Source organism: Dromiciops gliroides, chromosome 3 (assembly GCF_019393635.1).
Source record: "Dromiciops gliroides isolate mDroGli1 chromosome 3, mDroGli1.pri, whole genome shotgun sequence".
Taxonomy (NCBI): Eukaryota; Metazoa; Chordata; class Mammalia; order Microbiotheria; family Microbiotheriidae; genus Dromiciops; species Dromiciops gliroides.
In genome coordinates, this window is record NC_057863.1 from 658,357,331 (window position 1) to 658,500,227 (window position 142,897).

Sequence of the window (142,897 nt, forward strand, 5' to 3'; positions counted from 1 at the left end):
CGGCTGACTGCTCCACAGCTGATGTCAGTGTGTCTAACACTCCTCAGGCCTGCCAGCACTTGTCATTTTCATGTTCTGGCCCTCTTTGCCAATCTGAGGATCTTCCTGATTGTCGGGGGCTGGAGGAGCGATTACAGACGCAGGGCATGTTTTTTCTTCATATAGTTGCTGATTGCTTGGATTTCTTGCTAACTGCAGAAGAAGAAACCCAAGCTATCAATAGGGACATGAAAACCTGGTCTAAATCACTAATAATTAGAGAAATGCAAATGCAAACAACCTTGAGGTAGCACCTCACACCCATCATATTCGCTAACATGAGAGAAAAGGAAAAAGAGAAACCCTGGAGGGGATGTGGACAAATAGGGATGCTGATACACTGTTAGTGGAGTTGTGACCTGGTTCAGCTATTCTGGAGGAAAATTTGGAACTGTGCCCAAAGGGCTATCAAACTGGGCATATTCGAACCCAGAAATCCCACGACTAAGTCTGCATCCCAAAGAGAGCAAAGAAAAAGAAGGACTTCGGGGTCCTAGCGTGGAAGAAGATGTGTGTAGCAGGGGAGGAGCTTGAAGACCGTCAGGAGATTCTGGGGGAAGGTCTGAGTCCCAGAGCTGGGCTACGGAGGGAGAGAGGGGTGGAGGTGTGGGAGGAGGATGACCTGCCTGCTCGGGGGCGGTCCCGCTGGAATTCCAGCCTTGGGGTGGAGTTTGGAGGCCTGGGAGGAGTCTAGGGTGGAAGAGGGTTCTTTCCAGTGGCCATATCATTCCACATGATGGAGGGCAGGGCTCGGGGAGGAGAGGCAGGCAGGGGCTGAGGTCCTGGCTCTAGGAGCCTTTGGAAGAAAGGGAAGTAAGTTCCTGAGGTCTCCGCCGTGTGGGGCAGGGCTGGCGGGCCGGGGAATGCCCACCCAGAGCGGGCTGCCTGGAGCCTGGGCTCTTGGGTAAGATCAAGCTGCCTCTTCCCTTGGAGCTGCGATCGTTCTGCCTGCCGGAAGCCAGTTCCGTGCGTGCAGGTCCTAGGTAGGTATGAGCCAGGAAGTCAGTGCAGCGCTTGGCTGCTGCTGCCGCCCTCTCCTTGGGGTCTCATCCTTCTTGTCTGACCTCATGCTGAGTCTTCTAGGGCCGCCAGGAGCCTCCTTCCTCCCAAAGCTGCCGCCCCATCCCGGCTCCCCATCCCTGCCTCTTGTCCAGGCTCCCATCGCATCCCAAGCGTCCTGGGGGGCCACCCCCAGCTTTACCATGGGGTCGCCGTTACCTAACCTTCAGGCCTCCCCCTGGGGACCCAGGAGAACTTCCTTCAGCTCGCCCATCAGGATCCACGCGTCCTGTCTCCCTGCTCCTGGCTCCTGTTCAGAGATTCACTTGTCCCGCCAACAAACCCCGGCTCCCTGTGAAGACCCAGGAGTCCTGCTTCCTTGGCCCAGCACCTACCTAGTCCCTGGCGAAAGCTCCTGTCTGGCCTCCCTTACCTGGACGCATGCCCAGCTCTTGTGCTGGATCCAGGCATTTGCCCCTCTGCCCACTTTGCCTCCAGGGACCAAGATAATGGTCCTTGAATCTAAGCTCCAAAGGAGGGGCCCAGGAGGCCTCCCCAGCTCCTGGTTAGACGCCAGGCCCACAATCATCCTGCTTTCCCAGGCTCAGTCGCCCTCCTACATCTCTTCTGTTGCTCAGATGGCCCCTCTCCCTTCCCCCAGCTTTGTTACAGTGTCTCCAGGCCCTGCTTCCCTGCCTCCACTTTATTCAGAGCCCTCGGACCCCCTGCCAGGCAACTGAATCCCAGCCGGTATTGTGTCTGCACCTCAGGCTTCCCCAGGTCATTCCTGGCAGCCCCATCCTAGAAGCTGCCCTATCCTCAGCTCCTCAGCCTTCTTTAACTATCCTCCCTCCTAGAGCAAGAAGTTTGGTGTGTGTGTGTGTGTGTGTGTGAGAGAGAGAGGGGGGGGTAAGGGAGGGAGAGAGATTGAAATTGGTTAAGGGCATGCAGGGAGGACAGAACTAGAGGGAGATCTCTAACCCAGGCTTCCTTGAAGCCCTGACTGGTCTCATCCCATCCTGGATCCCAAAGCCCCTTCCCCCTCCTGGGTCTCTGTAGAGGGATGGGGCAGAAGAGAAGGAGTAAGAGAGGGAGACAAGTAGGCCTCCTGTTTAGACCATCATCCTTTCCAAGCCTGACCCCACCTGCTGTCTCCCTCCACCCTCAGGGCAAGCCCAGGCCCAGGGTCTTTGTTACTACTATGGGACCTCACTCCCTGTAAAGATCCCTGCAGACCAGCCTCCTGCCCAGGAAGAGAGAGAAAAGGTGCCTCCCCCTCTGGGATTCTTCTCAGCTGAGCCTGCAGAGGACCTAGGCCTGGTCTAAGGAGAGAGCCCGGAGCCAGAGGGAATGGCCCCTGGGAGCCACAGACCCCCACCCCAGGTGAGTGCAGTCTGTTGTCCACAGACTTAACCAGCATCAGCCCATGAGGCTGTTTCCATAGACACAGAGGATTGTCCAGGAAGCCGGCGGTCTTTCTTCCCTATGGATTGTTTGACAAAAATAGGCATGAAATTGAATGCAGCAGTGACCACACTGCCCTGCTCCGTTCTGCGGCCTTTTGGGCTGATTCATGGCACAAGGGCCTCTGGAGCACTAACTCCCCCAGTTGCTGCTGTGTGTGTGTGTGTTTTAGGTCCTCCCTCATTACAAGTGACTGACAGGGATGACTTCCTCACTCATTAGTCCCTATTCTGTAGACACCGTGCGTTTGCTCTGTTTTTGCATGCCTAGCCACCTCCCCGCACACACATCCTTCCCCCAAACCCCTGTTTCTTTTGGCCAAGTTCTCCCCTGTAGCCCCTGAAGGTCTAAGGGAAACCCCTTCACACCTGAGTCTTGTCTGGACAGACCTGGAGCAGAGGTCTGAAGGCTTCCCCAGCTCTTGTCCTTGACTGTGATCATCAGATCAGGGCTTGTCCACCTGCCCCTGCTCATTGCCTTTGGCCTCAGCTCACGCCAGCTTCCCCAGGTCTCTCTGAATCTTCTCCCTTTACCGCTTCATTTACCAAGTCAACAAACAGAAAGTGGCTACTCTATGTAAGGCGCTGTGCAGAACTTCCTTGGATACAAAGGGAGGAAAAACAAGTCCCTGCCCTCAAAGAGCTGACAGTCTAAAGGGGGAGACAACGTGTCAGCTCCTGGGTCCACAGGAGGTCTCTACAGTATAGATGGGAGGCAGCCTCAGAGGGAAGGCTCTAGCAGTGTCAGGGACCAGGAAAGGCCCGTTCTCAGAAGGCGAGGTTTTAGCTGAGATGTGAAGGAAGACAGGAGGCCCAGGGGAAGAGGGAAGACATCTCAGCTATGAGAGACAGCCATGGGGAAGGCACAGAGTCAGGGGATGGAGGGTCTAGGGCTAGGGTCAGCCAGGAGGCCTGTGTCCCCGATTCAGAGAGGAGGCAGAGGGGACTGAGGTGTAAGGAGACTGGGAAGGAGCTTGGGGCTGGTTATATGATGTCTGCTTTGTGCCAGGAGCCCTGTAAATATTATCTCACTTGATCCTCTTGGGAAAATTGTCAGGGTCCTTGCCAGGGACAGACAGAATAAGGCAGCACAGGATGCAGCCAGCTGGGGATGGTGCCCTCAGGAGGGTGACCCTCTCCGACAGTAGGGGATGGACACCGTGCCCTTTAGTTCCACAGATGCCACATCTTTGTATTTCCTTGTGGAGCTATGTATAGATATGGTCATTTGTATCCATACATGAGTACATGTGGGCATGTGTTCATGTGTGTGTGTTGGGTGTGTGTCTCCAAGAGAATAACAGCCAACATTGATAAAGCACTCACTATGTGCCCCGAACTGTGCTAAACACTACAATTATTATTATTATTTTTTTTTGGTGGGACAATTGGGGTTAAGTGACTTTCCCAGGGTCACACAGCTAGTAAGTGTCAAGTGTCTGAGGCCAGATTTGAACTCAGGTCCTCCTGAATCCAGGGTCAGTGCTCTATCCACTTCACCACCTAGCTGCCCCAATTATTGTCTAATTAAATCTTCATGACCTCCTTGGGAGGTAAGCACTATCATTTCTCCCATTTTCAGTAAGCTGAGTCATAAAGTAAAAATAAACTCCTGGGGTAGCTAGGTGGCACAGTGGGTAAAGCACCAACCCTGGATTCAGGAGGACCTGAGTTCAAATGTGACTGGCCTCCGACACCTGACACTAGCTGTGTGACCCTGGGCAAGTCACTTAACCCTCATTGGCCCACCAAAAAAAAAATACTTGAAAAATAGACTCCTAAGTGTCAAAATATGAGCTATCTCCCATAAAATAATGGAGTAAGGGGCTAACGCCTCTTCTGAAAAACTGAGTAAGGGGCTAATGGCTCTTATGAAAGCAGAGTAAGACACAGTTGAAATAAGACAAGCACCAATTTTTTTTGTTTTTGTTTTTGCGGGGCAATGAGGGTTAAGTGACTTGCCCAGGGTCACACAGCTGGTAAGTGTCAAGTGTCTGAGGCCAGATTTGAACTCAGGTCCTCCTGAATCCAGGGCTGGTGCTTTATCCACTGTGTCACCTAGCTGCCCCCAAGCACCAATTTATTATTCTGATGCGCAAAATCCTGTATGCCTGGGGAGCTTTTCCTGAAAGGGGAAAAACACAACTTTGGGTAAAGGGTACATTCAAACCTTTAAGCCTAGGTAATTATTAGTGAAGTTATGCAGCCCGGGATGGTCAAGTTTTATGTCCTCATTGATATGTTGGTCAGGCTGATTTGGATTAATTCCCTGCTTCCTGATTTGTAAACAGAAATCAGAAGCTCCCTGGGTTTTTGTGGCTAAAAAGTCCTCTGGAAGTTTCATAAATTCACAGATTCCTTAGTGGGTTTAGTTAAGGTTCTTAGGAGTCTCTGGTCTTCCTGCCAGGTTGGATCTCTGTCACCTTCCAAGGATTTCTTTAATATGTTAGGTCAGGTTTTCCTGCAGTTCCAAGGAATCTTGAGTGGTTTGCATAATTATGAATCATCTCATTGGTGCATGAATTATTAAATGTATGTAAGTAAACTGAGGCAACAGTTTTTGAAAAAGAAAGCTTATGCTCACAATGGAAAAGGATCTTCAGACCAAAGACTATAGTAGGTTCTTAGTTAATTAGCAAATGTTAAGCTTCTACTATTTGCTTTCTCTGAGCTGATTAAGGGAAGGCAGTGAATTGCTTGAGGAACTTTTCAAAGTCTTAGGAAGTTTCTTTATAATAGTGGAGAGGGAGGTCCTGAAGGAGACTTTCTATGCTAGTCAAAGAAGAAATTTAATAATTGACAAAACGGAGGGAGTTCTATTTTCCGCCAAATCCACTTTGGGCAATCCCCACAGCAACCCTATGAGATAAGTGTTATTCTTATATTTATTTCCCACTTGAGGAAACTGAGGCAAAGAGTGGTTAAGTGACTTGCCTAGGATCATACAGCTAGCAAGTGTCTAAGCTGAATTTGAAATGAGATCTTCCTGACTCCAAGCCCAGGATTCTACCTATTGAGTCACCAGCTTCCTCTAACTAGGGATAGTCTTCCTCTCACTCATTTCCCTGATTCCCTCCATTCCCCCTAAAAAAAGAAAGAAAAGAGAATCATGAAAGCATTTTTTAAATTCCCTGGAGGGAACAGAACTTTGGGAAACATACTTGGACAAGCCAAACAGCTCTGAAAGGAACCTGTTGATATTGTTATTTACTATTATGAAAAAGCCGAACATAATAGCAATTCCTGATTTCACCCTTAATCAATCCTCTTTCTCTTCTGCTTTGTTTATGGGAATATTTCCCCCTTTGGGGGTGGTCATTAAGTTTAGGATCAATTGAAAAATAAAGACTGCTTGACTTCCTTCAAGACTCAGCAAAAATGATACCCTTTTGGGGGCGGCTAGGTGGTGCCCTGGATTCAGGAGTACCTGAGTTCAAATCCGGCCTCAGACACTTGACACTTACTAGCTGTGTGACCCTGGGCAAGTCACTTAACTCCCATTGCCCCACCAAAAAAAAAAATGATACCCTTTTCAGCTAGCTTTTCTGATCTCCAAGGAGCTAGGGCCTTCCCCAAGAGATTAAACATCTGTCTCAGGTCCTCCTGACTCCAGGGCCAGTGCTTTATCTACTGTGCCACCTAGTGCCATTTACTAGCTGTGTGACCCAGGGCAAGTCACTTAACCCTAATTGCCTTAGACATCTGGGGCCAACTCCAGTCTTCCAGATGTGTATCTTTCCACTGACCCAGATGGCTCTGGAGGAGAGAGTGAGGTTGGTGACCTTGCACAGCCCTCCCTCACTTAAATCCAATTCAGTTCAAGTCATGACATCACCCGGGTGTTACGGTCCTCTTTGAGAAGGAAGGACAAACAATATCTGTGTATTCTTATGTGGCTTGTCGTCAGCCAGGTGGCCCTGTGGTTAGAGAGCTGGGTGTGGAGTTAGGAAGAACTGAGTTCAGATGCTGCCTCAGACACTTAGCAGATGGGTAGCCCTGGATGAGTCACTTAACCTCTGTCTGCCTCAGTTTCCTTATCTGTAAAAATGGGGATGATAATAGCACCACTTATCAAAATTTTTGTGAGCCTAAATCAGTCCAAACGATTTCCTAATGGCTATTTCATTGGAGGCACTGTTCTAAGCCCTGGGGATATAGAAAGAGGCCAAAGACAGTCTCTACCCTCAAGTAGTTTAGGATTTAATGGGGGAGACAACATGTAAACAAATATATATAAAACAAGTTATATATAGTATACTTAGGAAATAATCAACAGTGGGGAGGCAGTAGCATTAAGAGGGGCCGGGGAAGCCTTCCTGTAGAAAGTGGGATTTCAGTTGGGGCTTTAAAAGAAGTCAGGGAGGTCAGTAATCTGAGTGGGAGAGGGAGACAGGCGTGGGGAGTGGCCAGAGAATATGCTGGGACATGAGACCCAGGCGGCTGCTGTCACTGGCTCAAAGATTATGTGTTGGTGAGGCTGGGTTATGAAGGGCTTTGAATTTTCTATTTGCTTCTAGAGGTAATAGGGACCCACTGGACTTTATTGAGTAGTGGGGGTGGCATGATCAGACCTGTGCTGTAGGAAAGTTAGTGACTGAATGGAGGATGGAGCGGAGTGGGAAGGGACTGGAGGCAGGCAGACCCCTGGCAGCTTCTATAGTAGTCTTAGTGTGAGGTGAGGAGGGTCCGTACCATAGTGGGGGCAGTGTCATGTGTCAAAGGGCTATAGGAATGCCAGCTCTTCTCATAGGTAGTTATTTCCCTGTCTATAGTGGCCCCCCTCCCCCAGGACCTTTTCCCTTTTCCCTTTGAATCCTGAGCCAAGCTTGGCCCATTGTAGGTGACCCCTCCATGCTGCTCACTTCATCTTTCTCTTGTTCTCATGCTGGATGATCTGTCTTTTGAGGCTGCCGTGGCTCCCAGGTGGAGAGTTAGAAGGGACCTCAGTGCCACCTCCCCACACCCCAGATGAATTTCCGCTAGGACCAAGAAGTGGTTGTCTACGTGATGACCTCCCAGGATGGAGAGCTGCTTGCACCTCCTGAAGGAGCTTGTTCCACGCCGGGACACCTCTCACTAGGCTTGGTTTAGTTTGTATTTTTCAGAAATTGAGCCTCTGTAACTTACACACATCATTCCTGGTTTTGGGGCCAAGTGAATGAGCATGTATCCCCTCCTTACTGGGATTTCCCTTTCCAGTATTTGAGCAAAAAAATTCCACGTGTTCTCTTTACCCAATGCAATGACAAACAACCCAGCAGCCCTGCTTTGTTCTCTCGTCATTCTTAGACTATGGAAAGCTCTGTTCCTGGACAGTTCCACACTCCTAGAGCTCTTTTTCCATTGATATGGGTCCTCTGGGATAACAGTTCTTCCTTCTTATTGAGATTATTTTCCCGTTGTGTCTTCAGGATTAAATACTAGAATATCATTCATTGCTCTTGGGCTGACTTTCCCTACAGGACTTGAGGACCCTGGAATCATACCTATCCTTTCTTTGAAACCTGCCTCCTCCCAATCTCCAGTTCATGTCAGTCTATCTCCAATTTCTCCTCCTCTGTCTCTCATTCTAGGAGAGGTTGGTCACTTCCCCCCAAGGCTCTCATCATTTCCATTCCAGGACCAGTTCCTTTCTGGTATTGACAGTCAGTTTCAGAGTACAATTTCCCCTTTTGGGTTCTTGAATGTTTTGAAAAATTAAATTATCTTGAAGACTAGTGAAGACACTTGGATGCTCTTATTTGGAGAGGAAGAGGGAGAGAGGGCGGGAGGGAGGGCGGGGGGGGAGAGAGAGAGAGAGAGAGAGAGAGAGAGAGAGAGAGAGAGAGAGAGAGAGAGAGAGAGAGAGAAAGAGAAATGGATGGACAGACAGATAGATGGAGAGAGAGCACATTCTAGACAATGCTTACATAATAAAGGTTTCCCATCACTCTTTTTAGGGGTAGGGGAAGGTGCTATGGATAGAATGCCAGGCCTAGGGTCAAGAAAATTCATCTTCCTGAGTTCAAATCTGGCCTTAGACACTTAGTAGCTGCATGACCCTGGTTAAGTCACATTTGCCTCAGTTTTTTCATCTGTAAAATGAGATGGAGGAGGAAATGGCAAACCACTTTAGCATCTCTGCCAAGAAAACCCCAAATGAGGTTGTGAAAAGTTGGACAAGTTTGAAAATGACTGAATAACAGCAATCACTATTGACTCCGGTCTCTGTGCCAGACTTGATGACCCATTTCCTTGGAAGACCAGAAGGTGCTTCCTTCTTGGAAGGTGGATCTGGCTCATGTTGAGTGAATCTTTTTATCCCTTTCCCCAGATAATGCCAGCTAGTCAGTGGGAATCACAGAAACAGGCTTTCTTTTGGTGGAGAGTATGGCACACCCCACCAGATCTTGAAGGGAAGTTGTATCATGAACAGTTCTGCAATGCTGTTCATACATTACATGAGAAAAAGAAAACTAGGTGGCTCTTCATTATATTGTAGCCAGTTATACAGACAAAAAGGTGTGCTTGTTAAGGAGAATGGGTCCCATCAGTTAGGGGAAATAGATAAGCAATGGCTAGTGGTACTTACTCCAAGGGAATTCCTTGTTAGGCTAGATTGGGGGAGAGGGTATTCCAAAGACCGATGTAAATACTTGATATTTAACCGCCGGGTCTTTTTATACCAATTAGAAAAGGAAAGAAGACATTGAAGAGAAGCTTCCCTTGCAGCTGGTCCTGTGTCTCTTGTAGGGGGCACACACAGCAAAATGCAAAAACCTAAATGGAATCAGCTATTTTCTCCCTGAAAGTCTTTCAGCACTCTATGCACGTGTTGGACCCAGCATGAACCAGCAAGAGCTGATTGTTAAATGCTTCATGTTAGCATCTAGTCCTAGGAAATCAGCAAAAACTACAAGTCAGGGCTTGATCATTTTGTTGATATTCTAGAAGGAAACAAGCATTTATAGAGTACCTACTGTGTACTGGGCACTGAGCTAAGTGCTTTACAGATATTAGCTCACTTGATCCTTCCAACAACCCTGGGGCCCAGGTGCTGTTATCATCCCCAGGCAAAGGCAGGTCAAAGTGACATGGTGAGGCTCACATGGCTAGTGATTTTCTGAGGCTGGATTTGAATTCAGATCTTCCTGACTCCAGGCACATCCTGGCTTTATCCATTTTACCACTTAGATGGTCCTATCTTAAACACCAGAAGTTGGATAGTTTTTTTCTTGAAAATGCATTGAGGGATGGCTAGGTGGCACAATGGATAATAATAATGGCTGGAAGCCATTAGTCAGAGATGAGGACAGAGGATTCCAATGATGGAGGACAGTCAGAGAAAATACCCCAAGAGTAGAGATGAAGTGTCTTCTCCTTGGAGCAGGAAGGACATGTGCCATTGGATCAATGAGTAGGTGACTGCAAATAAGGAATAAGACTGGAATACCAGGGGATGTCTAGGTTATGATGGGCTTTGAATGCAAGAGAGTTTGTATTTGATCCTGGAGGTGCTAGGGACCCATCGGAGTTCATTGAGTGGAGGAGTTACATGATCAGACCTGCAATTTAGGAAAATTACTTTGTCAACCAAATGGAGGATCCACTGGAGTCTTGGGGGCAGCTAGATGGCTCAGTGGATAAAGCACCGGCCCTGGATTCAGGAGTACCTGGGTTCAAATCCAGCCTCAGACACTTAACACTTATTAGCTGTGTGACCCTAGGCAAGTCACTTAACCCCAATTGCCTCACCAAAAAAAAGAAGTGAGTCATCTCACGTTAATGGAAATGGAAGAAAATGACACAGAAGACCATCAAATTCCTAGCTCACTGGCCAAACATGTGTTCTGCATCCAGTAGATTGGAGAAATAAATGACCTCTTCCAAGTATCAACATATTTTCAGATCTGGTCAACCTCTCTATGCCATTCATCAGTCTGCCTCAACTCATTCTTTTGACCCTTGTTCTCCTTATTTCTAGAGTCTGAGGGGGCATGTTTAGATCCTTTTTTTCTCATAAGGGAACTGGCAATATCTTTCTCAGGAATTAGATCAAACCCAACCTCGGTTAATAAAATATTACCTTTATTAATGAATGAAGCTCCCTTTCCCCTTCTTGGTTACTCTTATTTCTTTTTTTCTTTTTTTTTTTTTAGTGAGGCAATGGGGGTTAAGTGACTTGCCCAGGGTCACACAGCTAGTAAGTGTCAAGTGTCTGAGGTTGGATTTGAACTCAGGTCCTCCTGAATCCAGGGCTGGTGCGTTATCCACTGCACCACCTAGCTGCCCCTGGTTACTCTTATTTCTACATAATAAATTTTCAAATGAGTGAATGAATATATGCCATGAACAAGTGAAAGCAATCACACAGCAAAGGCATAAAAAATTTTGGCTATGACACATCCTACCCAGAGCCACCTCAAGCTCTCAATATACCAATTTTATTGTTGTTGACTCATTTTTCAGTATTGTGTGATTTTTCATGTACATCCAACCCCTTTTTTTGAAATGGGTTCTCTTGGCAAAAATACTGAAGATACTAGGCAAAGATACTGAAGCAAACAGTGTTAAGTGACTTGGCCAGGGTCAAACAGATGGTAAGTATTGAGGTTAGATTTGAACAAGTCTTCCTGACATCGGGCCCAGGGTTTTATCCATGGTGCAACCTATAACAATAGGTAGCCCTTTGTCCTTTGCCTGGAAAGTTTCATATTATTCAGTTCAGTCCAGATTCTGATTAACATCTATTAAGAATGCTTTTTGTGTTTTCATCTAGGTAAGACTGTATTTCACCCACCTAGGAAATAAACTAGATCTTTTCCTTTACTCTCTCTCTTTCTCTTTTTTTTGTTTTTGTTTTTGTTCTGATGAGGAATTTCACATCACCTTCTTCCCTTCTTCTCCAGAAATCCTCATATATCTGACAATTATCTCTGACAATTTCTGTGATTCATTCCATAAGGAGAAGTAATTCCCAGTAACACATTTCTCTTTTTTTATTCCAATTGCAAATATAAACAGCTTTCTCAATATCCTACTGGGCTTTTCATGACTGAGGTTCTAAGTGTTGGCTCTGGTGCTTGTCAAGAAAATCCCTTCTCTGTGCTTCTGTTTCCTCCTGAAAATGAATGAGGGTTGGACTAGGTGAATTCTGAAGTCTCTTTCAGTTCTCATTCCTATCATCTTTGATGGTTTAGGGTTTGGTGACGTTCAAGGATGTGATCGTGGACTTTACCCCCGAGGAGTGGCGCCTCTTGGACCATTCTCAGAAAGAGCTGTACAAGGAGGTCATGCTGGAAAATGCCCGGAACCTGCTCTCCCTGGGTAAGGAGCACTTTTCTTGGGAAATCTGAATCTACCATCACAGGGACTGCCTTCATTCCCTTCCTAGTGTGCAGGTTTGGGGACAGCTAGGTGGCACAGTGGATTATGCACTGGCCCTGGATTCAGGAGGACCTGAGTTCAAATCCGGCCTCAGACACTTGACACTTACTAGCCGTGTGACCCTGGCCAAGTCACTTACCCCTCATTGCCCACAAAAAACAGAAACACCAACAACAAAAATAGGTCTAGTGTGCAGGTTTTCTGGCATTTATCAATGAGAAAGGCCAAAGTGCTGATCTCTTGTGTCCAAGAGGCAGGGTCCTCCTGCTGCTGGGTTTTCTTGCAGAAGGTCTTTGGTGGGTGATAGGGAGCTAGGGGTGTGCTTTGTTGCTCCTGAAGCTGCCTTTTACTGGTTCTAGGGAGCCTGAGGTCAAAGATCAAATTGGTGGGGGGCAACTAGGTGGCGCAGTGGATAAAGCACCGGCCCTGGATTCAGGAGTACCTGAGTTCAAATCCGGCCTCAGACACTTGACACTTACTAGCTGTGTGACCCTGGGCAAGTCACTTAACCCCCATTGCCCCGCAAAAAAAAAACAACAAGATCAAATTGGTGTTGAAGTTGGAAGTCATCTCAGAGGTTGTATCTAGTCTAACCTTTCCCTGAACATGAATTCTGTCTGCCAAATCTCTGAAAACTGGTCAGGCAGCTTCTCTCTGGAGATGGGCAGTAAAAGGAACCCCCTCCCTCCCAGAGTAGCCCCTTCCTCTTTGGGTTGGGCCTGGTCTTTGGATTGTTCTTCCTATTAACATGCCTAAAGTTGTAGCTCACTGCTCCTAGTCTTACCCTCAGAAGCCTAGTATACCAATATACCTCTCCTGGATTCCAGTGCAAATGGTGGGAAAAGAAGTGAAGGGAATAAGCATTGATACATCCACTTAGCAGGCCCTGTGCTAGGAGCTTTCTTTACAAATATTAGCTAATGTGATCCTCACAAATCTGTGAGGTAGATGATATTTTACAGTTGAGGAAAGTGAGGCGCACAGAGCTTAAGTGGCTTTCCTGGGGCTCTTAACTCATAAGTGCCTGAGACTGGGTCTGAACTCAGGGCTTCCTGAATCCAGACCCCAGTCTTCCTCCATTGTACTACCACTGCTTCTTCTTCTTCTTCTTCTTCTTTTTTTTTGTAGGGCAATGGGGTTAAGTGACTTGCCCAGGGTCACACAGCTATTAAGTGTCAAGTGTCTGAGGCCAGATTTGAACTCAGGTACTCCTGACTCCAGGGCCGGTGCTCTATCCACTGCACCACCTAGCCACCCCCACTGCGCCACCTAGCAACCCCACTACCACTGCTTCTTAATTTCTAGGTAATAAAATCTATGGAATCAGCTCATCCTTCTGTGAAAGAAGTGAAGAAAACAGATCTGATTCCAGATTGGCTTCCATCCCCCACCAAAGCTCCCAACAGTCAATCCCATGGAAACCCTCCTTGAGGAGCCCTGGGATCCATCCTGTGACCCTTCTTGCATGTCCCCTTCCCTAAAGAGAACTAAATCACGTGTGTCTCTTCTTCCTCATCCCTTCCTTATTCTTCATGGCCAGGACTTCCAGTTCTCAGGAAAGGTTTGATCTCCCATTTTGAGCAAGGGGAAGCACCTTGGATGCTGGAGGGAGAAGGCCCAAGCAACCTTTGTCCAGGTGAGTGAGGTTAGAGGAGATGTATGAGGGCTGTTATCACCAGAGGTAGCTCCATGTCACAGGGAAGGGACCTCTGGATTTGGGGGCAGAAAGGCCTACTTGCCATTCTTTTTTAGAGACTTTCGCAATGGAATGCTGGGCAAGTCCCTGAGCTCCCACTTCTCCATCAGTGATGTGAAAGGGTTGGACACCATGGGCTTCCACTTTCCTTCCAGAGATAAAGCTCTGATCCTCTAAGATCAGTTGTTTGGAACTTTGGGTCGTGCAACTTTCCCTAGGCACAGGCTTAGGCTGTGAAACGCAAGCTCTTTCCTAGACCGTCATCAAACCAACAAGCATTTATTAAGTGCTGTCCAGGAGTTCACAGACTAGTGGGGAAGACAACATGGATGGAGCTAAGTGAAACTCCCCATATACAGGTTTAATTGGAGGTAGTCAAGAGGGGGAAGGCACTTAGATTAAGGAGGATTGGAAGAAGCTTATTGTAGAGGGTGGGTTTTAGCTGGGGCTTCAGAGGAACCCAGGTGGAGGGGGCGGCATTCTAGGCACGAGGGGCAGCCAGAAGAGATCCATGGACACTGGAGATGGTTTGTCACATTCAGGGAATAGAAAAGAGGCCTTTACTTTTTTTTTAATTTTTTTTTTTAGTGAGGCAATTGGGGTTAAGTGACTTGCCCAGGGTCACACAGCTAGTAAGTGTTAAGTGTCTGAGGCCCGATTTGAACTCAGGTACTCCTGACTCCAGGGCCGGTGCTCTATCCACTGCGCCACCTAGCTGCCCCGAAAAGAGGCCTTTACTCCTGGATACGTGGAGGAGCAGTAAGACTGAAAGAAGGCTTGAAAGGTAGGAGAGGGGCAGATGATGAAGGGCCCTAAGAGCCCAGTTGATTTCTATTTGATTCCAGTGCTAGGGAGCCACAGCAGTTTATTGAGGAGACAGTGACATGGTTGGATGGGAGTTTTAGGAAGATGAATTTGACAGCCAGGTAGAGCATTGATTGATCTACGGAGACCAAACAGCAGGCTTTTGTACTACCTCAGGCATGAGGTAATTGGGGCCTGAACCTAGAAATTGTCAGTGTTGGTACAGAAGGGAGGTGTTTGCAAGAGATGTTACAAAGGTAGAATCAGCAAGCCTTTCCAAAAGTTTGAAGATGGGGGTACAGAGGATGGTATGAGTATGTGAGAAGTGATGAAGAGGGGGCTGACATCTATTCTGTGAGTCTGGACAATTGGGAGAGTGACCTTGATATTATTGGGAAAGTAGGAAGATGGGAGTGTTAGGGGAAAGATAATAAGTTTCGTTTTGGACATGATAGGAGGAGAACCCAAAGAGATGAGTGTCACCAAAACCTAGAGGGAAAAGGGGAAGAATGATAGTGTCAAAAGCTGCAGAGAAGTCAAGGAGTGTGAGGATTCTGATTTAATCATTAAGAGATCACTGGTAGCTTTGGGGGGGAAGCATTTTGGTTGAACAATGAAGCCAGACTGCAGAGTTTTGTAGGAAGTAAGAGTAAATAAATTGGGGACCCCAAGGGTAAATGCATGTCTCTAGGTGATTTAGCCATGAAAAGGAGCAGAGATGTAGGATGGTATCTGCTGGGGATAGATAAAGTGAGGGTTCATTGAGGACTGGGGAGAAATGGTTTCATTAGTGGTAGTAAGGAAGGAGCCAGTAGAAAAGGAGTGATTGGAGAACACGGAGATCATAGATGAAGGAATATGCCGGAGGGGTAGATGGGATGGAGTGGGGTCACTTGGGCCTTACCCCTGTTCATGTGATACTGGGGTAAAGGAGGAAAAGAAGGCATCTGATTTATGTGAGATAGGGAGGAGGTAAGAGAGCTCTGGGCAAATGTCCAATTGTTTCAGTGTAACATGAGCTGAGAGGGTTGGTGGGAGCAAGCCATAAGGGATGGTTGGGGAGGAATGAAAAGATTTGAAAAAGTTGCTATGATAAGTGGGATAGGGGACCACTTAGGGAGGGGTCAAAGGATTGCCTTGCCAGAGTGGGGGCCAAGCTACCATGATGCTGCCTAGTGTAATGATTGGAATGATGCCACCTACTGGAGACTTGCTGTGTGAAAGCTCCACCATGAGGAAAATGCCTCAGAGGCATTGTGGCTTTTCCTTGGCGTCAGGAAATGATGTTTGCTCATGGGTGCTGTCTATCAAGGCTACCAGCTAATCAACTTGAGGAGCCTCCTATGGTCTGGGAGGAGACAGGAAGGAGGAAAGGGAGCCTGCGTGGAGAGCTCTGGGGCTTTTTGGGTTCCTGACTTGATGGTGGTGGCAGCAGAGGACTTCACAGGAAATTTGAGGAAAGATAGGAATGCCAGGCTGTTGGAATTCTGTTCTCAATCTTTTTCTTTCTATTTTCCAATAAACCCTTAAAAACCTAAACTTGTTTTATCAGTGATTTTAGTCAGTTTCCCCCAAAACTGGGGGAACAGATTAGAATCCACATTTAGAATCTTAAATTACACACTAGATTTGTAGTGCATCCAGGCAACCTGGCTTCACCATTTTCTTTCTCTCCATTCAGCAGTACATCAGTAGGTGTCAGAGACAGTGTCTTCCCTAGAACTCATCCAAGGTTCAAAGAAGTCATCAACCCAAGTTCCTTTCCTGATCTTTATGATCCAATCTTTGTCTCCATTCTTGGACGATCACTGGCCAGATGTGTGTAGGTGACTGCCACCCTAGGAGGTAAAGACTCCCAGGTGTCTCTCAGGAGACTGTCCTGTAGCCTTTATGATCTCCAGTATTGGGTCTGGTCAGATGCCATCTTAATGAGAACAAGATAAAGGTAACTCCTTATTGGTAATGAAGTAAAAGGAGAGAAATCAGACTTGAGGCCAGAGTGTACACTTGACCAATGGAGGGAGAGTAGATTCTAGGAATTGAGGTAGAAGTTAGAGCTTGTATAAGCCCTGAGCCTAGGCAGTTTTTCAATAAACATTGAATAAGTGCCTACTATGTTCTAGGCAGTGTGCTAATCTCTGGGGAAAGGCAACATCCAGTCCCTGATATTCAGGAGCTCACAATCCAGTATTCAAACAGGATGATTTTGGAAGAAGCAACAGCTCATGAGCTTCGATCTTAGCTGATCCACACAAAAGAAAGTATTTTGGTGTGAAAATACATTAAGTCCAACAGGGTCATAAGTGAATACCAGGAGAATGGAAAGTTCAAGAAGGAGAGCAGAATTGAGGAGAAAATAGTCAAAATAATTAGTAATAATAGCCAAGAATTATATAGTGGCTCATATATGCCACACGTTCTGCAAATATCAACTTATTTGATCCTTATGAGAATCCTAAGAAGTCAGTCCTGTTATTATTTTCCTTTTAGAAATAAGGAAGATGAGGCAAACAGAAATACTATGACTTACCCAAGGTCTTATTGCTAGAAAGTTTCTGAGGTATCTCTGGAACTCCAGTCTTCTTGACTTCAGGCCCAGTACTCTATCTGTTGTGCCACCAGTTGTATTTTGATTGATAACCAGAATGAAGTGAAAATATTTCTCATGGGACAGCTAGGTGGCACAGTGGATAAAGCACCAGCTCTGGATTCAGAAGGACCTGAGTTCAAATCCAACCTCAGACACTTAACAATTAGGAGCTGTGTGACTTTGGGCAAGTTACTTAACCCTCATTGCCCTGCCCCCCCCCCAAATGTTTTTCACACATGGATGAAGTAGGAAATGGGAGGAGAATTTTCCAAATTAATCTTGCTGAGAATTGGGAACTTTTTGTTTTTGGCTCCCTATACAGTCAACAAACTGAACAACATGAATTGCTAGGTACTATAGAAAAGATTTGTGTTGATTAATGACAGTGTATTAAGTGATAAATGTACTTAAGGTCAATTGTACATATTGCTTTGGGTTGTTTTGTTGTTGTTGTTGGTTTTTTTGCAAGACAATGAGGGTTAATAGTTTGTGGGGCAACGGGGGGGGGGGGGGGGGGTTAAGTGACTTGCCCAGAGTCACACAGCTAATGAGTGTCAAGTGTCTGAGGCTGGATTTGAACTCAGGTCCTCCTGAATCCAGGGCTGGTGCTTTATCTCCTGTGCCACCTAGCTGCCCCTGGGTTGTTTGTTTAAAAAAAAATGTTTATAAAGAAAAGAACTTTCCTAAGGAAAGAGTCTTATCAGACATAACTTTATTCTTTCTACAACTGGTACACTGGCTACATACTCTCACAAAAAAAGTCTTCTGAATAACTGACTACCAATGGTGTTGCTTATCAATTTCTTTGAAAATTTGTTAGACTGAAGAATAATAATATTAATGGAGGAAAAATTCAAATCAGAAAAGGGCATGATAAGGGCTGTTTTTGTAGAACAGTTGTAATAGCCAATGATAATTTCAAGATGGCTTGTAATGCTCTCATGGTTTTCAAAGAGCCTGCTACCTGGGCAAATATTTGTCACTTCATGATCTGGTGATTACCCTACTGATGAGCTGTGCTTACAAGATAACCTGAGAATGAGGGAACTGCTATGGTGCAGTGACAGAAAGCAAATGACCCTATGTGGGTGCCTGTGATCCATTGGGGATCAGTTTGCATAAGAATTTCAAATCTTTCTGGCTGTTGGGAAACAATTTGATGTCAGGTTGAGAAACTGAAGAAACATGTTGCATTTAATCAGAAGTAGTCAGTGTTTGATATTGTCACTGCCTGAACTTGAAAAGGATTGGATGCCTGATTATGGACAGTTTGGAATCACTGTAGAAGGAAACTATTATGCCTGAAACATGTACATGCTGCTTGTTTCAGAGGAATGAATATATATATATACATTAATTTTATTTTTATTTTAAACTATTTATAATAAAATTGGGCAATTATTTTCTGCTCAATGTTCCATTAAAGAATTTTAACTCAAACCCTTTAGACCATTGTGAAGCCCCGAAGGGTTCATCAACAACAAACAGGAAGGACTGCTTTGAGACTAATAGTGAAGCATGCTGTTCACTTCCAGAAGACTGTCACTTCCTGACAGAAGCATAAGAGACTCAAGGTCCAATATAAGACATGATAATTTTGGACATAGGAAATGGATAGATTCCTTTTTTATCATATTTATTACAAGGATATTGGTTTTTCTTTTTTTAAATTAGGGAACAGAAATATTCAAAGATACATTTTAAAAAATAAATAGATTGGGGACAGCTAGGTGGCACAGTGGATAGAGCACCGGCCCTGGATTCAGGAGGACCTGAGTTCAAACCCAGCCTCAGACACTTGACACTTACTACCTGTGTGACCCTGGGCAAGTCACTTAACCCTCATTGCCCCGCCCCCCCTAATCCAACCAAATTTACATTTCAAAAATATCTGAACTCAAATGAATTTTTATAGCATATTTCTCATACTATTCACTTGGGAATAGCTCATACTCATGCAGCAATACTCTATGATATTAAAGACATTCCAAGCATCCTACTTCCACTGGACACTTACAAACACACTTACAAATACAAACAAGTGAACATGGAGAAAGGCCATTTAATACTGTTGGCAGAGCACTCCCAGTCATAGGGTTTGAGTTTTAGCATCAGATGTAGGGACATTGGACAGGTCACTCAACTGTTCTGAGCTCATGGCTTGAGTTGTGAATGTCATAAGATTGCTGGGCCTGCCTGTGTCAGGTTTGTTGTGAGGATCCAGTGTTATTGCACGTCAAGTTCTTTGTACATTTAATCATCCCAGGGATGGGAGCTAATGGAATTTTCAAATGATTGATTCTTCCCATTTAAGTTTAGACTCTTCTCTTTCTCTAGGGAAATAGATAATAAATCATTTAACTTTATGTCAATGGAGGGAAGAGTATAGATTTGTGTATATGTTTATGTGGCCATGTGTATGTATACACACATATACATACACACACGTTTGTGTCCTTCAGATGGAGAGACGAGACTTGAAATGAGGGAGACCACAGCGCAGCTAAGCATTTCTGTGAAAAAATCACAACGGCCGAGATTCCTGAATGATCGGCACAGCAGCCTCAAGAGGAGAGAAATCTGTGACTCTGACGTCAAGACAGAGAAAAAGCAAAAGCATCGTCCTAAATCTCATAAAGATGGAAAGAGTTTCAGACAATGTTCAGTCCTGATTCGCTGTAAGAAAAGGACCTCGGGGAATCGCTGTTCTCAGGATAGAAAATATAGGGACTGCTTTACTGAACAGGCAAAGCTTGTTGAGTCTCATGAGAAGCCTCCTGAAGTGCAGCCTTATCAATGTAATCAATGTGAGATGGCCTTCGGCTCAAATTCAGACCTAATTAGACATCAGAAAAGTCATACTGGAGAAAAACATTATATGTCTAATGAAGGCAGTGAGATGTTTAGTTGTAATTCAAAGCTCATTGAGCATCAGAAAATTCACAATGGAAAAAAATATTATGGATGTGATCAGTGTGGTAAAACCTTTAAGCAACAGTCATCCCTTATTCACCATCAGAAATTTCATACTAGTGAAAAGCTTCATAAATGTATTCAATGTGGAAAGGCCTTTAGGCGACAGTCATCCCTTATTTCCCACCAGAGAATTCACACTAGAGTACAATCTCACGTGTGTCATGAATGTGGCAAAGTTTTCAGTGAAAACTCATCCCTTATTGTACATCAGAGAAGCCACACTGAAAAGAAATCTTATGAATGCAATCAATGTGAAAAGACTTTCAGACAGCGCTCTCATCTTACTCATCATCAGAGAATGCACAATGGGGAGAAACATTATGAATGTAATCAGTGTAGAAAAACTTTCAGCTGCAGTTCTAATCTTACTAAGCATCAGAGAATCCACACTGGAGAGAAACCTTATGAATGTACTCAATGTGGAAAGGCTTTCAGATGCAGTTCTAGTCTTGGTAAACATCAGAGAATTCATACTGGAGAGAAACCGTATAAATGTAAGCAATGTGGAAAGACTTTTGGAAGAAGTTCCAATCTGGCTGTACATAAGAAAACCCATACTGGAGAGAAACCTTATGAATGTAATCAATGTGGAAAGACTTTCCGACAACACTATAATCTTTTGGAACATGAGAGAATCCACTCTGGAGAGAAACCTTATGAATGTAATCAATGTGGAAAAACTTTCAGATGCAGCTCCATTCTTGCTATACATCGGAGAGTTCACACTGGAGAAAAACGTTATGAGTGTAATCAATGTGGAAAGGCTTTCAGAAGGAGCTCTGGTCTCTCTATACATCAGAGAATACACACTGGAGAGAAGCCTTATGAATGTAATCAATGTGGAAAACCTTTCAGATGTAGTTCTAGTCTTGCTGATCATCAAATAATCCACACTGGAGAGAAACCTTATGACTGTAATCATTGTGGAAAAACTTTCAGAGGCAGGTCTGGTCTTGCTAAACATCAGAGAATCCACACTGGAGAAAAACCTTAAGAATATGTTTAATGTGGAAAAACTTTCAAAGAGAGGAAAAACAGCTAAAATCTTCCTGAATATCACAGTATCCACACTGGACAGAAACCTGATGAATGTAATCATTGTGGAGAAACTTTCAGATTTAACTCCAAACCTTTTACATTAGAGAGAAAGTTTATGAATGTAATCATTGTGAAAAAAACTTTCAGGTACAGTTCCAGTCTTGTTGACCATGAGAGAATCCACACTAGAGAGAAATGTTATGATGTGTAATCTATGTGAAAAGACTTTTAGACATAGCTCCAGTCTCACTCTACATCAGAGAATCCACACTGGAGAGTAACCTTGTGAATATAATCTATGTGGTAAAACCTAGCAACAGTTATCCTTTCTTTCCCATTGGAGAATTCATACTAGATAGAAATCATCACTCTAATGAATGAGGAAAGACATTCAAATGGAGGATAGAACTCCTTAGACATCAGAAAATTCATTCTGGATGCAAGTTAAATATGAACTCAATGTGGGAAGCTCTTCAGTCAGAGATCATCTTTTGTTTTTGTTTTTTTTTTGCAGGGCGATGAAGGTTAAGTGACTTGCCCAGGGTCACACAGCTAGTAAGTGTCAAGTATCTGAGGCCAGATTTGAACTCAGGTCCTCCTGAATCCAAGGCCAGTGCTTTATCCACTGCGCCATCTAGCTGCCCCCTCAGAGATCATCTTTTACTTTGCATCAGAGAATTTGTAGTGGAAAGAAATCTTATGAATGTGTTCAGTGTGGACATGCCTTTTGCTGGAAGGGAGGGGTCCCTAGACATCAGAATATTCACACTGGAAAGAAGGCTTATAAAAGTAATGATTGTGGGACATCCTTTACATGGAGTTCATACTTGACTCCACTTTGGAGAAATTACACAAGGTAAAATTTATGGATCTAATTTAAAAGGTAAGATCTCTTGCTCCATCACACACATAATTAGACAACCCAAATTTCATACTGTGCATTGAACCCTTATAAATGTAATGAATTTTTCTCTATTTGAGTACTCCTCAATAGTAGTCCATAGCTTTCATATGCCATAACTTCATCAGTCATTCCCTAATTGATTTAATATTCATCTGTTTCCTGTTCTTTGTTGACAGGGAAAAAATCTGTTATAAATATTTTGTTAACCATTGGATGTTTATTTTTGAAATTATTTCTTTAGGATGGTAGGTGGCACAGTGAATAGAGAGCTGCTTCTGGAGCCACAAGACCTGAGTTCAATTATAGTCTCTGACACTAGCTATGTGACCTTGGACAGATCACTTAACCGATTACTATCCTCAGTTTTCCCCTTTGGTTGAAAGGATATACTAATAACATCTACCTCTTAGAGTTAATGTTAGGATCAAATGAGGGAATACCTATAAAGTGCTTTATAAGCATTAAATCACTATTTAAATGCTAAGTACCATCATCATCATGATTAATTATTCTATGGTCTCAATAGAGTCATTGGCTTAAATATATGGACAGTTCAGTCACTTTTATAATTCAAATTGATATTTAAAACAGTGGAGGAAGAAAGTATGTTGAAATAAAAGGGCTCTTGGTTAGAGTCAGGAAGATTTGGGTTCAAATCCTGGCTCAAATACTCTCCAGCTATAAAACTCTGGGCAAAGAACAACCTTTCTGTCCCTCAAGTACTTACAAATAAAACTCTTGAGAATTGAATAGATCGGTTGCATACTTCAAAAGGAAATGGAGGCAAGAGAGGAAATGGTGGAATAGTATGAGTGGACTTGCCTGGATCTTACAATGTATCTGTTTTTAACAACTTAAACAAATATACCTTAAAAACTAATGAGCAGGGGGGCGGCTAGGTAGCGCAGTGGATAAAGCACTGGCTCTGGATTCAGGAGTACCTGAGTTCAAATCCGGCCTCAGACACTTGACACTTACTAGCTGTGTGATCCTGGGCAAGTCACTTAACCCCCATTGCCCCGCAAAAAAAACCAAACAAACAAACAAAAAAAACAAATGAGCAAAAGAGACAATAAAAATCTCAGGGAATCATTTTTGTAGCTCAGGGCATCATAGGAAGTCATAAAAAGAGATCTCTACATATGGATGGGACCTAGTTTGGAGCATGGTGCACAGTAATTGGCATTGGCTATGGGCTTTGGAGACAACAGCAGCAGAAGCAGAAGCACTGGGGTGGTAAGAGGATTGTACACCTGGTCAGAAAGAGATGCCAGGGTATTGCTGAACTAGTATTGGGCACAAGATCAAGGGACATTTGGCAGCTCTGTCACCCATTAACCAGTTTGTGGTTCAAGTTTCAGATTAGAGAGGTGTGGCCAAGGTTCCAAGGGACCAAGAGCCCTACATGTATAAAGACTAGAGCATAGACCAAGAGGGCAGTGATCAGACCTTTTCCTGAATCACTCCATTTTGGAGGCACTGAAAACTTACAAGCCTATAGTAGCAAAACAGCCTAACTTAAAAGACAGAAGCTCAGACTAGATATCCACCCCAATGGTAAGCAGAGCCCAATTCTAACATGAAGAGAATAGGCTTGAAAAATGAGCACACACTATAAAAAGAACCTGACCACAAGTAGCTACTATGGTGATAGGGTAGATTAAGACCCAAACACAGAAGATAGCAATGACTTGAAAACACCTAGAAACAACGCCTGAAAGAAAAATGAAGATTGGACACAAGCTGAACAAGAATTTTGGGAGAAGATAAAGAAAGGAGAAAGTTAAGTTTTAAAAATCAAATAAGAATGGTAGAGGAAAAATTGGGAAAAGAAATTAAAACAATGTAAGAAAATTATGACAGCAGAATAAGCAGCATAGTGAAAGAAGCACAAACAATACTGAAAAAACTTCCTTAAAAATAATTGGTCAAATGATAAAGGAGGTACAAAACTTCACTGAAGAGAATAACTCTTTAAAAATTAAAATTGTTCAATTTGAAGTTAAGAATTCCATGAGACATCAAAAACCAAGAAGTTCAAAAACTAAAAAAATAAAGTAGAAAATGTGAATACCTCATAGGAAATATAGTTCAACCAGAAATGAGGTAAGGGAGAAATATTTTTTTAAATTATTGGACCACCTGAAAGCCATGTTTTTGGGTTTTTTTTTCCTTAAGAGCCTAGACATCATATTTCAAGAAATTATAAAGGAACACTGTTCAGATATCTTATAGCTTGAGGGCAAAGAATCTCCTGGCCATTTCCTAAAAGAAATCTTAAAATGAAAACTTCTAGGAATAATCTAGACAAAATTTATAACTCTTAGGTCAAAGAGAAAAGATAGCAAACAACCAGAAAGACAATTCAAATACTATGAAGCTAGAATCAGGATCATACAAGATTTAACATCCACTACTTTTTGAGAACTGTTGAGTTTGGAATATGATAATCCAGAAGGGGAAAGAAGGAGGATTAAAACTAAGAATAACCCAGCAAAACTCAATATAACCCCATGGGGGGGGGAATGGATATTTAATGAAATAGAGAACTTTTCTGCATTCACATAGAGTCTACAGCTAAATAATAAATTTGACATTCAAAAACAAAATTCAAGAGAACATAAAAAAGACAAACATGAGTGAGAAATTATAAGGGACTTGAAAAGGTCAAAGTGTTTTACATTCCTATGTGGGAAGATGTTACATGTATACCCTAAGACCCTAAAACAGAAGGCACCTACTTAGAGCAGTTTAAGTGCTGGGATGATATCAAAAGAAGAATGGAAGAGTGAGAAAGGGAGAAGGAAGAGAAAGAATAGGGAAAATTATATAAAAGGTGTGCAAGGAAGAGCTTTTACAATGGAGGGAAGACTGAACTGGTTCAAAGTGGGATATATATGTGTGTATGTATGTATTTATGTATGTATATACACGTGTATGTATGTGTGTATGCGTATGTATGTACGTATATGTGTATACTCAGAGTTGGGTAAATGAGATGGGAAGGGGCTAAGAAAATGAGGGATAAGAGGGAGTGTATTATATTTAGGGAAGTTAGGGTTGATAATCAGAAGCAAAACAAACTTTGAGGAGAGGAGAGGGGAAAAAACAGAAAGATAAATAGAAGAGAATAAGACTGAGGGAAATGCAGAGTTAGCAATTATAATAGTAAATGTAAAGAATTTACCTATAAAATGGAAAAGTATAGCTGGATAGATGAGAGAAGTGAATCCAACATTATATTGTTTATAATAAAACCCCTTTAGACATCTAGTCAAAATAGCAGACTGGAGAAGAATATATTATGCTTTAGCGAAAGTTAAAAAAAAAAGGCAGGGGTAGCAATTATGATCTTAAACAAAGCAATAGCAAAAATGGGCTTCATTTTAAAAGGTAATGAAGGAAAGTATATTTTACTGAAAGATACATAGATAATGAATTAACATCACTATTGAACATGCACCAAATGGCAGAGCTTCCAAATTCTTGAAGGAAAAGTTAAATGTTACAGGATGAAATATACAGCAAAACTATACTAGTGAGGGATGTCATTTCACCCCTTTCAGACCTAGATAAGTCTGACTATAAATAAAAAAGAATTAAGAAAATGAATTTTAGAAAAGTTAGATGTGATAGACTTCTGGAGAAATTTGAATGAAAATAGAATAAAGTATATTTATTTCTCAGGTGTACATGGCATCTTCACAAAACTTGGCCATGTATTAGGGCATAAAAATTTACAACAAATGCAGACAAGCAAAAATATAAAATGCATCTTGGGGGGGGGGTGATAATGCAATAAGAATTATATTCAATAAAGCACCTGGAAGCCTAAATTAAAAATTAAGTGGAAACTAACCTATTCCTAATAAATGAGTTGATCTAAGATTAAGACATGAAAACAATTAAGACATGAAAACAATAGTTTCATAAAAGATAATGACAATTAGAAAACATATCAATTTATAGGATAAAGTGAAAGCAGTACTTAGGAAATTTATTTCTCTGAACACTTTGATAGAAAGAACAGTTCAGTGAATTGGGCATGCAACTAAAAAATAACCTCTAAAAACAAATGAAAAACCTCCAATTAAACACCAAAATAGAAATCCTGAAAATCAAAGGAGAACTTAATAAAATTGAAAGTTAAAAAAAGCATTGTAGTAATCAATAACAATTATAAAAATTATTGGCTAATTTGATTTAAAATAGATAAATGAAATTACTCATATCAAAAATGAGATGTGAATGTGCAACCAGTGCAGATGAAATCAAAGCAATAATTAGGAGCTATTTTGCCAACAGCATTCCAATTTAACTCACGGTCTAGATAAAAACTAAAAATTGCCCAGATTAATAGGAGGTGAAATAGAGTATTTTAAATAACTATCTTAGGAAAGAAAAATCAAACGAGTAATAAATGAATTCCCTAAAGAAAATACCACAGTATCAGATGGATTTACAAGTGAATTCTACCAAATTCTTAAAGAACAATTCCAACAGTATACTAATTTAAAAAAAAAAAAGGTAAAGAAGGAGGCTTATCAGTTTTCTTCTATGACACATGGTTTTAATATCTAAACCAGGGAGTTCACAAACTGAAAGAAAATATAGACCAGTTTTCCTAATGAATATTGATGCAAAAATTTTAAGTAAAATACTAGCATGATGATTACAGCAACAGATTACAAAGATCATACACTATGAAAAAGCTGGATTTATATACCAGGAATGAAGGGATTATTTGGTATTAGGAAAACTATAAATGATCATATCAATAATAAAGATAACAAAAATCATATCCATAGATGCAAAAAAGCTTTAGACAAAACAATGAAATTATATGATATTAATAGATGCAGAAACACCATTCCTATTAAAAAGAATGTAAAACAGGAATAAATGCAGCTTTTTCTTAAAATGATAAGAACTATTTATCTAAAACCAATATTAACTATTATTTGTAATAAGCATAAACGAGAAGCCTTTCTAATATCACAGGTGAAACAAGGAAGTTCATTTTATCACTATTACCACTGAACATTGTACTAGAAATGCAATAAATAGCCGTAAAATGAGGGGGGAAAATTGAAGGACTAAGCACAAGTAATGAGGAAACAACAAAAAAAAAATGGTCTAAATCACTAATAATTAGAGAAGTACAAATGAAAACAACTCTGAGTTACCACCTCATATCCATGCAATTGGCTAAGGTGCCAGAAAAAGAAAAATGATAAATGCTGTTAGGGATGTGGGAAAGCCAGTGCACTAATGCACTGTTGGTAGAGTTGTAAATGAGTCCAACCAGATTGGTTGCCCAAAGGGCTATAAAACTTTGCATGCCCTTTGACCCAGTAATACTGCTACTATTCCCCAAAGAGATCAAAGAAAAAGGAAATAGATTCATATGTATACAATATTTACAACAGCTCTTTTTGTGGTGGGGGGAGGCAATTGGGGTTAAGTGACCTGCCCAGGGTCACACAGCTAGTAAGTGCTAAGTGTCCAAGGCTGGATTTGAACTCAGGTCCTCCTGACTCCAGGGCTGGTGCTCTATCCACTGCACTTTCCTGGGAAAGAATTGGAAGCCAAGTGGGTACCTATCAATTGAAAAAATGGCTGAATAATTTATGGTATAAGAATGTGGTGAAATATTATTGTGGTATAAGGAATGATGAAGGGAATGGTTTCAAAAAAAAGGATGGTAGAATTTATATGAGCTGATGCAATGTAAAGTGAGCAGAACTAGGAGAAAAATGTTTGTGGTAACAGCAATATTGTAATGATAATCAACTGTGAAAGGTTTAATAACTGATCAATAAAATGATCCACCACAACTCCAAAGGACTCATGATGAAAAATGCAATTCACATGAGGATAGTGAACTGATAAAATCAGAGTACAGAATTAAACTTTTTTCCTTTATTTTTCTTGCTTTTTTTCATAACATGGTTAATGCAAAAATATGTTTTGTATGACTTTATATGTTTGATGGGTTTTATATTTCTTACCATTTGAATAGGTAGGTAAGGAGGTAAGGGGAGGAATGGAATTTATAACTTAAAATAAAAATAAAATAATTTTTAAAAAGAAAATTAGTGTTGTAACCCTGTGTTTCAATAAATCTAATACCAACTACATGTCCAGGACTTACCAATCACTACAAAATGCTAAAATAAAACAAAACAATCCCCCCCAAAACACCCAAACTGGAAAGTAGTCTGACAGAAATTTGATATAGACCAACATCTCACACTGTATACCAGGTTAGCTCTAAATGGATACATGACTTAGACCTCAAGTAAATTATAGGAACCATGAAGAAGATATGTTTTGCAGTTATGGGTAGGGGAAGAATCCATCACCAAACAAGGGATAGGAAGGATCACACACACACACACAATTAAAATTGGCTATTTTCATCCCATAATGAATCTAATTTGGATTCAGGAGGACCTGAGTTCAAATCCAGCTTCGGATACTTGACACGTATTAGCTATGTGACCCTGGGCAAGTCACTTAACCCTCATTGCCCTGCAAAAAACAAAATAACCATAATGAATCTAATGCATCTTAATTTTAAAGGGAAGCAATTAGCTGGGGGAAAGATGTGCAGCAAGTTCCCCTAATAAAAACCTCATATCCAAAGTATATAAGGAGAGGTTACAGTTTTATAAAAATGAACCATTTTCCAGGGGGCAGCTAGGTAGCACAGTAGATAAAGCACTAGCCCTGGATTCAGGAGTACCTGAGTTCAAATCTGGCCTCAGACACTTGACACTTACTAGCTGTGTGACCCTGGGCAAGTCACTTAACCCCCATTACCCCACCAAAAAAAAGAAAGAAAAAATGAGCCATTTTCCAATGAACCTATGATCAAAAGCTAGGAATAAACAGTTTTCAAAATGAGAAATACAATGATCACTTCCCGTGTGGGAAAATGCTCCACATCTGTTATCACTAATGCAAATCAATAATAATTAGAGAGCTGATCAGATTGGTAAAGGTGATAACATAACGAAAATAACTAATATTGGAGGGAAATTGTTTTGCTTGACTGCATATTTGTTATAAGGTCTTTTTACTTTTCACCTGTGAGATGGCAGGCAAGTGGGGGGGAAAGAAATAAATGTTTATTTTAAAATAATATTAAGTTTAAAAGAACGTAAGGAAATATGCTCAAAATCGCTAAGAATCAGATAAATGTAAATTAATACATCTGTGAGTTCCACCTCTCACTCATGGAAATTGGCAATGATGACAAGGGAAAAAATAACAAGGATTGGAGGGGCTGTAAAAAAAAAAAAGGCAAATTAATCAATTTTTTGTGAAGGTGTGAAACTGTTACTAAATTGTATCTCCCAATGATATCACTAGGGGGCACATTCTCCTAAATCAAAGACTGGAAAAGGACCGAAGTGTATGAAAATATTTCTTACAGCTCGTTAGGGATGACAACTGGCAACTATGGTGTCATGCCCTAAGGTAGAGCAACAGCTGGATAAAGGGTAGTATATAAACGGATTTGATCACCAATATGCCACAAAACAGGCAGTTTCATTGAAACCTGGCAAGTGGAGTGATGCAGAGTGAGTTTATGAGCACTGAGGGAGTAATTGATAACTATAATGACATTGTAAAGTCCAACAACTTTGAAAGATGTCACAACTCTGATTATCGCAATGACTGACCACTATTCTCGAGGTCTCTGTGCTACCTGCCTCCTGATGAAGAGAGCTGATGGATTCAACACGTCGAATAAAAAGTCATCGTGACACCTCTTTCTGTGTTGCTCTCCCAAGTGTATAGAAGCAGCAAGCACTGAAGGGGGAGGGGTCCTGATCATGAGGAAGATCTTTATGTGTAGCCGTTTGTGATGGTAGATCTACATTTGAATTCTAATCTAGCCTCAAGTGAGATGTGTTCTCCTATTAGGATAATTATGATGTTTGACTCTATAGCTTCTTTGGCCAAGGAGAGATCTGGGAAAAGGTGTGCCTTGTTCCTCAAGTCGTTGTGAAGTTACATTATATGGAGTTCAGACAAGGGCATCAGGACAGTTTTGAAAGTGACATTGAATTTTTAATATTTCAAAAGGAAAAGCATTAAATAAATTATTTCATGTGCAATCCTATTTTTCTTATTTATTATATATGCATGGGTGTGTATATATAAATATATATCTATATACACACACAGGTATAGACATACAAACATATAATATACACATTTTGTTTCATGGTTGTGAATTTTAAAATAAAAAACCTAATACTGATAGTTTTCTTGAAGGCATTCTCTCTATTTCTTGGGTATAATGACATTGATTGTTCATTGCTGATGTAACTGAAGATAACCAACACAAGAAAGACCCTAGAATTATGGGGCAATAGGAAAGGCTGAATTTCACAGAACAACAATCACACAACTGAAACGCTAAAAATGACTGAATGGGGACAAGAAAAAGTTCAGGACAGTTAAGTGGAATCTCATATAGAGCGCTGGGCCCTGAGTCAGCTAGACAACAACCACCGTAACAGGCTTCCTGGAGAAGGTGGGATTTTAGCTGGGACAGGAAGGAAGCCAGGAGGCCACGATGAGGGAGAGTATCCCAGACAGAGGAGAAGGCCAGAGAAAATGCCAGAGTTGGGAGATGGAAGATGTGTGAGGAACAGTCGGAAGTCAGTGTTCCTGGATCAAAGACAACCATGTGCGGTGGTGGCTGGTGTAAGGTGTAAGAGGATTGTAAAGGTAGAGGGGGCTAGAAAGGGCTTTGAATGCCAGCGAGAAGATTGTGTATTTGCTCCTGGAAGCAAGTGAGGAGCAAATACAGTTTGTTGAGTGGAAGGTGTGTGTGTGTGTGTGTGTGTGTGTGTGTGTGTGTGTGTGTGTGAGAGAGAGAGAGAGAGAGAGAGAGAGAGAGAGAGAGAGAGAGAGAGAGAGAGAGAGAGAGACATAGGCAGATCTGCATTTTAACACCATTTTGGCAGCTAAATGGAGGATGCATTTGGTGCGGGGAGAGACTGGAGGAAGGCAGACCCCGCCCCCCCCAGCAGCCATTGGCAATAATCCAGGTGTGAGGTGGTGGGGGTCTGTAAGAGGGTGGGGGCAACGTCAGGGGAGAGAAGGGAGATGCTGCTGAAGTAAGGACGACAGTCTTGAACAACAGCTTGGATGTTGCAGGGTGGGGAAGAGCCAGATAAGTGAGTGAGAAGTTAAGGACGACACCTGGATTGTGAGCCTGGGTCACTGGAGGGATAGTGGTGATAGGGAGGTTCAGAAGAGGGAGGGTTGGGGGAAAAGATGATGAGCTCAGTTCTGGACACACTGAATTTCAGATGGTTACGGGACACCCAGCTGGAGATGTCTGATAGGCACCTAAGAGATGGGAGATGGGAGGTCAGAGAGAGGAAAGAACTGGGTATGTAGATTTGAGAATCCTCATCGGAGAGGATTATCGCATCCTTGAGAGCTGATGAGATCCCCAAAGTAGAAGAGAGAGAAGAGAGCCAGAGCAGAGCCCAGTGGGACACCCCTGGTCACAGAGTTAGGGGGTGTGACCTGGATGAAGATCAGGCAGAGGACACAGAGAAGGACGGGTCAGACAGGTAGGAGAACTGGAGAGAAGAGGGGGATGGATAGTTGTCGGCTTCAGAGAGGGAAAGAATGATGACTCCCATTTAGGAGCTGTTAGTGACCTGGGAGAGTGCCCAGAATGCTCTGTCCCCTCCTGCCACCCTTGAGGACTCAACTCAGGACCCCCCTCCTGGGGGTCTTTTCCTGTCACCTCAGCTATTGATGCTGCCCCTCGGAGATAATTTCCCCGTTCTCTCTCTTACTCACACTCACTCACACACTCACACACAGACACACACAGTTTCCACGTGGCTTCACCCACTAGAATGAAAGCTCTTGGGGGGCAGGTCATCTTGGCCTTTTCAGCATCCCTCTCACTTAGCCTGGCTCCCGCCCACACACAGTAGGCACTTCGCACACTCTTGTGGACTGCAAGCTGACCACAGAAGAAGCGTGTGGGCAGCCAGGGGTCCCTGCCCTCAGCATCAGAGAGAACAGGGTGGGGAGGAGAGGGGAGGCAACATTTGGGGTGCGCAATCTGGGGCGGGGAGGGAGAGGGTGATGTGGGATGGAATTTGGGGTCAAATTGTCCCAAAAGAATTACAAGACTCAGTGACTCAGTTTCCCAAGTTTTATTGCAATACTGTGGGTGACCACAGGGAGAGAACCAGAATAGTGGAAAGGTATCTCTCAAAAAAGGAAAGGAAAGACAGTTATATTTATAGTATGGATAAATTGATTATCAGTCTCATTATAATATTCTCCACCTAGGGGTGTTACAAGGGAGGACTTATCCTGGGGTCCTAAGCCAACCCCCGAGGCAGGTACCTTTTTCAGTGGAGGTGTGTTTTGGGGGTTTACACGTCATAAGGTGAATCTGGGGACAAATTTGGCCTTTTCTGCGCATGTCTCTTTCTGGGTGGCTGGTTTCAAAATAGAATCATTTTTCTTTAGAATTTCTATAGCCTTGTCATTTTAGTCTAAGGTCATCATGGACTCTCTCCCTCTGTTCCCATTATGGACACTGATTTCTGTGGGTACAAGAACCTAGCATAAGTTATCCATTAACTGGGGTCTGACTCCCTTTTAGAACTAATATCTGAATTAGAGTTTGGGTCTTGGGTTTTTCTATTAACCCTTTTCTGCCTCCTACATCAAGTGGACTCAGGGTTCTTACGTCCAGGGATCCGGGTGGGCTCTGTGGGGGGCGGCAGGGAAGGGCAACATGGATGCTGGCGATAAAGATGGGGTAGGACTCGGGATGGTCGCAGGATGGGCAGCTAGGGGTGCAGGGGTGGGGGTCTCTAGGCTCCTACCTCTCGGTGGAGGGTGGGGGCTGGGGAGGCCAGGCTTTGTGGGGAGAACTCAATGTTGGGGTGGGTGGGAACTTGGGGGGCTCAGGGTTCCTCTATGGGGGCGTGGGGGACTCGGAAAGCAGGAGTCCCGTGGGGGTCTTTCACTCCATCCCCCTGACCCAGAGCTGACTGAGCCTGACAAGTAGAGGTCACAAGGCCGGGGGAGAAGCAGAAGTGGAGCGCGGTGCGAGGCCTTTTGGGAAATGTAGTCCCCCGGGCTGTGCATGCCCAGGAGAAAGGGCTGCGGGAGGACGTGGGGGCGGGACTGTTGGGAGGCCCCTGGGGTTCTCCGCCCCCTCTTCTTCTCGGGGTCCTCAGCCCCCAGAGCTGCCTCCTTTCCTTCGTGCGCCCCGAGATTCCAGTTCATCTCCAGTAACTCCCTCTCCCCCGGGAGCCCTTGGACCCCCAGCTCGGGTCTTGGGCGGCCCAAGACCCTGAGGGGTCCGATTGTCCACCGAAGGGGGCGGGAGTAGGGTCTCCGGCAGAAAGATCGAGCCTGGGTGGGGGGTCGGGGGCATCCTCCTCTTTCCGGAATTGTCCATTTCCCGGATGATCGAGGGGCCGAGGGAACGGCCAGGGAGCCCCCAGCCCGGCCCGGCGGGGTCAGCGGCGGCTCGGGTTGAATCCACTGGGGTGGGGAGCGAAGGACGGGGGAAGAGATTGTGGGGGGGAAGGATGGAGATGAGGGGGGATTACAAAGAGGGAGGACACGAGGCGCAGGCCCAGTCCACGGGAGAATTGAGTCGTGCGTGGAGGCCAAAGCTGGGCCCGCGGACAGGTCTGTGGCACGTAGGTGTAGGGCGGGGCGGGGCGCCCCCCCAACCCCTCGGGGGGAAGGCGACCTGCCGGAGCCTGAGACTAGGAATCCCGAAGGATTTTCCGATGTGCAGCCCCGCCCCCCCTTCCCCCTAGGTGTCCAGAATCCACGTGATGACCCCGAGGGGCTTGGACCAGGGAGTCTCATTGATTACGTTAATAACGAGTAAACCAAGAAAATCACGGTCGTGTCCACAGGCCGAGAAGGCTTTTGACAGAATACAGCGCTCATTGCTGTGAAAAACCACTGGAAAGTTTAGGTATGGATGGCTATTTCCTTAAAATGATTTAAAAAGAAAAAAAAAAGAGCCTCCCCCTCAAACCGTCAGCAAGCATTATTTGTGATACAGCTGGAAACCTTTCTAGTAAGATCAGGAATGAAGCAAGGATGCCCACTGCCACCAACGTCATCCAGCGTTTTATTAGAAATGCCAGCACCGGCCATGAGAAGAAAAAGAAACCCAAAGGATCAGAATGGCCAAAGACGTAATAAAACTGTTTCTTTTGGGAGATGATATTGATGCTATTCTTGGAAAATCCTAGAGATTCACGAAAAAGTTAATTTTAAAAATGAATAATTTTAATAAAGTAAATCCAGAAATCTTCAGTATTCCTATATATCACCAACAAAACCCTACAAGAGAGATAATAAGAGATACTCCATTTAAAATAACCGTAGACAGTATAAAACAATAGGAGTTTACCTGCCAAAAAGAAACTCAGGAACTATGTAAACATAATTATGAATCCCTTTTATATACAAATAAAGTCACTTAAGTAATTGGAGAAATAATAATTGTTCATGAATAGGCAGAGCAATTATAATAAGATGACAATTTTACCTAAACTAATCTGTTCAATGCAAATAAAACTAAATTAAATTACTAAAAAAAAATTACTGAGTTAGAAAAATAATAAAATGCATTAGGAAGAACAAAAAGTAAAGAACTATCAAAGGAACTAATAAAAATGTAAATGAAGGTTTAGCAGTACCAGATCTTAAACCATATTATAAGGCAGTAATTATGTAAACTCTCTGAGTACCTAAAAATAGAAAGGCAGATCAATGAAACAAATTAGACATAACAATACACAATAGCAAATGATTATAGTAACTTTGTATTTAACAAATGTAATGATTTAAACTTTTGGGGATAAGAGTAAATTACTGGGGGGGCAGCTAGGTGGCACAGTGGATAAAGCACTGGCCCTGGATTCAGGAGGACCTGAGTTCAAATGGGGCCTCAGACACTTGACACTAGCTGTGTGACCCTGGGCAAGTCATTTAACCCCCCCCCCTGCCCCAAAAAAGAAAAAAAAAAGAATAAATTACTTGGTAAAAATCGTGGGATAGCTGGAAAGCAGTTTGGCAGAAACTGGGCATAGACCAATATCTTACACTATTTACCAAGAAAGGGTCCAAATAGATGCATGACCCAGATATAAAGGGAGATATCACAGAAAATTTGAAGAACATGGAACATAATACCTATCAAATTATGGACAGGAGAACAATTTATAGATTAAACAAGTGATAGCATTGTGAGATGTAAAATGAATAATTTTGATTACCTTAAATTAAAAAGGTTTTGTACAAATAAAACCAATATACCCAAAATTAGAAGAAAAGCAAAAAAATTGGGAAAACATTTTTATAGCCAGTTTTTCAGATAAAGGTCTCACAAATATGTAAAGACCTTTATCAAATTTTAAAGAATGAATCATTGCCCAATTGATAAATTGGGAAACAGGCTGTCATATGAAAAATATAGTCATATAAAAATGCTCTAAATCATTATTGAAAAGAGAAATGCAAATTAAAACAATTTTGAAATATCTCACTTATCGGATTTGCAAAAATGATAGAAAGGTGAGAGAAATGAATATTAGTAACCAATTAATATCTGGTGGAAACCAGGTTCTTACCCCACCATAGTTCATTGTTCATTGACTTTGTTGAGGTAGATTCCTTTTGCATAGGTTGCTGGAAGCAAGAGTAGTCTGGCTTGAGATGAATCTCTTTGTCCAAATATGACATATTCAGAGTCATATACCTGTCCCCTTATTAGAATAGGCCTACCTCTCATTGTAATATTCATTCTCATTAAGTGTAAACCAGAGTTCATTTCTGCCTGTCAAGAACACCTACTCTTTCTTTCTTTTTTTTTTTTTTGGTGAGGCAATTGGGGTTAAGTGACTTGCCCAGGGTCACACAGCTAGTAAGTGTTAAATGTCTGAGGCCGGATTTGAACTCAGGTACTCCTGAATCCAGGGCCCGTGCTCTATCCACTGCGCCATCTGGCTGCCCTAAGAACACCTACTCTTCAAAGGGTATTTAAATGTTCAGTGGGCTCAAAATTTCATCTTTGATTTACAAAAGAAAGCCACTGATTTTAATCTATTAATTATTTGCTAGCCATAATTAATAAATTATTAATTACCCAGAAATTTTGTCTCTTTGACTTTTCATTTGTCACAAGAGGAAAATGATAAATGTTGGAGTGGATATGGAAAAATTGGGACACTAATTCACTGTTGTAGAACTGTGAACTGATCCAACCATTTTGGACAGCAATCTGGAATTATGCCCAAAGAGTTATAAAACTGTGTATACCCTTTGACCTAGTAATACTACTATTACATCTGATTTCCAAGGTGATTAGGGAAAAAGGAAAACACATTATATGTTCGAAAATATTTGTAGCAGCTCTTTGTGGTGGCAAAGACCTGAAAGATGAGGAAATGTCCTTAAATGGCTAAATAAGTGATATATGATTGCGATAGAATACTACTGTGCTATAAGAAATGATGAGCTGGTTGATTTTAGAAAAATATGTAAAGACTAACATAAAATAATGAAGAATGAAGTAAGCAGAGCCAAGAGAATGTTGTTTTGTAGCAGCAATAATGTACCAAGAACAACTTTGAAAGACTAAATCATTTTGAGTATTATACCCAAATCAGTTACAAAGGACCTGTGAAGGAAGATGCTGGGGGCAGGTAGTTGGCGCAGTGGACTGGCCCTGGATTCAGGAGGACCTGAGTTGAAATCTGGCCTCAGACACTTGACACTAGCTGTGTGACCCTGGGCAAGTCACTTAACCCTCATTGCCCCCCACAAATAAATAAAAGAAAGCCAAAGGAAGATGCTACCCACCTCCAGAAGAGCTGGAATAGAAGTATGTTGTTGTTTGTCCTTCATTCTAGAAGAGGATCGATGACATCATGAGGAGGTAACTTGCTTGAGAATTGGATTTAAGTGAGCCAGAGCTGCACAGTCATCAGCCTCTCTCCTCCAGAGTCATCCAAGTCTAGTGGCAAGACAAAAGTCAAGATGACTGTTGATGGCTCAGGATGCAGTGGGTTGACTCTGGCTTTTTTAACTAAGGTCTTTCCCTGGTCTCAGTTTGTCTAATGTGATTGCCATTCAGTGATTAAGGGGTAGCTAAGAATTGAGACAAAAGATGACCTAGTTTGCCATCACAAAAGGATCAATCTGGAGGGAAATAATTTCAGAGTTTCTGGTTGGAATTGAAAGCAACTGCTAAATCAAAAGGTATAGGCAGTTTAATAACTCTTTGGGCATGATTCTATATTGCTCTCCAAAATAGATGGATCAGTTCACAGTTCTAACAACAATGAATTAGTGTACCAATTTTTCCACATCTCCTCCAATATTAATTACTTTCCTCTTTTATCATTTTAAGCCAATCTGATAGGTGTAAAATGATCTCTCAAGGTTATTTTAATTTGCATTTCTCTAATCAGTAATGATTTAGAACATTTTTTCATATGAATATAAATTGATATTTTTCTTCATTGGAAAACTGACTGTTCATATTTGTTGACCATTTATCAGTTGGGAGAATTACTTGTATTTTTACAGATTTGACTAAGTTCTTGATATTTGAGATATGAGACCTTTTTCTGAAAATCTATCTTAATTTTCTGCTTTCCTTCTGATCTTGGCTACATTTATTTTATTTATACAAAACCTTTTCAATTTAATGTAATCACGATGATCCATTTTATACCTCACAATGCTCTCTTGTTTATTCATAAAATTTTCACCTGTCTATAAAACTGATAGGTAATGTTTTCCATGTTCTTCAAATTTTCTTGTGATGCATGCATTTTGATCTTATCTTGGTGAATAGTGTAAGATATTGGTCGATACCCATTTTCTGCCATACTGCTTTCCAGTTTTCCCAACAATTTTTACCAAATAATGAATTCTTCTTGCCAAATATTAAGTCTTTATACTTGTCAAACACAAGGTTATTATGTTTGTTTGCTGCTGTAAATTGTATGTCTATTCTCTTCTACTGATCTACTATTCTATTTTTGAGCCAGCACCAGATAGTTTTGATAATTACTAACTTATAATATAGTTTAAGATCTGGTACTGTTAAAATCTCCTTCCTTTATATTTTTTATTAGTTCCTTTGATATTCTTGATTCCAAATTAATTTTGTTATTGTTTTTTCTAATTTTTTTCCAGTGATTTTTTTGGTAATTTAATTGGTATAGCATTACATATAAAAATTAGTTTAGGTAAAATTATCATTTTTATTATATTGTCTGTGCCTATCCATGAACAATGAACATTTCTCCAGTTATTTAAATCTAATTTTATTTGTGTAAAAAGTTTTTTAAAATTTTGTTCATATAGTTTCTGTTTTTGTTTTGACAGATATACTCCTAGCAATTTTATGCTGTCTAGAGTATTTTTTTTTTGGTAAGGCAATTGGGGTTAAGTGACTTGCCCAGGGTCACACAGCTAGTGTCAAGTGTCTGAGGCCAGATTTGAACTCAGGTCCTCCTGACTCCAGGGCTAGTGCTCTATCCACTGCACCATCTAGCTGCCCCCTGTTGAGAGTATTTTAAATAGGGTATCTCTTACTATCTCCTCTTGTAGGGTTTTGTTTGTGATATATAGGAATACTGATGATTTATGTGGATTGACTTCATATCCTAGTACTTTACTAAAATTATTAATTTTTCAGCTATCTTTTTACCTGAGTCTTTGGGATTTTCCAAGTATATCATCATATCATCTGCAAAAAGAGATAGTTTTATTACCTCATTCCCATTTCTGATTCCTTCTATTTCTTTTTTCATCTCTTATTGCTATTATTAGATTTCCAATATAATATTCAATATTATTGGTGACAGTGAGCAACGCTGTATCATACCTGATCTTACTGGGAAAGCTTCTAGCATATTCTCATTACAAATAGTACTGATAGGGCAGCTAGCTGGCACAGTGGATAGAGCACTAGCCCTAGATTCAGGAGGACCTGAGTTCAAATCTGGCCTCAGACACTTGACACTTATTAGCTGTGTGACCCTGGGCAAGTCACTTAACCCCAATTGCCTCATCAAAATAATAATAATAACGCTGATGGTTTTAGGTAGAGGCTTTTATCATTTAAGGAAAAATTCCTTTATACCTATACTTTCAGGTATTTTTTTAATAGAAATGAATGTTGTACTTTGTCAAAAGCTTTTTCTGTTTCTATAGACATGATTGTATGATTAAAAGAACCTTTATTATTGATATAATCAATGATACTAATAGGTTTCCCTATGTTAAACCATCCTTGCATTCCTGGCATAAATCCCACTTTATCATAATCTTTGTAATATATTGTTGTAATCTTTTAGCTAGTATTTTATTTAGAATTTTGAATCCATATTCATTAATGACATTGATCTAAAAATTTTCTTTTTCTATTTTTATTCTTCCTGGTTTAGGCACCAGCACCATATTTGTTTCATAAAAGGAGCTTGGTGGGATCCCATCTTTGCCTATTATTCCTAATAGTTTAATATTGGAATGAGTTGATCTTTGAATGTTTGATAGTATTCACTTGTAAATCCACTACTAGGCCTGTTTCCCAAGATAATGAGGGAAAAAGGAAAAGAACTTATATGTTCTAAAGTATTTATAGCAGCTCTCTCTGTGGTGGCAAAGAACTGGAAATTGCAAATATGTCCATCAGTTTGGAAATGGCTAAACAAGCTGTGGTATATGATTGTGATGGAATACTACTGTGCTAGAAGAAATGATGAACTCAGTGATCTTAGAAAAACATGGTCACACTTGCACAAAATAATGAAGAGTGAAATGAGCAAAAGCAAGAGAACATTGTCTACACTGTGCTCTCTATATTGTATATGGTAACAAGCAATATTGTTTAGTTTTTTTTTTAGTGAGACAATTGGGGTTAAGTGACGTGACTTGCCCAGGGTCACACAGCTAGTAAGTGGTAAGTGTCTGAGGCCAGATTTGAACTCAGGTACTCCTGACTCCAGGGCCGGTGCCCTATCCACTGCACCACCTAGCTGCCCAGCAATATTGTTTTAAGGAGAATTTTGAGTGATTATCATTTTGACTATTATTAATACACAAATTAACTACAAAGGACATAGGAAGGAAGGTGTTATCTGCATCCAGGAAAAGAACTGATAAATAGAAGTGTATATAAAATGGTTTTACACATACACACACATTTGTGTCTAAGGGTACCCAACTCTTGTAGGAGGAGGAGGGAAACTAAAAGAAAAAGGGAAAAAAAGAAAGTTACACGATAATTTTATTATATATTTAAAAGGGAGAGTAAGTTGTATGTGATATATTTACAGTTTCATGTACAGTCATCCTTTTCTTTGTTATGGAAATGTTTGTTTTATTTCTTAAATTCAGAATAAAATAAATACAATTTTTTTAAAAAAAGTAATTGCTATTTATTCTCACTTTGAGCCATAAAATCCCAAACAATGAGCAAGGGAGGCTTGGGCTGGGAAACATTAATGGCCATTCAATGAAAGTCAGAGTGATTTGGGTTTAAAGGCCTAGTCAGAGGGGCAGCTAGGTGGTGCAGTTGATAAAGCACCAGCCCTGGATTCAGGAAGACCTGAGTTCAAATCTGGCCTTAGACGTTTGACACTTACTAGCTGTGTGACCCTGGGCAAGTCACTTAACCCCTATTGCCCTGCAAAAAAAAAAAATTGGAAAAAGGGTCTGACAAGGTTGTATGTGGTCATGCTATTTTCTTAACTTATATGCAGAGTACATTATGTGAAATGCCAGGATGGATGAATGAAAAGGCAGAATTAAGTTTGCTGGGAGAAATATCAATAATCTTAGGCAGATGATACCACTCTGTTGGCAGGAAACAACAGTTATGCTTTGCGTTCTTCTTGTATTTAAATAGGATTATAGATTAAGTGACCAAATTTTAGGGTAAGTGTTGATGAATGGAAAGTGATGGAAAGAGGCATTAGATGGTTGGCAAGTTGGACAAAGCTATATGTTTTAGATTGTGATTTTGGTCACTTTTCTACAAAATGGAAGTTACTTTTAAAAAATCTTTGTGTGTGTGTGTGTGTGTGTGTGTGTGTGTGTGTGTGTGTGTGTGTGTGGCAATTGGGGTTAAGTGACTTGCCCAGGGTCACACAGCTAGTAAATATCAAGTGTCTGAGGCCAGATTTCAACTCAGGTCCTCCTGACTCCAGAACTGGTGCTCTATCTACTGCGCCACCTAGTTGCCCCAGGAAGTTATTTAAAAAAAAAAATTCAGCTTTAAGTGATTCTGTTGTGATGAGTTAGCTATTTGCTTAACTACAAATTAAATCCAATATTGACAAAACATCCATCTTCAAGTTTTCTTAACAAATTGGGGCAGCTAGGTGGCACAGTGGTTAAAGCACCGGCCCTGGAGTCAGGAGGACCTGAGTTCAAATCTGATCTCCGCCACTTAACACTTACTAGCTGTGTGGCCCTGGGCAAGTCACTTAACCCCAATTGCCTCACCAAAAAAAAAAAAGAAAGAAGAAACAAATACATGCAATTCTAATGATAAAGTCTATTCAATACATTTATACATTTTCAAAGTAACATATTCATTAAGTCACTGGTACTTCCAATTATGATAGGGCTCGGTATTGAATGTTATTGAGGAGTAACGACAAAGATTAGTATTTCAGAGAAAAATGCCATTATATTTATGCACAATATGAAATTCCAGATATCTAAGCTAGTCTGTGCTTCAGCAAGAGGCCTCCCCTCATTAAAGAGATCTCTATATGTTATCTCCAGCATAATTTCTCCAATGAGTAATCAAGTATGAGCTTTAGGTGAAGGCCTTCCCATAATCATTGCTTTGATAAGACTTTTTTCCAGTATGGATATTCTAATGTCCAGTGATATCCTTCTGGAGAAACATTTTCCCATGAAATCCATTCATGAATGTGAATCCTCTGGCTAAAGGCCTTCCCACACAATTTTCTGTTATCTTCCATTACATTCTTGTCATGATTTTCTCAGCCATTCGGGCTATTGATGGGAACTTCCTTTTTCTACTTCTTTGCTATAACAAATGGGGCCACTAAAATATTTTTGAACACTGCTTCTTTTCCTGTTTCTTTGATCTTGCTGGTGCATGGGGCTAAGAGAAGTATCGCCAAGTCAAGGAGTGTGAACAGTTTGGGAACTTTTTGTGCCCAACTCCAAACTGTTTTACAGAAATGACTGGGTCCGTTCACTGCTACACAAATGGTACCAGTGTGTCTAACACTCCTCAGGCCTGCCAGCATTTGTCATTTTCATTTTCTGGTCATCTTTGCCAATCTGAGAATCTTCCTGATTATTAGGGACTTGGGTAAGTGATTACAAATGAGGAGCATTTTTTTTTTAATATGGTTGTTGATACTGTGGGTTTCTTCTTGTGGTTTTCAAAGAAAGACATCCAAGCTATCAGTAGGATATGAAAAAACGGTCTAAATCACTAATAAATGAAAACAAACTCTGAGGTTCCACCTCACACCCATCATATTAGCTAACATGACAGAAAAGGAAAATGAGAAATGCGGGATGGGGATGTGGAAAAATCGGAAACTAATTGTACTGTTTCTTGGTGCAATTGTGAGCTAGTTCAGTTATTCTGGAGGACAATTGGGAACCGTGCCCCAAAAGCTATCAAACTGTGCTTACCCTTTGACCCAGAAATTCTACTACTAGTTCTGTATTCCAGAGAGATCAAAGAAAAGGGGAGAGAGGACCTTTAAGGCCTCTTTAGGGCACGGTTTGGAAGAAGAGTACAGCAAGGACAGAGCCGGAAGAGGGTCAGAAGATGCTATTCAAAAGGAGGAAGGTCTGAATCTGGAGGAGGGAGGTGGTGGAGGCTGGAGGGAGAGCACTCTCTCAGATGACTAGCAAGGTGGGGAGGGGAACAGGTGGAATTTGAGACCCGGGCTGGAGTTTGGAGACCTGGGAGGAGCCTAGAGCTGAAGACCCTTATTCCAGTGGCCAAGGCATCCCACGTGACGGGGGGCTGGGATTGGGTAAGAGGTGGGCAGGGTCTGGGGTCCTGGCTCTAGGAACCATCGGAAGAAAGGGAAGATGCCGGGTTCTCAGCTGGACTGGGCGGACCCACCCACAGTGGGCTGACAGGAAGCACGAGCGCTTGGAGCCCATGAAGCTGCCTTTTTTATTTGGAGCTATTCTCTGCTCTCTTGGAGCTGAAAGCCCTCTGCACCCTCTTACAGCCGAGATCCCTCCGCCTTCAGGAAGCCAGCTCTGTGCGTCCAGGTGCTAGGTAGGTCTGAGCCGGTGGCCATTTGACACTCGGCTTCTCCTGCCCGACTTCGCCTTCGGAGCTCATCTTCCCTGTCTGATCTCAGGCTGAGCGCGCTTCCCTCCTAAGGCAGGCTCCCTGAGCGGCTGGCTCCCTGTCAAGGCTCCCCTCTGCACCCCAGACATCCCGGGGTGCCGTCCCCAGCCTTACCATTGGGTCACAGTTACTCAGCTGTCAGACTTCCCTCACAGCGACCCAGGAGTCCTGTCGTCAGCCTCCCCAATAGCCCCCCAGCTCCTGTTCAGAGATTGGTTGTCATGCCAACAGCCCTGGCTCATCTGAAGGACCCATAAGTCCTGCCACCTTGCCCCCAGCACCATTCTAGGACCCAGGCACCAAAGCTCCAGTCTGGACTCTCTTAACTGGACATGTGGCTCTCCTGCTGACTCCTTATCAGATTCCAGCCATTCGGCCCCTTCTTTCCAGTTTCCCTCCAAGGTCCCAGATAAGTAGCCTCCGAGCTTAATCTTCAACAGGGCATCCCAGGAGTCCTCCCTAGCCCCTAGTTAGACCCCAGAACACAGACCCCTAATTTCCCAGTCTCAGCTGCCTCCTAGAATCCTTCTGTCGCTCAGATGTCCCCTCTCCCTCCCTCCAGCTTTGTTACAGTGTCTCCTGCCTCCCACAACCTTCCTTAACCAGGCCTCCTGTTTTCCTGCCCCTACTTTGTTCCGAGCCCTCAGGCCCCCTTCCAAGCCACTGAATCCCAGACAGTATTGTGTCTGCCACCTCAGGCTTCTGTTCATTCCTGACAGCCCCGTCTGACAGCCTTTCCTATCCTCAACCTTTTCTAGCTACCCTTCCTTCCAGATGTAGCAGTGAGTCTGTTGTCTGGATTGTGTGTGTGTTGGGGGTGGATAGGAGATACTGAGGAGGACAGAAGGGAGCCTTCTGATTCAAGCGTCATTGAGGCTCTGATTTATTTCACCTCACTCAGGACGCCAAAGCCCCTTCTGCCTTCTGCATCTCTGTAGAAGGACTGGGGAGAAGGAGTAAGAGAGGGATGGAAGTAGGCTTCTTGTTCAGACCATCATGCTTTCCAAGCCTGACCCCACCTACTGTCTTCCTCCACCCTCAGGGCAAGCCCAGGCCCAGGGTCTTTGTTACTCCTAAGGGACCTCACTCCCTGTAAAAATCCCTGCAGGCCAGTTTCCTGCCCAGGAAGAGAGAGGAAAGGTGCCTCCCCCTCTGGGATTCTTCTCAGCTGAGCCTGCAGAGGACCTAGGCCTGGTCTAAGGAGAGAGCCCGGAGCCAGAGGGAATGGCCCCTGGGAGCCACAGACCCCCACCCCAGGTGAGTGCAGTCTGTTATCCACAGACTTAACCAGCATCAGCCCATGAGGCCGTTTCCATAGACACAGAGGATTGTCCAGGAAGTCTTTCTTCCCTGTGGATTGTTTGTTTGTTTCTTTTTTAAGTTTTTAACATTTGTTTTATAAAATTTCTAGTTTCAAATTTTTCTCCCTCCCTCCCCTACCCCCCAAGACAGCCAGCAATCTGATATAGGTTATATATGTACAATCACATCAAACATATTTCTGCATTAGTCCTGCTGTGAAAGAAGAATCAGAGCAAAAGGGAAAAACCTCAAAAAAGAACAACAACAACAAACAAACAATAGAAATAGTATGGTTCAATCTGCATCGAGATTCCACAGCTCTTTTTTTCCTGGATTTCCAGAGCATTTTCTCTATGGATTGTTTCTTGACAAAAATAGGCCTGAAATTGAATACAGCAGTGATCACACTGCCCTGCTCCGTTCTTCGGCCTTTTGGACTGATTCATGGCACTTGGGCATCTTGAGCATTAACTTCCCCAGTTGCTGCCCTGTCTGTGTGTGTGTTTTAGGTCCTCCCTCATTACAAGTGACTGACAAGGATGACTTCCTCACTCATTAGTCCCTATTCCACAGACACCATGTCTTTGCTCTGTTTTTGCGTGCCTAGCCAGCTTCCCCTACACACGATACTCCCACCAAGTCTGTTTCTTTTGGCCAAGCTCTCCCTTGTAGCAACTGAAGATCAAGGAAAACCCCTTCACACCTGAGTCTTGTCTGGACAGACCTGGAGCAGAGGTCTGAAGGCTTTGCCAGCTCTTGTCCTTGACTGTTATAATCAGAGCAGAGGTTGTGCCCCTGCTTCTGCTCATTTCCTTCTGCCTCAGCTCACACCAGTCTTTCCTGGTCTTTCTGAATCTCTTCCCTTTACCATTTCATTTACTAAGTCAACAAACATTTAGAAAGTGGCTACTCTGTGCCAAGCCCTGTTCAGAATTTCCTTGGATACAAAGGAAGGGAAAACCAGTTCCTGCCCTCAAGAAGTTGAAAGTCTAATGGGGAGACAACATGTCTTCAGCTGCGTCCATACAATTTCTAGACAGCATAGAAAGGAGGCACTTTCAGAGGGAAGGTTCCAAAAGTTTTGGAGATCAGGAAAAGTTTGTATTCAGAGGGTAGATTTAAAAATTTTTTTTTTAATTTTTTAGTGTAATGATTGGAATGATGCCACCTACTGGAGACTTACTATAGGAAAGCTCCGCCATGAGGAAAATGCCTCAGAGGACAAGGCCATGTAGCTTTTCCTTGAGGTCAGGAAGTGACGTTTGCTCATGGGTGCTGTCTGTCAAGGCTACCAGCCAATCAACTTGAGGAGCCTCCTGTTTTCTGGGAGGAGACAGGAAGGAGGAAAGGGAGCCTGCGCGGAGAGCTCTCTCTTTTTTGGGGTTCCTGACTTGATGGTGGTGGTGGCGGCAGAGGACTTCACAGGAAATTTGAGGAAAGATAGGAATGCCAGGCTGTTGGAATTCTGTTCTCAATCTTTTTCTTTCTATTTTTCAATAAACCCTTAAAAACCTAAACTCATTTTATCAGTGATTTTAGTCAGTTTCCCCCAAAACTGGGGGAACAGATTAGAATCCACATTTAGAATCTTAAATTACACATTAGTGAGGCAATTGGGGTTAAGTGACTTGCCCAGGGTCACACAGCTATTAAATGTTAAGTGTCTGAGGCCAGATTGGAACTCAGGTACTCCTGACTCCAAGGCTGGTGCTCTATCCACTGCATCACCTAGCTGCCCCAGAGGGTAGATTTTATTGGAGACTGGAAGGAAGCCAGGAGGGCCACATGAGGAGAGAGGACAATCCAAGCATGTGAGACAGCCATTGGAAAGGCACAGAATCAGGGGGTAGAAGGTCTCAGTCAAGGGTCAGCCAGAAGGCCAGTGTCCATGGATGAAGGGAGTAGGGTGTAAGAAGCCAGGAAAGGGGGTTGGGACAGTTATATGATGTCTGCTATGTGCCATGAGCCTTTAAATATTATCTCATTTGATCTTCTAGTAAGGGCTGTCATTGTCCTTTGTAGAGAGGACCTGAATAAGATAGCACAGGATGGATGTAGCCAGACAGGTGCACTGCCCCAGAGAGTTCCACATGTGTCTAGAGGCTTGGCTGATGTGATGGAGGCTCCCAATGGGAGCCTCACTGATCTGAACCAATTATCAGCATCCTCAGCAACCTATAGGCAGACAAAGGGAGGACAGGCACTAGAATTAAGATGAGTTGTGAAGTCTACTTTTTGTAGACTTGCTGGAAAACCAGTAGATGATTAGAAGAGAGAGGATTCCAATGATGGAGGACAGCCCAAGAGAATGCCCTGACCAGAGTGATAGAATGTCTTCTACAGTAGCAAGGAGGCAGGTGTCATTGAACCAATGAGTAGTTGGCAGGAAATAAGGTGGAGAAGACTGGAATACCCGGGGCTAGCTAGGTCATGATGGGATTTGAATGCTGCAGAATTTGTATTTGATCTGGAGGTGGGCGGGACCCACTGGACTTCATTGAGTGGAAGAATCACATGATCAGACTTGCAATTGAGGACAATTACTTTGTCAACCAAATGGAGGATGCAGTGGAGTGAGGAGACTCTTGAAGCTGGCTGACCCAGCAGCAGGTTACTGCAGTGGTCCAAGGGAGAGATGATGAGAGCCTGCATTATCAGAGGAGAGAAGGGGCTGTGCTTGAGAGATGTTGCAAGGTAAAAGTTTCTGTTGAGAGTGAATTGTGTAATTAGTTGTCAATCACCAGTAGAACTGCCTTCCTGCTGTAGCGAGTAAAACTATATGTGGTCAGGGCAGCTAGGTGGCGCAGTGGATAAAGCACAGGCCCTGGATTCAGGAGGACCTGAGTTCAAATCCGACCTCAGACACTTGACACTTACTGGCTGTGTGACCCTGGGCAAGTCACTTAACCCCAATTGCCTCACAAAACCCCCAAAAAACTATATGTGGTCGCCCTATTTCTGTACCAAGTGTGGGGAAAATTAGCTGGGGTTTATCATATACTTGTTACTTAGAAATGAGAGGCTACTGTACCAGTTTGGGGCATTAAGCATTTATTAAAGTATATTAAATATTAGTAAAGAGAGCACGCATGGCTCTGAAAGATAGGAAAGCCTAGAGAAGAGAGAAAATGGGGGACCCTGGAGGGCTGCATCTGCTCTCACCCAGTTCCCGTGCCAAAAAAATAGTGCCTGCAAGTTTGCTGAGGGCAGAAGCCAAGCCTGCCCATAAACATTGTTCAAAGCTAAATGGCTAGCATCACTCAAATCTTTTGGTTCACTGGATTTACAGTCCGGCTGAAGTCAGAGAACAGATCCTCTGGCTGGAACAAGGCTTTCAGGTAGCTGTGGTTTTGAGTGAGGTAACTTCCTGACTCTGGGCTGATCTTAAGAAAGATTAGGCCCAGTTCTCTGAGTGACCTCTGGGGAATCCCAAAACCCCATTATTTTCTCACAATCCCCCCTCTTCTTCATTAAGAAACAGTGTTTCCTTAAGTGAAGCAATGAATGACAAACTACTTATAAAGGAGTTCTACGATGACTAATAATATAAGGGGAATGAAAAGAGAGAATCAGAACAAAAGGGAAAAACCATAAGAAATAAGAAACAAACATACAAACAAAAAAAGTGAAAATAGTACGCTTTGATTCATCATGAGTCTTTTGGCATTATCCTGGATCACTGTAGTGCTGAACAGAGCCAAGTCTATCACAGTTGATCATCACACAGTGTTGCTGTTACTGTATATAATATTCTTCTGGTTCTGCTCACTTCACTTAGCATCAGTTTATGTTGTCTTCCCATATTTTTCTGAAATCTGTCTGCTCATCATTTCTTACAGCACAATAGTATTCCATCACATTCATATGCCACAGCTGGTTGAGCCATTCCCCAATTGATGGGCATTCCATCAATTTCTAATTGGTTGCCACAACAAAAGGAGTTGCTATAAATATTTTTGTATATGTGGGTCCTTTTCCCTTTTTTATAATCTCTTTAGGATATAGACCTAGTAGTGGTATTGCTGGGTCAAAGGTATGCAGTTTTATAGCTTTTTGGGTATAGTTCCAAGTTGCTCTCCATATTAGTTGAATCAGTCCACAATTCCACCAACAATGCATTAGTGTTCCAATTTTCCCACATCTTTTCTAACATTTGTCATTTTCCTTTTTTGTCATCTTAGCCAATCTGATAGGTGTGCGATAGTACATCAGAGTTGTTTTCATTCCTTTCTTCTTCTAATTTGCCCATGGTATCACCTTTTATGTCTAGATCTTATACCCATTTTAACTTTAGTCTGGCATACGGTGTAAGATGTTGGTCTACAAATTGTGATGAATATATATTAAGATTGCTTTTCATCTAGATAATATTGTATTTCATCCCCATCAGGAAACAAAACTAGATCTTTTCTTTTTCTTTACTCTGTTTTCAGTTATCACAGGAACCTTTTTTCCTCAGAATATGCAGTATCTGCTAGTATTTCACCAACTCTTCACAAAATTTTCCTTATAACATGACTTATGTCTCTTATGATAAGAAATTAATTTCATATCACCTTATCTCTTTCTCCTCCATAGATCCTCATATATATATATATATATATATATATATATATATATTTAGTGAGGCAATTGGGGTTAAGTGACTTGCCCAGGGTCACACAGCTAGTAAGTGTTAAGTGTCTGAGGCTGGATCTGAACCCAGGTACTCCTGACTCCAGGGCCGGTGCTCTATCCTCATATATTTTTAATAGAACATATAACTTCTCTCATTCCAAAGGGAGAAGCAATTCATAGTAACACATTTCTCAGTTTTATTCCAGCTGCATATATAAAAAGCTGTTCTCAGTATTCTGTTGGGCTTTTTATGACTATGGTTCTAAGTGTTGTTTCTATACTCATCAAGGTTATGACCTTTAGGAAAATCCCTTCTCTGCACTTCTGTTTCCTCTTGAAAATTGATGAGGGTTGAACTAACTTAATTCTGAAGTCTTTTTAATTTCTAATTCTTATCTTTGATGGTTTAGGGTTTGGTGACATTCAAGGATGTGGCTGTGGGCTTCACCCCTGAGGAGTGGCACCTCATGGATCCTTCTCAGAAAGAGTTGTACAAGGAGGTCATGCTGGAGAATGCCCGGAACCTGCTCTCCCTGGGTAAGGAGCACTTCCTCTGGGAAATTTGAGTCCACCATCAGAGGAACTGCCTTCATTCCCTTCCTGGTGTGCAGGTTTGCCAGCATTTATCAATGAGAAAGGCCAAAGTGCTGATCTCTTGTGTCCAAGAGGCAGGGTCCTCCTGCCGCTGGGTTTTCTTGCAGAAGGTCTTTGGTGGGTGATAGGGAGTTGGGGGTGTGCTTTGTTACTCCTGGAGCTGCCTCTTACTGGTTCTAGGGAGCCTGAGGTCAAAGATCAAATTGGTGTTGAAGTTGGAAGTCATCTCAGAGGTTGTATCTAGTCTAACCTTTCCCTGAACATGAATTCTGTCTGCCAAATCTCTGAAAACTGGTCAGGCAGCTTCTCTCTAGAGATGGGCAGTAAAGGGAGCCCCCTCCCTCCCAGAGTAGCCCCTTCCTCTTGGGTTGGGCCTGGTCTTTGGAGTGTTCTTCCTATTAACATGCCTAAAGTTGTAGCTCACTGCTCCTAGTCTTACCCTCAGAAGCCTAGTATACCAACATACCTCTCCTGAATTCCAGTGCAAATGGTGGGAAAAGAAGTGAAGGGAATAAGCATTGATAAATCCACTTAGCAGGCCCTGTGCTAGGAGCTTTCTTTACAAATATTAGCTAATGTGATCCTCACAAATCTGTGAGGTAGATGATATTATTTATCCCCATTTTATAGTTGAGGAAACTGAGGCAAACAAGGTTAAGTGGCTTGCCTGGGGCTCTTAGCTCATTAGTGTCTAAGACTGGGTTTGAACTCAGGCTTCCTGAATCCAGGCCCAAGGTGCTCATATAATGGAATCTATGGACTCAGCCTTATGGCTGGATCATAGGGACTGAGCTCTCAGATAATGGAATCCTTCTGTGAAGGAAGTTGAAAACACAGGATTTTCTGATTCCAGATTGGCTTCCAAATGATCTCCTGCCCATCCCCCACCAAAGTTCCCAACAATCAATCCCATGGAAACCCTCCTTGAGGAGCCTTGGGATCCATCCTGTGACCCTTCTTGCATGTCCCCCTTCCCTAAAGAGAACTAAATCACAAGTGTCTCTTCATCCTCATCCCTTCCTTATTCCTCATGGCCAGGACTTCCAGGGCCCAGAGAAGATTTGATCTCCCATTTTGAGCAAGGGGAAGCACCTTGGATGCTGGAGGGAGAAGGCCCAAGCAACCTTTGTCCAGGTGAGTGAGGTTAGAGGAGATGTATGAGGGCTGTTATCACCAGAGGTCCATGTCACAGGGAAGGGACCGCTGGATTTGGGGGTAGAAAGGACTTCACTTTTTCCAGAAACTTTTAGCAGTAAGATCCTGGTCAAGTCACTGAACCTCAGTTTCCCCATCTGTGAAATGAAGGGGTTGGACATCATGGCCTTTCACTTCCCTTGCAGGGATAAAACTATGCTTCTGTAATATCTATTGTTTGGAACTTGGGTCATGGAAGTCTCCTGAAAGAATTTCAAAAGGGCTCAGGCTGTCTAATACAAGCTCTTTCCTAGACCTTCTTCAAGTGACCAAGTATTTAAATTTATTTAACACCTACTCTGTGCCAGGCCTCATGCAAAGTCCTGGGGATTTAAACAGACTAGTGGGGGAAGATAGTATAGACAGAGCTAAGGAAAACTCCCTGTATACAGGTTAAATGGAGCCAATCAAGGGAGGGAAGGCTCTTAGATTAAGGAGGACCGTAAAAGGCTTATTGTGGAGGGTGGGCTTCATCTGGGGCTGCAGAGGAGCCCTGGGGGGCATTCTCGGCATGAGGAAGAGCCAGAGATGACCCATGGACACTGGAGATGGTGTGTCCTGGCCAAGGAATAGAAAGGAGGCCTTTACTACCAGATTATAGCATAAGTAGAGGGGGAGTAAGACAGAAAGAAGACTAGAAAGGTAGGAGGGGGAAGATGATGAAGGGCTCTAAGAAGCCACCAGAGGATTGTATGTGTGATCCTGGTGCTAGGGAGCCACTGCAGTTTACTTAGGAAGGTGGTGACATGCTAAGATGGAAGCCTTTAAGAAGATGAACTTAACAGCTGGCTAGGGAGTGACTTGAGACAATGAGACCAAAGGAGGCTTTTGCAGTGTTAGGTGTGAATAATTGGGGCCTGAACCTAGAAATTGGTGGCGTTGAGAGAAGGGGGTGCATGAGAGAGATTACAAAAGTAGAATTAACAGGACTTTCAAAAGATTGAATATTGGTGGTTGGGGTGGTATGAGTGTGTGAAAGATGATGAGCAATGAATGACATCTCTTTTTGGGAGGGTTACTTGGATGATATTAGGAAAGTAGGAAGATGGGAAGGTTGGGGGAAAGATAAAGAGTTTAGTTTTCGACATGGTTGGAAAACACTCCAGAGAGAGGAGTGTCACCAAAACCTAGAGAGAAGAGAGTATCAAGGAAAATGGGATGAGTGACAGTATCAAAAGCTGCAGAGAAATCAAGGATGAGGGATTGCAAAAAGGCCTTTTGATTCAGCAATTAGGGATCACTGGTAACTTTGTTTTGTTTTGTTTTGTTTTTTCGGTAAGGCAATTGGGGTCACTGGTAACTTTGGAGTGAGGGGTTTTACTTGAACAATGAAGTTGGGAGGTAGACTGCTGAGTTTCCTAGGAAGTAAAAGTAAAGGAGTTAGAGACCTCAAGTGTAGATGGCTATCTCTAGATGTTTAAATATGAAAGGAATGAGAGATATAGGATGAAATCTACTGGGGATGGATGGGTCAAATGAGGGTTCTTTCAGGACAATAGAGAAATAGATTCATTTGTGCTAGTATAGAAAGAGCCAGTGGAAAGGGAGAGATGAAAAATTAGTGAGAACATGGAGATGATAGAATAAAGAATATGCTGGAGGAGTAGATGGAACGAAATGGGATCATTTGGGCTTATTTGCCTGGTCAAGGAAGAAGGCTAGGTGCAGCTAGGTGGTGCAGTGGATAGAGCACCGGCCCTGGAGTCAGGAGGACCTGAGTTCAAATCTGGCCTCAGACACTTAACACTTACTAGCTGTGTGACCCTGGAAAGTCACTTGACCCCAATTGCCTCACTAAAAAAAAAAAAAAAAAAGGAAGAAGGCTCCTTCTTCATGTGATACTGGGGTAAAGAAGGAAAAGAAAGCATCTGATTTATGTGAAATGAAGAGGAGGTAACAGAGCTCAAGGTATATTTCCTTTCCTTTTTTTTTTTTTTTTTTTTTGGTGAGGCATTTGGGGTTAAGTGACTTACCCAGGGTCACACAGCTAGTAAGTGTTAAGTGTCTGAGGCTGGATTTGAACTCAGGTCCTCCTGAATCCAGGGCTGGTGCTCTATCCACTGCGCCACCTAGCTGCCCGTCAAGGTACATTTCCAAATACTTTAGTGAAATATTAGGTCAAATTCTCAGCTGAGAGGGTGGGTGAAGGTGAGCAAGCCACATGGGAAGTTTGGGGAAGAATAAAAAGATCTGGAAGAACTGCTATCATGAGTGGGATAGGGAGTTAGTCAGGGAGATGTCAAAGGATTGCCTTGCCACTAAGTGGGATCCAGGGCTCCTCAGTAGGCAGTGACCCATCTGACATCTCTAAGTGCCACTGTTTTATAGCATTTGGTTACATAAGGTACCAGTGAATTAAACTAAACTAAGACTGTGACTGATCTGACATGAAGATGGATTTGGCTTGACTCAAAGATGGGATCTCCAGAACTTACAGCACTGGGAAAAACACAGAGTTGACTAACATCTGGAAAGTCTTGTGGTAGACAAACATGTTATGACTAGATTGATTCATCTCTCTGTATGGAGCAAACTGCCTCAGTTTACCCAAATAACTCGAGGAGACCACCAAGTCAAGCAGAGACAGATTTATTACATCCTCATGAGGACGGGCAAAACCCAATTACACATTGAAGTCTTGCAAAGATATGCCCAATCCTCTAGGTTTTTATAGTAATCTTGAAAAGGACTGTCCCCACGTACACCTAGGGTGGATGAGCTCACAATCTAACATCCAATCCTGTCTCACCCAGGGTGCGTGTTCAGCTCGTGATCAATGTATAGAGACATGCATACATGTTCCAGGAACAAGGGGGAAAAGGGGAGGGGGAACAAGGTCAAACCAAAGGAAGAGGAAACAGGGGAGTGACAGTCAGATGTTTCAGATCTCACAGTTCCCACTGACTCCCCTCTCCAGGCCCCTGTCTCTAAAGATATTCAACCTGAATAACAGGAAGAGTCACTCAGGTGCTTCAGCATTGTTAAGGATGACAGGGTTAAAATTTATCTTTGGTTATGTTGGGAAGTCAAAGAAATAGAATAAAGAATAAAAGAATAACACATTGTTGGGACCCTAGGGTCAAGGGGATTCTGCTCTGAGAAAAAGAGACAATGTCACTTAACATCTGGTCTCAACTCAATTGCTGCATCCTGTGCCTAGTCCATCCTTTCTTCTTGAGTCCCGAGTATTGAATTGGTGGGCAAACTCCCTGACCCACTGACTGGGGTTCTGACACATGATGGATTGCAGACAAAATTAATATGTAGCTGACAAGTGGGGAGACTAAGCAGAAGTAAAAATACTGTTAATTGGCAATAAAACTTAAAGGAGACAGTGAGAATTTGACAAGCAATAAACTTCTAAACAAACTATACTGGGGTAGGGCTGGGTACCTTCCAGACCCCATCCTCAGAGTTTAATCTGACTCAAATCCATAATCATATCATACATCTCCTTTCCCCCTCCTCCATTCTGTGTTGGACAAAAACTCAACAGATTCTGAATCCTTATCAGGCAGAAAGTAGCTCATAGGGAAGTTCAACTACAACTCCCCCAGTGAGGCCTATACAATCAAGACTACGTTTGATCCACAAATATTGATTCCAGTGATTAGATACAATTCTCAATCAGTAAATAATGAAAAATAAAAGAAAAATATAATGTTCAATTTCATACAATCTATCCATCTGAATACAATATAAGAAAAGTTGAATACAACATTGAAAACTACTGCACAACAGCAGAGCTATTTCTCAGCTTAGCATATTAAATTTACAAAGAATGACCATGTACATCAGACCTGATCAATATAAACAGGAAGGACCATAACCCAGTGAAATGAATAAAGAACAACTGGCAGTTGAGGAAAGGATTGAAAATGCAATTGAAGTCCTGCAAAGGGGTGCTAAGAGGGGAGAGGCTGGGCTGGGGGATTGTGCTCCTCCTGGGACTGTAGAGCTCTTGCCTACAGATAGGTCTTGGGATAGATCTTGGAGATCTGGGATCCCTGGGGGTTGTAGATGTTGCTGTCAAGTCCATCAGCCAATGGCAACCTGTAAGAGAGGACAGAGGTCTCAGGGTACCCCATCCCACCTGACTCCCATCGAGACGTCCTGCCCCCAGCTCTCTGTTGTCCTGCAGAGCAGAAGAGACCCACCCCCCACTGGACCTGCAGTATCTATGGCTGGTACCTGAGATGCTCAACCTGACTTTAGGCAGCTTGTCTGGGCATGACTGGAAGAAGAATGGCAATCAGATCTTTCCTCCAGCACTTACTTGGGGTCTGTGTACCTTATCTGAGCCTCAGACAAAGGCCTAAAGCTTCTCTTCTTAAGTCATCCTTTGACCAGAAGTCAATGGCAAGAACCGTAATGTTAATCTCTGGGAATCCCCCCCCCCACAAATATGCCAATATAGCCACTGAAGGGCAATGATAAAGAGGTAAATACAATCAATCATTAAGAAGGAAAGTCATCTCCAAGAGATTGAGTTGGAACTGATTGTTTAATTGATCATTTCCATGCCTTGATACTTGACAATTGTAGCCTTCTATTCCAGTGGGAGATATTGGTTCACTCCCTGCAATCAAGGACCTTGAAGTGATGCCTTCTCAAAGAAACTTATTTTCAAACAGCTAAGTGCAAAACAGTAACCATTTAAACCATCTTTATTCTTTTTTTAAAGTAAACATATTTATTTATTTATTTATTTATAGTTTTGGGTCACAATTTTTATCCCACCTCTCTTCCTCCTCTCCCCCCTCTTTGAGGTGGCAAGCAACCAGATATGGGTTATACATGTACAATTATGTAGACCTTTACCATATTATTCATTTTGTATAAGAAAAAAAATAAAAGAAAAAAATGAAAGAAAGTGAAAATAGGATGCTTCAGTCTATGTTCAATCAATATTGGTTCATTCTTTGGAGGTTGATAGTATGTTTCAATAGCCCTTTGGAATTATCGTGGATCATTGTATGTTGAGAATAATTAAGTCATTCACAGTTCTTCATCAACAATATTGTTGTCTCTGTGCACAATGTTCTCTTGGTTCTGCTCACTTCACTATACATCAGTTCATACAAGTCTTTCCAGGCCTTTCTGAAATCATCTGCTTGTCATTTCTTATAGCACAATAATATTCCATCACCATCATATACCACAGCTTGTTTAGCCATTTGCCAATAGATGGGCATTGCTTTGATTTCCCATTCTTAGCCACCACAAAAAGAGCTGCTATAAATATTTTTGTACAAATAGGTCTTTTTTCTCTTTTGGGGGACATCTTTGGGATATAAACCTAGCAGGGGTATTGCTGGGTCAAAGGGGATGCACAGTTCTTTAGCCCTTTGGCCATAGTTCCAAATTACTCTCCATTTTTAATAAGTACAATGAAATTTACTACAGACTGTAATAAGAATTACAGATTTTAAAATCCAATCAAAATTGTTTTTAAAAAGCAAACTTAGGGCAGCTAGGTGGCACAGTGGATAGAGCACCGGCCCTGGAGTCAGGAGTACCTGAGTTCAAATCTGGCCTCAGACACTTAACACTTACTAGCTGTGTGACCCTGGGCAAGTCACTTAACCCCAATTGCCTCACTAAAAAAAAAAAAACAAACAAAAAACAAAAAACAAATAGCAAACTCAAACAAATTAATGTTTTATAGTATATTTCTCATACTGTTCATTTGTAATTAGCTGGTCCGTGTGCAGCAATGCCTCTAAAATGATATGCCAAGTGTACTACGGCCACTAGGCACTTGTTTAAACTACTACTTATAAAATGATCTGTACACACACAAATACAAACAAGTGAACTTACAATGATATAATTTTCCTTTAAAAAAATAAAAGTGCAGTGGAGAAAAGTCATCTGATACTAAGGAGAGAGAATAACCTCAGTCACAGGATTTTAGTTTTAGTCTTAGCTGCAGGGATGTTGCTCAGGTCACTCAACCATTCTGAACTCATGGCCTGAATTGTGAATGTAATGAGAATGCTATGCTTATGTGTGTTGCAGGTTTGCTGTAAGGATTTAGTGTTATTGTATGTGAAGTTCTTTGTACATTGTCATCCTGGGGATGGAGGGAAAGTATATATTTGCGTATATGTGTTTGTTTCCTATAAGTGTTTGTTTGTTTTCTTTAGATAGAGAGACTGGGATTGAAATGAGGGAAACTACTGTAAAGCCCAGCGTTTCTGTGGAAGAATCACAACAGCTGAAATTCATGAATGATGGTCACTGCAACCTCAATTTGAGAGAAATCTGTGACTCTGACGTCAAGATAGAGAAAAAGCAAAAGCATCGTCGTAAATTTGATGAAGATGGAAAGAGTTTCAGACAATGTTCAGTCCTGATTCACTGTAAGAAAAGGACCTCAGACTGTTCTCAGAATAGAAAATATGGGGACTGCTTTACTGAACAGGCAGAGCTTGTTGAGTCTCATGAGAAGCCTCCTGAAGTACAGCCGTATCAATGTAATCAATGGGAGATGGCCTTCAGCTCGAATTCAGACCTAATTAGACATCAGAAAAGTCATACTGAAGAAATACTTTTTACATGTAATGAAGGTGATAAGACCTTCAGCCATAATTCAAAGCTCATTGATCACCAGAAAATTCACAATGGAAAGGAAGATTATGTATGTAATGAATGTGGTAAAGCTTTTCGGGAACAATCATCCCTTACTCACCATAAGAAATTTCATACTACTGAAAAGCTACACAAATGTATACAATGTGGAAAGGCCTTCAGGCAACAGTCATCCCTTATTTCCCACCAGAAAATTCACACCAGAGTGAAATCTCATGAGTGTCATGAATGTGGTAAAGCTTTCAGTGAAAACTCATCCCTTATTGTACATCAGAGAAATCACACTGGAAAGAAACCTTATGAATGTAATCAATGTGGAAAGACTTTCAGACAGAGCTCTAGTCTTGCTGTACATCAGAGAATCCATACTGGAGAGAAACCTTATGAATGTAATCAATGTGGAAAGGCTTTCAGATGTAGCTCTAATCTTGTTCTACATGAGAGAATCCACACTGGAGAGAAACCTTATGAATGTAATCAGTGTGGAAAGGCTTTCAGGTGCAGTTCTAGTCTGGCTAAACATCAAAGAATCCACACTGGAGAAAAACCTTATGAATGTTATCAATGTGGAAAGACTTTCAGACAGAGCTCTGTTTTTGCTGCACATCAGAAAATCCATACTGGAGAGAAACCATATGAATGTCATCAATGTGGAAAGACTTTCAGGTGTAACTCCAATCTTGCTCTACATCAGAGAATCCACACTGGAGAAAAACCTTATAAATGTAATCAATGTGGAAAAACTTTCAGACAGAGCTCTGGTTTTGCTGAGCATCAGAAAATCCATACTGGAGAGAAACCATATAAATGTCATCAATGTGGAAAGACTTTCAGATGCAACTCCAATCTTGCTCTACATCAGAGAATCCACACTGGAGAAAAACCTTATAAATGCAATCAATGTGGAAAGAATTTCAGACAGAGCTCTGGTCTTGCTGATCATCAGAGAATTCACACTGGAGAGAAACCTTATGAATGTAATCAATGTGGAAAGGCTTTTAGATGCAGGTCTAGTCTTGCTTTACATCATAGAATCCACACTGGAGAGAAGCCTCATGAGTGTCATGAATGTGGTAAAGCTTTTATTGAACACTCCTCCCTTATTGTCCATCAGAGAATCCACACTGGAGAGAAACCTTATGAATGTAATCAGTGTGGAAAGAGTTTCACACAGAGCTCCAGTCTTGCTCTACATCAGAGAATTCACAGTGGAGAGAAACCTTATAAATGTGATCAGTGTGGAAAGACTTTCACAAACACATCCAATCTTGCTCTACATCAGAGAATTCACACTGGAAATAAACCTTATGAATGTAATCATTGTGGAAAGACTTTTACACAAACCTCCAATCTTGCTGAACATAAGAGAATTCATACTGGAGAGAAACCTTATGAATGTAATCATTGTGGAAAGACTTTCAGATGCAGCTCCAGTCTTGTTGACCATGAGAGAATCCACACTGGAGAGAAACCTTATGAATGTAATCAATGTGGAAAGGCTTTCAGATGTAGCTCCAATCTGGGTAAACATCAGAAAATTCACACTGGAGAGAAACCTTATGACTGTAATCTATGTGGAAAGACTTTTAGACACAGCTCCAGTCTTGCTCTGCATCAGAGAATCCACACTGGAGAGAAACCTCATGAATGTCATGAATGTGGCAAATCTTTTAGGGATCACTCATCCCTTATTGTACACCAGAGAATCCACCACTGGAGAAAAAACCTTATGAGTGTAATCTGTGTGGTAAAACCTTTCGGCAACAATCATCCCTTATTTCCCATAGGAGAATTCATACTAAATAGGAACCTTATCAGTATAATGAATGACAAAAGACATTAAGATGGACTATAAAGCTGGTTAGACATCAGAAAATTCATTCTGGATACAAGTTCAATATGGACTCGATGTAGGAAGACCTTCAGGCAGAGATCATCTCTTAATATACCTGAGATCATAGTAGAGAGAAAACCTTAAGAATGTCCTGCTGAGATGTGCCTTTCCGGAAAGAGAGGTCCCTAGACACTGGACTATTCATCTGAAAAGAAAGTTTATAAAAGAAATGATTGTGGGGAAAGCTGTCATGGAGCTCATAGTTGACTGTATATTGGAGAAATTATGCTAAAGATAAAACTTGGATCTAATTAGCAAGGGAAGACCATTTGCTTCACCACAGATCTAATTAGACAACCCAAATTTCATACTGTGCACAAAACCCTATAAATGTAATGATATTTTCCTCTGAAACACTATTGTTTTATCAGTCCTCAATAATAGTCCATATCATTTACATACAGCATTTCATCAGCCATTCTCCAATTAATTAATAATCACTGTTTCCTGTTTTTGTTCACTGTTGGACATTTGTTTCTGTAATGATTTCTTTAGTATGTAGAGTGCTGATATTGGAGCCACAGACCTGAGTTTCAAATGAAAAAAGTAATTCCTTAAGAACAAGAATTAGTCACATGGAAAAAATTTTAAAAAGAAAAGAAAATATGAAATAGCTTTTAAAAAGTGACTTTGAAAAGAGATCACAGAGAGATTTTTAAGAATTATTGGACTACTTAAAAGCATGATCTAAAAAAACAACTGCCTAGATATTAATATATCAAGAAATTATAAAGGAAATTGACCAGATATCTTTGAACTCAAGGGCAAATAGAAATTCAAAGAATTCACTGACATCTCATAGAAGAAATCCCAAAACAAAAACTCCCAGGAATATCTTAACAAAATCCAGAATTCTTAGGTGAAGGAGAAAGTATTGTAAGCTACCAGAAAGAAAATTCAAATACCACGAAGCTGCCATCAGTATCCCATAAGATTTAGCAGTTACTACTTTTAAGAATGGGAGAGCTGGTAATATAATATTCTAGATGGCAAAGAGGGAGCATTAAAACTAAGAATAACCTAGCCAGCAAAACTACTACCTGAGTAAAATGGATATTTAATGAAATAAAGGACTTAAAGCTTTCCTAATATGAGAAATAATTATTAATGTCCAAAATCATGGGAAACTTTGGATCCTCCCCTTTTTATTTATTTTATTATTCAGCCAGATTCACTGGCGCTCTTAGCAATCTAGACAAGACTCCAACCCAGGCTGAAACTAGTTGGGTGGAGTAGCAATACCCATGAATGAGGAGGAATGTTAATCCTATTTTCCATCAGCCCTGTTCTTGAGAAAATGGACAAGGAAATAGGAACCGGGGGAAAAAAGCTTGGGGTCTCCACAATTTTAATAACTGGCTATGAACAGAAATAATAATTTCCTCTCATTGATTTTATTGAGAGGCACAGCCTCCTCATGAATCACTAAGTGGTATGACAAACACTTCATCAAGGGTTTATAACTATGAGGCTTATGAGGGGAGACAATTTGAGGGGAAGGGGGGAAGATGGAAATAGGCACTTTGACAAATCAGAGGGGGAAATTCCCTTTGATAAGTAGACCTTACAGATAAAGGTACAAAGGGAAAAAGTAAACAGTTTATAGAGTCATGCATTACCTTTGGAAGACATCTGATGCAATACCGTGGTTTGGGTGTTGGTCTCAGAGCAGTTCTTATTCTTTTTCAGGTCACTTGTAGAAATTCTCTTCTCTCTGCTAAAAATTTCCTACAAGATTCTCTTAACACAATTTTAAATTACTTTGCCAAGTAACCGGTCAGGATAATGAAAGTTAGCTCAAAGCTTATTGTCTATTATTAAACCTTTTAGACCAGGGAAAGTTACATTTTTAGGTTGGCCCAGTTGTCATGTGTGTGTGTGCGTGTGGTGTGTGTACGCATGTGCATACACACACACACACACATATAATATATACATACACACATACATATATTGTATGTGACTGTGGGGTATTGATATATATATATATACATGTAGATGTATAGGAAAACTCAGATACAAACAGAAAATGAGAAACCAGTTTTTATACTTGGCATTATTCATTCCCTCATTAGGAGGATGAGATTCTGCTAAGGAATACTAACAGAACAATTTTTATAAGATGAACTCTAATACAAAAATTAATTCATTAAAAGAGCTTCCAGATTAACTTCAGTTGTCAAAAAAGGGCTTGGGGGATGGGATAAATACTTTCAGTAATCAGTTTCAAAACAGTGCATATCAAGTAAGTTTTTTTATCATAAATCATTACCACTTCTATCTATGTTCAAATGAATGCCTCCTAACAAAAGTTAATGTCTCCTTAAAGCATTTACAAGATAAACCATAAGCCATTGTAATGATTGGAAATGATCCACCTACTGGAGACTTGCTGTGGGAAAGCTCCACCATGAGGAAAATGCCTCAGAGGGCATTGTGCCTTTCCTTGGCGTCAGGAAATGACGTTTGCTCATGGGGGCTGTCTGTCAAGGCTACCAGCCAATCAACTTGAGGAGCCTCCTATTTTCTGGGAGGAGACAGGAAGGAGGAGAGGGAGCCTGCGCAGAGAGCTCTGGGGCTTTTGGGGTTCCTGACTGGATGGTGGTGGCGGCAGAGGACTTCACAGGAAATTTGAGGAAAGATAGGAATGTCAGGCTGTTGGAATTCTGTTCTCAATCTTTTTCTTTCTATTTTCCAATAACCCTTAAAAAACCTAAACTTGTTTTATCAGTGATTTTAGTCAGTTTCCCACAAACTGGGGGAACAGATTAGAATCCACATTTAGAATCTTAAATTACACAGTTTGGACTGACCACGAAGAGGGAAAAACCGAACGTTCATCTTCTGATCTTCTGATTGGGTAAGATTTCCCTCCCCTGTCCCTTTAAATTGGAAAGTACTATCAAGTATAGGCTGTTTTAAATTTCAATGATCTTTTAAACATCCCTAAGTACCCCTTTTCTAGCTTTCCTTCACTAATCAGAGATGTTGGCCAGTTTGAAGTTTGAATATATTTTTATTACTCTTTTTGTTTTGTGGGCTTTGTGGTGTGGTATGGAGAATTTGGCATGCCCTAGATAATATTAGAATAAAGATGATTCCCCGGGATTTCCCCATTAGGAAAGCTACTTATGGATTGGAATGAGGGAAAACTTAGACTAAATAGAACCATGACCAGAGGAGGAAGCTTATCAGACTGTGTTTTATGTGGCATGAGGAATTACAGGAAGAATGGCCCAAATATGGGTCATTTGATCCCCAAACATTGAGGCATTTGCAAAGAACCCTAAGTAGATGTCCACCTGAACATTTACGTTATTGGAAAATCTGGGCCAGAGCAAGCGAAATTATCATACTAAAAATATAAAACAAGGAAAATTCAGGCCCCAGTTTACATCTGAGTCTGCCACCCAAACTGAAACAATAAACTGGCAGAAAGACATGGCCTGCCAAACCGAAACGCCCAATAGTACAACTAAATCCAAGGCCATTCAGACTGAAATTCCAAATGACCCAACTCTTATTCCCTCGCCCTCTACTTCCTCCATGCCAAACAAACAAATAAAGAAAGAAAGAAATTATTCCATTGTAGAGGAGACAGAGAAAGTAAAAATTTTTCCCCTTCAAGAGATCCTCGCCCATGGTCAAAAAGGTACTTTATGTAAGCACAGACAATACACACCTTTTACACCCAAGGATTTGGCTTTATGGGGACAAAGCACTCCTAAATTTGATGAAGATCCCACAGCAGTTATCAGGCAGTTTAGAGCAATTTTTAGAGCATATCAGCCCACTTGGAATGATGTTACTGACCTTATGGAAATAATATTGTCCCCAGGAGAAAGAGCAGATGTAGTAGCTGCAGCAAACAGCCTGGAAGCCACAGGAAAGGTTGATATTGGGTGGCCTATTCAAGACCTTGATTGGGACCCCAATAACCCTAAGCATTTTGATATGTTGAAAGATGCAAGGGAAACATTGCTGAAGGCAATGGAATCCTGTATTAGAAAGACTGATAACTGGCAAAAATTTATAGATACAGTTCAAGGACCTGATGAGAGACCTAATAGATTTTATGACAGGCTGTGTAAGTATGCCAGGCAATATGCTAGACTAGACCCATTAGACAGTAGAGACGCCCATATTATCTGCTCTCATTTTGTAAACCAGTCCTTACTAGAAATTCGGAAATATTTTAAAAAGCAATGTCCTGGGTGGAATAGTTTGAGTCCTGACAGACTTAAAGAAATAGCAACATATATTTATGAAGGAAATGAGAGAGAAGAAAGGAACAGACAGGACATTTTAGCTTCAGTACAAGAAACAACAGGGCAGAGAAACTGGAAAACTGAAATCGTTATCAACCCCCTAAATTTTGCAAGTACTGCAAAAAACAAGGACACTTCTTGAGGGAATGTAGAACTAGAAAACAAGACCTTAAGAGGACAATGACTGAGAGCCTTGAGGAATTCTTTGGGGGAAATCGAAATAATTTTGGAAACTTTTATCAGAAAGGAAACAACCAGAGTAATTATAGGCCTTATTACAGGCAGAATCAAAATGGATATAAATCTTTTCAGGGGGATACAGAGAGACAGTATCAGAATAACCGTAGACCCTATCAGGGAGGAACAGAAGGACAGAACCAGAATCAGGGTAACTGTGGACTCCCTCAAAGGGGACACAGGATGACAAGAGGAAGGGGAGGAATGGAACATAGATAATGAAAGCAACATATTCTCAGATCTGGATTTTTTTGAATGCACTTGTACCAGTCCATTCACCTCCCAGAGTAATGAACCTCATGTGACCCTCAAAGTAGGGACACGTATTATGACTGTTTGCTAGACACAGGAGCTTCTAAATCAGTTTTAGTAAGCAAAACCAGATGCTGGGTGTAGGCTGTAGGATTTTTGAATATAGTAGGAGTCCTCAGGAAAGAGCCAGAGAGTGGCAAAATTGAATCTTCGCATGGTATCTATGGGGCCCTTAACAGTAGAACATTCATTTTTACTCATGCCTGATGCCCCTGTAAATTTATTAGGTCATGATCTCCTTTGCAAGCTTAGAGCAACCATATCTTGTGCTCCAGATGGGGCTGTCTCCCTACAATTGCCAGAGGATACTGTTCATTTATTACCAATTTTACTTACAGAAGCTCAAGGAACAGTAGGGAAGTATCCAAAATTCCCTCTGACATTCCTGAGTCTTTATGGGCCTCATCCCTAATGAGGTGGGGCTCCTTAAGTCTGCCATGCCCTGTTACCTTTAAAGTTAAGGGGGGACCACCCCCCTCCATTCCACAGTATCCATTATCTAGGGAAGCAATAGAAGGGATCACACCTATAATTGAGGCTTTGAAAAGCCAGGGTATTATTATTCCTGTCATCACTCTCCATGCAATACTCCCATTTTGCCAGTTAAAAAACCCAAGCCTGGGGCCAGATGGTAAACCTGTTTATCGTTTTGGTGCAAGATCTTAGAGCAATTAATAATTATGTTATCCCTAGACATGCTATAGTGGCTTCCCCTTCTACCATCATTTCTTCCATTCCTATGAATCTACATGTTTCACAGTGGTAGACCTCTGCTCTGCTTTTTCTCCATACCAGTACATGAGGACTTCCAATATTTATTTGCTTTTACCTGGAAAAATAGACAGTGGATCTGGACTAGACTCCCACAGGGATTTGTAGACAGTCCCACATTATTTTCCCAAATTTTACAGCAGAATCTGGCCTCCATTACCTTTAAAGGCTCCACACTAGTACAATATGTTGATGACTTACTTTTAGCCTCCCCTAATACTGAAATTTGTCAAGAAGATAGCCGTCACTTACTACTAGAGCTGCACAAGAGAGGACACAAGGTTTCCAAGTCAAAGGTACAATGATGTTTGCCCCAGGTGGAATATTTAGGATTTATTCTGGCTGCTGGAACTCGCTCTGTCTCTTCTAAGCGAGTCCAGGCCATTCAACAACTTTCTGCCCCCTCTACTAAGAAGCAATTAAGAGCCATTCTGGGAGCAGCTGGGTACTGTAGACAATGGATACCCTCTTTTGGTGAAATTACTAAACCTCTCATAGCTCTTACAAAAAGTTCTGTTCCAGACATTTTACAGTTGGATCCCCAGCATCTCTCAGCCATAAAAGAATTAAAACGGGCCTTGTTATCAGCACCTGCCCTAGGACTACCAGATTATAGTAAGCTTTTCACTCTCTTTGTGCATGAACAAAGGGGGGTGGCTTCTGGAGTTCTGACTCAATCACTGGGGCCTAACCAACGCCCTATAGCCTACTATTCAATTCAGCTGGACCCTGTAGCGGCTGGAGCGCCACCTTGCCTTAGAGCAGTGGCGGCCACAGCCCTTTTGGTACAAAAAGCCTCTGATTTGGTCCTAGGTAACCCTCTAACTGTGCAATGCCCTCACGAAGTGGAGGCTCTCTTACTACGTCACAGGACACAAGCCTTTTCAGATCAAAGACCGGCTAAGTATGAAATAACCCTGTTAGGTAATGAGAATATCACTTTAAAACGCTGCACAGTTCTTAATCCAGCAACACTACTCCCTAACTTACCATTCTTGAGGGAACTGTTGCACGACTGTGCTTCTTTAGTTGATATGGCTGAAAAACCCCGTGATGATCTTTTTGATACACCTTTAGAAAATCCTGATCTTGTCCTCTATACAGATGGTTCCTCATTTATGAGAGAGGGAACCCGTTTTACTGGAGCTGCTGTAGTTTCTGATTATGACACCCTCTGGGCAGCTTCTTTGCCTTCCCATTTTAGTGCACAGGCTGCTGAAGTTGTGGCTCTTACACAGGCCTGTAATATAGCCAAAGGTAAGAGTGCCACTATTTTTACTGACTCGAAATATGGCTTTGGCATATGCCACTTTATTGGTATGATTTGGCGTCAACGAGGCTTCCTAATATCCTTGGGCAAGGCTATTGCCAAAGGGGACCTTATCAAGGACCTCTTAGATGCCCTGAAACTGCCTTCTTCCCTAGCCGTTGTACATTGCCCTGCCCACACAGGGAATAGTGATCCTGTTTCAAAAGGAAATGCACGAGCTGATTCTGCAGCCAAGCTTGCTGCATTAGAAGCTCCTGAACATGTATTTAACCTTTCACCTTCTGAGGATATTCCTTCCAACTTAACCTATGACGATTCTGAAGTAGAAAAGTGGAAAAAGAAATTTAAGGCGAAACAGATCAACGGCATCTGGGTGTCTCCGGAAGGTAAACCATTTCTTCCCCGGAAATTCTACCACCAGGTATGCCTCTCTGTTTCACAGAAAAGGCCATTTTGGTACACAAGGCATTGTAGACTCTTTAAGAGAACCTGGATAGCACCAGGTGTGACTAACACAGCATCTCGAATCTGCTCGGGCTGCTCCACATGTCAATCTTATAATCAGTATGCTTTTAAGGCCAAAGCTTATGGAGGGCGTCCTCTAGCATATACACCTTTTGAGCACTTACAGATTGATTATATTACGACGCCAAAAGCAGGACCCTACTTTTCTGGCCCACCTCAATTTCTCCCAGCCTTTCCCTACCCTATACCTATTTTTTTTAAATCCTTTTTGTTTTTGCTTTGTTTTGACTTTTGAAAGGCACTGAAAAGACCTGGAATTCACCACATCTTTAAGTTCTTTAAGAGCACAAAAGGGTGCTTAGCAAATCTTTTGCTTTTTATTTTTGGTTTTTGTTTTGCTTTGTTTTTTGACTTTTATTTCTTTTGCTTTTCTTTAAAACTAAACTAAGTGACTTTCAAAGACATTTTAAGTATATGCTGTGGGTGAGGCCATCGGGCCTCAGAAGCTACCAGAAATTCCTTTTTTTTACTCTTTCTTTTTGAGAGAGGGTTATTGAACCTATTGCTTGATACCTCACTGAAAACATTGAATACTGAATCTTACTAATTGAAGTCTTATTTCTTTTTGATTAATTAATCACCACTTTAAGTATCTGCTACTGTTATACTAGAGAATTCATGTATAAGATGATGTGGTCTACTTGCTAAAAGAAGATTATGTAACAATGTCTAATATAATCAGCTATTTATATTCGTTTATTATTTATATGTCATTATACTCTGGGTATGGTTTGGAATTATTGTATATATCACTAATATGTTCTCAGTTATGCAGCATAGCATGCATTTTTACCATCATACTGTCTTTGGTGAAATTAATGAGATTTCAGAAGTATGGAAACTTATCATTTCAGAGTCTAACTTGCTGTGAACTCTGATGCAGGCCCTGGAGAGAATATATGTGCAACAAAAGGAGAGACGGGTATACGTAAGTCCATGGTTTGCTTATGATGGTGACTATGTAGAGCACAATTACTAGGCACAGTCCAGTATTCATCCTCTCTCCCTCCTAATTTAACCTAATTTAACTGAACTTATTTATCTTTTTATCTCACTCAGTTGAACTCACCTGTGGCCTAGCACAATCACTGGTTGTCTCGGAACCATAAGATATGCTATGATAACCTTTCCATAACATTTTCAGGTGTCATAAACACATACTAAATTTGGCTTTGATCCAGACACATGGTGGTAAAAAGTGTTACAAATTGCATAACTACCTCAACCCTCTATTAGAAGTCTAAGGATATAAAGGAGGGAATGTAATGGAATCTATTAATTTGATCATTGACAATGCTATGCTAAGGTTTAGTAAAAAATACAGCAATTCAAACAGTTAAAGAAGATAATCCAGCTTTCCAGACCAGAGACCAGAATCCAGAATCCAGACCAGAGTCCAGAATCCAGTTTTCCAGACCAGAATCCAGTTTCCTCCTGATGACATCTTACCACTTCAAGAAGACAAGAGAACTCAGAGACTTTATATGAACTGTTTTGCTTTATTAGTTTTTACTATCTCCTTTCTGTTATAATATATACTATCTGTAACATGTACTCTCTGCAGAGGCTCTCCCTTTGCAAGACTAATGTCAAAGCATTGGTTCAATGAGGACAAAAAAAAAATCGCCCCTCTGGACAAAACTTTCCTCTTTTCCTTTCTATATGTTGTTCACATATTATTAGTTAGCAATAGTTATTATATTCTTTTTACTGTTCCGTCAAGGAAACATTTTGTTTCTCGAGGAACAAAAGGGGGGACTGTAATGATTGGAATGATGCCACCTACTGGAGACTTGCTGTGGGAAAGCTCCACCATGAGGAAATGCCTCAGAGGCATTGTGGCTTTTCCTTGGCTCAGGAAATGACGTTTGCTCATGGGGGCTGTCTATCAAGGCTACCAGCCAATCAACTTGAGGAGCCTCCTATTTTCTGGGAGGAGACAGGAAGGAGGAGAGGGAGCCCTGCGTAGAGAGCTCTGGGGCTTTTGGGGTTCCTGACTGGATGGTGGTGGTGGGCAGAGGACTTCACAGGAAATTTGAGGAAAGATAGGAATGCCAGGCTGTTGGAATTCTGTTCTCAATCTTTTTCTTTCTATTTCCAATAAACCCTTAAAAACCTAAACTTGTTTTATCAGTGATTTAGTCAGTTTCCCACAAAACTGGGGGAACAGATTAGAATCCACATTTAGAATCTTAAATTACACACCATTCTTCTTTTAAGATAACTAATTGTCCTGGTGTTCCTTTCATTAACACAGATCTGAGACAGTTATGATATTAACTTCACTAAATAACAGAATTATACCCTGGTTTCATAAGTTGTGGTATCATTTGCCTAATTATCCTGATACCATTGTGAGAAATTAAAGGACCTTAAGCTACACTAGGATATACAACTAGTAACAGGTGTGGAGGGAAAACTGAACTGGTTCAATATGGGAAGTTGTGTGTGTGTGTGTGTGTGTGTGTGTCTGTCTGCATATGTGTATATATATATATATATATATATATATATATATATATATATATATATATATATATACACATACACAGAGAAACATGATGTATGTATGTGTATACATACATATATAGCTGGGGTAGTAGAAGGGGGAAGGGGCTAAGAGAATGGATAATCTTAACCATTAAAAAAGAATGAATTCAGGAAATCAATAGAATTTTAGAAAAGTTAGATAAGATAGACTTCTGGAAAAATTTGATTGTGAACAGAATGGAGTATACCTATTTCCCAGCAGTACATGGGCACCTTCATATCAAGTGACCATGTATTAGGGCATAAAAACCTCACAACAAAAAGTCAAGAATATCAAGTGAAGTAATGAAAAAAAAATGCACTGGAAGGTGGACTAGCTGTACCAAATTTGAGGCTATATTATAAAGTGGCAGTTAGCAAAACTATTTGGTACTGGCTAAGAAATAGAGTGCAGGATCAACGGAATAGGTTAGGCCCAGGAGACACAGTAGTAAATGACTATAGTAATTTACTGTTTGATAAAACCCAAAGATTCCAGCTTCTAGGATTAAAAACTCACTATTTGACAAAACTGCTGGGAAAACTGGAAGATAGTACAGCAGAAACTAGACAAAGACCAATATCTTACACCATATACCAAAAGAAGGTCAAAATGGGTACAAGACTTAGACATAAAGGGTAATACCATAGATAAATTAGGAAAGGAAGGAGTAGTTTACCTCAGATCTATGGAGAGAGAGACAACAAGATATAGAGAAAATTATGAAATGCAAGATGAATGATTTGATTACATTAAATTAAAAAGGTTTTGTACAAAACAGAAGCAATGCAGCCAAAATTAGAAGGGAGGTAGAAAGCTGGGAAACAATTTATACAGCCAGTATTTCTGATAAAGGCCTCATTTCTAAACTATATAGGGAACTAAATCAAATTTATAAGAATGTAAGTCATTTCCCATTGAGAAATGGTCCAAAGGATATGAACAGGCAGTTTTCAGATAAAGAAATCAAATCTATCTATTGCTATATGAAAAAATGCTCTAAATCACTATTGATTAGAGAAATGCAAATTAAAATAACTATGAGGTACCATCTCACACCTATAAGATTGGAAAATAATAAATGTTGGAGAAGTTGTGAAAAAAAAATAGAACACTAATGCATTGTTGGTGGAGCTGTGAACTGATCCAACCATCTGGAGAGCAATTTGGAACTATGCCCCAAGGGCTATGGGACTGATCATACCCTTTGACCCAGTGGTACCATTTCTAGGTCTGAATCCAAAAGAGAACATAGAGGAGGGAAAAGGACCCACATGTACAAAAATATTTATAGCAGCTCTCTTTGTGGTGGCAAAGAATTGGAAATTGAGGAATGCCCATCAATTGGGGAAAGGCTGAACAAGTTGTGGTATATGAATGGAATGAAATACTATTGTGCTGTAAAAAAATGATGAGCAGGGGACAGCTAGGTGGTGTAGTGGATAAAGCACCGGCCCTAGATACAGGAGTACCTGACTGAGTTCAAATCCAGCCTCAGACACTTGACACTTACTAGCTGTGTGACCCTGGGCAAGTCACTTAACCCCCATTGCCCTGCCAAAAAAAAAAAAATGATGAGCAGGAGGAATTCAGAGAAACCTGGAAGGACTTACATGAACTGATGCTGACTGAGAAGAGCAGAACCAGGAGAATATTGTACACAGTAACAGCAACATTGTATGAACAATGGTGATAGACTTGGTTCTTTTCAGCAGTACAATGATCCAAAACAATTTCAAAGGTAGAAAATATTTTCAACATTCAGAAAAAAGAACTGTGGATTATGAATGTAGATTGAACCATACTGTTTTTACTTTTGAGCTGTTTTTTCCCTTCTTTTTTGATTTTTTTCCCTTGTGCTCTGATTCTTCTTTCACAATATGACTAATGCAGAAATATGTTTAATGTGACTGTGCATATATAACCTATATCAGATTGCTTTCCATCTTGAGGAGGAGGGAGAGAAGAGAGGGTGGGAGAAAAATTTGGAACTAAAAATCCTATGAAAACAAATGTTGAAAACTATCCTTACATGTAACTGGAAAATAATAAAATATGTTTATTAAAAAAATAAATAAATGAAAAATAAAAACCTCACAACAAATGTAGTAAAGCAAAAATATGAAATGCACCTTTGGAGAACCATAATGCATCAAAATTTACATTCAGTAAAGGGCAATGGAAGCAAACTTAAAAATTAAGTGAGAGGGCAGCTAGGTGGCACAGTGGATGGAGTACCCGGCCCTGGAGTCAGGAGGACCCGAGTTCAAATCCAGCCTCAGACACTTAACACTTACTAGCTGTGTGACCCTGGGCAAGTCACTTAACCCCAATTGCATTACCGAAAAACAAACAAAAAAAGAAAAAAAAATTAAGTGGAACTAAATCTAAGGATACATTGATCAAAGAACAACATATAGAAACATTAATTTCATGAAAGTGATGACAAGAAATTAAAATTTGTATGATATAACCAAACTAGTACTTAGGGAAAAATTTATAACTCTGAACACTTCCATCAATAAAAGAGAGAAAGAACAGGTTAACAAATTGGGGCAAGCAACTAAAAAATCCTCTAAAAACAGCAAATTAAAAATCTCTGGTTAAACACCATAATAGAAATCCTGAAAATCAAGAAGAGATTAAGAAACTTGAAAGGAACAAAAAGCATGGTACTAATAACAAACTATATACAATACATAAATTATTGGCTAATTTGATTTTTTAAAAGGGAAAACCTAATTACTTATATCAAAAATGAAACAGGTAAATGTGCAAACAATGCAGATGAAATTAAAACAATACTTATGAGTGATTTTACCCAATGATATGCCAATTCAACTCATAATATAAATGAAATGAATATTTTAAAATATAAATTGCTCAGATTAATAGAAGAGGAAATAGAGTATTTAAATAACCTTATCTTGGGAAGGTAACTTAAATAAATAATAAATAAATGAGTTCCCTAAGAAAAAAACCCCAATAATCAGATGGATTTACAAAAAAATTCTATGAAACATTTAAAGAACAATGGCAACACTATATAAACCTTTTGAAGAAATTGGTAAAGGAGGAGTCCTATCAAATTTTTTCTATGACATAATTATGGTCTTGATACTGTGATGTTTAAAATCTATATTGTGTGATCACCTTAAATTAGAAGATTCAGCACCAGTTTTGAGTATCTGCTAAATCCCATTATTTCATCATATTCCCCCCTTTGTTTCTTCTAGGAACAGGTGTTCCTTGATGAAACAGTAAAAAAAAAAATAATTAAGCCTTTGGAAGTCTTTTCTCAGGAATTATAAACAAATGTGTTGAGAATGATAAAGGAATCTCTTAAATCTACTGGATCCAATCTGGTGTACTGTCTAGCATCCTCACAAAGTCTATCATAAAATCTGTTTGGTCTTTCATTAGCCTCCTAAGGTAGGCTTAAAAATTTCTGCCAGTTTTCCAGTTTTATAGGTCTGGAACAGAGGCAGTCCTTACACACTGCTTCAAGCTGATTGGTTGGCGTCATCCAAATCCATTGGTTTTGAAGGTGTTCTCAAGTTGAGTTCGCAGTCTAGCTTCTGAGAACAATACCTTCTTAAGGGATAGCCAGGTGTGATTACAATCCAATTAACTTGAAGTAGTCTTAATCAGCAGTCAATCACTCTCACTTGATTCAATCAGTATAGATTAATCTCCAGGTGGGTCTTTGAGTATCTGCTAAATCCTATTATTTCATCACAATACCTAAACCAGGGAATTCAAAAACTAAAAGAAAACTACAGACTAATTTCCTTAATGAATTTTGATGCAAAATTAAAAAAAAAATACTAGCAAGGTCATAAGAGCAATGTATCAAAAATATAATATTCTATGACCAGGCTAGATTTATAGCAGGAATGCAGGGCTCATTCAATATTAGGAAAACTATAATTCATTATATCAATTGTAAAAACATTAAAAATGATTATAGCAATGGGTACAAAAAATATTTTATAGAAAAGACAATGAAGTTATATGATTATTTTAATAGATGCAGAAGATGTGGTTTTTTAAAACAAAATAGCACCCATTCCTATTAAAAATAATATAATACTAGGTAGCTAGATGGTGTAGTGGCTAGGCACTGGACCTGAAGTAAAAAGGACCTGAGTTCATTTCTGGCCTCAGACGTTAGCTGTGTGACCCTGGGCAAGTCACTTAATTCCAATTGCCATCCTCCCCCCTCCAAAAAAAAGTTAATATAAAACATAGGAATAAATGGAGATTTTCTTAAAATGATAAGTAGTATATGTCTAAAATAATATTAAGTATTATCTATAATAGGCATGAACTAGAAAGAAGCCTTTCCAAAAACATCAATGGTTAAACAAAGGAGTCTATTATCACCATTATCATTGAATATTGTACTAGAAATGCTAGATTACATAGTAATAAGACAAGACAGTAAATGAAGCAGTAAGTATAGTCAATGAGGAAAGAAAAATGTCACTTTTGCAAATGGTATGATGTTTTAGTTAGGGAACACTACACACAACTAAAAACTAGTCAAAACAACTTTAGCAAAGTTGTAGGATGCAAATAAAACCACAGAAAATATTAGAATTTTCATATTTTACCAACAAAACACAGTAGGAAGAGATAGAGAAATTCTATTTAAAATAAATGCAGACAATATAAAATGTTTAGGAGCCTAAGATTTACACAGGAACTCTGAACACAATAAAAAATGATCTTTGGGGCAGCTAGATGATTCAGTGGATAAAGCACCTGCCTTGGATTCAGGAGGACCTGAGTTCAAATCTGGCCTCAGACACTTGACACTTACTAGCTATGTGACCCTGGGCAAGTCACTTAACCCTCATTGCCCCACAAAAAAAATAATCTTCACATAAATAAAGACAGAGTGAAAGAATTGGAGAAGTACTGATTGCTCATAGGTAGGCCAAGTCAATATAATAATAATGATGATACCACTAAAGTTAATTTACTTATTCAATGCCATACCAATCAAACTACTGAAGAATTTATAGACTTATAAAAATTTTAAAAATCAATCTGAGGAACAAAATGTTAAGAAAAAGAGGGGGATGTACAAAAAATATTTATAGCAACTCTTGGTAGAGGATAAGAATTGAGAATCAAGGGAATGTCCATCAATTGAGGAATGATGGAAAAAGCTGTGTTATATGATTGTAGTGGAATGGTCTTGTGCTACAGGAAATGACAAACAGGATGATCCCAAAAAAACCTTGAAAGACTAATGAACATCGATGTATAGTGAAGTGAGCAGAGCTGAGAGGACATTGTGTGTAATGACAGCAGTATTGTTCAATGAGCAATTGTGAATGACTTAACTACTCTTAGCAGTGCAATGATCCAAGACAATCCCAAGGTGCTTACTATGCACCCCTATAGAAAGAATTGATAAAAAGAACACTTGTGGATTGTATATACATAACCTGGTTGCGATCTTGTGGAGGGGGGGAGGAAAAGGAGGCAGGGAGGGAGAAAAATTTGGAACTCTAAATCTTATGAAAATGATGTTGAATACTACCCTTACATGTAACTGGAAAATAAAATAAATGTTTGGTGCTAAAAAAAAAAAAAGAAAGAAAGAAAAAGAGGGGGAATCAGTGGGAAGGAAAATTGAAGGTGGCCTAGCAATAACAAATCTCAAACTATACTACAGAGATGTGATCATCAAAATAACTTGGTACTAAATAAGAAATAGAGAGGTTGATCAAGGAATAGATCAATTATACAATATATAGAAGCAAATGAGCATAGTAACTAAGTATTTGATAAACCAAAAGACCTTAGCTGTTGGAGAAAGAACCCACTCCTTTTTTTTTTTTTTTTTTGGTTTTTGGTTTTTTTGGTTTTTTGGTGAGGCAGTTGGGGTTAAGTGACTTGCCCAGGGTCACACAGCTAGTAAGTGTTAAGTGTCTGAGACCGGATTTGAACTCAGGTCCTCCTGAATCCAGGGCCGGTGCTCTATCCACTGTGCCATCTAGCTGCCCCTGAAAGAACCCACTCTTGAGTGAGCTCCCAAACTCATGACATGATCACTCCAAAAAACATCCAAATAAGGTCATAGGAAAATGCCCGGAGCAGCAAAACTCACAGCTGAAATCATCTTCTAACCAAGAACGGCTTGGAAGGTCAGAAGGAGGGAGCTGCTGTGCTGATACAGGAGTTGGGCCCAACCCCACAGTCACCCTGACACAGATCCAGTCTCAGGAAGTCCTCACCAGAGAAGGAGACCCCCAGAGCCTCTGAATCAGCTGAAGCACCAGTGTCATCTGGAACTAAGCTCATAGTCTGGTGAGTAGGCTGAGCCCTGGGCAGGGGAGAGACTACAGGGGTCGATGCTGGTGCTAAGGCAGAACTTGGATTTTACACCCCTGCTGAGAACCAGGTGGTTGGCTCGAGTAGAAGTGGCCCAGGTTGGGGAGGCTCGTTGGAGCTAACAACCACAATACACAAAGCTGGTTGATTGGCAAGTTGGTCTGGGGTCATTTAGGACCAGGAAACAGGCTGGGTGAGGGAAGAACCTGATTTTCCTTAAATCATACCACCTGGGACTTCTTAAGCTTGGGATACTGCAGCCTGGAAAGTACCCCACTTTAAGGAGCTAAAAGTCTAGTAAAAGAAAGGCAAGATGAGCCAACAGAGAAAGGTGAGGACCATAGAAAGTTTCTTCAGTAACAAGGAAGGCCGAGGGACACCCTCAGAGGAAGATGTCAACATCAGGGCCCCTATATCTAAAGCTTCCAAGAAAAATACAAATTGGTCTCAGGCCATAGAGGTGCTCAAAAAGGACTTTGAAGATAAAATTAGAGAGGTAGAGAAAAACATGGAAAGAGAAATGAGGGTGATACAGGAAAGACATGAGAAAAAAGTCAACAGCTAGAAAAGTCAAATTGAAAAGGAGGTACAAAAGCACTTGTGGATTGTACATATATAACCTGATTGCAATCTTGTGGAGGGGGGAGGAAAGGGAGGGAGGGAGGGAGAAAAATTTGGAACTCTAAATCTTATGAAAATGAATGTTGAAAACTACCCTTACATGTAAATGGAAAATAAAATAAATGTCTGTTGAAAAAAAAGGGGGGGGGGCAGCTAAGTGGTACAGTGGATAGAGCACCGGCCCTGGAGTCAGGAATACCTGAGTTCAAATCCGGTCTCAGACACTTAACACTTACTAGCTGTGTGACCCTGGGCAAGTCACTTAACCCCCATTGCCTCACTAAAAAAAAAAGAGAGAGAGAGAAAAAAAGAAAGAACCCACTCTTTTAAAAAATTATCATAAAAGTATTTTATTATTTTCTATTTACATGTAGAGATTGTTTTCAACATTTGTTTTTATAAGATTTCTAGTTTCAAATTTTTCTCTCTCCCTCCCCTTCCTCCCCCCTCCAAGACAGTAAGCAATCTGATATAGGTTATATATGTACAATCACATTAAACACATTTCTGCAATAGTCATGCTGTGAAAGGCAAATCAGAGCAAAAGGGAAAAACCTCAAAAAAGAAAAACAAAAAAAGTAGAAATAGTATGGTCCAATCTACATCTGGATTCTACAGTTCATTTTTTCTGGATTTGGAGAGCATTTTCCATCATGAGTCCTTTGGAACTATCTTGTACCACTGTATTGCTGAGAAGAGTCAAGTCTATCACAGCTGATCAACACACAATGTTATTGATACTGTGTACAATGTTTTCCTGGTTCTGCTCATCTCACCCAGCATCAGTTCATGTAAGTCTTTCCAGGTTTCTCTGAAAGCTGCCTGCTCATCATTTCTTACAGCACAATAGTATTCCATTATATTCATATACCACAACTTGTTCAACCATTCCCCAATTGATGGGTATCCCCTCAATTTCCAATTCCTTGCCACCACAAAAAGAGCAGCTATAAATATTTTTGTACATGTGGATCCTTTTCTCTTTTTTGAAAGAACCCACTCTTGGGGCAGCTAGGTGGCACAGTGGATAAAGCACCAACCCTGGATTCAGGAGGACCTAAGTTCAAATCTGGCATCAGGCACTAGTCACTAGCTGTTTGACCCTGGGCAAGTCACTTAACCCTCATTGCCCTACAAAAATTTTTTTAAAAAAGAAAGAACCACTCTTTAACAAAAAACATTTAGAAACCTGGAAAATAGATGGCAGAAATAGACACTGACCAACATTTTATGCCATGTATTAATATAAGCTCAAAATATGCAAGTGATTTAGACAGTGATAATCATAAGCAAATTAATGGATGCTGGAAGAACCTACTTTTTGGATCTATGGGTAGAGGGTCAGCCCATTACCAAACAAAAGGTTTTCAGGAGATAAAATGGGTAATTTTGACTACATAAAATTTAAAAAAGTTTTTATATAAACAAAAACCAATGCAGCCAAAATTAGAAGAAAATTTGGAAAGTGAGACAAAGTTTTTTACTTAGGAAACTTTCTCAGATGAAGGTCTCATTTCTCAAATATGTAGAGAACTGAGCTAAATTTATCCATCCTCCAGTTGATAAATGGTCAAAGCATATATGCATAGGCATTTTTCAGATCAAGAAATCTAAGCTATTAGTAGTTATATGGGGAAATGATCTAAATCACTAATAATTAGAGAAATACAATTTTTGTTGTTGTTGCAGTGCAGTGAGGGTTAAGTGACTTGCCCAGGGTCACACAGCTAGTGAGTGTCAAGTGTCTGAGACTGGATTTGAACTTAGGTCCTCCTGAATCCAGGGCTGGTGCTTTATCCAATGTGCCACCTAGCTGCCCTAAGAAAACAAATGAAAACAACTCTGAGGTACCACCTCAATTGGCTAAGATGCTGGAAAAAGAAAGTGACAAATGCTGTTGGGGATGTCGGAAAGGGGGTACGCTAATGCATTGTTGATGGAGTTGTGAATTAGTCCAACCAATCTGGAGAAGGATGTAGAAGTATGCCCAAAGGGCTACAAAATTTTGCATACCCTTTGACCTAGCAACATTGCTACTTGGTCTGTTCCCCAAAGAAATCAAAGAAAAAGGAAAGGGATTCATATGTACAAAAATATTTATAGCAATTCTTTTTGTAGTGGCAAAGAATTTGAAACTGGAGGGATACCTATCAATTGGGGTATAGCCAATTCATTTATGGTGTATGAATGTGATGTAATATTATTGTGGCATAAAAAACAAAGAGAAAAAATAAGAAATTAAGGGAATGATGCAAAAAAAAAAAGGTTGATAGGACTTATATGAACTGATGGAGTGTGAAGAATCAATGAGCAGAACCATGAGAAAAATGTTCACAATAACTAATATGGTAATGCTAATCATCTGGGAAAGACTTAATAACAGCTCAATAAGATGAGCCACCAGAACTCCAAAGGACTCATGATGAAAAAATGCAATCCTCTTGAGGATAGTGAATGGATAAAACCGGAGTACAGAATTAATCAAAGGGCAGAATTAAACTTTTTTCCTTTATTTTTCTTGCTTTCTTTTCAGAACATGGTTAATGGGGAAATATGTTTTGTATAATTTCATATGTTTACTGGGTATTATATTTCTCACCATTTGGATGGGTAGGTGAAGGGTTATGGGGAAGAATGGAATCTGTAACTGAAAATAAAAAGAAAACAATAAATTTAAAAAAGAAAATAAGTGTTGTAACCATGTGTTTTAATACTTCTAATACCTCCACCTATAGGGCCAGGACTAATCACTACAAAAAACTTAAAAACAACAATAAAACAAAAACAAAAAAACCCAAACCCCCAAATTGGAACGCAGTCTGGCAGAAATTTGGTATAGAACAATATTTCACACTGTATACCAGATTAATTGTAAATGTATTACACGATCTAGACCCAAAAGGTCACCTCAACTAAATTATAGGAACCATGAAGAAGATATATTTTGCAATTATGGGTAGGGGAAGAATCCATCACCAAACAAGGGACAGGGAGGATCACAGAAAATTAAATGGGCTATTTATTTTCATCCCATAAATGAATCTAATGCATCTTAATTTTTATATTTTTTATTTTTTTTGCAGGGCATGGAGGGTTAAGTGACCTGCCCAGGGTCACACAGCTAGTTAGTGTTAAGTGTCTGAGGCTAGATTTGAACTCAGGTCCTCCTGAATCCAGTGCTGGTGCTTTATCCACTGTGCCACCTAGCTGCCCCTAATGCATCTTAATTCTAAAGGGAAGCAATTAACTGGGGAAAAGATGTGCAACAAGTTTCTCTGATAAAAGTATGATATATAAAGTATATAAAGAATGTTTACAGATTTATAAAATCAAGCCATTCCCTCAATAGACCTATGATCAAAAGCTAGGAATAGTCTATTTTCAAAGGAAGAAATATAAATGATGAACAATAATATGGGAATGTGTTCCACATCTGTTATCACTAATACAAATTGATAATAATTAGAAAGCTTATCGGATTGGTAAAGGTGACAACTAAATAAAATAACAAATATTGGAGGGAATTTATTTTACTTTACTGCATATTTGTTATGAAGGTCTTTTTACTTTTTACTGTGAGATGGCAGGTAAAGGGGAGAGAAATAAATGTTTATTTAAAAATAATATTGTTTAACAAAGATTAAGGAAATACATTCAAAATCACTAATAATCAGATAAATGTAAATTAAAACATCTGTGAGGTTCTACGTCTCACTCATGCAAATTGGCAATGATGAAAAAGGAAAAAATAACAAGGATTTGAGGGGTTGTAAGAAAATAGGCAAATTAATTAATCCCCTGTTTGTGAAGGTGTGAAGTTCCCAGTCACTAAATTGTGTCTCCCCTTTGACTCAAAAATACCACTAGAGGGCATATTCCCTTAAATCAAAGAAAGAAGAAAAGGACTGAAGTAAATGAAGATATCTTACAGCTCCTTAAGGGATAACGACTCAAAACTAAGGTATTATGCTCTGTAATAGAGCAACAGCTGAATAAAAGGTGGTATATAAATAAATTTGAATGCCATAACACAGGCAATTTCATTGAAACCTAGCAAATGAACTAATGTAGTAAAGTGAGTGGCATCAAGGGAATAAATGATAATAATGAGGATTGTAAAGACCAACAACTTTGAAAGATGTTACAACTGATTATTTTAATTACCAACCACTATTAGAGAACTCTCTGCTACCTTACCTCCTGACAAAGAGAGGTGATGGATTCAACATGTTGAATAAAAAGTACATTTTGGGCCATTTGTACTGGGGGAATTGATTTTACTTGAATTTTCATTATAAATGTTTTTTGTTTGTTTTTCAGATTTGAATGGGAGAGAATGATAGTGTGAAGGAGACTAGGAATATCATTTCACTCCCATCCCAAACCCTACCACAAAAAAAAAAAAAAGAAAGGAAAGAAGGAAATTGATAGATTTTTTTTTTAAAATAGAAGAGGAGAAAGGCACAAAGGCATTGGGACACCTGTATAAATACCATATTAAATTTTTTGATAAATCAAAGTAAAACCAAGCTCTACATGCTATAAAGGTAGCAAGGTGGTACAGTGAAGAGAACACTGGCCCTGGAGTTGGGAAGACCTGAGGTAAAACCCTATGTTAGATACTTACCAGCTGTGTGTCCCTGGGCAAGTCACTTAACTGTGTTTACCTCAATTTCCTCATCTGTAAAATGAGCTGGAGAAGGAAATGGCAAACCACTCTATCATCTTTTCCAAGAAAACCCCAAATGGGGTCATGAAGCTTTGGGAACAACTAAAATTACTGGATAACAAATTCACAATCAAAATTGTTTCTTATGCAGTCTTTTTTTCTGATTTATACTGTATATAAATTTCTTTTTATTTTGTGCTTGAGAATTCCAAAATTTAAAGAAAATCAGATATTGATAGTTTCCTTTTTCTCATTTTCACCAATTTTGAAGGCACAATAAATGTTGGGTCCCAAAATTCAGGAGGCAGAAAATATCTCAAGTTAATGAGTTTATTGATTGTCACATGCAGTAGCTTGAATACATATATGTAGGCTAAATATATGTGTGAAGATAGTTTGTGAGAGTCTACAAAATTCCCCTAGATTGTCCCCATTTATATACCCTTGAACAAACCACTCTGATTTCTTCTTTACCAAACATTATTCCCCAGGTGACATAATATGACTCAAATCCTTATCCTTATACTGTTTTCAGGAACATGCTGATTTCTCCTTTCATGTAATACTGTAGTTTTTCAGCAACTCTGTTACCTCCTTCTTCTGTTTTGTAAACTTGGTGGGGGGGAGGCATGACTTATTCACCCTCTTTTCAGCATTCTGTTATAATCGAACATAAAATTTAACCCTTCTATCTCTTCCCTTTGAGACAAATTGTGTCATCATTTTCTTACAATCCCCTTTTTGAGCAGAAGTGATACATAGCTTACAGAATAGGTAACAGGTCCATAACACATACAGACCTAATAAAACTAGCAATATTATAATAGGGCAAAGTAAGAGATCCAATATACCTGCAGCTTTACATGTTTAAAGTCCTTTGACCGTGTTTATGATGTATTTCTATAGCTATATGGGGAGTACTGTCTGTACCTCTCTAAAGTGTTCATGGGTATCATTTTTGCCATTCTCTGGCTGACTGGAGGTCCGGATGAAGGGTCCCAATTTCAAACAATATGCCTACCACTCCCCTTCAACTCTTATCTGTGTCCAAGGTGACCTGTGGAGATTCTCTAGGCTATGCTGCTAAAGGCTGCAAGTGCTAAGATTTAGCATAATTTAGTAAAACTTGACAAAATCTAATCAGACTGGCTTTCCACCCATATGAAAACCACTTCAGATCTTATGGAGCTAACCTTATGAACAACAGAGCTAGAGGAAGAACATCAGAATGGGCTACCCAAAAAAGGCATCTTACTCTTACATCCCATTATAGCAATTCAGAGGTGTTGGAACATTGCAATAACAAGATTTGTTATGTGAGATTTAAAATTGGATACTAGAGCATTAACCTCCCCTTTTAACTGTTTCCCTTATTTATCTCCTAGACTAGTAAATGGAAGAAGCTTCTGATCTCTAGTTAGAGCTTTTATTGTTTGGAAATTACAAGGTGATGTTGATTAGAGGGATAGGAAAGTAGAGATACAAACAAATTGTCTTAAGTCTAAGCTTAGTCTATATTCCATATAAAACTCACCCAAAACCCAAGGCCACCTTTGAGGGGGAGAGCTGCGTCAAGCATGTGCTGTTATGGCAAGCCGGGCTGAGTCCAACCTCTCCGTCAGCCTCTGTGTGTGCAGCGCAGCCAGCGGACCAGGAGAGCAGGAAAGAGATCTCCTTGCCTTTTAAGCTCGCACCCTGGAAGTAGAGTGCTTAGCAGCTGGACTGGCGTGCGTAGCCCATACACGGCCGTCGTTCTCCTCCCCGAAAGGGTGGTCCTTCAAAAACTGGCGTACTTTTTACCACAGTTACATAACAAAAATTACAGTTTTACTTTCCATGGTTAGAGAGATTTGCTATGAAAGGAAGGAGGGACATGGTTGTTACAATATCAAGACTGGTCCTCCAGGCCTAAGCCTAAGGGCACAGAATAACTTAACACAGGTATAACAGGATAAAGAACCCTGAAGTCTGTTTGATTTCATATAAGAGTCCTGGTTAACTTTTTGGAAGTCAATCATGCCACCAACTTTCACATTATTCACAGGGTATCCTAACCAGGCTCAGGATTAGCCATGTGGAGAACATTTCTATTATAAAAGGAAATAACACAATGGGGAAATTGCATTTTAAAGATCCTGCCCCAGGGACAGCTAGGTGGTGTAATGGATAAAGCACTGGCCCTGGATTCAGGAGGATCTGAGTTCAAACCTGGCCTCAGACACTTGACACTTACCAGCTATGTGACCCTGGGCAAGTCACTTAACCCTCATTGCCCTGAAAAAACAAACAAACAAACAAATAAACAACAAAAAGATCCTGCCACTACCTTTAAGGGTGTTCTTTCAACCTTCCCAGATACAGAAATACACTTATAGCAGATCATGCCCCCTTTGATCAGCTGATTGCATTTCCCTTAAATAGTGGGCTAGTGATTTAATAATTTAGACAATTAATCTAAATTCAAAACTAAGAATTATAGTTTCAAGAGATTTTATTGAAAACAGCAGGTTTCACTAGTCACAGCTCAAGGCAAGGTATAATTATTATTTGTCTCATATTGTTGCAATAACTTTTAGTTAAGAATAAAAAGTTTACAGGCCTTTGAAAAAATTATTCAGCATCATTTTCTTCTCTATTTTAAACTTATCCTGTTGTTAAAATCAATCATTAGTGGGGCAGCTAGGTGGTGCAGTAGATAGAGCACTGGCCTTGGATTCAGGAGAACCTGAGTTCAAATCTGGCCTCAGACACTTAATACTTACTCACTGTGTGACCCTGGGCAAGTGACTTAACCCCTATTTCCTCACCCAAAAAACCAAAACAAAACAAAAATCAATCATTAGAAATAAAGAAAATAATTTGCATGTAGATAATAATTGTCATAGTTCACTCAAAATCCAGAAAAGACTATTTAGTGTTAAGTCTACAGACTAATAGGTATCTATCTTTTCAGGTATTGCATATTAACCCCTAAGGCAAAAATAAAAATTTAAGAATATAGTATGATAAGAATAAGTTGATTCAAGATGTAACTATAGTAATATATTCTATTCTGGGTATAATTTAATGATTTTCATAATCACAAATCATCACCTAAATCACTTCTATACTAAAAGCATGCTTATAAGTCCTCTCCCTGCCATGCACTATTTTGGTGATGAATGCTTGTGATAGGAGGGTGTGAGATTAAAATTGGATATTAGATCATAAATCTCCCCTACTTAACCTTTCCCTTAATTTATCTCCCAGACTAGTAAATGGAAGAAGCTTCTGGTTTTCTAGATAGAGCTTTTATTGTATGGTAGTCACAAGGTGATGTTGATTAGAAGGATAGGAAAGTAGAAATACAATACAAATCGTCTTAAGTCTAGGCTTAGTCTATATTCCGTATAAAACTCACCAAAAGCCGAAGGCCACCTTTGGGGAGAGAGACCGAGTCAAGCGTGTGCTGTTACCCGAGAGCCGGGCCGAGTCAAACTCCAGTCCGCGTCTGTCTGTGCAGCGCAGCCAGGAGACCAGCGGAACAGGAAAAAGGCTCCCACTTCCGTTCTCTCCTTGCCTTTTAAGCTCGCACCCTGGAAGTCGGAAGTCAAGTGCTCAGCAGGCAATGCTGTTGGTCTCCTCCCCTAAAGGGTGGTCCTAAAAAAAAACAAAAACTGGTGTCTCTCCATTATCTAACCGACTGTTAAAACTTTTTACCACAAGGGGATTCCACTTTCTCAGGAAACCAAATAATTATTGTAGAATTTTACAACATTTAGCAAGTTCTTTCACAAAGCTAATAAAATTTGATGACCTGCCCAAATAGAACCTGGCAGTTTTCCAGATAAGGAGATTTTACAATGGCTTTAAAAAAAATGTTCATGCACAGTAAGCAATCATTATTCTTATAACCCATTTGAAAACTTGATGGGTTTTCACATTATAACAGCTGGCTCTGATTAATTAATTTGTAATTTTACAGAATTCAGATCAAAAGAAGAATTAATTTTTAACGATGTAATTGCACTGTCCTCTTAACAGTAATGATTCCTTCTGCCTCAGGTCATAGGAGTCTTCCCAGGTCCTTCTGAACCCTGCCTTTGACCATTTCTTAGGTCTAGTCAACAAGCATTTAGGGAGGGAAGAGGCTCTGCTAAGGAGCTCACAGTCTAATAGGGAGACAACATGCTTTATACTTTGTAGATGGGCTATAGTTTCACAGGGAACATTCTAACTGAAACTTTTATATTTTCCTTAGTCAACCCTTAAGATTTCCCCACTTCTGTAATTGACTGATTAGTGAATTGCAGCACCTCCCTTCTTCTATTGGGAGAACACTAGGCTCTCCCAAGTGTATAAAAGTAGCTAGTGCTGATTCCATTTGGTATTGTAGATCTAGATTCGATTTGAATTTGTCCTAAAATGAAATTCTAATCTAGTCTCATTTTAAGTGAGATGCATTCTCTTTAGGATAATTGTGATGTTTGACCCTCTGTAGCTTATTTGACATAGGAGGGAGCTAAAAATAGGTGTGCCTTCTTCTTCAAGTCTGTGAAGTTACATTAAATGGAGTTCAGCCACCCTTCTTTTTTTGTCTCCTGTAATCTATCAATACCACTAGCTATGTTATAAATGATACACTTTCCTTTCAACAGTTGGTGGGGTATGCCACACTCCAGGTGTAACAAAATCTGTTTCTTTGTTGCTGTCTTATTGGCATCAGCAAGTGGAGAGAATAAATGCAACAAGAGTTACATCTACCATCACCAACAAAGAAGGAAGAAGCTATTGATCTTTCTAAGAGAGGGTTATTTAATTATTCTCTTTCCTCTTCTGTCCATATGGACATGTGAGTGAGATTTTCCCACCCCTTAGTTATAAGAGATTGAATATAGTTAAAAGTGATTTAATTATAATAATCATCATCATATTAATAGAAATATTGTGATTTATTCTATTTACATATCTTATTTTAATTGTATTAGTAGGTTGTCTCTCTTCTTACTACTTAGTAATGTCAGACGATACTTTCCAATGTCAAGCATTAAGTAATATCACAAGATACAATAGTCAGCAATACTATATTTTAGAAATCATGAGTGTTATTCTTGACTCAAGGGGGTCATGCAGTTTACTCGTGATATACTTGATTAGAAGGGTCCATGCAGCAGAATTATGACCCTGTTGCCACAAGAAGGCTGATATGAGTATTGGAAAATGATGACATTTGTCATGTAGGCAGTTACTCTTTTTCCTAAGATGTTTTAATTTTAGATACTTTTTAATTACTATTGTACAGAAGCATTCAAGCTCTGGAAGGGGTATAAAAACCCCTTGATTTTGTAACTCAGGGTCTTTCAGCTTCAACCCCTGAATGACTGGCTTTATTGTGAGAGGAGGTCTTCTCTCAATAAACCTATTTTCTATGGCTTGGAGACTGATTTGTTTCTGTTCCTCTGTCGGACTTAGAAATTTTTCCCGACAATTTTGGTGACCTTGACATGATCCTGCAGTAACTCTGTTCTTTGGGTTCCTCCTTTTCAACTAGGGACTCTATCTGAGCTCAACCCAGGGGACATTTCCCTTCAGTCACTTCTTGAAAGAGAGAGACCCGAATGCAGACTTCTAAACAGATATCATGATTTTGGGTAAGTGAGGAAACCAGGTCTCCCTGGTGGTTCATTCAAGAGATCATTATGGTACACAGGCAATCACAGATAAAATACCTGGCAATAATTGGCTTCTTTTATTACAATAAGTGGTTTTGCAAGAATCACCTACCCAGAAAAACTCAGCATAATCTTTCAGCAGAAAAAATGGGACTTTAATGAAAAAGAAGACTTTCAGATATTTGTGATGAAAAGACCTCAACTGAATGGCAAATTTGACTTTCAAATACAAGACCCCAGAGAACTATAAAAAATTGGAGTTGGGGGGACATACCTGGGATCATACAGTGGGTGACTGTCTTCTGTCTGAGGCCGGGTTTTGGCCTGGATCCCCCTGGGTCCAGGGGTGGTGCTTTATTCCCAGTGTCACGTAGCTGCCCCATGATGACATCCTTAGGGTTAAATTGAGGGATGAAGAGAATGCACTGGGGGAGGGGGAAGGGCAGAGGTGAAATTCTACATGAAAGAAACAGGAAAAGGCTTATGGAGTGGGGGAAGAGATGGAAGAGGAGCAGGGCAGTAAATGAATTTTACACTCATTAGAAAAGGCTCAAAGACCTTAAATTCATCAGAGCAGGCTCAAGGAGGGACTAACACACACCCCCAACTGTGTGGAGTAATCTATTTAATCTGGGCAGTAAATGAGCCCAATACTCATCAGAATTGGCTCAAAAACCTAAATCTCATTAGAATTGGCTCAAGGAAGTAATAACGTACACACTCAATTGGGTGGAGTAATCTCTCTAACCCTGAAGGAAAACAGGAGGGTAAGGGGATAAAGAGAGAGGGGCAAAAGGGAGTAACTCCAAAATTCCTCACTCCCTACTACCCACAAAGTTCAGGCCAGGTTTTATATATATCCCACAGCGCATGACCTAAAACAGTCCAAAAGACTTCTTCTTGGTTGTTGGGTTTTTTTTTTTTGGTTTTGGTTTATTTTTGTGGGGCAATGGGGGTTAAGTCACTTGCCCAGGGTCACACAGCTGGTAAATACCAAGTGTTTGAGACCAGATTTGAACTCAGGTATTCTTGAATCCAGGGCCAGTGCAAAAGACTTCTTCTTAAACACAATTAAAGAAAAAAAAAAACAAAGAACAAAAACCAATAAGTGCTTTTGAACATTTAGTTTTCAATCAAAGGAAGGTGATACATGGTGTTCAGTCTCTAACATATTTTTTTATTTGAGTCATTGTAAATTGGTTTCATAATTTTACCAAAGGCTAGATATTCTGGTTTTTTTTTTTTGTTTTGTTTTGTTTTAGTGAGGCAATTGGGGTTAAGTGACTTGCCCAGGGTCACACAGCTAGCAAGTGTTAAGTGTCTGAAGCTGGATTTGAACTCAGGCACTCCCGAATCCAGAGCCAGTGCTTTATCCACTGCACCATCTAGCTGCCCAAAGGCTAGATATTCTAATTACTATTGATTAGCTGAAGGCTCTCATTATAGCCTTTGTAGTCAAAATAATCATGAGAGAAATTGTCCCTAGATATGGCTCTCCTGCTAACATTGTTTTAGATAAAAGTTTTTATTTTTTTACAGTACTTTCTAAAGGTTGTGTAAATTTAGGAATTGTACCAAAATTTTGTTACATTTTCAATCTTTTGGATAGATAGAGTGTATGTATGAGAAAATTAACCTTTTGATTAGAAAATTATGTCAAGAGAGTCATTTGCAATGCCTAACTAATTGAATATATGAGAGAATTACAAAATAGTCTTAAGGAATTGCTGTTATAGCAATATTTCAATCTGATTCTATTGATTTTTTCCTTGATTTTTGGGTTGATAATTTTGTATAAATATTATTTTTTTAAGTTGTTGCATGCTCTATCACTATCTTGAAAGGTGTCAAGCTAGTTTTAATATTACATGATCTGATCCCTCATGGTGGGGTCTGTAATGGGTTTCTTTGAATTTTTGTCACCTGAGGCAGCACCTACTTCTTTATATATATACATATATATGTGTATATATGTATATATGAGGGATAGGATAAATATGCTAGATTTTGAGTCTAACAATTGAAATACCATTACTGAGTCTAAAAATTCAATTGTCACTGGAAACTGTTCTGCTGTGCCTGCAATTTTACATAAGTGGGTCATACCCACTTTATGGATTTTGTTACTACTAATTTATTTCATTGTATTTCTTATGTGCCTTGGGAATTTTTTATTTTTGCAGTTATTGGAAGAGGATTTTCCCAAATCCGAGAGATAGCAAGGCAGTTTCTAATATAGTAGCCATTGAGCCTTCAGAATTGATTGTTTATACATAAAGGGAACCTTATTCTGTATTGCAGGTTGTTGAGCAAAATGGCGCTTCTTTTACAACTACAAAGTGTGTAGATGTTGCCACACGGACCAGTGACTCTAGTGATACTGACAGTTTAGATTGTAGTACTGATGATGATCCAAAACAATTCCTATTACTCCTGTATTTCAGAGATCTTTTGTAGTGTGAGTTTTAAATCAGATAGTCTATAATCTCATTTCTATTTTGCTACTTATTTTACCACTGACCTTGGGATATTTGGGTGCACCTTGGGAAGGCCCACCTTCTTTTGTATACTGTAATGATGTTTGTTTTCCTAGAATGCACTACGGGCTATATTGTCATCCTAGGTGGATAGACCAGACTAGAGAAAAGAGTAGTATCACCGAGAAGACTTTTAAAATAACACATATGGGGCAGCTAGGGGGCGCAGTGGATAGAGCACAGCCTTGGATTCGGGAGGACCTGAGTTCAAATCCGGCCTCAGACATTTAACACTTACTAGCTGTGTGACCCTGAGCAAGTCACTTAACCCCAATTGCTGCACCAAACAAACAAACAAAAAAATAACATATGAGTGGATTAAGGATAATCATATTATCAGATTACATAATACTATGGGGTATAAATTATACTAGGCTAGTCAGACAGGCCCACAAGGATGTTGGATTTAGCAGAAAATTTCATCAATACAGTGTTCAGAGATGGTCAGTTGTACCTGCAAGTTTTAAAGATTCTATACTCCCAATAGTAGGATTGAATTTGCCTTACTTTGGCCCATTTCCCTTATATTTGTTTCTGCTTTAGCTGATTTGAATAGAAGGTACTTTGTACAGTTTTCTAAATTTCTGTATGTTTTGGGTAGATTTGATTCTGTGATGAATCTTGGAGTTTCTTATATTTTAGTCTAAATTTATGGCACAAATAAGATTTGAACTTTTCTTTGTGTTATGGAATGCCTTCTATGGTAGCTGCTATAGCTGCTTCTCCTCCTAATATTAGATGTAATATGACTTATTTTCCCTATGTTACCTGCAATATATGATTTTGTATTTCATTCTCTGAAAGTTATTTTCCTTGTCATACTCATGATGTCTCAAGACTACAGTTCTTAAGTTTAAGAATTTGATGATGCAATGCTCCCACACCAATAGCTGAGTTTTAAATATAGATAACTTCCTCTTTTCTTTTACTAGAAGAGTCAGTCAGAAAAGTGAATACTTTTGAGAGAGTTTGTCAATGTAGACTATTCCTCTTTCTCCCGGAAGATATTTCCAGTTGTACTTTTTGCAAATTTTCTTAGTTGTGCCCTTAGCAGTTTTCATGAATTTATCATTTGAAATTTACTTGTCCTTATGAGGCAGTGCCTATTCTGCTTATGTCTTAGAGAGTATGGTGTTAGTTTTTGTTCTTATGGTTTAGGTTTTGGTTTTTTTTTTAGTGAGGCAATTGGGGTTAAATGACTTGCCCAGGGTCACACAGCTAGTAAGTGTTAAGTGTCCAAGGCCCGATTTGAACTCAGGTACTCCTGACTCCAGGGCCAGTGCTCTATCCACCGTGCCATTTAGCTGCCCCATTCTTATGGTTTAGTAAAAGGGTTCCCCTAAAGGAATCACTGCTCTATAAGGAGGGATAATAGATTAGTATTGGTATAAATTTATAATTGGTATTGGTATAAATTGAACTTTTGAAAATGAACTTTAATTTTTTAAAAATTTTAATAAGAATAACTGGTATTCAAGAATTCAATTTGGTATGAAAATTGTATAAAATTTTAGAAATTTAGGTTTAAATTTAGGGGGAATATTCCGTAAAATTGTTTGGTTCTTAATTTTTTTGTAAGACATAATTTTGAGAATTTGACTTTGAATCCTGAGATGTTTAAATATAGGTTATAATTTTATCTATGTGTTATTTATAAATTAGTCTTCGTTCATTTTATTTTTGTGAATTTTGTTTTGTTTTGTTTTGGTGAAGCAATTGGGGTTAAATGACTTGCCCAGGATCACACAGCTAGTACACCTCAAGTGTCTGAAGCTGGATTTGAACTCAGGTCCTCCTGACTCCAGGACCAGTACTCTATCCACTGCACCACCTAGCTGCCTTTGTAAATTTTTTATTGTTACACTTCCTGGAGAAGAATTGATTTAAAAAATAAACAAACATCCATTTCACTTAGATTATCAATTTTACTGGCATATAATTACTGGAAATAACTCCTAATAATTGCTTTCATTTTCATTGGTGGTGCATTCACCCTTTTCACTTTTTTGTATTGGTGGTGGTCTGGAAGGCCTGAGTCCAGTTAGGGATACTCAGACTATAAGGAGCACACTATGACCAGGAATCCCAGTTTGCTGAGGTCAGTTAGAAGGTGCTCCTTGCTTGGAAAAGCAAAGCATTCAAACAGGTTGGTCAAACAGGTCACGGAGCCGACGCTTCACCGGCGCCTTGACATTGATTGACGGCAGGAGCCTAATGGAGCTGAAGAGGACCAGGAAGAGACAATAACCTCAGGTCAGGAACGGGGCATCGTTAGGGCCTCACGCACCCCGCTCCCCACAGCGGTCACTTTTCCATCCCAGCCCCCCACATCCCTTCTCTGCTATGAAATGACCCCTTCCCTTCTGCCGCCGTCCCCCGTGAGCTCCACAGTCCCAGCTCGGACTCACATCCGGACTGGGACGCGGGGGCCCGGGATGCCCGGACAGAGGCACGTTTTCAGGGTCAGTGTGGCCGCGGCATCGTGGACGCCGCAGATCTGCTTTTCTGTCTATTTCACAAGAGCCCGATGACGTCAGGGCGGATCCAGGCCGTGGTCTTGGCGTAAGAACAGCTGCAGGACTGACGTCAATGATTTTTGTTTTGTACTTTCCACCTCCTCTGAGTTTCAGGATTGCCACTGGGGTGTTTCATTGTGGATTGTGCGTGGGGTTTTTTTTGGGGGGAGGGGTGTCTCTGGATCCGCGGAGCACCAAACGTCGCCTTGGTTCCGCCACCTGGTCCCAGTCTACAGAAGAGTCAGTTGGAGCCCTGGAAGATCAAAGGTCACGAGGTCGGGAGGTCGGAAGGGTTGGGGTTAAGTGGAGCGCGGTGCGCGGCCTTCTGGGAAATGTAGTCCCCGGGGCCGCGCATGCCGGGAGGACATGGGGGACGGGGCTATTGAAAGGCTCCTCCTGGCTCTCAGTTCCTTCTCCAGCTTGGTCCTCAGCCCCCAGACCTGCGTCCTCTCCTTCTTGTCCCCTCCTCCCCCTCACCGACCCCGCCGGCCCCCGAGACTCCAGTTCTTGGCGAGTAATACCCCTTCCCCCGGGGTCCGATTGTCCAGCCGAAGGGGGCGGGGGTGGGGGAGGGTCTCCAACAGAGAGACCAGGCCGGGGGTGGGGTGGGGTGGGGTGGGGTGGGGGATCCTCCTCTTTTCGGAACTGTCCATTTCCCGAATGATCGAGGGGCCGGGGGCACGACCAGGGAGTCCCCGGCCGGCCTCGGGGTGGGGGGTGAGGTCACAGGGCGGACACGAGGCGCAGGGTCAGCCCACGGGAGAACTGAGGCCGAAGCTGGCCCCGGGCAGGTCTGTGACTGTGGGTGTGGGGCGGCCCCGTAGGTTAGGAGGCCGGACCCTGAGACTTGGCATCCCGATCTGTCGTGCGGACCCCCGGGGTGTCTGGAGTTCACGCGGTGACCCCGAGGGTCCTGTACCAGGGGTGGAAACCCGGGAGCCTCATGGTTGTGTTAATGACGTGTCCACAGGCAGAGAAGGCTTTCGGCAGAATACAGCGCTCATTGCTGTGGAAACCCCCCCAAAGCTCAGGTGTGAATGGCCATTTCCTTAAAATTACTAAAAAAAAATAAAGAGCTCCCCCTCAAACCATCAGCCGGCATTGTTTGTGATGAGGCCCAGCTGGAAAACTTCCTAGTAAGATCAGGAATAAAGCAAGTATGCCCACTGCCACCCACATCATCCAGCGTTTTATTGGAAATGCCAGCACCGGCCGTGAGAAGAAAAAGAAACCCAAAGGATCAGAATGGTCAATGAGGCAATAAAACTGTTTGTTTTGGCAGATGATAGTGATGCTGTTCTTGGAAAATCTTAAGGATTTAACTAAAAAGCTAGTAGAAACAACAATTTTAACAAAGTAGGAGGATGTAAAATAAACCTACATAAAGCATTTCTATATATCCTTTTTTTCAAAAATTAATTTATTTTTTTTAGTGAGGCAATTGCGGTTAAGTGACTTGCCCAGGGTCACACAGCTAGTAAGTGTTGAAGTGTCTGAGACCGGATTTGAACTCAGGTGCTCCTGACTCCAGGGCCAGTGCTCTATCCACTGCGCTACCTAGCTGTCCCCCCCCTTTTTGTTTTAAGTATATATCCTTAAAAAAACCCTGTAGACAGCATATAAAATATCTGGGATTATATCTACTAAAAATAAACTCAGGAACTACATGTACATAGTTATTAAACTTTTATGAAAATAAAGTGAGATTTCAGTAATTCAGGAAGCATTGTTGATGTCAATGTAATAAAAATGACAATTTTACCTAATCTATTCGATGCCATCTCAATTAAATTGGCAAAAAAAATGTTTTATTGGGTTTAGAAAAAACAATTCATTAGGAAGAACAAAAGATCAAGAATATAAAAGGAACTAATGAAAAAAATATAAAAGAAGAAGGTGTTAACCTGGAAATTAAGGAAACAATCAACATAGGAGAAATAAGGAAATAAGGTCTTTAATTAGGTCAGAGGAACTATATAGCTCAGAAACTAGAAGCTAGAAATACCCAAAGGTGGGGACTGAGGACAGGGTTTATATGGGGTAACAGAACAGAGGGAGCTATGAAACTGCTCTTGGGACAAGTAAGTTTCTCCCAGACATGAACAATTTAATGTAAATGAACCTTTTTACATAGCAACCTAAAGGCTACAAAGTAAGCTTGGGAATCTTTGGGAGGGGATAGTTTGTTGGTTGGCCCCAGGCAATTCATTGGCCTGGGAATGGTTAGTGAGAGGAGATCAGTTTGTTCTCAGTAACTTTTGTAGTTATCATTCCCTCCTCTTGGTCAAGACGAATTCTGGAATTCATTGATGACCAAAAATAATGTTGGGGTATGAAACAGGATTGTCAGGCCATGTCCAGGCTTTTTGGGACAGTGGTCTACATTGATGTCGTCTGTCACTTGAGGGTAAAAAAGAGAGGCATAGGATGCCCAGTGATGATTTCAAAAGGTGAAAGAATATTTACCAAAAGGGGTTGCCTGAAGGTTCAGAAGAACTAGGAGAAGGGCTTTTGGCCATGGCAGACCATTCATAAATTTGTCAGGCTGCACCTTTATACATTCTGCCAAACCTGAGGTTTGGGGGTGGTAAGCATGGTGTAAATGTTGAAGTACTGGCCAAGAAGCTAACAACTGGGTGACAATTGAACAAGCAGAAGAAATACCTCTTATCAGTGTTGTTATGGGGAAAGCACATGAGTCCTTAGGATTCCTCTGTAAAGAATAGGACATGGTCTCTTGTGCTATAGCAAGCTCTGCTGGGGTCAATGTTAATTTGGCACCAGGTCCTGCAAATGTTAAAGGAAGACAGACTAATAGGGATTTGTATTTGGGGTTTTCTGAGCAGCCTGCTTGGCATGCAGGTCAGCAAGGGCATTATCCTGGGCATTACCCCAGTCATGGAGAGAATCTTCATGGGAGTGTCTTGGCATTTTAACAATCAGTGCTGCTAGTAACAAAAGGGAGTCAAGCAGTCTCTAGATATGTGGGACTGCTAGAGGATATCAGGAATGCTTTATATTTCCATAATATTCTGAAATAATGTGTCATCCCAAACACATACCTGCTATCCGTGTAAATGTTCACTAGTTTTCCCTTTGCTAATTCACAAGCTCAAGTCAGGGCTTCAGATTCAGCCTCTTCATGCCAAGGAAACCAAAGGAAGGGACCAATGACCTCTTCTCTGGTGGTGATAGCATACCCAGCATCATTTGAGACAGGAACCATCAATGTACCAGCATATTCTGGGTTTTCTATCTCAGTTTTGGATAGTAGAGATCTCCAATCCTCCAAGACAGAGACTATTGGCTAATACCAGATGTCCTAAAAACTTAAAACCTGAGAACAAGATACTTTATTGCTTGAGATGAGAAAAATGGAATCAGCTTTTGGAAATTGGAGATCCAGGGAGCAAGGGAGTAACTCATCCACATATCGGAGAGGGTGGAGCCTATAGGAAACTTAAGGTCAGCAAGGTCTGCTTTTAAAATTTAGGGAAAGTAGGAGGGTTTCTCAGAAGCAGAAGAGTCCAAGTGTACTGCAGGCCCTCCCAGGTAAAGGTAAAAAGTAAAAACTGGCAATTCACACCAAAGGACCCACTGAAAAAGGCACCAGAGAAATCAAAGGTGAAAAGAGTGGAATCATGGGGAATTCTATTCAGGAGAGTATAGGGATCAGGGACCACAGGTGCTCTAGGAATCACACAAGCATTCACTGGTCAAGTCCTGGAGAAGCAGTCACATGAGCTCACAAACAGGAAGGATCAGAACCTAGTGCAGGGATAGGTAGTCCTTAATAAGAAGCCTAATGCCCTCAGTTGCCTCTGGAAAGGAAATACTGTGAGACTCAAGGAAGAGGTTTAGAGGGTCCAAGGGAATCTGGATTGGAGAGGCACTAAGAACCTTTCCAATGTCAGAAGAGTTAAATGCCCAGGGGGAGGATGGGAGGATGGGACTTCTTCCAGGGTTGAGGAAGAGCAGATTAAGACAGGAGCTGTCAGGGTATGGGGGAAAGTGGAGAATTTTTCAGAGAGAGCTGAATATCATGGGGAGAGTACTAAATAGAGATCTATATATCCAGTGAAAGTCACAGCCTAGAAGGTGGGGAGACACATCTTTTTATATTTTCATTCGAAATTGTAACAGTAATCATATCTTTCAGCAAAAAAGTAGACCATCTCATTAAGGTTGGCTCTGATAATTCATACTTTTTGCCTAAAAATACCATTAATAATGTTATGGGCCCAGAGTACCCCAGAAGTTCTCTGGGGCACATCAAAGAATCTTCTCCTTGAGAAACTAAACTAGAGTACAGACACGCCTAGAGAGATAAGTGGAACCAGATTAGACTGAGCTAGCTCGGCAACCCCTACCCTTCATTTAAGTGGAACCAGATTAGACTGAGCTAGCTCGGCAACCCCTACCCTTCATTCTAGTCTCCCTCAACCCTGGGGTGATAAGATTAGGTGTGGCTGCTTTCTTTGTGTCCTGTGGAGATGGCTTGGGGGATCTGCAGCCACCCCTCACCCAATTCCTCCAGCCACCACCAGTGGGGGGTGGTCCTCCCTCACTAAAGGAACTTACCACAGTCAGATGGTCACCCCCATCAGTCCTTTATAAAAGTATCTGCCAGTCTTCTGCTCGAGGAGATTGGTATCTCAGAGTCACGCTCTATGCCTTTCTCCCCATGAGAAGTCCAAGGATTTCTTTCATGGTTTCCCTTCCCTTCCCCTTCCTCTAAATAAAACTACCATTTTATTCTAACTGCTTTTGTGTGCAAGAGGGTGTAATTCTTTAAAGAGGAATTCCTAAGGACCCCAAACCCCTAACCCCTTCCCAAACCCCATATCCCATTTTCCCCATGACGATAGGACAACATTTAAAAAGTAGATGATTGCGGGGCAGCTAGGTGGCATAGTAGATAGAGCGCTGGCCCTGGAGTCAGGAGGACCTGAGTTCAAATCCAGCCTCAGACACTTAACACTTACTAGCTGTGTAACCCTAGGCAAGTCACTTAACCCCAGTTGCCATACCTAAATAAAAAAGTAGATGAAGTTTGGAATCCTGTTAATGAAATAGAATATTAAGGGAAAGAAAAAGGTTAAAACAGCTTAAATGTTTTTAACAAAAACTAGATAGTAAAACAAACTCCAGTTGACTATCCTATTTTGAAATAAAGCTTAAGCATCTATCAATTAAAAGTTATTAAACCTACAAAGCCATCATAATATTTGAATTGTTAGGTATATGAAAACTTGAAATACCTGTGAAGCTCAGAGAAAGAAAACAGTAAAAATTTAACAAAGTTAAAACAAAATTATTTTTAACTACCACACCAATATTAATGTGTAATTATTTCAATAGTGTCAAATATTAAAATATAGCTTTTGTATCTGCCTGCCTCCTACAAACAGATCAGTGAAATAATGCTTAATTTCTCCTACAAATTAACAAACAAATCAGAAAAATTATAATATCTTATATTATCTCCTGCTAACTAGAAAGACAACATGATATCCATAGCTGTCCTCTTACAAAACAGATCAGAGACAGACAGAAAAACATAATATCAATTTAATATTTTATTGTCCCAAGAAGAAAGATAATGCGGCATGATCATGTGGGGACTTCCCCCCTAAGAGAGAAGCTTGGGGGACTCCCCATTTCTGAGGGTATATATGGTCTTAGCTCAGTGATGACAGGGCATTGTTAGTTTCAATACTATGATACAGAAATCAACCCAGAAGCAAAAAGCAGTTTTTACAATTTCAGTTCTAACAAAGATGGAGGGAATACAGAAGCATCATGATAAGCCTACAGGATTCTAAAAAAGGGTTTGGCAAGGATGAGGATGCCCAGATGTTACCATAAGACAAGGACTTACTATCCTGAGGGAAAAGAAGTCACTAGGTAGGGTCTTTTATCTGCTAGCTATCTGGGTTCAGGTTTGGAGTTCAGTTGAAGGAAATTTTACTCCTATTAATCCTGTTAATGTAGGGTTTCATTAAACTCCCCTTGGATGATCCATATATTCATATTAACAATAGTAACTGGTTAATAGAGTTAGAGAAAAACTAGGAAACAGCACCACTGCTAAATGGAACAAGTTTCTCTGGCATAATTAGGGAAACCTCCAGTTTGCAGAATTTTAAAATTCATTTTTGCTATTAACACCTAGAAGCCAAGTGAATTTTTCCCAGAGTCAAACATTCATTATACCTAGATAGGGAGTATCCCAGAGGGAAAACTTGAACCCAGGTGTGGTTCAAGGTGGTGTCCTTGAGATCACTTTGTGAATTCACAGCGATCCTGCATTTCTAAACAGTTCCTAGTAGTTGACATTCTTTTAACAATTGCATCTATAACAATTTAGAGCCCCAAAGAATACTCTATAATTATCAAATATCCACCTTACAGATCGATAAACTAAAGTAACTTGCTTTAAGATCATGCAATTAGCAAATTTCCAAATTTTTAAACACTTTGTCTTAATGCAAATCTCAAAATAAACCATTTCTTCATGTCTTTTTATTTGTTTGGGTGAGCTTTTCTAAGTCTTGTAGCCACTTAAAGCTGATCTTGGTTTTCAGTGTGAGATGCTGGTCTATGTGTACTTTCTGCCAGATTTCTTTCCAGTTTTTCCAGCATTTTGCAGTGATTACTAAGTCTTGATCCCTATATTTGAGGTCTTTGCATTTGTTGAAGCAGTGTTATTATGCTTTTATATATTGTGGACCTGACTTCTTAAATTTATTTAATGCAAAATTCCAGAGAATTGTAAGGAGAGTTAAGAAATTTTTTTTTTAAATGAGCAATGCAAATATATAAATGAAACCAAGAGAATGGGAAAGATGAGATCTCTTCAAGAAAATTAAATATCAAGGGAAAGTTTCATGCACAATTAGGCATGCTAAAAAACATAAATGGTAGGAATTTAAAGAAGCAGAAGATATTAAGAAGAAGTGGTGAGAATACACAAAAGGACTGTACTAACTAGGTCCTACCTCATCAAAAACCACAATGATGTGGTTACTGCCTTAGAACCAGAATGGAGTCAAGAGGGCTTTAGGAAGCACTGCTAACAATAAGGCTAGTGGAGGTAATGGAATTCCAGTTGGGGTATTTAAAACCCTAAAAGATGATGCTGTTAAAGTGCTGTCAGTATGCCAGCAAATTTGGAAAACTCAAGAGTGGCCACTGAATTGGAAAAGATCAGGAAGGGCAATACCAGCAAATGTTTAAGAAAGATCAAATAGTTATGCTCATTTCGTGAATGAACAAGTCTATGCTTAAAATTCTGTAAGCATATGGTTTCAGCAATATGTAGACTGAGAACAGCCAGAAGAACAGGCTGGTTTTTGAAGAGGCAGAGGAATTAGGGACCAAATTGCCAACATTTGCTGCATTATGGAGAAAGCAAGAGAGTTCTACAAAAACATCTACTTCTGCTTGATTAACTCTACTTTTAAAGCCTTTGTATGGATCACAAGATGTGGCAAATCCTCAAAGTGATGGGAATACCATGTTACTGGTCTCTTGAGGACCCTGAAAGTGAGCCAAGATGCAAGCTAGAACCAAAGATGGAACAACTAATTAGTTTAAGACTGGCAAAATGGTCTGCCAAGACTGTGTATGGTCATGTTATTTACTTTGCTTATATGCTTATAAGCCAGGATGGATGAATCAAAAGCCAGAGTTAAGGTTGCTGGGAGAAATATCAATAATCTTAGATATGCTGATGGCACTGGTCTTCTGGCAGAAAGTGAAGAAGAATTAAGAACCTTTTGATGAGAGTAAAGGAGGAGAATGTCAAAGCTGGTTTGAAGCTTAACCTAAAAGGAAAACAAAACCAAACAAAGGTCTTGGGAATTGGTCCCATCACTTCCTGGCAAATAGAGGGAAAAGCAATGGAAGTAGTGTCAGATTGTATATTCTTGGGCTCAGAGATCTCTGCAGAAAATGACTGCAATCATGGAATTAAATGATGCTTGCTCCTTGGAAAGACAGCTCTGGTAAATCTGCACTGCATACTAAAAAGCAGAGATATCATCTTGCTCATAAAGGTCTGTATGGCCAAAGTTTTTCTTTTTCATCTGATTGTGAGAGTTGGATTATAAAGAAAGCTGAGCACTGACGAATTGACATTTTTGAATTGTGTGCTAGAGAAGACTTTTGAGAGTCCCTTGGCCACATAGGAGACCAAATTATTCCATAAATAAATTAATCCAGGCTCTTCACTGGAAGGTCATATACTGAAGCTGAAGTTTAAATACTTGAGCCACATAGGAGATGGGACTCACTGGGAAAAAAAAAACAACCCTTATGTTGGGAAAGATTGAAGGCAAAAGGAAAAGAGGTTGGCAGAGAATGAAATGGATAGATAGTCACATGGAAACAACAAACATGATCTTGGACAGACTTTGAGAGACAGAGGAGGATTGAAGGGCCTGGGATGTTCCATAGAGTCATGAAGAGTTAGACATGATTGAACAACTGAACCACCAACACGCAACAAACAGATAAAGAGGTTCAGGCAGAAATACAGTAACTGACTTGCCAAGGGTCAGGCAGCTAGTCAGTGTCAGACTTTATAAGGTCTTCTGGCTTCAGACTCACAACTTTATCCTCTGAGCTACCTATGCACCCGAAGAAATTATTCCTAAAATAAATGTCCAACAGATTCCAAAATATAAATATTAGGGCTTTTTGTTCTGGCAAAGAACTGGAAACAAAGTGAGTACCAATTATTATGGCTAAAGAAGTGTTGTTATAGGAATGGCATTGAATATTATTGAAGAGTAATGATAAACATTAGTCTTTGGGGGGGGCAGGGCAATAAGGGTTAAGTGACTTGCCTAGGATCACATAGCTAGTAAGTGTCTGAAGTCAGATTTGAACTCATGTCCTCCTGAATCCAGGGCCAGTCCTTTATCCACTGTACCACCTAGCTGCCCCTGTAAACATTAATCTTTTAGAGAAAAATTCATTATATTTATGTCCAGTATGAAATTCTCCATGTCTGATCTAGTCTTTGCTGTAGCAAGAGGCCTACCCTTATTAAAGAGCTCTCTGTGTGTTATCTCCAGCTCAGTTCCTCCAATGAACAGTCAAGTATGAGCTTCATAATCATTGCTTTTTTTTTTTTGCTGGGCAATTGGGTTTAAGTGACTTGCCCAGGGTCACACAGCTAGTAAGTGTTAAGTGTCTGAGGCAGGATTTGAACTCAGGTCCTCCTGAATCCAGGGCTAGTCCTTTATCCACTGTACCACCTAGCTGCCCCTGTAAACATTAATCTTTTAGAGAAAAATTCATTATATTTATGCCCAGTATGAAATTCTCCATGTCTAATCTAGTCTTTGCTGCAGCAAGAGGCCTACCCTCATTACAGAGCTCTCTTTGTGTTATCTCTAGCTCAGTTCCTCCAATGAACAGTCAAGTATGAGCTCTAGAAGAAGGCCTTTCCATAATCATTGCTTTTTTTTTTTTTTTTTTGCTGGGCAATGGGGGTTAAGTGACTTGCCCAGGGTCACACAGCTAGTAAGTGTTAAGTGTCTGAGGCCGGATTTGAACTCAGGTACTCCTGATTCCAGGGCCGGTGCTCTATCCACTGTGCCACCTAGCTGCCCCTGATCATTGCTTTTTGTTTTTTTGTTTTTTTAGTGAGGCAGTTGGGGTTAAGTGACTTGCCCAGGGTCACACAGCTAGTAAGTGTTAAGTGTCTGAGGCCGGATTTGAACTCAGGTACTCCTGACTCCAGGGCCGGTGCTCTATCCACTTCGCCACCTAGCTGCCCCTGATCATTGCTTTTTAAGACTTCTTTTAATGAATATTCTAATGTCTAATGGCCTCTTTTTGCCAGAGAGAGGCATTTCTCCATGAGGTCCGTTCATGAATGTGAATCCTCTGGTGTAAGTGACCTCTGGCTGAAGGCCTTCCCACATTGAGTCCATCTTGGGCTTGTCCCCTTGAGGAATTTTCTGTTATCTTCCATTACATTAATTTCCTAATTGTCTCAGACATTAGGACCATTGATGGTTTCCTCCTTCCCGTCTCCCTCCCCACCAATTCTTTGCTATAACAGACATTTGAACACTTGTGTTCTTTTCCTGTTTCTTTGATCTTGCTGGTGCATAGGGCGAGTATGAACGGTTTAGGAACTTTTTGTGCCCAGCTCCAAATGTTTTACACGAATGAGGGGGCCAGTTCACTGCTCCACAAATGGTGTCAGTGTGTCTAACACTCCTCAGGCCTGCCAGCATTTGTCATTTTCATTTTCTGGTCACCTTTGCCAATCTGAGAATCTATATACTAGACTTGGATAAGTGATTATAGATGTAGAACATTTTTAAAAATATGGTTGTTTATGTGGAGTTCTTGTTTTCAAAGAAAAAAATCCAAGCTCTCTCTACTCCTTTGAAAAACAGAGAAATGCAAATGAAACCAACTCTGAGGTACCAAATCACACCCATGACATTAGCTAACATGAGAGAAAAGGAAAAGGACAAATACTGGAGGGGATGTGGAAAAATAAAGACACTAATGGCATTGTTAGTGGAATTGTGAACTGGTTCAACCATTCTGGAAGATGAAGGCTAGCCCAAAGGGCTGTTAAACTGTGCATACCCTTTGATCCAGAAATGGCACTTGTGAGATTTTCCCCATCCCTTAGTTATAAGAGATTTAAAGTGATTTAATTATGATAATAATCAGTATATTAACTGGAAATTGTGATTTATTCTATTTAGATATCTTATTTTAATTGTATTAGTAGATTAAGTCTCTCTTTGTACTACTTAATAATGTCAGATGATACTTTCCAATGTCAAGCATTAAATCATATCACAAGATACAATAGTCAGCAATTCTGTATTTTAGAAACCACAAATGTTATGCTTGACTCAAGGGGGTCATGCAGCTCACTAGTGATATACTTGATTAGAAGGGGTCATGCAGCAGAATTATGATCCTGTTGCCACAAGAAGGCTGATATGAGTATTGGAAAATGCTGACATTTGTCATGTAGGCAGTTCCTCTTTTTCCTAAGAAGATGTTTTAATTTTAGATACTTTTTCATGTGTATTGTACAGAAGCATACAAACTCTGGAGGGCTATAAAAACCCCTTGATTTTGTAACTCAGGGTCTTTTAGGTCCAACCTCTGACTGACTGGCTTTATTGTGAGATGAGGCCTTCTCTCAATAAACCTATTTTCTATGGCTTGGAGACTGATTTGTTTCTGTTCCTCTGTCGGATTTAGAAATTTTTCCCGACAATTTTGGTGACCTCGACATGATCCTGCAGTGATTCTGTCCTTTGGGTTCCTCCTATTCAACTCTGGGACTCTGTCTGAGCTCAACCCTGGGGACATTTCCCCTCAGTCACTTCCTGAAGGAGAGAACCCCGAATGCAGACTTCTCACTGGATTGGACCTCCAAGCTTGTGAGTACTTTCAAGCTGCAGATTGAGATACTCATTTCTTTCTTTACTTTTCCTTCTGATACTAAGTATTTATTTTTAATTGGGTTTAAAAATTAGAAAGCTAGCTGTAAATTAGGTTTCAGTTTTAAAAAGAACTTTTGCTTTTTGCACGGCCTACTAAATCTGTGAAATTTCTCTGTGAAACTGCGCAGTCATTGACTTTCTGTTAGGAGAATCATTTATGATTTTAACTTTTAAGAATATAAGGGGATAATGATTGGTAATATTTCTAAATTGAAATTTGGATTAGAATTATATATATATTGCTCCCTCCTTCCTCCCCCGCATTGTTAGTGTCCTGCCTCCCAGACCCTTCCTTAACTAGGCCTCCTGTTTGAGGGTTGGGGAGAGGGGGTGCAGGGAGGGCAGAGTGCCAACTGGAGGGAGATCTCTGACCCAGGCTTCCTTGAAGCCCTGACTGGTCTCTTCTCCCTGTAGAAATCCCTGCAGACCAGCCTCCTGCCCAGGAAGAGAGAGAAAAGGTGCCCCCCCCCCCCCGGGATTCTTCTCAGCTGAGCCTGCAGAGGACCTAGGCCTGGTCTAAGGAGAGAGCCCGGAGCCAGAGGGAATGGCCCCTGGGAGCCACAGACCCCCACCCCAGGTGAGTGCAGTCTGTTGTCCACAGACTTAACCAGCATCAGCCCATGAGGCCGTTTCCATAGACACAGAGGATTGTCCAGGAAGCCGGCGGTCTTTCTTCCCTGTGGATTGTTTGACAAAAATAGGCATGAAATTGAATGCAGCAGTGACCACACTGCCCTGCTCCGTTCTGCGGCCTTTTGGGCTGATTCATGGCATGTGGGCCTCTGGAGCACTAACTCCCCCAGTTGCTGCCCTGTGTGTGTGTGTGTGTGTGTGTGTGTGTGTGAGTTCCTCCCTCATTACAAGTGATATACCCAGGTGGAGGGAAGGAAAGAGAGGTTCTAGGTAAGGGGGTACAGACAGTACACTGAGCAAGATGAGGGAGGTGGAGTGCTGTATGTGAGAACCCAAGAGGAGGCCCCTGGGGCTGGATCTCTGGGGACAGGAGGGTGAGGAGTGTCTAATGAGGCTGGAAGGAGCCATGAGGGCCAGCTCAGGCAGGGCTTTCCAGCCCTAGGAGGGGGATGACATTTGACCCCAGAGGCAAGAGGGATCCCCTAGGGTTGGGTGAGCAGAGGAGCCACATGGTCACAGCTGAGCTTAAGGAAAGTGACTTGGGCAGGAGTGGTGAGAGACAGGAAGCAGGGTGACAAATGGGAGGGTGCAGAAGGAAGGGAAGAGAAGGGAACAGGCATTTATAGAGTGCCTACTGTGTGCTGGGCCTGTGCTAAGTGCTTTACAAATAGGAGCTCAGACCCTCCCAACAACCCTGGGGCCCGGGTGCTGTCATCATCCCCACTGAGCAGGGACAAGACTGAGGCTAAGACAGGTTATGGGAGGGGCATGTGGCTAGTCATTTTCTGAGGCTTGATTTGAATCCAGATCTTCCTGACTCCAGGCCCAGCCTGGCTCTGTCCACCTGACTATGGAGATACCTCTGTCTCAGCATCTCACTCTGGAAGGGGGATAACTTTTCCCTAACAACTATTGAGCCCATCTTCTAGTCTGGGTGGGCTCAGGGGACTAAAGCCTCAGGCTGCTGATTTTGCCCCCTGATCTTGGCAGGACTGATAGCCCCAAAGAGCTCTGCATGTGCCCAGAGGCTTGGCTGATGTGGTCTGCACCAATTGTCAGTGTCCTCACCAAGCTGTGGGCAGGGAAAGAGAATATAATGGAAAGAGAGAAAGTATTAGAATTTAGAGGGGTTGCAGAAGGCTTCCTGTTGAAGGTCAGATTTTAGTTGGGACTTGCTGGAAGCCAGTAGTCAGAGATGAGAGAGGATCCTCATGATGGAGGATTGTCAGAGCAAGTGCCCTGACTAGAAAGGTGAAGTGTCTTCTTTCTGGAGCAGCAAGGAGGCCAGTGTCATTGGATCATTGAATAGGTGCCTGAAAGAAGGTGGAGAAGACTGGAATACCAGGGGGTGTCTGGGCCACGATGGGTGTTGAATGCAAGAGAATTTGTGTTTGATCTGGAGGTGGTCGGGATCCATTGGAGCGAATTGAAGAATTGAGTGACCTGATCAGACCTTTGATTTAGGGAAATTACTTTGTCCTGTTTTTAAATTTCTATGTCTGATGAAGGAAAAGAAGCAGCAAAGTCTCCAAGCCCTAGGAAATGTTTCTTGAGCGAGGGCCTCTCACAATAAAGCGGGTCAGTCAGGCCTTGGGCTACAGAATCCATGGGCTTTTTATACCCTTACAGAGCTTGGATGCTCATCTACCGTACTAATGAAAAGAATCTAATTTTAAAGGAAATACTGACACTGCCTATGTGACAAATGTCAGCATTTTCCAATACTCTTATCAGTCTTCTTGTGACAGCAGGGTCATAGTTCTGCTGCATGACCCCCTCCTAGTCAAGCATATCACTCGTGATTTCTGAAATATATTATTGCTGACTATAGTATCCTCTAATATTACTTAATGCTTAACATTGGAAAGTACCATCTGACATTATTGATTAGAAAGAAAAGAAACTTAATCTACTAATACAATTGAAATAAGAAATCAAAATATAATAAATCACATTTTTTCAGTTAATATGCTGATTATTAGCATAATTAAATCACTTTAAATCTCTAATAACTTTTTTTTTTTTAGTGAGGTAATTGAGGTTAAGTGACTTGCCCAGGGTCACACAGCTAGTAAGTGTTAAGTGTCTGAGGCCGGATTTGAACTCAGGTACTCCTGACTCCAGGGCCGGTACTCTATCCCCTGTGCCACCTAGCTGCCCCTTAAATCTCTTATAACTAAGGGGTGGGGGAAATCTCACTCACAGTGCACAAAATGGAGTTTATCACCAGAAACTTTTCCCCCCTCAGAATACCCAGTACCTGCAAACATCTCACCACCTCTCCATGGAGTTTTCTTTACATCACAATAAATACGGTTCATATCACCATATCTGTTTCTCACACAGATCCTTCTCTATCTCTGATAGAACACATGACTTCTCTCATTCCACAGGGAGAAGCAATTCATAGTAACTCATTTCTTAATTGTATTCCAACTGCATATATAAAAAGCTGTTCTTAGTATATTCTGTTGTGCTTTTTATGACTATAGTTTTAAGTGTTGGCTCTGAGAGTCATTGACCTTTGGACAAATCCCTTTTCTGTGCTTTAGTTTCATTCTGTAAATTGTGGCAATTAAAAATTCAAAAGACATAGATTCTGGGGAACTTTATTTTTAATTTAAAAGGATTTTTTTTATCATACAAGTATTTTATGATTTTCCAGTTAAATGTAAAGATCGTTTTCAACATTTGTTTTCATAAGATTTTTAGTTCCAAATTTTTCTTCTTCCCTTCCTTTTGTCCCCCCTCCCCAAGACAGAAAGCAATCTGATATAGGTTATATATGTACAATCACATTAAATGTATTTCTGCATTAGTCATATTGTGGAAGAAGAATCAGAACAGAAAGGAAAAACCTCGGGAAAGAAAAAACAGCAACCAAAACATAGAAACAGTCTGGTTCCAGTCTGCATTCAGAATCCATAGTTCTTTTTTTCTGGATCTAGAGAGCATTTTCCATCAAGAGTCCTTCAGAATTGTCTTGGATCATTGCACAGCTAAGAATAGCCAAGTCTGTCACAGTTAATCATCACACAATGTGGCTGTTACTGTGTACAATGTTCTCCTGGTTCTGCTCACTTCACTCAGCATCCGTCCACTTAAGTCTTTCTAGTTTTTTCTGAAATCTGCCTGTTCATCATTTCTTATAGCACAATAGTATTCCATTACATTCATATACTACAACTTGTTTAGCCATTCCTCAATTGATGGTCATTCCCTTGATTTCCAATTTTTTGCCACCACAAAGGAAGCTGCTATATTTTTGTACATGTGGATCCTTTTCCCTTTTTTATGGTCTCTTTGGGATACAGACCTAGTAGTGGTATTACTGGGTCAAAGGGTATGCATGGTCCCAAAGGCCCTTTGGGCATTGTTCCAAATTACTCTCCAGAATGGTTGGATCAGTTCACAGGTCCACCAACAATGCATTAGTGTTCCAAGTTTTCCCCAGCTTCTCCAACACTGGAAAACTTAATCATTTTATTAATAAGGCCAGCATGTTGAGTGATTTGGTTGTCTTTCTCAAAGACTATCATGGCAGCAGGCTCAGGGCTTATATGTTCTTGTGGAAGAAGAAGGGCAATAAGGACTCAAAGTGACATCATGCCACCCTTGGACAGAGAAACTGTTGTCGTTGGTTCTTAAAGAGGACAGTGACATCTGGGAGGTGATCAGATGACTTGAAGTGAATTGGATCTTAGTGAGGAAGGGCTCTGCAAATTCACCAGCCTCACTATCTCCTCCAGAACCATGTGGGTCCAGTGGCAAGATATACATCAGGATGACTGGAAATGGCCTAGATGCATTGCCTCTTAAGCTAGGGCCTCTCCCAGATGTATCCCTGAGGCAGTGCCCATTCAGCAATTAAGGCTGGGGAAGAAAGGAGGCAAAGAAAAGCCTCTTTTGCCTAGTAAAAAAAAATAAATAGAGAAAGTGTCTCTACACCAAGACTATCATTCAAAGAAGGTATGCCCTACCCAAGCCTAAGCAGAGCAGTATGGCTGCCCCAGAAGGGTGGGGTCCTAGTCCAATCTCATTATCAGCCATGCCCTTCAAGAGTGAACTTTTAAAATCAGGACTTTAGAATAAGAACAGAACTATGGATTTCCCAAATTATTGGTTATGAATAATCATTTCTCTCAAAATTAATGAGGGTTGGACTAGGTGAATTCTGAAGTCTCTTTCAGTTCTCATTCCTATCATCTTTGATGGTTTAGGGTTTGGTGACATTCAAGGATGTAGCTGTGGGTTTCACCCCTGAGGAGTGGCGCCTCTTGGACTCTTCTCAGAAAGAGCTGTACAAGGAGGTCATGCTGGAGAATGCCCGGAACCTGCTCTCCCTGGGTAAGGAGCACTTCCTCCGGGAAATCTGAGTCCGCCATCAAAGGGACTGCCTTCATTCCCTTCCTGGTGTGCCAGCATTTATCAATGAGAAAGGCCAAAGTGCTGATCTCTTGTGTCCAAGAGGCAGGGTCCTCCTGCCACTGGGTTTTCTTGCAGAAGGTCTTTGGTGGGTGATAGGGAGTTGGGGGTGTGCTTTGTGCCTCTTACTGGTTCTAGGGAGCCTGATGTCAAAGATCAAATTGGTGTTGAAGTTGGAAGTCATCTCAGAGGTTGTATCTAGTCTAACCTCTCCCTGAACATGAATTCTGTCTGCCAAATCTCTGAAAACTGGTCAGGCAGCTTCTCCTTGGAGATGGGCAGTAAAGGGAGCCCCCTCCCTCCCAGAGTAGCCCCTTCCTCTTTGGGTTGGGCCTGGTCTTTGGAGTGTTCTTCCTATTGTGAGATTTAAAATTGGATATTAGATCATAAATCTCCCCTACTTAACCTTTCCCTTAATTTATCTCCCAGACTAGTAAATGGAAGAAGCTTTTGGTTTTCTAGATAGACCTTTTATTGTTATTGTAGTCACAAGGTGATGTTGATTAGAAGGATAGGAAAGTAGAAACACAATACAAATCCTCTTAAGTCTAAGCTTAGTCTATATTCCTTATAAAAACTCACCAAACCGAAGGCCACCTTTGGAGAGAGAGACCGTCTGTGCAGCGCTGTCAGGAGACCAGCTGAGCAGGCCAGCAAAAAAGCCCCACTTCCATTCTCTCCACCCTGGAAGTCGAGTGCGCCGCAGGCAGTCTGACATGCACAGCAGGCGGACTGTTCGTCTCCTCCCCAAAAGGGTGGTCCTTCAAAAACTGGCGTCTTTCAGTTATCCTAACTGACTGTTAAAAACCTTTCATATTTTTTTACCACACTATTAACATGCCTAAAGTTGTAGCTCACTGCTCCTAGTCTTACCCTCAGAAGCCTAGTATACCAACATACCTCTCCTGAATTCCAGTGCAAATGGTGGGAAAAGAAGTGAAGAGAATAAGCATTGATACATCTACTTAGCAGGCCCTGTGCTAGGAGCTTTCTTGACAAATATTAGCTAATGTGATCCTCACAAATCTGTGAGGTAGATGATATTTTACAGTTGAGGAAAGTGAGGCGCACAGAGCTTAAGTGGGTTGCCTGGGGCTCTTAGCTCATTAGTGTCTGAGACTGGGTTTGAACTCAGGCTTCCTGAATCCAGGCCCAAGGTGCTCATATAATGGAATCTATGGACTCAGCCTTATGGCTGCATCATAGGGACTGAGCTCTCAGATAATGGAATTCTTCTGTGAAGGAAGTTGAGAACACAGGATTTTCTGATTCCAGATTGGCTTCCAAATGATCTCCTGCCCACCACCCACCAAAGCTCCCAACAATCAATCCCATGGAAACCCTCCTTGAGGAGCCCTGGGATCCATCCTGTGACCCTTCTTGCATGTCCCCCTTCCCTAAAGAGAACTAAATCACAATTGTCTCTTCATCCACATCCCTTCCTTATTCCTCATGGCCAGGACTTCCAGGGCCCAGAGAAGATTTGATCTCCCATTTTGAGCAAGAGGAAGCACCTTGGATGCTGGAGGGAGAAGGCCCAAGCAACCTTTGTCCAGGTAAGTGAGGTTAGAGGAGATGTATGAGGGCTGTTATCACCAGAGGTAGCTCCATGTCACAGGGAAGGGACTGCTAGATTTGGAGGCAGGAAGGACTTCACTTTTTCCAGATACTTTTAGCAGTAAGATCCTGGGCAAGTCACTGAACCTCAGTTTCCCCATCTGTGAAATGAAGGGGTTGGACATCATGGCCTTTCACTTCCCTTGCAGGAATAAAACTATGCTTCTGTAATATCTATTGTTTGGAACTTGGGTCATGGAAGTCTCTTGAAAGAATTTCAAAAGGGCTCAGGCTGTCTAATATGACTTCTACAAACTCTACCACTGAGACCCATGCCGTCAAGTCTATATTTGGTCCATGAATATTGATTTTTGTGAATAGGTACAGTTTTCAATCCATAATTAAATAATGCAAAGTAAAATAATTAAATAGCACAAAGAATACAAAATAAAATACAATATAAAATACCAAAATACAGAACTAGATACAATTCTCAATAATTAAATAATTTCATATAATACAATTTTCAATTCCATACCATTTATAGATCTGAATACAATATAAGAAATGTTGCATACAATATTGAAAATCACTACATAGCAAGAGAACTATTTCACGTGCTAAGGCACATGAAATTTACAAATGACTGGTGATGTATCCAATCTGATCAATAAAGAGAAAGAAGGACCACAACCTTATAAAAAAGTATAAACAACAACTGGTATTTGAAGAAACGATTGAAAGTACAGTTGAGGGTCAGCTCAGTGGCTCAGTGGATAAAGCACCGGCCCTGGATTCAGGAGGACCTGAGTTCAAATCCGGCATCAGACACTTGACACTTACTAGCTGTGTGACCTTGGGCAAGTCACTTAACCCCAAATGCCTCACTAAAAAAAAAAAAAAAAAAGTACAGTTGAGGTCCTGCAAAGGGGTGGGAAGAGGGGAGAAGCTGGGCTGGGGAGTTATGGGCCTCCAGAGACTGCAGAGTTCTTGTCTCTGGTTAGTCTTGGGGTGTGGGGTCCTTGGTGGTTGGGGTGTTGCTGTGGAATCCAGCAGCTAATGGCCACACGTGTAGGAGAGGACAGAGGTCTCAGAGTACCCCACCCCACCTGACCCCCACTGAGATTTCCTGCCCTTACCTGTATGTTGTCCTAAAGAACAGAAGAGACCCCCCACTGGGGCTGCAGTGTCTATGGCTGATACCTGGGCTGCACAGCCTGACATTAGGCTACTTGTCTGAGGGTGGGGAATACTGGACCTGACTGGAGCAAGAATGGCCATCAGATCGCTCCTCCAGCACCAAGGTTTAAGATTTCTCTTCTTAAAGGCATCCTTCGACCAGAAGCCAATTCAGAGAACATAATGTTAAGCTCTGGGAATTCCCCAGGATATGCTGACATAGCCACTGAAAGGCAGTGATAAAGAGGTAAATACGGTCGTTATGGATGGAAATAATCACTAGAAGACTGTTGGGACTGATTGCTTAAGTGATTATTGCTGAGTCTTGGTACTTAGGAATTATACCCGTCTATTACAGTGTGACATATGGGTTTCCTGCCAACACTCAGAGAAATTTTAAGGGATACCCTCCCAAAGAAACTATTTTTCAAACAGCTGAGTAAAAAATAACATTCCCTACATTTTTACTAAGTACATTCAAATTGACTACAGAATGTGGCTAGAAGTATAGCTTAGAAATCCAACCACATTTGCATTTTTAAAAGGGTGCTTTTAATAAATCAGTTTTTGACAATATCTTATACTATTCCTTTGGCATTGACTCATCCTTATGCAGCAACATCTATAAAATGATTCTATAGACATGCCAAGTATACTACTTCCATTGGGCACTTGTTTAAACCACTGCTTAATACAGTGGTCTGTACACACACTTACAAATACAAACAGGTGAATATACCATTATAAGTTTTTCTTTAAATAAAAAGAATGTGCAGTGGGGAAAGGTCCTCTAGTACTATGGACAGAGCATGCTCAGTAATAGGATTGGAGTTGTCTCCGCTGGAGGGATGTTGGTCAAGTCACTCAACCATTCTGAGCTCATGGCCCCAGTTGTGAATATTATGATAATGCTGGGCGTGCCTGTATCAGGTTTGTTGTGAGGATGCAATGTTTTGTATGTGAAACTCTGTAAATTAAATCATCCTGGGGATGTGAGCTAATTGTATTTTGATCTGATTAAATCTGTCCATTTAAATTTGAAGACTCTTCTCTTTCCCCTAGGGAAATACATAATAAATCAGTTCACTTTCTGACAGTGGATATGTGTATGTGTCCTTATAAATGTTTTTTTTTGGTTGTTGTTTCCCTTAGATGGAGAGACTAGGCTCAAAATGAGGGAGACTAGTGTAAAGCCCAGCATTTCTGTGGAAGAATCACAACAGCTGAATTTCATGAATGATGGTCACTGCAACCTCAATTTGAGAGAAATCTGTGACTCTGATGTCAAGATAGAGAAAAAGCAAAAGCATTGTCATAAATTTGATGAAGATGGAAAGAGTTTCAGACAATGTTCAGTCCTAATTCATTGTAAGAAAAGGACCTCAGGGAATCGCTGTTCTCAGGATAGAAAGTATAGGGTCTGCTTTACTGAACAGGCAAAGCTTGTTGAGTCTCATGAGAAGCCTCCTGAAGTGCAGCCTTATCGATGTAATCAATGGGAGATGGCCATCGGCTCGAATTCAGACCTAATTAGACATCAGAAAAGTCATACTGAAAAAATACTTTTTATATGTAATGAAGGTGATGAGGCCTTCAGTTGTAATTCAAAGCTCATTGACCACCAGAAAATTCAGAATGGAAAGAAACATGGATATAATGAATCTGGTAAAGTCTTTAAGCAACAGTCATCCCCTGTTCACCATCAGAAATTTCATATTAGTGAAAAACTATATAAATGTATGGTTTGTGGAAAGGCCTTCAGGCAACAGTCATCTCTTATTTCCCACCAGAGAATTCATACTAGAGAGAAATCTCATGAATGTCTTGAATATGGTAAGCCTATCAGTGAAAAGGTTTCCATTATTGTACATCAGAGAAAGCACACTGGAAAGAAACTTTATGAATGTAATGATTGTGGAAAGACTTTCAGTAAGAGCTCTAATCTTGCTCTGCATCAGAGAATCCACACTGGAGTTAAACCTTATGACTGTAATCAATGTGGAAAGACTTTCAAATGTAGAAGCAATCTTGCTATACATCAGAAAATTCACAGTGGAGAGAAACCTTATAATTGTATTCAATGTGGGAAGACTTTCAGACAAAGCTTCAGTCTTGTTGTACATCAGAGAATCCACAGTGGAGAGAAACCTTATGAATGTAGTCAGTGTGGAAAGACTTACACGCGGAATTCTCATCTTACCCGACATCTGAGAATCCACACTGGAGAGAAACCTTATAATTGTTTTCAATGTGGGAAGACTTACAGATACTGTTCTAGTCTGACTAAACATAAGAGAATCCATACTGGAAAGAAACCATATGAATGTACTTATTGTGGAAAGACTTTCACACAAAGCTCCCATCTTGTTCAACATAAAAGAATCCACACTGGAGAAAGACCTTATGAATGTAATCAATGTGGAAAGGCTTTCAGATGTAGCTCCAGTTTTACCGGACATCAGAAAATCCACACTGGTGAGAAATCTTATGAATGTGATCAATGTGGAAACGCTTTCACATGCAACTCCAGTCTTCTTGAACATGAGAGAATCCACACTGGAGAGAAGCCTTATGAATGTATTCATTGTGGAAAGGCTTTCAGATACAACTCCAGTCTTGCTGAACATAAGAGAATCCACACTGGAGAAACACCTTATGAATGTAATCAATGTGGAAAGGCTTTCAGATATAGCTCCAGTTTTACTGTACATCAGAAAATCCACACTGGTGAGAAATCTTATGAATGTGATCAATGTGGAAAGGCTTTCAGATGCAACTCCAGTCTTGCTGAACATAAGAGAATCCACACTGGAGAGAAACTTTATGAATGTAATCAATGCGGAAAGGCTTTCAGATGCAGGTCTGGTCTTGGTAAACATCAGAAAAATCTTCACTAGGGAGAAACATGAATGTAATTAATGTGGTCAAACCTTTCAGCAGCAGTCATCCCTTATTTTCCATAGGAGAATTCAAACTTGATAGAAACCTCATCACTGTAATGAATGATCAATGGCATTGAAAAGGAGTATGAAGCTTGTTAGATATAAGAACATTTGTTTTGGATAGAAGCACAATTTAAACTCATTGTGGTAAGACCTTCAGTCAGAGATTATCTTTTTACATCAGAGGATGAATTGTGGAGAGAAACCTTGTGGATATGCTCAGTGGGGAAATACCTTTTGCTGACAGGACAAACTATCCATCAGAATATCCAAATTAGAAAGAGGACTTATAAAAACAATGATCACGGGAAAGCCTTGACATGGATTCAGACTTGACTGTACATTGGAGAAATTATGCTGGAGGTAAAACTTATGGATTTAATTAATTAACAAGGAAAGACCTCTTGCTTCAGCCCAGACCTAGGCAACCCAAATTTCATACTGTGCAGAAAGCCCTGTATATGTATTTTTTCCCTCTGTGTGATAAAATAATGGAATTTGGCAGACACCCAGGGGTCCCACCTGATTGCTTTAGTATTGTTTGAGAAACTGACTAAGTACCTACTTGGGATGATTAGATACAGGCCACATTTGGCCTGCCCTGAGTGACGTATACTACTGACATCACCAGGGGACCACTCTCGGCCAAGCAACTTGAAGGACCTCCCTTTTGGGGGAGGGAGAGGAAAGGTAGAAAAAGAGAATGCTGAGGCTGGGGCTCTCTTTCCTGTTGGTGTGTTTCTGAGAGTGGACTGGGGAGGGGCTGCACAGCTGACTCCCATAGAAACTATGGACTCCAGGTGGTGAGTTAATAGAAACGAGGCCAGCTCTTTGAATTAGCTGAGCTGGAAGCAAGTTTGGGGATTGAGTCAGTCTTTGATAGAGCCAAGGAGCTTATCCATTTTTCTCTTCCCCATTCCTTTGTTACTGGCTTTATTAATTTCACCTTTGTTATATATTTTATTCCCATTAATAAAGCCTGATTTGTTTGTGGAAAAGAGGCTGTTAATCTCCTTTCTTATTGGCCTGGGAGAAATAACTAAAAAAGGCAGTTTGGAAGAGAGGAAACTTTGGACCTAGAGGTCCCTCATTATTTTCTGAACCCCAATATGATGGTGAGCCACCCAATTAACTCTCCCCATATTAAATTTGGCCCCTACATCTGAAATGCTGTTTTTTCAGTACTCCTCAATAGTAGTCCATATCATTCATATACATATGACTTCACCAACAATTCCCCAGTTGATTAATAATCACTATTTAAATGCTTGGTATTATTATTCTTTGGGTCAAAAGTCTCCTAGTAGAATTATTGGCTAAAAGATATGGACAGTTTAGTCACTTTTATTATAATTTAAATTATTATTCAGAATGGTGTAGAGGATGGTAGTATGTTATAATGATGGGACACTGGGTTTACAGTAAGGAAGACTTGGATTCAAATGTATTCTCAGATGTATTCTTGTTGCATAACTCTGGACAAAGAAGAACCTTTCTGTGCCTCGTTTTACTCATCTGTAAAATGATCAGGTTGGCCTCAGTAGTTTCTGTGATGTCTTCTGACTCAGAATATTTGTTCCCATGTTTCTACGTCTCTGCACAGTCTCTCCTAGTATTCTGGGAAAGAGGCCCCAAAGGACCAAAATTCAAACTGTATTAGAAACTTTTGTAGTACTTAAAAATAGGAAACTTGAAAAATTGAACATATCAGGTGCATAATATACAGAAAATTGGAGCTAGAGCCAAGATGCTTGCCTAACTTACAGTACACCTGTTTTAACACCTTAAAAAATATACCTAAATAAATAATGAACAAAAGAGACAACAAAAATCTCAGCAAATCATTTTTAAAAAAATTTTTTTTGCATGGCAATAAGGGTTAAGTGACTTGCCCAGGGTCACACAGCTAGTTAAGTGTCAAGTGTCTGAGGCTGGATTTGAACTCAGGTCCTCCTGAATCCAAAGCCAGTGCTTTATCCACTGCACCACCCAGAAGCCCCTCAGCAAATCATTTTTATAGCCTGGGGTAGTTGAGGAAGACATAAAGAGGTCTGAGAACACTGCGGTAGGAGTTGTCTGGGAGCATGATGCAATGGAATTGGCATTGATTGGTGGCTTTGGAGATGACAGCAGCAGATGTAGAAGCACTGGAGAGGTAAGGGCATTGTTTATTTGGTCATAAAGAGATACTTTGGGACCCCAGAGCTTTTAATGGGCACAGGATCAGGAGATATTTGGCAGTCCCGTCATCCATCACCAATTTTGCTGTGTGGTAAAAAAATTATTTGTGGTAAAGATATATATTGGAAGTTTTAGCTGAATCATTTGAGAGATTGCGCATGCTACTGAAGCGGGTTTTGAAGGACCTCCCTTTTGGGGAGGAGACTACGACAAACTTCTGGGACGCCAGCTTAAAAGTGAGGGAGGAATGGAAGTTTGCTTTCTCTGGCTTTTAAACTTAGCCGGGGAGGCGTGCAGGTGAGAGGAAACACGTGGTTGGTGTTCAACTTTGGGTGTGCTGGTTCTCGGCCTGGCGGGCAGTTTGGGATTCGGTGAGTTTTATAAAGGAAAATAGACTAAGCTTAGATCTAAGATTATTCATTTGTATTTCTACTTCCCTATTTCCCTAATTGGCATCACCTTTTGTTGTCGAATTAATTCCCAAGCAATAAAAAGTAATCCCTCACAGATTAAAGCTCAGAAGCTTCTTTTCTTAGTGGTCTGATATATAGATATAGATATTGATATATAGATATAAGGGAAAAGTTAAAAGGGGGAGTTTAATGTTCGTGTATCCAATTTTGAATCTCACACCTGTCACTTTCAGGTTGGAGAAGTGCAGTCAAGGTCACAAAGAACCAGGTACCCTACCTGTGTAAGGCCCAGAACACACACCAAGAGGGCAGTAACCAAATTTTTTCCTTAATCACACCACTTTGAAATCACTAAAAACTCCAAGGCTGTAGACCTAGTAGTAAAAGCAGCAGAACATAAAAAGTAGTTCAGGCCAGACATTGACCCCAGTAGTGAACAACTCTAACATGAAGACCAAAGTCAAGAAATAGGTTGGAAAAATCCGACAACAAAAAGAACCTGACCATAAGTATCTATTATAGGGACAGGGAAGCTCAAGACCCAAACACAGAAATTGAGAATGGCTTGAAAACATATACAAAGCCTGAAAGAAAAATGCAGATTGGAAAGTTGCCCACCAGAATTACTGGAAGAACTAAAGAAAGATTTTTAAAAAGGAGCAAGAGTCTAAAAATCACATAAAAATGGTAGAGGAAAAATTGGGAAAACAAATTAAAAATAGAAGAAAATATGGCAGCAGAATAAACAGTTTAGTAAAAGGGGGCACAAAAAGTATTGGAAAAATAATTACTTAAAAATAATTGACTGGGGGTAGCTAGGTGGTGCAGTGGATAGAGCACCGGACCTGGATTCAGGAGGACCTGAGTTCAAATCCGGCCTCAGACACTTAACACTTACTAGCTGTGTGACCCTGGGCAAGTCACTTAACCCCAATTGCCTCACCAAAAAAAAAAAAAAAAAAATTGACTGGGAGCAGCTAGGTGGTGCAATGGATAATGCACTGGCCCTGGATTCAGGAGGACCTGAGGTCAAATGCAACAGACATTTGACATTAGCTGTGTGACCCTGGGCAAGTCACTTAACCCTCATTGCCCTGCAAAACAAAGAACAAGAATTGATCAAATGGCAAAAGTACAAAACTTCACTGCAGGAAATAACTCTTTAACAATGAACAATTATAATTGGTGAAGTGGAAGCTAGTCAGTCCACAAGACATTAAAAAACAATAAAAAAAAATACCCAATATGAAATATCTCAGCAAAAACAGGTGATTTGGAAAAGAGATCTGGGAGAGGTTTTTTGGTTTGTTTTGGGGATTTTTTGGGGGGGTTGTTTTTAAATTAATAGTATTTTATTGTTTTCCAGGTACATGTAAAGATAGTTTTCAACATTTGTTTTCATAAGATTTTTAGTTAAAAATTTTTTCTCCCTCTCTTCGCCCCCCAAGACAGAAAGCAATCTAATATAGGTTATATATGTATAATCATGTTAGACATATTTCTGCATTAGTCATGTTGTGAAAGAAGAATCAGAACACAAGGGAAAAACCTCAGAAAAGGGAAAAAAAGTAGAAACAGTATGGTTCAATCTGCATTCAGAATCCACAGTTCTTTTTTCTGGATGTGGAGAATATTTTCTATCATGAGTTCTTTGGGAATTGTCTTGGATCATTTGCACTGCTGAGAAAAGCCAAGTCTATCACAGTTGATCATCATACAACGTTGTCGTTACTGTGTACAATGCTCTGGTTCTGCTCACTTCACTCAGCATCGGTCCACTTAAGTCGTTCCAGGTTTTTCTGAAATCTGCCTGCTCATCGTTTCTTACAGCACTATAGTATTCCATTGCATTCATATACCACAACTTGTTCAGCCCTTCCCCAATTGATGGGCATTCCCTTGATTTCCAATTCTTTGCCACCACAAAGAGAGCTGCTATACACATTTTTGTACATGTGGGTCCTTTTCCCCTTTTTATGGTCTCTTTGGGATACAGGGCTGGTAGTGGTATTACTGGGTCAAAGTGTATGCACAGCAGGAGATATGTTTTTGTTTTTGTTTTTTAGTGAGGCAACTGGGGTTAAGTGACTTGCCCAGGGTCACACAGCTAGTAAGTGTTAAGTGTCTGAGGCCGAATTTGAACTCAGGTCCTCCTGAATCCAGGTCCGGTGCTCTATCCACTGCACCACCTAGCTGCCCCTCGGAGATATGTTTTACGAGTTATTGGACTATCTGAAAATTATGATTTAAAAATAGCATTTTGATGTTATATTTCAAGACATTATCAAGGAAAACTGACTAGCTATCATAACTCAAGGCCAAAGTAGAAACTCAGAGAATCCACTGACCACCTCCTAGACGAAATCCCCAAATAAAAACTCGGGGATATTCTAAACAAGCATCAGAACTCTTAGGGGAAGGAGAAAGTACTGTAAACAACCAGAAAGACAATTCAAATATGAAGGCACAATCAGGATCCCACAAGATTTAGCAGCCGCTACCTTTAAGGACTGGAAAATTTGTAATATGATATTCTGGATGATAAAGGAGATAGGATTAAAACTAAGAACATACACAGCAAAATTCATTATACTTTATAAGGGGGAAAATGAATACTAAATAGAGAACCTTTAAGCATTCTTAAAGAGTTTAGAGCTGAATAGGAAATTTAACATACACAAAATTCAAGTGAAGCATAAAAACATGAGTGAGTAATAATAATAAGGAACTTGAAAATCTTAAACTGTTACCATTCTTATGTGGGAAGATAATACATATATTTCTATAAGAACTTTATGATCATAAGGGTAGTTAAAAGGAGACTGCTTACACAAAGGGCATGGGTATGAGTATTGTCTGGAGATGATCTTAAAAAAAGAATGGAAGAATGAGAAAAAAGTATGCCCTGGGAGAGGGGAAGGGAAAAGAAGAATGGGTTAACAGAAAAGAAAAGAAACAAAAGGAAAATTTATAAAAACAACTTATAAAAAAGAGGTGTGCAAGGAAGAGTTTTTATGATGGAAAAATAAGAATTAATTGGGCATGTAACTTTAAAAAACCCTATTTAAATAATAAATTAAAAATAATTAAACACCAAATAGAAATCCTGAAAATCAAAGATTAGTAAAATTATAAGTAAAAAAACCCCATTTTTTTAATAAAATGTACACAAAAGTTATCAGCTAATTTGATTTTTAAAAGAAAAAATCAAATACTCATCAAAAATGAAACAGGTGAATATAAAATTAAATGAAGAAATTAACGTAATAATTAGGAGCCGTTTTGCCCAAGTATATGCCAATCTAACTCACAATATATTTGAAATGAATCTTTACAAAAATATAAGTTGCATAGATTTGTAAAAATGGAAATGAAGTATTTAAATAATCCTATCTGCTTAGCAAAGTAAATTAAACAAGTCATAAATGAACTCCCTAAGAGAAAAACTCCAGTAATCAGATATGCTTACAAGCAAATTTTATGAAACGTTTAACAACCAATTACAACACTATATGAACTATTTGAAAAAATAGTTATGGAAGGAGTCCTACCAAATTCCTTTTATGACAAATATAGTTTTATTACCTAAACCAGAGAGTTCAACAATTGAAAGAAAACTATAGACCAAGTTTTCTAATGAATATTGATTCAAAATTTAAAAATAAAGTACTAGCAAAGTCATTACAGAAATATGTCACAAAGATCACTGGATTTATACCAGGAACACAGTTCGTTCAATATTAGGATGTGAACAATTTTAATGGTCCCTAAAGGTAGTAAAAGCAGGCACAATAGAGTGCTCAGAGCATGGTTAGATACCAAAGACCCCAAGGTCATCCCACTGCATCCCAAGCCATTGCTCTGCATGCTAATTTAAAGGGAAAGCTGAGCCAATACATGGTTGGCTACAGTGGAGCAGAAAAGGAGTGGGTAGCTTTCAGAGATTTGTTGTACAGCACCACATTTATTCATGTGGGCCAGATTGCTCACAAGCATCAAGGTGTAACGATTGGAATGACGCCCCCTGCTGGAGACTTACTGTAGAAGAGTTCCCGCCCATGAAGCGAAGGTCTTTGAGGGCAAGACCAGGAGTCTTTTCTTTGGCGTCAGGAAGTGACGTGGGCGAGTGGGAGGAGGAAGGAAGAGACTGGCGCTCGGTCTCACGCTCTTTCCTTTGGACTCTGGTGGAGAGCGGAGCTAGAAATGTGCTCTCCCTTTAATAGATAGGAATCTAGGCCTTTCTCTCTCTCTTTATCAAATTCTTATTCTCCTTAATAAATGCTTAAAAGTCTAACTCTTGCTAAAGCTTATAATTTATTGGCGACCACTCATTAGATATTTTAGACAGTTTAGCTAGAATTTTAGCCCTTAACAAAGGATAGTTTGATAAAAATGAGGGGGAAATTTAGAAGCTGCTAATCAAGAACTCCACAGGATTTGCTAACAGAATAGTTCATCCATCTTTAAGAAGGCAACATTTAACTCCATGAAGAGCAAAGTGCAAGCAAAATATAGAGTGCGAGAAAAATACAGGATTTTTAGCTCAGCAAGAAGGCAGATGAAATTCAGTTTTATGCTGATAGTAACAATCCAGAGTGCTTTTATGATTCTATGAAAGCTATTTATAGGCCAAAACCCCAGGAAATATCTGAACTACTTAAGGCTGATAGAGTGGGGCACATAGGTGGCACAGTGGAGAACTGGCCCTGAAGTCAAGAATCTGAGTTCAAATCTCATCTCAGACATTTATTAATGTGTGACCCTGGACAAGTCACTTAACCCCAATTGCCTTAAACATACATCTGAGGCCATCTCCAGTCATCTTGATATCCATCTTGCCACTGGACCCAGATGGCTCTGGAGGAGAGTGAGGTTGGTGACAAGGAATGAAGGACAAACAACAATAAGAAGTGCTGATGGAGCTATATTGGTCAGTGATAAGGACATGATCCTGGAAAGGTGGTCTGAACACTTCCATAATGTTCTCAACAGACAGTCATTAACCAATACTGAAACCATTGACCATAGCCTCAGGTGCAAGTCAATCCCTCTCTAGTTGAATTTTCAGCTAAAGAAGAGGTATTTGATACCATTAGGCTCCTCCTGTGTGGCAAAATACTGGATGCTTCTTCTATTCCCAAGTAGATTTAGAAGGCAAGGGGTCCACTGCTCATACATGACCTGATGGAAACCTGGGTTATATTGTGAGGTTATCCCACAGGAAATCAAGGATACCTCCATTGTCCATCTCTGTAAAGGAAAAGGAAAGTCATGGGGTGGGGTGGGGGGGGGGTTGTCTTTCTCAGTCATTGCCAGTGTGTCAAGATAATGGAATGTGGTAGATGAGGAGATTTAGCAGATACTCAGGGGCCCACCTGGAGATTGATCTAAACTGATTGAATTGGGGGAGAGTGACTGACTGCTGACTGGCTCACTTCCAGTTAACTAGATTGTAAGCATATCTGGTTGGTATTTAAGAAGGTACTTAAGAGGGTATTGTTCTCAGAAGCTAAAAACTTTGAACTTTACATAGAGACCACCTTTGGGTCCAGTGAATCAATGAATTTGAATGATGCTAGCCAATCAGCTTGAAGAACCTCCCATTTCTGGGAGGGGAACATGAAGGAGGAAGAAGACACTGGCAAGAGAGTTCTTCCTCTTTTGGTGCGAGACATCAGCTTAGTGGCAGAGGACTTCAGAAGTGAGAGGTTTAGGAAGGCAAGGATTTTCAGGCTATAAGAAGTCTGTTCACAGGGGCAGCTAGGTGGCACAGTGGATAAAGCCCAGACCTGGATTCAGGAGGACCTGAGTTCAAATCCAGCTGCAGACACTTAACACTTACTAGCTGTGTTACCCTGGGCAAGTTACTTAGCCCTCATTGCCCCACCAAAAAAAAAAAAAAAGAAAGAAAGAAATCTGTTCTCAATCTTTCTCTTTCTTTTACTATCTTTCAAGAAACCCTTAAAAAACCTAAACTCATTTATCAGTGATTTTAGTCAGTTTCCCCCCAAAATTGGGGGAACAGATTAGAACCCACATTTAGAATTTTAAATTACACACCAGCAAGATTTTTGCCAGAGTTCACATCCTTCACCTTGATGATCATCATGAGAACCTAAACTAAAACATGAAAGTAGATGTCATAATATATATATATATATATATATATATATATATATATATATATTTTTTTTTTTTGGTGAGGCAATTGGGGTTAAGTGACTTGCCCAAGGTCACACAGCTAGTAAGTGTTAAGTGTCCGAGGCTGGATTTGAACTCAGGTACTCCTGACTCCAGGGCCGGTGCTCTATCCACTGCGCCATCTAGCTGCCCCAGATGTCATAATTTTAATGGAAGTATACTAGGGGGCAGCTAACTGGTACAGTGGATAAAGCACTGGCCCTGGATTCAGGAAGACCTTAATTCAAATATGACCTCAGACATTTGACACTTACTAGCTGTGTGACCCTGGGCAAGTCACTTAACCCTCATTGCCCTGCCAAAAAAAAAAAAAGGAAGTATACTTTTCAGACCAATTAAATGGGGGGGGGGAGTTATAGATAGAATGAAATAACATTCTCCAATCTATTGTTTACATGAATCACATATGAAATACAGAGAGGAAAATAATGAGGGAATGAACAAATTACTATTCATTCAATAAATCCCAAAACACAAGACCTTTAGTCTTGCTATCTGCCAAAGCAAGGACATCAAAAGGAATAAACAAGAAATATACATTATGCTTAAACAATCTTAGAAATAAATCCTTAGAGATATCAAAATTATATTGTCCAAATGCCTCACCATCTAAATTCATAAAGGAAGTACTAAATGAACTACAGGAATATATAGTAACACAATGTTAGGGGATTTGACTGTCCCTCTCTCAGCCATTGGTAAGTCACAAAGAGAATCAAAACAAGTGAAAAATATCAAAATGAAAAAATTGCTAGAGGAACTAAAAAATATTTATGATATCTTCTCAATGCTTTTTCTAATCAATATATATATTGTGGATCTTCTACTTTAAAAAGACCATATATTATTTTCCAGAGATATTGAAATTAATTGAAAAATGCAAAAGTAATAAATGCAGACCATGGCAACCAAAAATAGTAACTTGTTCAGAAGGGCAGCTAGGTGGCACAGTGGATAGAGTGCTTAGAGTCAGGAAGACTCATATTCCTGACTTCAAATCTGACCTCAGACACTTAACTACCTGTGTGGGAAATCACTTAACCCCATTTGCCTCAGTTTCTTCATTTGTAAAATGGACTGGAGAAGGAAATGGCAAACCATTTTGGAAAATCCCAAATAGGGTCAAAAAGACTCTTAACCTCTTTTTTTTTTCAGCTCAATGAGGGTTAAGTGACTTGCCCAGGGTCACACAGCTAGTAAGTGTCAATGTCTGAGGCTGGATTTGAACTTAGGTCCTCCTAAATCCAGGGCTGGTGTTTTACCCCCTGCACCACCTAGCTGCCCCCAAGAGTCTTAAACTCTTGAAAAATGACTCAGCAAGAATTGGTTCAGAAAACATGAACAAAAGACAGACCCAAATAAAGAATTAACAATAAAATGCTAAATAATGAAGGGGTTAATGAACAAATCAGATAATCATTATAGGAAATATAATGATGAAAAATACCAAATTCCTGGGATGCAGTGAATGTAGTTGGCAAGAGAAATAGCATATGTCTACCTAGATACATTAACAAATTAAGAAAAAAAGAATCAATTAACTGAATATTCATTAAAAATTAGAAAGCCAAATAAATAAGTATAAAAAACCACAAATGAGGAATTAAAATCAGAAAAAGAAATAGATAGCCTGGAAATAAAGAAGATATAGAAATTATCAATAAAATTAAAATCTTTGAAAAAAACAAAAGTATTTGAAAGGATTAATAAAATTCATAAATTGTTAGCCAAACTGGTTAAAAGGGGGAATAGGTTAAAAAACATAGGCAACCAAAATGGACAGGCTTGGAGTTCAGAGTGGTATGGGGAGGCTTGGGAAAATGGAGGGTGATAAGTATAGAGTAGGAAAAAAGACTGAGAGAAAGGAAAGAAAAAAGGGTCCCTAAATCCTATTAAAAATATTATAAAGGTGGCAGCTAGATGGCGCAGTGGATAGAGCACCGGCCCTGGAGTCAGGAGTACCTGAGTTCAAATCCGGTCTCAGACAGTTAACACTTACTGGCTGTGTGACCCTAGGCAAGTCACTTAACCCCAATTGCCTCACCAAAAACAAAAATATAATGTTTGGAAGATAACAGAAGGAAGACCACAAATAAGCAGTCTAGTTCCAAATTGCTCTACCAATTGTTTGAATCAGTTTACAACTTCGCCAAGAGTGCATTAATGTCTCATTTTCCCCAAATTCCCTACAATATTTGTCATTTTCCTCTGCTGTCCTATTATTCAATCTAATAGGTATGAGGTAGTACCCCAGAATTGTTTTGACCTGCATCTCTTCAATCAATAGTGAGTTGGAGGGGCAGCTAGGTAGCGCAGTGGATAAAGCACTGGCTTTGGATTCAGGAGGACCTGAGTTCAAATCCAGCCTCAGACACTTGACACTTAACTAGCTGTGTGATCTTGGGCAAGTCACTTAATCCTCATTGCCCTGCCATAAATAAATAAATAAGTAAATAAGTAAATAAATAAATAAATAAATAGTGAGTTGGAGCATTTTTTTTTCATATGGCTATAGTTAGCTTTGATTATTTCATCTGAAAAAATTTCATGTCTTTTGGTCATCTATCAATTGGGTAATGGCTTTTTTAAAAAAACTGAACTCAGTTCTCTGTGTTTGAGAAATGAGGCCTGTCAGACAAACTTGCTTCAAAATTTTTTCCTACCCCTCAAACCTATTTTAAAGATGTCATCATGGGGGAGCAGCTAGGTGGCGCAGTGGATTAAGCACCAGCCCTGGATTCAGGAGTACCTGAGTTCAAATCCGGCCTCACACTTGATGCTTACTAGCTGTGTGACCCTGGGCAAATCACTTAACCCCCATTGCCCCGCCAAAAAAACAAAACAAAACAAAAAGATGTCATCATGGGTTAGGTAGGTGGCACAGTGGGCAAAGCACAAGCCCTGGACCCAGGAGGCCCCAAGCCCAAATCTGGCCCAGACATAAGACACCCCACCCTGCCTGCCCTACAAAGAACAAGGATAAACAAAAAACAAATGCTTTACAGATATCATCCCTTCATATTCAGTTCAGACCTGTGTCCTCTGTCTGTGTATTCCTTTCAGCTACCCCAATTCTGAGAAAGTTCTTATGAGTTAGAAGTATTATCTTCCCATGTAGGAATGTAAACAGTTTAATATTTTAAAATCCCTCATGATTTATTTTTCCTGTTTACTTTTTTATGCTTCTCTAGGGTCTTATATTTGTAAGGCAAATTTTCTATTCAGTTCAGGTCTTTTCGTCACAAATGCCTGAAAGTCCTCTTTTTCATTGAAGTCTCATTTTTTCCTCTGAAAAATTATATTCAGTTTTGCTGGGATTCTTGGCTGTAGTCCCAGTTCCTTTGCCCTCTGGAATATCATATTCCATGCCCTCTTGTCTTTCAGTGCAGATGCTGATAGATCTTGTGTTATCCTTACTTTATCTCTACAGTATTTGAATCCCTTTTTTCTAGCCTCTTGTAATATTTTGTCCTTGACCCAGGAGCTCTGGAATTTGGCTGTAATATTCCTGGAGGTTTTCCTTTTGGGATCTCTTTCAGGAGGTTATCAGTGGATTCTTTCAATTCCTATTTTGCTTTCTGCTTCTAGAATATCAGGGCACTTTTCCGAAACAATCTCTTGGAAGTTGCTGTCTAAACTCTTATTTTGGTCATGTTTTTCAGGTAGTCTGATGATTTTCAAATTATCTCTCCTGCATCTATTTTCCAGGTCAGCTGTTTTTCCAAGGATATATTTCATATTGCCCTCTATTTTTTTTATTCATTTGGATTTGCTTTACTGTGTCTTGGTTTCTCATAAATTCACTAGCTTCCATTTGTTCAGTCCTAATTCTTAGGCAATCATTTTCTTCAGAGAGCTTTTGTATCTCCTTGTCCATTTGGCTTTTCAAGCTTTTGACTTTTTCTCATGACTCTACTGCATTGCTCTCATTTCTCTTTCCATTCTTTCCTCCACCTCTCTAAATCTTCCTTCTATCTCTCCTACTTTTTCCTTGAAGTCCCTTTTGAGCCCTTCCATAGCTTGAGACCAATTCATATTTTTCTTGGAAGCTTTTGATGTAGGGGCTCTGAAATTTTTATCCTCTTCTGAGGGTGCATCTTGATCTCCCTTGTCACTAAAGAAAATTTCAGTAGTTCTCAACTTTCTTTGCTTGCTCATCTTGCTGTCTTTTACTTGCCTTTTAACTCTCTTTTACAGTGGGGCCATACTTCCAAGTTACACTGTCCCATGCTTCAGAGGGTCCCAGGTGTTTTGGTTTGAGGGAGGATAGGTTTTTCTCTCACCTAGCCTGTTCTCTGGTCCAAAGATAAACTTAAGCCAACTTGCTAATTAGCAAGCCAGCAGAACTTTGTGTGCTGTGGTGGTTCTTAGCTCCGACAAGCCTGCACTGCCCGCCCCCCCCCCCCCACCTGGGACTTCCACTGCTCAGGATTTCTTCCTGGTTCCCTGCTGGGGTGGGATATCTGAATTCCTCCTTAGGTCCCACAGACACCCCTGTATTTTCCTCTCTGGCCAGGCTTTCAGTCCTCTCACCTGACCATAAGCTTAGTTCTAGAAGACACTGGTACTGCAGCTGATTCAGAGGTTCAGGGATTAGTTCCTCCTGTGCATCATGTCTGGTGTCTGTATCAGCACAATCATGGGGTTGGACTCTTCTTGCAGCCCAGTATGGTCCCCTTTAATCTGTCTTTGGCTGGAAAATAATCTCAGCACGTCTTTTTGTGGGTTTTGCTGCTATAGGGTTGTTTTTGTTGTTGTTGCTGTTTTGGGGGTAATTGTGTCAGGAGCTCTGTGCATTTAATGTCTTTCCCAAATTTATTTTATTTTATATTTTGTGGGGTAATGAGGGTTAAGTGACTTGCCCAGGGTCACACAGCTAGTAAGTGTCAAGTGTCTAAGGCCAGATTTGAACTTAGGTCCTCCTGAATCCAGAGCCAGTTTTCTATCTGCTATGCCACCACCCAACTGTCCCCAATTTAATTTTTTTAAGATATAATCCCTTCATATTCAACTCACACCTGTGCCCTCTGTCTAAACATACTCCATCCAGCTGCCATAATAATGAGGAAGTTGTTATGAGTTACAAGTATCATCTTCCCATGTGGGAATGGAAACAGTTTAACCTTTTAATGTTCTATATGATTTCTTTTTCTTGTTTGCCATGTTATACTTCTCTACCGTCTTGTATTTGAAAATCAGATTTTCCATTCAGCTTCTGTCTTTTCATCAAGAATGCCTGAACATCCTCTCTATCATTGAAGTTGCGTTTTCTCCCTGAGGGATTATATTCAGTTTTGCCGGGTAGGTGAATCTTGGTTGTAATCCTAGTTCTTTTGCTCTCCAGAATATCATATTCCAAGGCCTCCTATCATTTAATATAGAAGCTCCTAGATCTTGTGTTATCCTGGCATTGGCTCCACAATACTGGAATTGTTTCTTTCTGGCTGCTTATAACACTTTCTCCTTGACCTGGGAGCTCTGGAATTTGGCTATAATATTCCTGGAAGTTTTAATTTTGGGATCTCTTTCTGGAGGTAATCAGTGGAGTCTTTCAATTTCAATTTTACCTTCTGATTCTAGAATATCAGGGCAATTTTCCCTGACAATTTCTTGGAAGACAATATCTAGGCTCTTTTTTTGATCATGGATTTCAGTTAGGCCAATAATTTTCAAAATATCTCTCCTGGATCCATTTTCCAAGCCAATTGTTCTTCCAATGAGATATTTCACATTGCCTTCTATTTTTTCATACTTTTGGTTTTGTTTTGTTGTTTCTTGAGTTCTCAGAAAGTCATTCGTTTCCATTTGCTCAATCCTAATTTTTAAGGAGTTATTTTCTCCTGAGAACTTTTGTACCTCCAGGGTTGAGGGTGCACTGTCCCAAGTTTCAAGGTGTTTGTATAGCTGTTTTCATAGATACTTCTAGGAATTTGTAGGTTTTTAGTTCTTCCAAGGTGGTATGATTTAATTCTATCGGCCTGTACTCTGGTCTGCAAGCAACCACAGGCCTGATTTTCTGCCCTGCTCTACTGTGGCTGTAAGCTCTTGTGTGCTTATACTTCTCCCCTACCTGGAACCTCCACCCAAGACTGTGACCTGTTTCCTAGTATGGGCAAAATAACAGAGTCCTGCCTCAGTGCTAGCAAAAAGATACCTGTAAAAAAAGGGAGGGGCAGCTAGATGGTGCAGTGCATAAAGCATCGACCCTGGATTCAGGAGGACCTGAGTTCAAATCTGGCCTCAGAAACTTGACATTTACTAGCTGTGTGACCCTGGACAAGTCACTTAACCCTCATTTCCTTGCAAAAAAAAAAAAGATCTTTATAATTTCTTTCTGGCTCACTGTTTGCCCCCCTTACTATCTATGAGCTGAGTTCCAAAAGCAGTTGCTGCCACTAATGATTCAAAGGTTCCTGTGGCCTCCTCTTGGTTCACTGGGGCTGGGTCTGCACTGGAGTTGGGTCTGCACTGGCACAGCCTGTGCAGGCGTGTGCTTTATTCTCACCTGGGTATTACAGACCTCTCCTACCAATCTTCTAAATTGTCTTGTTCTTTTAATATTTCCTTTGTAATATCCATAACCAAGTATCTCAGCCTCCTTTCATACTAGGAAATTTATATTTCACAATCCTAGGCTTCTGCTCTAAATGACTTTTGGGTGAGGGAATTCTATCTACCAATGCACCTGTTCAACTTAAGAGTCCATAAAATTTGACTACAGCACTGAGAGATAAAATGACTTGCCCAGGCATGTAGAACCATGACGTAGTAAAGTGGGATTTGAAAACAGGTCTTGGTGTCTTTCTATCAACTACCATACTCCCTATACATTGCTCATGGCTAAGCCTTGCTAAAAGCATAAAACACAGTAATGAAACAATTTTATTTATATAATTATTTCCATCTCAATAAATTACCAAGGAATTCTTTATGGAATGAGACAAATTATAACAATATTCATCACAAAGACTAAATGGTGAAGAATCTCATTATTAATAATGATAAAAATAATAGTGACTTGTGGAGTCAAGATGGTAGGGAGAATACAAGAAATTGACTGAGGTCTCCCAATTTTCCCTCAGAAACAACATTAAATCAAGACTCTAAATGGATTCTGAAGCTATAGAACCTACAAAAAGACTGAGTGAAACAATCTTCCAGTTTAAGATAACTTAGAAGGATTTCAGGGAAGGTCTGTCTCACTTGTGTAAAAGTGGAGCACAGTCCAGCACAGGAGGTGTCTGGGAAGGCCAGCAGGAGACTTTTAGCAACAGCATAGTTCAGAACCTGATCTATGGTTATGATGACTTAGATTTTTCATTAGGTTACTTAGGAAATGCTTCATCTTAAAGAGTTGGAAAATAAAATTCTATTTAAAGGGGGAAAAAGAGTCCATGGAGTTTTATGAGAACAAAGTAATAGCCTATCATTTAGGGAATGGCTAAATAAATCATGGTACAGGAAAGTAATGAAATTTTACTGTGCTGTAAGAAAAAAATGAATATAATGAATATAGAGAACCATGCCAAGATTTACATAGTTTAACAGATAGTGAGGTCACCAAGCCACAAGAATAATGTGTTAAACTAAATAAAACAATACACATGAAAAACATTCACAAAACTCACAAAAGTGAATGATGAAAATTTGGGGGTGGGGGGGACTGGGCAATGACAGTTAAGTGACTTGCCCAGGGTCACACAGCTAGTAAGTGTCAAGTGTCTGAGGCTGGATTTGAACTCAGGTCCTCCTGAATCCAAGTCCAATGCTTTATCCACTGTGCCACCTAGCTGCCCCACAATGATAAAAAATTAAGACAAAGTATGGCTCCAAAGAACAGAGATAATGATATACTCCAACCCCAGTGCATTTATCACTGTTTTTCAGGGGGAATCCTTCAGTGAAGTATATTACTCATATTTTCAGATATTTTAATGTGATAACTCATTTTTCTGTTTTTTTAAATATATTTTATTTTATGATATGTATCTCTGGAAGGGTGAAGGGTAGGAATACTGGAAAGAACTTTGGTAATATTTGAAAAATAAAATATTCTAATACAATTTATATTTTTGCTTTTTAATATTTATTTTCCCTGTTACATATAAAATGCTTTAAAATTCTTTTTTTAAATTTTTGAGAGAGAAGAATTTGGAACTCAAAATCTTATAAAAATGAATTATTTCCATTTTGTTGGTTTTTTTGGTGGGGCAATGAGGATTAAGTGACTTGCCCAGGGTCACACAGCTAGTAAGTGTCAAGTGTTGGAGGCCAGATCTGAACTCAGGTTCTTCTGAATACAGAGCTGAACACAAGATCAAAATATAAAATGGATAATTTTGATTATACTAAATTAATTTTTTCACAAAGAAAACCAATGCAGCCAAGATGAGAAAGAAAGCATAAATCTGGAAAATAATTACAGCAAATGTCTCTGACAGAGGTCTCATTTCTCAATATTTATCCATTGCACCACCTAGCTGCCCCAAAAAATGAATGTTGAAAAAATTCTATTAAGAAAAAAAGAAAAATAATAATTAAAAATTAAAAATAAAGGGTAACCCCCCCCCATTCCAATACAATATCAATTGTCTGGGCAAACGCAGGCAAAGATACAGGTCTTGCAAATTCATTTTATGACACAAATGTTATTCTGATATCTGAACTAGAAAGAGCAAAAACAGGGAAAGAACATTATATGACAATTTTCCTAATGAATGTTGGTTAAAATTTTTTTTTTAATTATTAGCAAGGAGATAACATAAATATGTCATGAAGATCATAGAGTATGAGAACTTGGAATTCGTAGCAGGAAAGCAGAAATTGTTCAGTATTAGGTAAACTATCAGTAAAATTGTGCATATTAATAACAAAACCAACAGAAATCATAACATCTCTCTCTCTTTTTTTTTTTTTTTTGCAGGCAATGGGAGTTAAGTGACTTGCCCATGGTCACACAGCTAGTAAGTGTCAAGTGTTTGAGGCCGGATTTGAACTTGGGTCCTCCTGAATCCAGGGTCAGTGCTCTATCTACTGCACCACCTAGCTTCCCCATAACATCTCAATAGATGCAGAAAAAGCTTTAGAGAAAAGACAACACCCATTCCTAGTAAAAACACCAGAAAGCATAGGAATAAATGGAGTTTGCTTTAAAATAAGTGGTATCAAACCAAAACTATCAGTAAACATTATCTGTAATGGGGATGAGTTAGAAGCCTTCCCAATAAGATCAGTACTAAAGCAAAGATGCCCATTATAATGACTATTAATCAATATTTTACTAGAAATATAACTACAGAAAGAAGATGAAAAAAAGGAATGGAAGGACTTAGAATAGGCAATGTAGAAAGCAAACTGTCAATGATATCAGATAATATGATGTTATATCTAAAGAATCCTAGAGAATTAACTGAAGAAAACTAGTTGAAATGATTAACAGCTATATCAAAGTTGCATGTTACAGAATAAATCCACATAAATCATCAGCATTTCTGTATATTATCAACAATGTCCAGCAGCAAGATATGGAAAGAGAAATTCCATTTAAAATAAATGTAGATTATATAACGTACTTGGGATTCTACCTTCCAAGACATATTATTTTACTTATTCAATGTCATACCTATCAAAGTAGAACTAGAAAAAAATAAATTCTTCTGGAAGAACAAAAGGTCAAGAATATCAAGAAAATGTGAAAAAAATTAAAGAAGGTGGTCTAGCCATACAAGATCAGTAATCATTAAATAAATAAATAAAAAGATAAATCTTGCCCTAGCTAAGAAATACAGTGGTGGATCAATGGAACAGATTAAATACCAAATACACAGTAGTAAATGACCATAGGAGTTTAATGCTTGAAAAACCCAATGATCTAAGCTTTGGGGACAAAAATTCACCATTTGACAAAAAAACTGCTAGGGAAACTAGATATAGACCAGTATTTCACACCTTCTATACCAAGATAAGGTTAAAATGGGTACATGATTCAGATATAAAGGGTGATACCATAAGCAAATTAAGGGAGCATGTAATAAGTTACTTGTCACATCTATGGATAAGGGAATAAGTTATGATCAAACAAGACATAGAAAGCCTTATGAGATGCTAAGTGGCTCAGTGAATAGAGAACTGCTGTGGAGTCAAGGACCTGAGTAAAATCCAGCCTCAGACACTAGCTGTTTAACCCTGGGGAAGTAACTTAAATTTGTTAGATTCAGTACCTCATCTGTAAAATGAACTGGAGAAGGAAATGTCAAACTACTCCAGTGTCTTTGTTTTTTATTCATTTATTCATTTATTCATTTACTTTTTGTGGGGCAATGAGGGTTAAGTGACTTGCCCAGGGTCACACAACTAGTAAGTGTCAAGTGTCTTGAGACTGGACTTGAACTCAGATCCTCCTCAATCCAGGGCTGGTGCTTTATTCACTATGCCATGTAGCTGCCCCTGTACTCCAGTATCTTTGCCAAGAAACCCCAAATGGGGTCATAGAGAATCAAACATGACTGAATCAACTCAACAACAAGATCAAAATATAAAATGGATAATTTTGATTATACTAAATTTATTTTTTTCACAAACAAAACCAATGCAGCCAAGATGAGAAAGAAAGCAGAAATCTGGAAAATAATTACAGCAAATGTCTCTGACAAAGCAACCCTGAGTTTTTCTGTATATTACCTATAAAACACATCAGAGAGAAAAAATGAGGTTCCAGTATCAAGGCACAAGCAGGAAATATAGCCATTCAATTTTTTTTTTTTTAGTGAGGCAATGGGGGTTAAGTGACTTGCCCAGGGTCACACAGCTAGTAAGTGTTAAGTGTCTGAGGCCGGATTTGAACTCAGGTACTCCTGACTCCAGGGCCAGTGCTCTATCCACTGCGCCACCTAGCTGCCCCTGCCATTCAATTTTAAGTTTGCATTGATCTGATCAGCCAGAGCCTGATACACTGTTCATTTGCCCTGACATAGTGATGTCATTTTGTTGTTCTTCCAGCACGAAAGACACACATTAATTATTAGACATCCCTCATATCTCCCTTGGGGAAGGTATTTAACCTTAGAGGTTTTATTGCCTTTTGGAGCTTGGGGTCTCGGGACCAGAACTAGGAGGCTGGTAAAAGGTCATCTTCAGACTGGATGAAGGTTGGGCCTCCAAAGGAAGAGAGATCCTCCAAGTCCTTTAGGAGCTGAGAGAAGGAGGAGAGAGAGACTCTGTTTTCTGTGGGTATTGGAAGCCTTTTACATGGAGGCCCCTGGAAGGAGTTTTTAGGGAGTGGAAGCTCAGGGATGGTCTGAAGGAGACAAAGAAAATGAGGACTTGTGGGGATGGGACTTAAAAAACGATTTGGACTAGAGTTGATTTTGCTTTATAAATGATATCCTCCTCCAGGTAGTTAATGGATGCACAATGGATGGAACAAGGAAGACATGATGGTCAGAAAGCCCCCCCCCCTCAGAGATAGGCAAGGGAAGGATAATAGCTTTGAGAATTGCTAGATGGACAGGACCTACAGCAGTAATGGATTGTCCAGAAAGAAGGGCATCAGGGACAGCCTAGCCCTGGAGCATTGAATGTATAGCAGAAAATCCCTGTCCCTGTGATCTAGGGTACAAGGACCAAAGCTCTGTGTGGGGCATGGGGAGAGAGGGGGCTACTAAAATCAGAGAAACAAGAGAAGTGAAGTTTCTAGGCCTGGGGGTGTCCGAGCCAGAATTCAAATGTTATTTGTTGATTATAGAGGGACCTAATATTTGCAATGACCAGGCTATTCACAGCAGGAACAAAATTCAGACTCTTTCTTTCTGATCTATGCATGGGATAGTAGAGAGGGCCAGAGTGTGCAAAGATGTTTGGGTTACTGGAAGAGACAGTTCCTGGAACTGGGAAAAACTCTTTGTACCCTCCCCTTTGAACTGGTCCCAACCTCCCCTCCATGTGCAATGCACACATTAGTGGCTTTTAATTAGCAAACCCACCAATTTCTCTTTCGAGGCTTCTTCCAACTTTAGAGATTGGACATGTGATTACCACAGTCCATCAGAACAGAGAGAGATTTATTTTCCCAGTATGTCAGGATTTGGGTGTGGTTTCTAACTATGAAGAAGAGTCCTACAGTCAATCAACAGATATTTATTAGGCATGTATCAGGCACAATGCCAGGCATCATCCTTGGGGAAAGGCTGCATCCAGAGCCTATGAGGTCTGCCCTAAGGGTGTATTTGTAGGGATGTGGCCCTTTTAGCTGACCAGCAGAAAGTTGGAAGTTAGTGGCCAGAAATGGCTTCAAGTCCACAAGGCCAATATTGATTACTGACCAGGAAAGGTGTGTGCGTATCTGTTTCTGAGAAGTCCATAGAGCATGGAACCTGGATGATACCTGGAGAAGTGAAAGGTCCGTGTAACATCCAAGGAGCTTGAGTGCAAACAGGAGACCGTGCAGATGGGTGTTAAGGATACCCACCGGATAGCATGCTAACAGCACATTGAGTCAACCCCATTTAGCTCAGGTATATGTGAATGACTGACAGAGAGCAGAGCCTAATGAAGGACCCTCTGAAATAATAAAAGGTGGTCACATCAAATGGCAGAAATCCCTTGTAGGCACCTTATGGTTGAGAAAATGGCAGAAGTTGGTGCTGTACCAACCAGATTGTCGTTGATTCTCTGCATGACACCAGATAACACCTGGTACTACCCAGAGCTGATCACTCTATAGTCACAAAAGCCTCATATGATGATTTTGGACATATCACGCAAGAAAAAGCTCTATGTTGAGTAAGAAACAGGTTTTTTTTTTTTTATTTACCAAAGATAGCCAGACATAACCCTAAGTAGCAAGAGACATACATGGTATGTGCAGAGGAAAGTATGACAAACTAGTGCTGCGGATTTGAAGAAAACTAGCACCAGCAAATTTGGAAGACTTCTCTGACTTGGGTTTTTTTCCCCTCTTGAAGGAGAGAGCAAGAACACATGTCACAAATTGGCGGTAACTGACCACTTCCTTAATAAAGTATGCACAGGCTTATCTAATTAACAAGCAGACAGCTTCCATGGTGGCTAAAATACTTAGAGAAGGTATCTTTCAATATATGTGTTTTCTTTCTGTTTCCATTTGGACCAATGCAGAGACTTTGAAATTATGATGTAGGAAGAAATGGTGACCTTGGTTGGCATTAAGAAGTCTGGAATAGCACCTACTCCTGAGACCCACAACCTCAACATTTCAACCACATCCTGGTGAAAACACGACAAGCAAATTATGAAATGTAACAAGCACATACATAGAGAAGAGAACAACAATGCCAGAGGAGCAAATATAGCTTTCCTGGCACATGCATACAACTCCATCCAGAATCACACCACTGGCTTTATACCAAATGTCCTGGTGTTGGGACAGCAGCCACACATACCGGTGATGTCTGAGTCTCTGAAAAGGCAGAAATGCAGAATCCCACCATCAGTGCATTCTTCTGATGAGAGAGAAGCTAAAGGATGTTTACCACCTATCCCGATTGTGGCCCATAAAACCCTGAGAGAAACAATGCCTGGATGCCCAAATCTGATATCACTGCCTTTGACAAGGTCATGAGTTCTTCTGAGCAATGTTGGTGTGCCTTGGGGGCACAGGGCAGCAGATGGAGGGCCCACTCTATACTTACTAGTGGGGAGACTGGGCAATTTGCTCACTTACAAAAGAGGCTGAGAGACTGGTGGGGACCCTCCAAAGATGATTCACTTGTTGCAGTCACTGATTGCCAAGAGGTGAGACTGCCTGCTGAGCAAGTTGAGAGTGATGGACATTCATCTCAGTGAAGTCTGTCCCAGAGAGCACATAAACATTCATTAAGTGCCTACTGTATGCCAGGTACTATGTCAAGTGCTTTACATAGATGTTCACATTCATATATATTGTATCACAGAGACCCTTTGCCAGTCATACAAAGTCTCTCTGACCCAGACAGTGGCTCAGAAACAGACATTTCAAATGAGCAACACAGGACATTCTCTAACCAAGACCTAATAACAGTATGAAGTGGCCTGGGCGCTCTACACATTTAGGTCCAGAAGGAAGGGCTTTGGTTCTGATGAGGATTATAATTAGCCAAATGATCTAGGGCAGATGGTCAGCAGGTCACAGGAGAGCAAGGCTACCTGACCAGTGACCAAATTGCCTTAACTATGCCCCGGGTGACACTGGGAAATCAGGGATCTCTGTGGTCAGACAGTGATGTCAGTCCCCATCAATGTACTGGGCGCCAGGTATGAAATGATACTTTGTCACTGACACACATGCTAGTTACTCCACACTCCTTTGAAAATACTTTCTCTTGAACACATTTTTGGGCATTAATTAGAATAGCATATGCATTGTACAGCTGGATAATTATGCTTAAATTTAGTGCACAAATGAGGCTGCCTATTTTGCAGACCCAGCTGATGTTATCATGGCATGACCCAGGCTGGGGAGCACAAGAGGCAGGAGACCAGAGCTGCCACTCCCAGGAAGCCTTAGGATAGAGCAAGCCCATGGAAAATGGGGCTGAGGGAACCTTTGAGAATCAGGTCAGGTGAGGAGTGAGGAAGGACCCTGGCAGTTGGACCTCCCTCCAGGATGATGTTGGGGGAGTCTTCAGCTGGACTGCCCACACGCTGACAATGCCAGATGTCATTTCCTGATGTCATGCTCCATTTTTAAAGCACAATTCCCTTTTTTCCCAATAAAGTCTCTTCAGGAAACTTCCCATTTGCCTAAGCCAGGGGAGCTGGAACATGTGCATAAGTAGATAGCAGCAGCAGGAGAGAAAGAGACAGAGACAGGGAGAGACAGACACAGAGACAGACAGACACACATATACACACACACACACACAGCACCTTTCCTGCACTGAACAAATCTTAGATTTGATCAATGAGAGGCTGAGGAAAACCTCATCTTTTACATTTGGGGGCCATCTGAGGGCCTGTGTAGATGTGGTATGAAGAGAAAAGACCAGCTGCAGCAAAAACCCTGTCCTGTGACCTTGGTGTAATGGGGGCTGCAGGTACCCTAAGGGTGGACCAGCCCAAGGTCCACGCCAGCACAAAGCTTCCACAGTCCTCAGAGGAGTCTTGTACTTAGCTGGTCAATGTGAGTTAGAAAGGTGGGGCCCAGATGTAAGGAAATGCCAAAGGAAGGGGCTCAGAGTCCAGTCCAACATTAAATTCCTTTAGATGAACATTTGTTAAGAAACTGCAGCACTTTGGGCAGGACAAGACAGACACTGAGGACACACAAACTGAAGCCTAAAAGTCAGGGTCTTCAAAAAACCAAATGTCTCCTGGGGAGACCAGCTGTGTCCTCAGCACTGGGGCAGGAGGGCTGACCCCGGAGTCCTCTGGGATGGTTGGAGGGAGATGAACACTTGACTATCCAGTCATCAAAGCCTGGAAAGTGAGTCCAACTCCCATGGAAAATGGGGGCTGAGGAAAGCTTTGAGAATCATATTAGGTGAAGAATGACCCTGGCACCTGGGCCTCCCTCTAGCATGAGGCTGGGGGAAAGTTCAGCTATGCTGTTCACATACTGAACATGAATAATGCCTCTTCCCCATGTCTTTCTTCATTAGTTTCTAACACAGTCTACTTAGGAGTGTAAAAAAAATTAACTATATCTAATCTAATCTGAAAATTTTATGTAACTGTTCTTATAAAAATTATGATTATATGAAAAATGATAACTTTAGAAAAATTATAATTGGGCCATAAGTCCCTTTGTGGTTGCCATTCAATTGTGGAAATATTTTAACTGACTAGGGTCTAATCTTACTGGGGGCTAGTCTGAGGATGGACTAATGTGGGGACTTTTGACTGGCTGGCTATCTGACTGCTATTAATTTAATATGGGCTGTTTACAAAATTTCTCCACACTGCTACCAAACTGATAAGCAAACAATTAAGAAGCCTCTTAATTCAATAATCAAGGCAGAATTTATTTATAAAAATCAAAGTAAACGATAAGGGTAAAGAAATGCAAATTATACAACCTGTCTGCTTTTAATACAATAAGGGCCTTGCCACCTCCTGCCTTAGGGTATGCTCTGGCTTTCTCCAACTTTCACTCCTTTTCTCCTTCACCCTGGCTCCCCTGCTTCACTTTTACTGCTCTCTCATTACCATAGTGATGAACCCCTGAAAAGCTCCTTACTCCATCTGTCTCCTCTCTTACTGTCTTCTTTTTTTTTTTTTTTTTGGGGGGGGGTGTTTCTTTACAGGGCCAATGAGGGTTAAGTGACTTGCCAGGGTCACACAGCTAGTAAGTGTCAAGTGTCTGAGGCCGGATTTGAACTCAGGTACTCCTGAATCCAGGGCCGGTGCTTTACCACTGCGCCATCTAGCTGCCCCTCTTACTGTCTTCTTAATCTTCTGGCCTCTCCCAACCTCCATACCTCTGCCTCCTTTTTATTAATCCTCCTAGTCCTCCCGCGTTTCTCTCTTTCTCTCGCTCTCGCTCTTGCTCCCCTGTATATATGTTCCTTCTCTCCCCTCAAACCTCGGGCTCTCTACGCCCCCCACACATGCCAAGCTAATCTGCCAGCTGCACTAGGGCTGTGCCCCCTGCTGTGATCCTGGGACCTCCACACGGGCTATGCTAGGGTCTGACAGGACAAGCCTGGGATCTCCAGGGCAGCTCCCCTCAGGGCTTAGGGTGCTGGGGCTTCTTTTCCCCCTCCCCCCCAGCGGTCTGACCTGGTGTCCTGAAAAGCCCACAGGGATTTTTTGGCTCAGTTGAAGTGGAGGGGGAGGGGCACCAGCCCCTCACACAGAAAAAATCCCTGAGAGCCTAAGGCTTTTTAATCTCAGCCCAAAGGCAGGATCCCCAAATCAAAATAAATTCCCACAGGAGACATCCCATGTCCCTAAGACAGGGTGACTGGAGCATGTACCTAAGTGCATGGCAGCCAGAGGGGAGGGGGAGGAGAGGAAGAGGGAGACACAGAGACAGTGACAGAAAGATAGAGACAGGTCACCTTCCCAGCACCCAATATATTTGAGGTTTGATCTATGAGAGGCTGAGAACAATCTCATTTCCTTTTGTGATGTGAGGGGGCATTTGGGTGCTTGAGCAGATGTGCTGGTAGGAGAAAAGACTAGCAGCAGCAAAAAACAAACAAACAAACAAACAAAAAAAACTGTCCAGAGACCCTGGTGTGATGGGGTTGCAAGGAAAGGCAGAGGAGGAGGAAGAGGAAGGCAACACAGCTGAGGGTAATGATGAGGGTTGCAACTGGGTTCTGAAGCCAGCTGGAGTGGGGAGAGAGGTCTCATAAATTACTGGCTGGAGAGTTCATCCTTTCAAATGAGGACTAGAAATCCAGAAACCAAGATGGGGAAGTGTGAGTTACAGGGAAGTATGGGGGAAGTCTGATGTCCCAGATCACACCCTGTAATTCACATTCAAAGTTATAATTGCCCTTTGTGAATTTCCCTCCATCTTATTTTTACTCATTATTTTCCTTCTCAGCCTCTCTTTTTACCCTATCCCTGTTCCCTTATCTTCTCCCCTGACTCTTTTCCCCCTATATTAGCCATCCCTCTAAAAGTCTTCCTTCATCTATTCATCCCACCCTCCTAATCTTAATCTATGCACCCTTCTAAAAGTCCCTCCCCGATCTATCCCTCTGTTTTCTCACTTCTCTAGAAGTTCAGAAGACTTCTAAATCTCATCATATTTACACATTGTTTCCTCTTCAACCCAGATGAGATAGGTTCCAATATTACCAGCCTTCCCCCTTGCACTTGCTTCCTCTAAATTATTTCTTCCTTTCACTCCTCATTTTATGAGATAATTTCTCCTTTTTACCTTTTACTACCCAATTTTGTTTTTTATATTCACCTCATCATACACAACTCAGCCCCAAACTTTCTTTCAAACTACCTTATGTGTTGTTTTTTTAAATTAATTACTATTTGTATAGATATCAGTTTGGGGTAAGAATATATTAATTTATTTAATATTACATACCAGTAAAGGATTGTCCATGAGTCTCTGTAATTTCTCATGGTCTCAAGCATGTGGTAGAGAAAGCTGGGAGAGGGCTTCAGCATGGAGCTAGGATGAGTTAGAGAAAAGCCCCAAAGACCAATGCTGTCTTTCAGAGAGACAGAACTTGGTCTCAAGGAGACCCACAGAGAGTTCAGAGGACCTACAAGTCAGACCCTCACTGTCCTAACAGGGAGAGCCAAGAGTTTGCACCAAGAGAGAGAGCTCTTAGCCTTTTCCAAGAGTTTTACCTTCTTTTGATAGAGGTGGGTCATTATACATTAATCAAAGCTTATTGGTTTTGCATCATTCAATTCCATTGGTTGACATGACTTGAGGGTGGTCTACATTAAAATGAACTCTACATATGACACCATGGAGAAGAATGTAAAAGACCCTTGGTGAAGTTGCTCAAGGCAAAAGTCCATCATCTAGATGTAGTTTGATCCCATCAGACAAAAGAGACTATCTCCATTTCTTTTGTTCCCTTGGATTTGTCCCAGATAAAATTTGCTGAACTTTCTCAAGAACTAGACTTTTTCAAGTTGGGGAGAGGGGAGAGAAAGCACTGAGAAAATGATCCCTGGGTCCCCCAAGAAATCCATTATTAATAATTATTTTGTCATGCTTGGTAATGATAAGTTTTAAGAATACTATGACTGGGGCAGCTAGATGGCACAGTGGTTAAAGCACCGGCCCTGAATTCAGGAGTACCTGAATTCAAATCTGGCCTCAGACACTTGACACTTACTAGCTGTGTGACCCTGGGCAAGTCACTTAAACCCCATTGCCCTCAAAAAAAAAAGAATACTATGACTAATTATAACTAATAGTAGCATTTTCATACACAATAAACAATTTGATCTTAATCATAACCTTATAATTAGTCTTTAATGATTTCCTTATATTTCTTCTGGATCTTTTAAATCAAAATTTCCATTGAGTTCTGGTCTTTTTGTTAGAAATACCTGAAAGTCAAAAAAAGAAAGAAAGAAAGAAAGAAAGAAAGAAAGAAAGAAAGAAAGAAATACCTGAAAGACTTTGAGTTTGTCAAATGTCCATTTTTTTTTTATTGAGGATTATAGTAAATTTTGCTAGGTAATTATTTTTGCTTGTGTTAACCTGAAATTAATGAAACCATTAATATAATAGAAGTAAGGTTTTTAATAGTGGGAGAGGAGTTATAATTCATAGTGTTACAAAGCAGATGCTAAGACTACCCAAAGATGGGGACTGGCTTTTGTAAAGCTTAAAAATCTAACTGTGATGTCTAAAAATCTAATGTGTGGTTGCCTTAAATTATAAGCTTTAGCACTAGTCTTTGGACATTAAGCATTTATTAAAATATATTAGGGGTTAGCCAAGAGAAAGAGGAAAAGCTGCCTTCACCTAGCTATCTAAGAGAGTGAATGCCCTTCACTTCCACTGGAAACCCCCTGTTGAACAGGAAGAGGGCAGTCCACACACACAGCTCCAAGTTAATTGGCTGGTCCATTGATTGACATGACTTACAGGCAGCAGACATAACTTCCAGATGCCAATCTGACCTTAGAAATCTCAGAAAGGTCACCTCATGCTTTCTCCTTAGAGTGGAGCTGCCCTGGTTCTCACAATGTCTTTCTCAGCAGGGTGGTGGTGCTCTGATTCTTACAGTTTATATAGGGTAACAGAACAGAGAGCACTATGAGACTGCCCTTGGGAAGAGTAAGTTTCTCACAGTTTCATAAAGTAAGTTGTTTTACTTAACTAGCAAAAGGACATAAAGAAAGCTTGGGAATCTCTAGAGGGCAGAGTTTTGGATACAGCCTAGAATTGACAAATCTTGTCAGCCCCAGAAAATTCATTGGCCTGGGAACAGAGAACAGGTGAGGATCAGTCAGTTCTTAGTAAATTATGTTTGTCAGATGCAACACCAGCTCTTTTGCTCTGCAAAATATAATGTTCTAATACTTACAGTGTGTAATTTAAAATTCTAAATGTGGGTTCTAATCTGTTCCCCCAGTTTTGGAGGAAACTGACTAAAATCACTGATAAAACGAGTTTAGGTTTTAAGGGTTTATTGAAAGATAGAAAGAGAAAGATTGAGAACAGAAT

General features: G+C 40.6%; 2 protein-coding genes and 1 pseudogene across 6 annotated transcripts; all 3 read left to right on the top strand.

Moving 5' to 3' along the window:
• Positions 1-735: 735 nt before the first annotated feature.
• LOC122749308 (zinc finger protein OZF-like) lies at positions 736-22,077 on the top strand. 4 transcript variants are annotated; one of them, XM_043995610.1, is made up of 5 exons: positions 736-1,022; positions 2,207-2,421; positions 11,681-11,807; positions 13,408-13,503; positions 19,420-22,077. In XM_043995610.1, the coding sequence occupies exons 2-5, from the start codon at positions 2,389-2,391 to the stop codon at positions 20,925-20,927; spliced, it is 1,764 nt and encodes a 587-aa protein (XP_043851545.1). In that variant the 5' UTR covers positions 736-1,022; positions 2,207-2,388; the 3' UTR covers positions 20,928-22,077. The 4 variants fall into 4 exon arrangements, with proteins under 4 accessions (XP_043851545.1, XP_043851547.1, XP_043851548.1 ...); XM_043995612.1 differs by having other exon boundaries at positions 2,263-2,421; XM_043995613.1 differs by having other exon boundaries at positions 736-852.
• Positions 22,078-42,898: 20,821 nt separating this feature from the next.
• On the top strand, positions 42,899-61,174 carry LOC122746593 (annotated as a pseudogene).
• A 42,552-nt stretch (positions 61,175-103,726) lies between these two features.
• On the top strand, positions 103,727-131,736 carry LOC122746600 (zinc finger protein 883-like). 2 transcript variants are annotated; one of them, XR_006355556.1, is made up of 5 exons: positions 103,727-103,821; positions 108,098-108,224; positions 109,763-109,858; positions 112,191-114,343; positions 131,699-131,736. XR_006355556.1 is itself a non-coding variant. In XM_043992346.1 (4 exons), the coding sequence occupies exons 1-4, from the start codon at positions 103,789-103,791 to the stop codon at positions 113,933-113,935; spliced, it is 2,001 nt and encodes a 666-aa protein (XP_043848281.1). In that variant the 5' UTR covers positions 103,727-103,788; the 3' UTR covers positions 113,936-114,841. The 2 variants fall into 2 exon arrangements, 1 of the variants encoding a protein (XP_043848281.1); XM_043992346.1 differs by lacking the exon at positions 131,699-131,736 and having other exon boundaries at positions 112,191-114,841.
• The last annotated feature ends 11,161 nt before the right edge of the window (positions 131,737-142,897 follow it).

Excerpts from the sequence above, each read along its gene's own strand:
- LOC122749308 (XM_043995610.1), top strand. The coding sequence starts at position 2,389 with ATGGCCCCTGGGAGCCACAGACCCCCACCCCAG. Across the intron at positions 11,808-13,407 it reads CCGGAACCTGCTCTCCCTGG|GACTTCCAGTTCTCAGGAAA; the intron begins GTAAGGAGCACT and ends CTTCATGGCCAG. Across the intron at positions 13,504-19,419 it reads CCCAAGCAACCTTTGTCCAG|ATGGAGAGACGAGACTTGAA; the intron begins GTGAGTGAGGTT and ends TGTGTCCTTCAG.
- LOC122746600 (XM_043992346.1), top strand. The coding sequence starts at position 103,789 with ATGGCCCCTGGGAGCCACAGACCCCCACCCCAG. Across the intron at positions 103,822-108,097 it reads GCCACAGACCCCCACCCCAG|GGTTTGGTGACATTCAAGGA; the intron begins GTGAGTGCAGTC and ends TTGATGGTTTAG. Across the intron at positions 109,859-112,190 it reads CCCAAGCAACCTTTGTCCAG|ATGGAGAGACTAGGCTCAAA; the intron begins GTAAGTGAGGTT and ends TGTTTCCCTTAG.